The sequence below is a fragment of the Hippoglossus hippoglossus genome, chromosome 13 (assembly GCF_009819705.1).
Source record: "Hippoglossus hippoglossus isolate fHipHip1 chromosome 13, fHipHip1.pri, whole genome shotgun sequence".
Lineage (NCBI taxonomy): Eukaryota > Metazoa > Chordata > Actinopteri > Pleuronectiformes > Pleuronectidae > Hippoglossus > Hippoglossus hippoglossus.
Window position 1 is genome coordinate 28,472,501 of NC_047163.1, and position 144,179 is coordinate 28,616,679.

General features: G+C 41.5%; 2 protein-coding genes, 2 long non-coding RNA genes and 1 pseudogene across 11 annotated transcripts; 2 read left to right on the plus strand and 3 right to left on the minus strand.

Moving 5' to 3' along the window:
- The first annotated feature begins 14,305 nt into the window (after window positions 1-14,305).
- Window positions 14,306-72,907, plus strand: nlrx1 (NLR family member X1). Of its 5 annotated transcripts, none has more exons than XM_034603751.1 (12): window positions 14,306-14,428; window positions 23,067-23,116; window positions 24,787-24,899; window positions 29,974-30,364; window positions 38,616-38,847; window positions 45,121-46,288; window positions 46,777-46,960; window positions 48,810-48,905; window positions 53,365-53,451; window positions 62,256-62,537; window positions 63,962-64,186; window positions 71,517-72,907. In XM_034603751.1, the coding sequence occupies exons 2-10, from the start codon at window positions 23,100-23,102 to the stop codon at window positions 62,386-62,388; spliced, it is 2,421 nt and encodes an 806-aa protein (XP_034459642.1). In that variant the 5' UTR covers window positions 14,306-14,428; window positions 23,067-23,099; the 3' UTR covers window positions 62,389-62,537; window positions 63,962-64,186; window positions 71,517-72,907. The 5 variants fall into 5 exon arrangements, with proteins under 5 accessions (XP_034459642.1, XP_034459641.1, XP_034459643.1 ...); XM_034603750.1 differs by having other exon boundaries at window positions 63,979-64,186; XM_034603752.1 differs by having other exon boundaries at window positions 62,256-62,509.
- On the minus strand, window positions 26,634-49,580 carry LOC117772574. The gene is made up of 3 exons (XR_004615801.1): window positions 49,483-49,580; window positions 33,258-33,262; window positions 26,634-26,644 (listed from the first exon to the last, which is right to left on the minus strand). It is a non-coding gene; the product is annotated as an uncharacterized LOC117772574 (long non-coding RNA).
- Window positions 68,989-84,574, minus strand: LOC117772567. Its single transcript, XR_004615794.1, has 3 exons — window positions 84,562-84,574; window positions 81,009-81,013; window positions 68,989-69,111 (listed from the first exon to the last, which is right to left on the minus strand). It is a non-coding gene; the product is annotated as an uncharacterized LOC117772567 (long non-coding RNA).
- A 25,923-nt stretch (window positions 84,575-110,497) lies between these two features.
- On the plus strand, window positions 110,498-133,167 carry LOC117772543 (Na(+)/H(+) exchange regulatory cofactor NHE-RF3-like). 4 transcript variants are annotated; one of them, XM_034603773.1, is made up of 12 exons: window positions 110,519-110,536; window positions 114,378-114,453; window positions 114,613-114,642; window positions 122,524-122,585; window positions 122,663-122,874; window positions 126,215-126,286; window positions 126,799-126,931; window positions 128,184-128,320; window positions 128,412-128,619; window positions 130,678-130,880; window positions 130,953-131,153; window positions 132,879-133,167. In XM_034603773.1, the coding sequence occupies exons 3-12, from the start codon at window positions 114,629-114,631 to the stop codon at window positions 132,900-132,902; spliced, it is 1,266 nt and encodes a 421-aa protein (XP_034459664.1). In that variant the 5' UTR covers window positions 110,519-110,536; window positions 114,378-114,453; window positions 114,613-114,628; the 3' UTR covers window positions 132,903-133,167. The 4 variants fall into 4 exon arrangements, with proteins under 4 accessions (XP_034459663.1, XP_034459664.1, XP_034459661.1 ...); XM_034603772.1 differs by lacking the exon at window positions 114,378-114,453 and having other exon boundaries at window positions 110,498-110,536; XM_034603770.1 differs by lacking the exons at window positions 110,519-110,536; window positions 114,378-114,453 and having other exon boundaries at window positions 114,478-114,642.
- An 8,216-nt stretch (window positions 133,168-141,383) lies between these two features.
- LOC117772562 lies at window positions 141,384-142,624 on the minus strand (annotated as a pseudogene).
- Between the last annotated feature and the right edge of the window lie 1,555 nt (window positions 142,625-144,179).

A 144,179-nucleotide genomic window follows, 5' to 3' on the forward strand; every position in this document is an offset into this window, starting at 1 on the left:
AACTTAATGATGGTGTTGGAGCTGTGGGTGGCCACGCAGTCATGCGTGAACAGGGAGTACAGGAGAGGACTCAGCACACAGCCCTGGGGGGCACCGGTGTTAAGAGTCAGGGTGAAGGATGTGGTGCTGCCTATCCGCACCGCCTGTGGTCTGCCCGTCAGGAAGTTCAGAATCCAGTCACGGAGGGCGATGTTGAGCCCAAGGTCTCTGAGCTTGGTGACGAGCTTCAGGGGCACGATGGTATTGAATGCTGAACTGTAGTCAATGAACAGCATTCTCACATATGTGTCCCTCTGGTCCAGGTGGGAGAGGGCAGTGTGAAGGGTGAGGGAGATGGCATCTGCAGTCGACCTATTTGGCCTGTAGGCAAACTGAAGAGGGTCCAGAGAGTCAATCAATCAATCAAATTTTATTTGTATAGCCCATATTCACAAATCACAATTTGTCTCATAGGGCTTTAACATGGTGTGACATCCTCTGCCCTTAACCCTCAACAAGAGTAAGGAAAAACTACTAAAAAACCCTTTTAACAGAGTAAAAAGAACGTAGAAACCTCAGAGAGAGCCACATGTGAGGGATCCCTCTCCCAGGACGGACAGAAGTGCAATAGATGTCAAGTGTAAAGGAAAACATCAAGATAAAGGTTTTAGCAGCATTGATAAGGGTAAACATTTTGAAGTATAACTGAAGGTCAGTGAATTGGTGGATTAATGTCATTAATGGTCAAGTGTCTGAGGAGAAATACTATGTATCGAGCAGTCCTGCTGCAATCATAGTCTGTGGTCAGCAGCCAGCAAGATCATGATCCACCATCAAGATCGGATGCCACTATAGTCCACAGTCATTGTCCACTGCCGCCATTGGGATCCATCATCAGCTGCCACCTCGGTCGTGGTCCACCACCACTATCTGATGCCAACACGATAAAGAATCTGCCTTTATTATCACGATCAGCCAGCACGATGCAGAATCCGCCATACTGGATCCACCATTACGACCTCTGATACGTGATCCACAGATCCTAATCCATGGATCTGCGGACAATAAGGCAAAGGGACTCCGGGGAAGAAGTCAAGTCAGTAACATGTATTGATGGGATATGAATTACTTTGATGTGATAACGATTGAGAAGAGGAAGGAGAAGTTGGAAAGAGAAGCTCCGTGTGTCATGTGTCCCCCGACCTTCTAGACCTATAGCAGCCTAACTAAGAGCGGGTCTAAGACAAGCCTGGACCGGCTCTAACTATAAGCTTTATCGTAAAGGAAGGTTTTAAGCCTACTCTTAAACGTACAGATGGTGTCTGCCTCCCGAACTGAAAGTGGGAGATGATTCCACAGGAGAGGAGCTTGATAGCTGAAAGCTCTGGCTCCTACTCTACTTTTAGAGATTTTAGGGACGACAAGTAAGCCTGAATTCTGGGAGCGCAGTGCTCTAGTGGGTTGATAAGGTACTAACAGCTCTTTAAGATATAATGGTGCCATATTGTTAAGGGCCTTGAAGGTGAGGAGGAGAATTTTAAATTCTATTCTAGATTTAACCAGAAGCCAGTGTAGTGAAGCTAATACTGGAGAAATGTGGTCTCTTTTCTTGGTTCTTGTCAGGACACGTGCTGCAGCATTTTGGACAAGCTGGAGAGTCTTTAACGACTTACTGCTGGAGCCTGATAATAAGAAATTACAATAATCCAGTCTGGATGTAACAAAGGCGTGGATTAGTTTTTCTGCATCCTTTTGAGAAAGGACATGTCTGATTTTGGAGATATTACGCAAGTGAAAAAAGGCGGTCCTAGAAATTTGTTTTAAGTGAGAATTAAAGGACAAATCAGGATCGAAGATCACTCCTAAGTTCCTGACTGTTTTATTGGAAGCAAGGGCAATTTCGTCTAGCGCAGCTATATCATTAGATAATGTATCTCTAAGGTGTTTAGGGCCAAGTATTAGAACCTCTGTCTTATCTGAGTTTAATAAGAGAAAATTGCGGGTCATCCAGGTTTTTATGTCCTTAAGACATGCTTGGAGTTTAGTTATTTGATTACTTTGTTCAGGTTTTATTGACAAGTATAACTGGGTGTCATCCGCATAGCAGTGGAAATTTACCGAGTGTGTCCTGATAATGTTTCCGAGTGGAAGCATATATAATGAGAATAAAATTGGGCCGAGCACAGAGCCTTGTGGAACACCATGGTTAACTTTGGTGCGCACAGATGACTCATCATTAATTTGCACGAATTGGGAGCGATCAGAAAAATAGGATTTAAACCAGTTTAGGGCGGTTCCTTTAATGCTAATTAACTGTTCTAGTCTCTGAAATAAAATATTATGGTCAATTGTGTCAAATGCTGCACTAAGATCTAACAGAACGAGGACAGACACAAACCCCTGATCTGAAGCTATTAGAAGGTCATTAGTGACTTTTGCCAAGGCTGTCTCTGTGCTGTGATTGGCTCTAAACCCAGACTGAAAGTCTTCATATATATTATTTTCCTGGAGAAACTCACACAGCTGATTGGCTACAACTTTTTCTAGGATTTTAGACAGGAAGGGGAGATTAGATATCGGTCGGTAATTGGCTAAAACCTCCGGGTCCTGGGTGGGTTTTTTGAGGAGGGGTTTGATTACAGCTAGTTTAAAGGACTGTGGTACATATCCTGATGATAATGACAGATGTATTGTGTTCAGTAATGAACTGTCAATTAGGGGCAGAATTTCTTTAAGTAATTTTGTAGGAATGGGGTCTGAGATACAAGTTGTTGGTTTAGAAGATGAGATTAGTTTGGTCAGCTGATCGAGGCTGATCAGAGAGAAGCTGTCTAAATAATTGGTAGGAATCTTAGCCGTTTCTGAGTTTTCTGTTCTTGATGGGGTATTAGTGCCAATTGAGGGCAGGAGATGTTTGATTTGATTTCTAATAGTTAGAATTTTATCATTAAAGAAATTCATAAAGATATTGCTATTTAGGGATCGAGGAATACTGGGTTCGGTGGAGGTGTGACTCTCTGTCAGCCTGGCTACAGTGCTGAAGAGAAACCTGGGGTTGTTTTTATTCTCTTCTATTAGTTTCGAATAGTAGGCGGCTCTTGCTTTGTGGAGGGCCTTCTTATATGCTTTAACACTATTCTTCCAGTCTAGGAGATTTTCAACACGGTTGCTGGAGCGCCACTTCCTTTCTAGTTTTCTTGATACTTGTTTTAACTCATGTGTCTTGGAATTATACCACGGAGCTAATTTACTATGTTTTATATGTTTCTTTTTTAGAGGCGCTATTGAGTCTAATGTTAATCGTAATGAGTCTACAGAGTTATCGACGAGATGGTCAATCTTAGTGGAGCTAGGGTTTTTAAAGAATTTGTTGTTTATATCGACGGATAGTACGGGTTTAAATGTAATCGGAATTATTTCCTTAAATTTAGCTACAGCACTATCAGGTAAACATCTTGAAAATGAGTTTATTATTAGTGGCATATATTCTGATAGTGAAAAATTGAAGGTTATTAAATTATGGTCTGATAGATAGATGTTAGATGTTCAATTTTGACACCGTATGATAATATAAGGTCAAGTGTGTGGTTACAACAATGAGTAGGTTGGTGTACACACTGACTGAAACCAATTGAGTCTAATATCGAAATAAATGCTACGCTAAGGCTATCTTTATTATTGTCAACATGAATATTAAAGTCACCAACAATAATAATTTTATCGGTCTTTAGGACTAGGTTTGATAAAAACTCAGGGAATTCTGTTAAAAATTCAGAATAAGCCCCAGGGGCCACGGTTAAACTACAGCAAATATGATTGGCTGTTGGTGTTTCTTGGATTGGCGTGGAAGACTAAGAACAAGACATTCAAATGAGTTGTAGCTTAGTTTAGGTTTAGGATTAATTAATAGACTGGAGTTAAAAATAGCAGCAACTCCACCTCCTCGACCAAATTCTCTGGGAACGTGTGAATTTACATGACTGGGGGGAGTAGATTCATTTAGACTGACATATTCATCAGGATGCAGCCACGTCTCAGTGAGGGACAATAAATCTATTTTATGATCTGAGACTATTTCATTAACTAAAATAGCCTTTGATGACAATGATCTTATGTTTAACAGACCACATTTAAAAGTCTTTGTTTCCTGAGTTGTTGCAGAGGCTGTGTTAATTTGTATTAGATTTTTGTGTGGAATTCTCCCTCTGTTATTGTTTGATTTAAATAATGTAATGGGACGGTGGACAGACACAATCTCTATGGGTTTGTGGTTGTGTGACTGATCCAGAGGGAGCGCAGAGAAGTGTGTAGCACTGCAGCTCTGCGTCCTGGTCCCAACTCTGGGTTGTCATTTAATAGACTGGGTAATATTCCTAGATAAGAGAGATGCCCCATCCCAAGTGGGATGAACGCCGTCTCTCCTAACAAGACCAGGTTTCCTCCAAAACATTTGCCAATTATCTACAAGGAGGGAGGAGGTGAGTCAGGGAGGGAGGAGGTGATGAAGGGTTTGACTAGCCGCTCAAAACACTTCATGATGGTGGAGGTGAGTGCTACTGGGCGGTAGTCGTTCAGGCAGAGGATTTTTGTTTTTTTGGGAACAGGGACAATGATGGTCTCCTTGAAACATGCGGGGACTACAGACTGGAGCAGTGACAGGTTGAAAATGTCTGTGAACACATCTGCCAGCTGATCTGCAGACACCTTGAGAGCTCAGCCAGGAATGCCATCAGGTCCAGGTGCCTTGCGTGTGTTGATCCGGTTAAGTGATCTCCACACATCTGCCCTGGATATTACTGGGGGCAGCGGTCCTCCTGGGCCTCTTGGATCTCCCAGCCGGGGAGTTTGCTCTCAAAGCGTGAATAAAAGGTGTTCAGATCCTCTGGGAGAGATGCAGACACTACATCCGCACTGCTGGTCTTTGCTTTGTAGTCAGAGATGGTTTTGAGTCCAGCCCACATGTTCCTTGTGTTGGAGCCCTTGTAGTGAGACTCCACCTTGTCCCTGTAAAGTCTCTTGGCACTGCTAATAGCACTCCGGAGCGCGTACCTGGACTTCCTGTACTCCTCCAGATCACCTGAGATGTAGCATCAGTCCGTGCTTTGAGTTTTGCATGGACGTCACCATTAATCCAGGGCTTCTGGTTTGGGAATGTTCGTACAGTAATCCTGGGTACGACGTCATCGATGCATTTGGCTGATGTAGCAGATGACCGCGTCCGTGTACGTGTTGATGTTGTCATCCTGGAAACACGCACCACTCACGTAATGGCTGAAGCAGTCCCGTAGAGCCGAGTCTGATTGGTCGGATCCACCGCTGAATGGTCCGAGTCACCGGTCTGTCACGTTTGAGTTTCTGCCTATAGGAAGGCAGCAGCAGAAACTGAGACGTGATCCGATTTGCCGAATGGGGGGCGAGGGAGGGCCTTATACGCATCCCGGAAGGGAGTGTAAACATGGTCGAAGCGTGTTCGCTCCACGCGTAGGACAGCTGATGTGTTGATGGTATCTCGGCAGGACTTTCCTCATCTTGGCGTTGTTAAAATCACCGGCCACAATGATGGCCGTGATGTCTCTGTCCTGTCGATAACCGCATGCAGCTCGTCCAGTGCCTGATTAGTGTCGGCATGTGGCGGAATGTACACCGCTGTTATGACGACCGATGTAAACTCCCTCGGGATGTAATAAGGTCGGCATCTGATCATGAGGTGCTCCAGGTCCGGAGAACAGTCCGAAGAAATAATCTCCACATCTGAGCACCACAGATTGTTCACCATGCAGCAGGCACCTCCTCCTTTGCTCTTCCCCGAGTTTGTTGTCCGGTCCTGGCGGTGAATGGAGACCCCTCGGGAACAATGGCGGAGTCCGGGATCGAGGGGTCGAGCCAAGTCTCCGTGAAAACCATCACGTTACAAAACTTAATGTCCCGTTGAAAAGCCATCCTGCTCCGAAGTTCGTCCAGCTTGTTATCTCAAAGCAAGCATAAAAGTCATTCAGTTCATCTGGGAGAGATGCACACACCATCTCAGCACTGCTGGTCTTTCTTTTGCAGTCTGTGATGGTTTTTAGTCCCAGCCACATGTTCTCGTGTTGGAACCCTGGTAGTGAGACTCCATTTTGCCCCTGTACTGTCTACTTGAGCGAGTACCTGGACTTCCTGTACTCCTCCAGATCACCTGAGTTGTAGGCGTCGGTCCGTGCTTTGAGTTTGGCACGGACGTCACCATTAATCCAGGGCTTCTGGTTCGGGAATGTTCGTACAGTAATCCTCAGTACGTCATCGATGCATTTACTGATGTAGCAGATGACCGCGTCTGTGTATGTGTTGATGTTGTTGTCCTGAAACACACACCACTCCATGGTGCTGAAGCAGTTCTCTAGAGCTGAGTCTGATTGGTCGGACCACCGCTGAATGGTCCGAGTCACCGGTCTGTCATGTTTGAGTTTCTGAGTTTCTGCCAGGAAGGCAGCAGCAGAACTGAGACGTGATCTGATTTGTCGAATGGGGGGGCGAGGGAGGGCCTTATATGCATCCCAGAAAGGAGTGTAAACATGGTTAAGTGTGTTCTGAGTTTATTGTCCGGTCCTGGCAGTGAATGGAGACCCCCTCGGTAACAATGGCGGCCTGATGTGCAGAAGTTGTTCTCTATCATATTGTACGATAGGGCTCACTTGGTCAGTGTGCACAACGCAGAATAAAGCAGAGTAAATTACAAAAAAACTGAAAAAAGAGCAGGGGTCTCATTTATCAAACATTGCGTAGGATTCATACTAAAAGTGTACGTACACCCAAAAGCCGGAAATGGCGTACGCCAAAGGAAATTCCAATTTATAAAACCGTGCACACGCACACCTGAACGCAATGTTCGCTTTATAAATCACAGTCCACCTGGAAACGTTCAACCCACAACCACAACCCCATAGAGATTGTGTCTGTCCACCGTCCCATTAAATTATTTAAATCAAACAATAACAGAGGGAGAATTCCACACAAAAATCTAATACAAATTAACACAACCTCTGCAACAACTCAGGAAACAAAGACTTTTAAATGTGGTCTTTTAAACATAAGATCATTATCATCAAAGGCTATTTTAGTTAAAGGGGACATAGCATGCCCATTTTACCACAAGTTGATATGGTTCCTTGGGGTCTTAATGAAATGTCTGTAACATACTTTGGTCAAAATACCACAAGGATCATATAAAACAGCACCCTTTTTACCCTGTATAAAACAGCCCTCCACAGAGTGACCTGTTTTGAGTGCCTGTTCCTTTAAATGCTAATGAGCCAGCTCCCCCCTCCCTCCTCTCCCCCCATGATTTTAAACGATATAAATTACATATTTTATATGATATAAATTATCAAATATGCATCCCATACTTTGTATTCCCCTTCTGTTGTCCTGGAGTTTTAATTTTCCCAATCACATAATTAAATGTCCCCCTCTGCCCATCCACTACAAGCACACAAGCAGACAGACAGAGAGAGAAAGAGAGGGGTGGGGGGGGGGGGGCTATGAAGACCATCATTTACCCCCGAACCCCGACATTCAACGGGTACAACAACAAGCGGAGAAAGCAGAATCGCGGGCTGACCTTATATATACAGTCTATGGGGCTGACCAGCGGAGAAATGCTCGTCCCGTGTGAACAGCCAGGCGGCTGCGTGCTGGAGAACGGCGCTGCGCTGCCTCGCGTCCGGTGTACCCCGGCGTAACTACTGTAACCCGGCGTACAGTAGAGCTGAACACTGCGGAAGTCTTCCACACAGCTGGCAGTGTGGAAGACCGCCGCGAGGCAGCGCAGCGCCGAGGAGGTGGAGTTGCTGCTATTTTTAACTCCGGTCTATCAATTAATCCTAAACTAAGCTACAACTCATTTGAATGTCTTGTTCTTAGTCTTCCACATCAATCCAAGAAATACCAACAACCAATCATATTTGCTGTAGTCTACCGTGCTCCTGGGGCTTATTCAGATTTTTTTACAGAGTTCCCGGAGTTTTTATCAAACCTAGTCCTAAAGACCGATAAAATTATTATTGTTGGTGACTTTAATATTCATGTTGACAGTAATAAAGATAGCCTTAGCGTAGCATTTATTTCAATACTAGACTCAATTGGTTTCAGTCAGTGTGTACACCAACCTACTCATTGTTGTAACCACACACTTGACCTTGTATTATCATACGGTGTCAAAATTGAACATCTAATAGTACTTCCACAGAATCCGATTCTATCAGACCATAATTTTATAACCTTTGATTTTTCATTATCAGAATATATGCCATTAATAAAAAACTCATTTTCTAGATGTCTACCTGATAGTGCTGTAGCTGAATTTAAGGAAATAATTCCGATTACATTTAAACCCGTATTATCCGTCAATATAACCAACAAATTCTTTAAAAACCCTAGCTCCACTGAGATTGACCATCTCGTCGATAGCTCTGTAAAGTCATTACGATTAACATTAGACTCAATAGCGCCTCCAAAAAAGAAACGTGTGAAACATAGTAAATTAGCTCCGTGGTATAACTCCAAGACACATGAGTTAAAACAACCGTCAAGAAAACTAGAAAGGAAGTGGCGCTCCAGCAACCGTGTTGAATATCTCCTAGACTGGAAGAGTAGTGTTAAAGCATATAACAGAGAGTCACACCTCCACCGAACCCAGTATTCCTCGATCCCTAAATAGCAATATCTTTATGAACTTCTTTTATGATAAAATTCTAAATATTAGAAATAAAATCAACCATCTCCTGCCCTCAGTTGACACTAATACCCCACCAAGAACAGAAATCTCAGAAACGGCTGAGAATCCTACCAATTATTTAGACAGCTTCTCTCTGATCACCCTTGATCAGCTGACCAAAATAATCTCATGTTCTAAACCAACAACTTGTATCTTAGATCCCATTCCTACAAAATTACTTAAAGAAATTCTGCCCCTAATTGATAGTACGTTATTGAACACAATCAATCTGTCATTATCATCAGGATATGTACCACAGTCCTTTAAACTAGCTGTAATCAAACCCCTTCTCAAATTTCCAATTCGTGCAAATTAATGATGAGTCATCTGTGCGCACCAAAGTTAACCATGGTGTTCCACAGGGCTCTGTGCTCGGCCCAATTTTATTCTCATTATATATGCTTCCACTAGGAAACATTATCAGGACACACTTGGTAAATTTCCACTGCTATGCGGATGACACCCAGTTATACTTGTCAATAAAACCTGAACAATGTAATCAATTAACTAAACTCCAAGCATGTCTCAAGGACATAAAAACCTGGATGACCCGCAATTTTATCTTATTAAACTCAGATAAAACGGAGGTTCTAATACTTGGCCCTAAACACCTTAGAGATACATTATCTAATGATATAGCTGCGCTAGACGACATTGCCCTTGCTTCCAATGAAATAGTCAGGAACTTGGGAGTGATCTTCGATCCTGATTTGTCCTTTAATTCTCACTTAAAACAAATTTCTAGGACCGCCTTCTTTCACTTGCGTAATATCTCAAAAATCAGTCATGTCCTTTCTCAAAAAGATGCAGAAAAACTAGTCCACGCCTTTGTTACATCCAGACTTGATTATTGTAATTCCTTATTATCAGGCACCAGCAGAAAGTCGTTAAAGACTCTGCAGCTTGTCCAAAATGCTGCAGCACGTGTCCTGACAAGAACCAAGAAAAGAGACCACATTTCTCCTGTATTAGCTTCGCTACACTGGCTTCCGGTTAAATCTAGAATAGAATTTAAAATTCTCCTCCTCACCTTCAAGGCCCTTAATAATATGGCACCATTATACCTTAAAGAGCTGTTAGTACCTTATCAACCCACTAGAGCACTGCGCTCCCAGAATTCAGGCTTACTTGTCATCCCTAAAGTCTCTAAAAGTAGAGTAGGAGCCAGAGCTTTCAGCTATCAAGCTCCTCTCCTGTGGAATCATCTCCCACTTTCAGTTCGGGAGGCAGACACCATCTGTACGTTTAAGAGTAGGCTTAAAACCTTCCTTTACGATAAAGCTCATAGTTAGAGCTGGTCCAGGCTTGTCTTAGACCTGCTCTTATTTATGCTGCTATAGGTCTAGAATGTCGGGGGACACATGACACTCGTGGCTTCTCTTTCCAGCTTCTCCTTCCTCTTCTCCATCCTGATCACATCAAAGAAATTAATATCTCATCAATACATGTTACTGAGTTGACTTCTTCCCCGGAGTCCCTTTGCCTTATCGTCCGCAGATCCAGGGCCGCGGCTGTGGCCACATCGTGGATTATGATCTGTGATCGCGTATCAGAGATCGTAATGGTGGATCCAGTATGGCGGATTCTGTATCGTGCTGGCTGATCGTGATAATAATGGCGGATCCTTTATCGTGTTGGCATCTGGTAGTGGTGGTGGACCACGACCGAGGTGGCAGCTGATGATGGATCCTGATGGCGGCAGTGGACAATGACTGTGGACTATAGTGGCATCCGATCTTGATGGTGGATCATGATCTTGCTGGCTGCTGACCATGGACTATGATTGCAGCAGGACTGCTTGATATATAGTATTTCTCCTCAGATACTCGACCATTACTGACAATAATCCATCAATTCATTTACCTTCCATTATGCTTCAAAATGTTTACCCTAATCAATGCTGCTAAAACCCTTATCTTTCTGATGTTCTCCTTTACACTTGACATCTATTGCACTTCTGTCCGTCCTGGGAGAGGGATCCCTCACATGTGGCTCTCTCTGAGGTTTCTACCTTCTTTTTACCCTGTTAAAAGGGTTTTTTAGTAGTTTTTCCTTGTTGAGGGTTAAGGGCAGAGGATGTTACACCTTGTTAAAGCCCTATGAGACAAATTGTGATTTGTGAATATGGGCTATACAAATAAAATTTGATTGATTGATTGATTGACAATATTTATCCAAGCCGCGAGAATTTTTTGGAAATAATCTGAGAGAGTATCTTAGCCAAAGGAAATCAATCGAATCCACATGTGTCACTGGGAGTGAAATGCCAAGGCAGTGGAGGCGTCATACGGCGTAGCTAAGATGATAGCGAAAACTGGAAAGCCACACACCATTGGGGAAGATTTAATCCTGCCTGCCGACAAAGAGATGGTTGGAGTGGTGATTGGTGAGAAAGCAGCTAAACAACTGAACGTGATTTCCCTGTCAGTGAAGCGCCGCATTGATGAAGTGGCTGAAGATGTGTTGAAGCAGCTTGTGAGCAGAATACGAGCAAGCAACTTTTATGCTCTCCAGCTCGACGAGTCGACCTACATTGCAAGCTTGTCAAACTTGCTTGCTTTTGTTAGATATGAATATGATGGAGAAATACACGGAGATTTTCTGTTTTGCAAACCTTTGCCTTCACACACTACAGCAGGGACCATTTTTGAGACTCTGAATACATTCATGGTTTCCAATGATATAGACTGGACAAATTGTGTGGGGCTCAGCACCGACGGAGCACGGGCCATGGTGGGAAAACTAATGGGAGTTGTGAAAAGGGTCAAAGACCGCTGGTAACTGCGGTCCACTGCTGTATCCACAGAGAGATACTGGCCACAAAAACGATGTCTGCGGATTTAAAGACCGTCTTGGATGAAGCAGTGAGAACAGTTAATTTCATCAAAAGTCGCCCTCTGCAGTCACGCCTGTTTGCCATATTATGCACGGAGATGGGAAGCGACCACAGGCAGCTTCTCCTGCACACCGAAGTGCGGTGGCTGTCGCGCGTTAAGGTGCTCACTCGACTTTTTGAACTGCGTGACGAGGTCCGGACATTTCTTGTGGACTCCCGGTTTGAACTGTCAGATCAATTCTGTGACTTCGATTGGCTGTGTAAGTTGACGTACTTGGCCGACATTTTCAGCTACTTAAATGGCCTCAATCTATCCCTCCAAGGAAAAGCCTTTACCATGTTTCATGTCCACGGAGAGATAGAGGCCACGATAAGGAAGCTCGAGCTATGGGACAGAAGAGTGGTCCAGAAAAACTATGAGTACTTTGACAACCTGTGTGAGTTTCTCAACAAAGAGGAGAGGCAGATCCCGACCTCCGTGGCAGGTGACATCAAGGAGCACCTGCGGACCCTGAAGACGCAGCTACGGAGATATTTCCCTGCAATCAGCGAGCAGAATAGCTGGATCCAGAACCCATATGCCTCCCATAACGAGGATGTTATCGCAGGCTTCAGTTCCAGGGAGCAGGACAGACTTGTGTTTATCTTGTGATACTGCTTTGAAGCTGATCTTTTCACAGACGCACCTGACACATTTCTGGATGCATGTGTACTCGGAATATACTAATCTGTCTACGAAGGCGTTGATGTTTCTCATGCCTTTTGCCACAACTTATCTGTGTGAGACTGGATTTTCAGCACTTGTGGCTTTAAAGACAAAGTACAGGAACAGACTGGATGTTGGGCCTGATCTCCGCCTGAAGTTGACTTCCATTCAGCCGGACATCAAAACTTTGACAGCTTAAGTGAGTTACAGGTGAACAAACGTTTGAGCAATGTGTGATTCAATATACTGTATATCAGACTGGAGGAAATCCATGTTAATGTCAGTTTATGGACATGTGAGAGTGAGCGTTTATTTTCCGGGGGGCCATAAACGCTTCAAGTATATTTGGATGGAATATTACGGACAGTTTTTTTTACTTTTGAGACAGCGCTTTGTTTGTCCCGTTATTGGCTTTGCACTGCATATGACCATGTTCATATGCAATTATTCTTTATTATGAAATAAATAATATGTATGGAAATAGTTGATTCTAGTCTTGTGTGTGGATCATATTGTGATTAAAGGTGCGGCTGGGCCGCACAGATTTTTCAGTTTTCAAATTGGGCCGCTGCCTTCTTCAGTTTGGGAATGGCTGGTCTATAGTATAAAAAGAAGGATTTAGTAGACGAAAAGCTGAATATGTTGAAAGAGCGTTGCCAAAGTTATTAATATATAACTATACGATGAACGGTCATAGAACATAGAGAACATAGAGGTGGAAATAGCGTTTCCTTTTCAGTTTCAGGTAAGGCAAAATTAACCGGTGAAGAGTCCATTTAAATTTCAGTTATTGTAACTGCATCATTAACTTGGGAACTTGGCCATGGGTTGGGCCTTTTAGGTAGAACTGCACAGAAACAAAACGGATTTGTTATAAATGTCAGTTCTCTAAAGAATGAATGAAAAACATCCAAAAAACATTCAAATTGAATTCATTTCTTTTTACCGGAACTGGGCACCACTGATGGTCCATCTGCAGGTCCTTGAACAGCTGCTAGCTAGCAATCAAATGGCTATGTAAACTTCTTTGCCGCCTTGTGTATGTGGTAACACGAGTCTCCATTGATGTCAAGTAGGGTTGGACAGTGCTTTTTGATTCTCATCTCGAGGCCGGTCTCGCTAGCCCTCATGGTTTTTTATTTTGGTCCAAAAACTCGCAGAGCACTCTCTCCAAGGTGGCGACGGTCACTTTCATGATCTCCAGGGACCCCAGATGCTCAACCACCACCTTTCTCAAGTCATCATGGTATTAGCTGACAAGAGGACCTACAAATCAAACCAAATGTAAATATCACATGCAATAGCCACATGCACAAAAACATTTTGACTAGAGAACAAAATTACTGTTTCTCTTCAATGTAGGGCTGAACAATTAATCTAAATATTAGCAAAATTGCAACATGGCCAGGTGCAATATCAAAATTTTCCAGTGAAAAAGAAAATTGGGAATCAAAGATTACCCGTCCCACTAATAGTGAATCATATTGCAATTGCAATATCTGTCAAGTTAATAAAAAAATTGTTTTCATATTGTGCAGTCCTAATGCAATGTAATGGAAACCTCCTTACAGCATCTCCCTCACATCTTTCACTGATCTTTTGACGTTTTCCGTCGGTGTCAAGGTATAGTGGTTAGGAAAGGATAATATTTTTGACTTTTTGACTGCAGCCATTGAGACTAACCAAAGAAAGGGGTTGTGCCAATGCGCTGTTCTCAGCAAATTAGAAAGTGAAAATTATCTTTCACCACGAACATTATGTAAAACACTTCCTGTCGCCTACCCATTTCAAATTAAAAGCAAGAATCAGATGTGAGCGCACAGCAGGAGTGGGGGGGGGGGGGATGACGCTTCTAACACAGGACAGACACAAAAATGAAACAACAACAACAAGATAACAAATATCTCCAGGTGAAAGGCGATGTCACACACATAGAAGACACTGTCAGGACCATAGACTGTATATATAGAGGTCAGGACGGCTTTATTCTGAAAGCGTCGCCCGTGCGTTTCCTTCCTCTGAAACAGCGAATAAAAACAGAAGAGAAAGCTGTGTATTGCACAATACGCTCACAGTGGGTTCACAAACAACTTTAGGACCTGTAGTGCTGGCAGCACACAGTGAGTTTACCTGACTGAGCCGGGGACAGAGCACGGTAAGACCTTTTCACTCAGTTTACACTTACACTGTTACACGCTGCATGAACAAACGAGTCGTGGTTTGTTAGAACCGGGGCAGAACTGCGGTCAAACCAGCCGTCGTTTGTTTCTCCGCCGTCAAGCCAGCAGCCTCTGAATTTGGAGTGCCCCCGTATTCAGACCTCTATGGTATAAGCGGCTTAGAGCAGTTGACAAGAGCGACTTTAAAGGTATTTTTTCTCACCCTCTAAAGACAAGTGTACCAGTATCCGATATCTACCTGATATGACTATATGAAATCTTTACGATCCCCAATCCCCGCAATTTCAATGAACTATGAATCGGATTTAGAGAGAGAATAAGCAAAGGACTACTTCCGGTTGATGCAAATGCTTTTCATGAAAAAAGATTGGATTGTTTTCGCAGTGAAAAAGTCATAAAATGTCATACATAAAACTCTCACTAAACCTTTTGAGAAGTCTGATATTATCTACTCTGATGGTAACCTTTCTTCCATAAGTAGTTTATAAACCTTGTAGTTTTGCAATTCATATATCTTAAACTATACTTGTATACAAATAGCATGAAAATCGCAATCATCAAAGAAAATTCAGCTTTTTTGTCTACTCTTTAAATAAATGCATCTTAAACTACTTATACAAATACTATGAAGTACTTAAACTGTGTAGTTATGGAATAATCCACTGCCAATGTCTCTTCTATTGAACAAAATCAATCCTATTCTTCTAACTTTGATGGGGAATAAAAAAAAAAAAATATATATATATATATTTTTTTAATTCATTTATAATAACATTTTTCCACAAGTACTATTTCTTCCATTAAAAACTAATATACTCCTTGGTCGCACCGGCCTAACATTTAGGTGGTGTGTCTGTGTTAAGGAGTGAGGTAGAGTTTAAACTCACACACAGTCAACGGGCCGCCCCCACTCACTCATACAGACAAACAGACAGTGACGCAGAGATGAGAGAGGAACGTTTGCTATTGTGAACGAGGCGGGAAATGACAGACCATCAATAATAAATGTTTAGCAGCACTGATTCAAGATCAGAGCAGAAGTAGCGGTTGTAACGTGTCTGAGTCTCAAATCTGGGTGTCCTCCCTCACACTCCTGCTGACCTCCCTCACTTTACACTTAAACAATAAACACTAGGGCTGCACCATATATCGAAAATGTATCGCCATCAACATGCGCGATATATGTATCGCAAAAGACAGCTTGAACTATAATAAATGGTGTTCCATGTGCCATGCATTCGTGCTCAGCATGTCAATATATTTGGCCAATCAGATGGAGCCCTGCTGCCCTAGATAATCCTTAGAGAATCCTTATAACATGGGATAGTACACCCAAAAATGAAAATTCACCAATTATCTACTCCCCACTATGCCAATGGAGGGGTGGGTGAAGTGTTTGAGTCCACAAAACACTTTTAGAGTTTTAGGGGTAAACAGTGTTGCAGCCAAATCAAATACAATTAAAGTAAATGTTGACCGATTCTTCAAACAGAAAAAACGAATAAAATGCCTCCATACCGCTCCTGTGGTGTCCGTAAGCCCCGACATTCAAGTTCGACTCAAAACGGCGTAATTTACACCATGTTTTTAGCCTAAATGTCCTCTGTGGTCTTCCTCTGGAACAGCGTTCGTGCGTGGATCACAGATATGCAATGTAATTGGGTTTTTACTCATCTTATCAAACATCTTGGTAAACTGTCATGGTAAGTAAAAAATGTCTTCCTTTTTGGGGCTCCATGCACCTTTACCATAACACATTAAACAGACGAGCATCAAATTTAAAGCAGTGGCTGGCTTGACTGGGTTTACATTTTCATAGATGATGGCTCATAGGGCTGGGCAATAAAACAATATCAATAATTATTGCAATATAATTTTCAATAACAGCAATATGTCAAAGGTTCATTATATATCAGTATAATATGCAGCAAATCAGGTCCTCTCTTCAGCCATCGTCTCACTGCCTTCTGACCTTGTGTGTCAAAGCACGCTACTGCTGATGAAGGGGAGCGAGTCAATAACCAACGCAGAACCCCTCTGCACAATCAGAGTCTCTCCCTGGCACCGATCCCAGAACCACATCCCCACCCTCTCCCTCCCGCAGCCAACGCTGATCATACCCCTCTACCACAGTGTCCATATCACAAACAAGACTGTCTAACCCTAAATTCTCTTATTTATACACACCCCAGGCTCTCGGGCTGTGGAGGTGTTCTAGCTGCAAGTAGAAATCCATTAAATTACAGGTGTTACACTAAATTCCTGAAGATTGCATGAGAGATGACAATGCCACAGTTAAGGATGCAAGAGCAAAATATTTCTCCACTTTGACCTCTACCACAACTCTAGAACTCTGTTTAGAACTATCAACCTTATTGTTGTGACCCTTAGAACTCTGACTGGGATACTTCTCCCTGTAACAGTTTTTTAACCCACTAAGGTCAAACTCAATTCCATTAGATCATCGATTAACAGCTAACCTCTCGTGGGACCTCCTATGTCTAGGAGAATAGTTGAGCCCATACATTGATTATTTCTCAGTTTTCAGTCAAATTTCCCACGACACTCAAATTTAATTAATCAATGGCAGGAAAACCTCTGCCTGCCCCTTGGACATTTTGCAGACTCCACTTTTGAAGGAGGTTCTCCTCACCATTGATCCTCACATTCTAGATATTGTTATTGGCTCTTTGAACTCAGGGTCTTTCCAATCAATCAATCAAATTTTATTTGTATGGCCCATTTTCACAAATCACAATTAGTCTCATAGGGCTTAACAAGGTGTCACATCCTCTGCCCTAAACCCTCAGCAAGAGAAAGGAAAAACTACCCCCAAAAAACAAAAAGGTCCACGATCAGGATCCACCACCACAAACCGATGCCACCATAGTCCACAATCTATCGTCATGATCCATGAGGTTCAGTGATCAGCCAGGGGGTGTCTGCCTCCTGAACTGAAACTGGGATATGATTCCACAGGAGAGGAGCTTGATAGCTGAAAGCGCTGGCTCCTAATCTATGTTTAGAGACTTTAGGGACAACAAGTAAGCCTGAATTCTTTCACTCTAGTGGGGTGATATGGTACTATGAGTCATTTAAGGTATGATGGTGCCTAGAGGTGTGCATCTTCACTAGCCTCACAATTTGATGACTATTCAGCAGTCAACGATTCGATTCGCAACGATGCATCTCGATGCATTTCAATGTATCACATCCACATTTTTCTATATTGTTGCACATGGCTGCTTTTTCATCAATTAATAAAATCTGTCAGAAAAACATGAACTTCGTTTTTATCTAGAAAGTGCTTTAAAATTATTATAGACTGTTGCTGTTATTACAAGTGGGCTGTAATTTACAAAGTAAGGTTTTAAATTCAAAAATCAGAATACAACAGTAAGTGAATGACAGTGGTCAGTGCTCTCCACACTGATTTGACATTCGGATCGTTCCGTCACTTTAACCCTGATGTCCTGGCTGTGCGTGTCACATATACAGTCTATGGTCACGTTACGTGTCGTGTTGTTTGAAGTCTGCCTCCTCCTCACTCCCTCTGACCTACTCTCACTTTACACTTAAACAATAAACACTATCACTGATCACAAGTTATTTGGACATGTACAGGACTGACGGTTACTTTGTGTTTGTTTGATTCGCTGTCGTATTCATGAGACGCATGTTTATACACACCGTGCACCGACAGAGACTCCGACACAGACCGGAGCTTTAACTAGCGTCTGTCCTGATCCTGAAGCAGCGCTGGTTATAATTATTCGCTAAAACAATGAACTTAGCGGAAAACATGAATCGATTATGTTCTGTCTCTGCATCGATGCAGAGTCGTCTGCATCGCGATGCATTGAAGAATCAAGAAAAATGATGCCATATAATTAAGGGCCTTGTAGGTGAGGAGGAGAATTTTTAATTCTATTCTAAATTTAACCGGAAGCCAGTGTAGTGAAGCTAAATGTGTCTTTTCCTGGTTCTTGTCAGGACACGTGCTGCAGCATTTTGGACAAGCTGCAGAGTCTTTAACGACTTACTGCTGGAGCCTGATAATAAGAAATTACAATAATCAAGTCTGGATGTAACAAAGGCGTGAACTAGTTTTTCTGCATCTTTGTGAGACAGGACGTTTTTCTGATTTTTGAGAAGGCAGTCTTACAAAATGTTAAAAGTGAGAATCAAAGGACAAATCGGGATCCTGTCATCTAGCCCAGCTATATCATTATATAATGCATCTCTAAGGTGTTTTATCTGAGGTTAATAAGAGAAAATTGCGGGTCATCCAGGTTTTTATGTCCTTGAAACATGCTTGAAGTTTAGTTAATTGATTACACTGTTCTGGTTTAATTGACCGGTATAACTGGGGGTCATCCGCATAGCAGTGGAAATTTACAGTGTGTCCTGATGATGTTTCTAGTGGAAAAATGGTCCGAGCACAGAACCCCGAGGAACACTGTGGTACACTCTGGTGCGCACAGATGACTCATCCATAATTTGCACAAATTGGAATCGATCTGACAAATAGGATTCAAACCAGTTTAGGGCGGTTCCTTTAATGCCAATTAACTGTTCTAGTCTCTGTGATAAAATGTAATGATCAATAGTTTGAATGATGCACTAAGATTTAACAGGAGGAGGACAGATGCAAACCCCTGATCTGAAGCTATGAGAAGGTCATTTGTGACTTTTGCCAAGGATTTCTTTGTGCTGTGATTAGCTCTAAACCCTGACTTAAAGTCTTCATATAGATTACTTTCCTGGTGAAATTCACACAGCTGATTGGCTACAATTATCTCAAGGATTTCAGACAAAGGGGAGGTTGGATATTGGTCTGGAGTTGGCTAAAACCTCTGGGTCCAGAGTAGGTTTTTTGAGAAGGGGTTTGAATACAGCTATCTTAAAAGATTGTGGTACAAATCCTTATAATAACGATAAATTGATTGTATTTAGTAAAGTACTATTTATTAGGGGCAGAATTTATTTAAGACAGAGACTTTTAACCTCCATGTGACTTCACCGCCACGCCATGCCCCCTGACGAAAACAAAAAAAATATATAAGTTTAAATCACAAAGTCTCTTACATGACATAAACCAAATGTGATGTCGATCGCATGGAATCTGTAGGAGAAGTACAATTTTGAAGTATATGTGAAAACACCAAAAAAATCATGCCAAATATAATTTTCAATCCAAAATGGGCGACTTCCTGTTGGGTGTGGCGAAGAGTGTCAAGAGGATTTATTTGTGCATCTGGGCATATGTGTGCCAATTTTCATAACTCTAGGTGAAAGTAAATGAATAGGCAAGGCCCCCATTGAAAATTTATAAGGGGCACTATTGAGCCATTTTTGGAGACAGTTTTCTGAACACATTCAAATACATACATAAAAAGAAAAACAATAGGTTCTTGCTCTGTCGTGCTCAGGACCTAATAATTGAGAGAGAGAGAGAGAGAGAGAGAGAGAGAGAGAGAGAGAGAGAGAGAGAGAGCTCTCATTCTACTCTTACAGATTCTAGGAATATCATGTAATATCATAATGTTGTAGAATAAAGTGGGTGTACAGTTACACTTAGTGTTGAGTATAAACAGCAGCTTAAACATGTTTTAAATACCCAATAATACGAGAAGTCTTACGCAAAGATTTGAATTTATAGGGCCTAAACTAAAATGTTTTATAAGTAGCGTACAGAGACAGGGCATGTGTGTGTGTGACAAAGAAATTAGCAGCAAAGTAAATAAGTTTCTCGTCGCCAGACTTATCTCCACACAGCACTGTTATAACTGTGAATGTAGCAGTGCAGTGTGTTAGGCTATTTGTCGGTGACAAAATGCAGTAACTTCTAAAGAATCAAGCTATATCTTGTTTGCCCCCAGATGATTACATTTAATAAGAGGTTTAGCCCAACAACTTGACTCCCGTCCAGGCTCAAGGTAGTCTGACCTTTAAGGTGGACCAGCTATGATCAAGGCGAGTTTTGTGCAGAAATAATATTTACATTATTCATGAGCAAAAGACAGCGTCAAAGCCCACGATTAAGGACACACCAGTTCACGTTTTGAACATATTTTCTCCACTCAACAACACACCCATTGAGAAGCAAACTCTGGTCATTGGCGACTTAGTCTTAAGAAACTTAGCGACACCAGCGACTATAGTCAATTGCATGCCAGAGCGAACAACACAGAGTCCAAACTGAAGCTGTTGGCTGAAGCTAAACCTAAATACAGTAAGATTATAATTCGTCAGCAATGACTCCCGGCTTCGTATGTTGGAGGTCACTAAAGTTAATGTGGAATTGGTTTGTGCATTTGCAAAGACGATATCAGACTCCGTAGTTGTCTCTGGACCTCTATCCTATATGACCAGTGATGACATGTATAACCACATGTTGTCATTTTACTGCTGGCTGTCGAAGTGGTGTCCTACAAATGGTGTGGGCTTTGTAGACAATTGGAAAACTTTTTGGGGGAAACCTGGTCTTTTGAGGAGAGACGGCGTTCATCCCACTTGGGATGGAGCAGCTCTCTTATCTAGGAATATTACTCAGTTTATGAACCCAATTTTGGGACCCTGAGGCAGAGCTGCAGTCCCATACACTTCTCTGCGCTACCTTTATATCAGTCACACAGCCACAACCCCATAGAGACTGTGTCTGCCCCCCGCACATGAAATTATTTAAATGAAAAATGAACAACCTCTGCAACAACAAAACAAAGCAAGATAATTAAATGTGGACACTTAAATGTATGATCATTGTCATCAAAGGCTGTTTTAGTTAATGAATTAGTCTCGGATCACAGTATTGATTTATTTATTGTCCCTCACTGAGACCTGGCTGCATCCTGAAGAATATGTCAGCCTAAATGAATCTACTCCCCCGAGTCATATAAATACACACATTCCCTGAGACTTTGGCCGAGGAGGTGGAGTTGCTGCTATTTTTAACTCCAGTCTATCAATTAATTCTAAACCTAAACTTAACTATAACTCATTTGAAAGTCTTGTTCTTAGTTTGCCACACCCACCCAGGAAAACACAACAGCCAATCCTATTAGCTGTAGTTTACCGTGCTCCCAAGGATAATTCTGAATTTTTAAAGGAATTCCCTGAGATTTTATTACGCCTAGTCCTAAAAACAGATAAAGTTATTATAGTCGGTGGCTTTATTATTCATGTTGATAATGATAGCGATAGCCTTAGTGTTGCATTTAATTCAATAATCGACTCAATTGGTTTCAGTCAGTGTGTACACTAACTCACTCATTGACCAGAGTACATGCCACTAATGAAAACTCCCTTTCTAGATGTCTATCTGATAGTGCTGTAGCAAAATTTAAGTAAATAAAATTTAGCTACAGCTAAATAATATAGACTCCATAGCACCTCTCAAAAACAAGCGTGTAACACATAGTAAATTAGCTCCCTGGTATAATTCCAACACGTGAATTAAAACAAGCTTAAAGAAAACTAGAAAGGAAGTGGTGCTCCAACAACTGTTCAAAATCCTGTAAATATAGTCTTACGGTATATAGGAAGGCCCACCACAAAGCAAGAGCTGCCTATTACTCCACATTAATAGAAGAAAATAAAAACGATGCCAGGTTTCTCTTCAGCACTGTAGCCAGGCTACAGAGAGTCACAGCTCCATTTAATCCAGTATTCCTCCATCACTGAATAGCAATGTCTTTATACACTTCTTTAACGATAAAATTGTAACTATTTGAAATAAAATCTACCATCTCCTCCCCTCAATTGATGCTAATACATCATCAAGCTTACAAATCTCAGGAACAGCTGAGAATCCTGTTATTTCTTTTGACAGTTTCTCTCTGATCACCCTTGATCAGCTGACCTCAATAATCTCATCTAAACTTGTATTTTAGATCCCATTCCCACAAAATTAATTAAAGAAATTCTGCCCCTAATAAATACTACTTTACTAAATACAATCAATCTATCGTTATCATATGGATTTGTACCACAATATTTTAAGATAGCTGTAATCAAACCCCTTCTCATAAAACCTACTCTGGAACCAGAGGTTTTAGCCAACTACAGACCGATATCCAACCTCCCCTTTTTTGTCTGAAATCCTTGAGATAATTGTAGCCAATCAGCTTTCTGATTAATCGTGGATGGGTTTGGGTGGGTGAATAAGGCCTGTGAATTTAATTAAAACCATCTGTCTTAACTGGGCAACACTGTGTGCGTAAGTGGCAGAGGTGAGCAGCGGAACGGCTTGCTTTTCATTTCAGTTAGAGATGTTTGAGGTCTCGTGAGAGAGAGACGGAGAGAGAGAGGAAGAGAGCATGCTCAGTCAGGTGGGGAATTAAAAAAAGAGTGTAGGTGTATCCTTTAAGTCTAGTAGACCTTATCTTCCCTGGTGACGCTGGTGCACTGCTACATTTTTACAGAATGTTGGCACATATGTGCATTATCTCACCATGTGCTCTTACACATACCCTATACAACCGTGAGACAAAAACTAAACAGAGACCCAATGCTGAAACCAACTCTTAACTACTAGTGGTTAAATCACCCACAGGATACCATAAGATTCTGTTTGTACTAGTTGCCTGACTGTTTGCTAACTGCTCTTCACAGATTGCTCCCGGACTGACAGAGCAGAACAGAAGGATGAGCTCACTACGCAGGTTGGTGATAAAATGGTCACTCACAACTATGATGTATTGATGAAGCTGATGTGCAACAATATTCATTGTTGGGCCTTTGTAACAAAACTGACAAAAATAAACAGACGGTCACTGGCTGAGACACTTCCACAGGACTACCAATTCTGAGTGTCATGTCTGGCTTCTATCAGACCAAAGAATCTTGTTTGTTGGAATGTCAAGTAATTGAAGTGCTTTCATGTCATGTGCTGCAGTGATCAATGTCCTTACAGGCCTGCTGTCAGCTGAAAGAGTCACTTGTTAAGTTTCCACATGCATGTTTCCTAGAGGTGCAGAACATTTTCTCGATTCTAAGATGCATAGTGATGCAGACGTAGACGACTCTGCATTGATTCAAGTTTTCTGTGACATTCATTTTGTGGCCTGCAGCTGCTTAAATATTACCGCAACTGCTTCAGAATCAGTGCAGATAGACATCATAGGTCAGGTCGCCTTTTACCATGTCGGAGTCTCCTGTATGGGTGTGCTCCCTCCACACTCAGCAGCTGACCTGCACTCACTTATTCTTAAACAATAATTACCAACACTACCGCACCGCCAGGACATCAGGGTTAAAGTGACCGGAACAATCCAAAATCATGATCTGCCACCATTGATCAATAAATGAATAAATGTGATTGTCAGTTTGTGTGTGAAGAGTGACAGAGACGAGCAGACATACACGCACATACACAGGCTAAGCGAAGTGAAGGTCTATCCGCAGATTATCACACAACGCTGTGTACTCTCGCTGGAGTGAACGCCGCTCACGTTCGTTCGGTTCAGCGTTCACAAAGAGTATGAACAACACTGTCAATACCCGTCTCTGATGTGCATGCACGCAGGAGAGTTTTCTGGATGGGCGGGGGAGTGAACTGTCTGCTGTGAGAGAAGAGAGAAGCGAAACTCCATGAGAATTTCATGCAGCTTAAAACATTCACATGACAATTTGTACTCGATGGTCGCGATATAATCATTTAATACATCTCACTTGGAACAAGCTGCGATATACCGAGTATATTCGATATGTTGCCCACCCCTAGTTTAAAGTAACCAGTGGGACAAGTTGGATCAGTGTGAACTTCCCAGAGCAGCATTAGATAAGTCCTAGTTTGGTAACAGGGCATAATTGTCTGTGTTTGCATGTCATTGTCATTATACCTGCTGCAGCCTGCATACGGTTAAATCGCAGCTGTTTCCCAATCACCATCTGAGACAAATCATTGTGATGAAATTTGACTGGAGGGTTAAAGTAACTGTGGTAGTGGGGCGTGGTCAGCGTCGGCTGCAGGAGGGAGGGAGTGGAGATGGGGTTCTGGGATCGGTGCCAGGGAGAGAGTCTGATTGTACACAGGTGTTCCAGTTCAACTAATGACGCTCTCCCCTGTATCAGCAGTAGCGCGCTGGGGCGCGGGGATCGCCCAGGAACCAGCACACAGCAAAGAAGAGACGTGTCTGGTGGTGTATATTTGTATGTGTGATTAATATTGGAAATAAAGAGACCTAGAAGAAACCTACCTGATTCCCCCTTGTGTTCATGACGAGGAACCCACGGTGACGCAGGGACGTGTTACAGTAACCTTTCCAGCTTGTTTTCGTAAATTACTAAACAATGCTAACTAAACCAGTTTGTGTAATTTGCTGTCTTCCAGACAACTGAGTCAGCTGCTGGCAGTATGGAGCTGGAGGAGGAGGCTGGATGTTTCCCTTTACCAAGCCCCTGGGTTTCACTTCAGGACCTTCTGCTCAACCACTTCAGAACCAGGTGCACAGCTTAGTTTGAAGTTAGAGCTGTTTGACAATCACCATAAACTTTCTGCTTTCTTGAATACAATTCCAACTGTCGAGACTAATGCATCTAATACGGTATCCTATTCCCTTCTATGGGAAACTCTAAAAGCATTTTTGCGAGGGGAAATGATTTTATTTATGTCTTATTCAAACAAAATGGAGAAGCAGAGACTACAGCATTTAACTGAATCAATTTACAACCTCGATAAGCAATGTGTTTCCAATCCCTCACCAGAAAAAAAAAAGAGGGGGGAACCTGCAATTAGAGTTTAATTTATTATCTACAAAAAGCCAAACAGCTACTGTTGTATTCCTGTGGTCTGACATACAAGTACGGGGACAAAAACAGTCGGCTGTTAGCACATCAGTTAAAGCAACAACCTCCCTCAAGACTGATCCCTGAAATTATAGATAATCAGGGCAACCTGGTAACAAATCCACAGGGTCTTTGAGTCCTATTACATTAAACTGTACACTTCTGAATTTACATTGAATAAAGGGGCAATGACAACATTCTTAGACGGTCTAAATTTCCCTCGTCTTGAGTCAAATAAAATTGCTGAGCTAAACCGGACTGTAGAATTAGAGGAGATCCAGGTGGCAATTTCATCTATGCAGAGTGGCAGGACTCCAGGGCCTGACGGCTTTACGGCAGAATTAAAAAATATATTTAAGGACAAGCTTTTTCCAATTGTTTTAGGAATGTTCCAGGAGTCACTGACAAAGGGCACCCTCCCCCCACTCTTTCACAAGCAACCATTACACTTCTGCTTAAAAAGGACAAAGATCTTACTGATTGCGAATCCTACCGTCCAATTTCCCTGCTTAACGTAGATGCAAAAATCATTGCAAAGCTGCTAGCTTGCCGACTTGAGAGTATTATGCCTTTTATTATTTCAGAAGACCAAATTGGTTTTTATAAATGAACGTCAATCATTTTCCAACATGAAATATAATTCATACTTCACACTCTACGTTGGTCCCTGAGGCAGTCATTTCATTAGCTGCCGAGAAGGCCTTTTACCGCATTGAGTGGGAGTACTTATCTGCGGTCCTCCAGATTTTCGGCCTTGGTGATGAATTCAGCTCCCGCATTAGACTCCTTTTATTCATCTCCGCAAGCATGTGTTACCACCAACTCACTTTTCTCTCCATATTTTTCACTATCAAGAGGCAAACGGAAAGGATGCCCACTGTCACCCTTACTCTTTGCAATAGCAATAGAACCCCTATTCATTGCACTGAAAGCGTCTACACTTCTTCAGGGAATATGGCGGGGTGGGATGGAACATTGAGGGTCACTGTATGCAGACGATCTTTTGCTATATGTGAATGACCCACTGACATCCCTTCCTGTGATTAAGTCAACTCTGATGGAATTTGGTTCATTCTCAGGATACAAATTAAACGAGTGAACTATACCCAATTGATGATTTGGCATGTCAAATCCTACAGACTTCAGTAACCTTTCGTTTATCCAGTTCAGGTTTCAGGTACCTTGGTGTCTTACCTCTACCCACACAGCCAACTTTACTCCTGTTGTGAATATAATACCTTAAGCGTGACGCCATTAAATGGTGTGCCTTTGGGCATTCAATAAATTTGGTTATCAGAAAAAATCTTGAATATTAAAAATCTTGATATTAAATGACTTTAATTGATTAAAGTTACCTTGGTGCACCACCCTTCAAAGAAAGATAGCAAATTTATTGATTAAGTCTCATGAAAGTACTAACTACAAATTTGGAACTATGATTAATAATTAAATTAATAACTATAACCAAAATTACCATATAGGTCGTTAGCAAAGTTGAAGGATATGGAGTTCTTAACAGTGTAGAGGTTGGCAAAATTAACACTTATGCAACATTAATGAAGACAATACTTCTGTTAAAGAAAAACAGTTATTATGAAGATAATTAAAGAATAAAAACAAACTGTGTGTGTGGGTGGGTGGGTGCCAGGTTAGAGAAAGTAGTTAGTTGAATGCAAAGAAACACTGTGACGAGCGTAACATAACTAACATTAACTTTCAAATAACTTATTACCAAATATCACAACAACACAAATCAAACTTCTAAACATCACATGAATAGTATTGAACAGTCTTTGCTTAGCCTAGTGTAATTATTAAGCCCAGTTGTGTTACCCGTCCATGAAAAGGGAAAGAAAGGTTGATGTGCTGTTTGAAGTCCAGTGAAGTGGTCTTGCTGGTTTGTGGCTCCTGTTGTTGTGTTTCTGCTCTGCGAATCAGCTCATGCTGAAGTTCTTAGGCAGGCTCTCGCGTTGCTGCCTTTTGGAAAGTTTTAGCAGTCTTCTCCAGGCAGGCCTGCTTGAAAGTTGGTAGAGCTTGGGTAGGGAGGAAGTTTCCTTGGCTGGGTGAGCTGGAGAGCTACACCTCTCCTCCAGGAGAAGTGAGTAGAAAAGAGGAAGAAGAGAGAGGGAACTGGGCTTATATTGTCCTGGTGACCTCATGGGGCCCAGAGGGACCAATAGTGGTTGAAGGTTGTGTCCAGGGGCAGTTTTAGCACCTAGGTGTGAAGTTGAAGCACCCTGGAAGACTGAGTTCTGGAGGCTCTCCTTTTTTCGCCAGAACAAAGAAACGTGGTTGTAGGCCCAACTATAGTTCACAATTCCTAGGTCCCAACACCCCCCTGGTTAAGAATATGAAAAATGACCTAAGATGGAATAGCTTTCCCCTATCACTATCAGGCAGGGTACAGTCAATAAAAATGAATGTGCTCCCTAAATTCCTGTATTTGTTCAGATGCTTACCCATCGTTACCCATCTTTTTACCAAAATCTTTCTTCCACTCTATTGACCAGGCTATCTTGACCTTTATCTGGGCTGGTAAAATCCCGAAAGTCTGCAAAGTCTTTCTCCAATGCCCGCTAGGGATGGTTGGGCTAGCCCTTCCGATATTTATTTATTATTATTGGCTGATCGTGATAATAATGGCGGATCCTGTATCTAGCTGGCTGATTGTGATAATATTGGTGGATCCTGTATCGTGTTGGCATCTGATAGTGGTGGTGGACCATGATTGAGGTGGCAGCTGATGGTGGATCTTTATGGCGGCAGTGGACAATGACTGTGGACTATAGTGGCATCCGATCTTGATGGAGGCTCATGATCGTGGTGGCTGCAAACCATGGACTATGATTACAACAAGATTGCTTGATATATAATATTTCTCCTCAGATACTCGAAAATTACTGACAATAATCCATCAATTCATTGAGCTTCCATTATGCTACAAAGTGTTTATTCTAATGCTGCAAATACCCTTATCTTTCTGATGTTCTCCTTTACACGTGGCATCTATTGCACTTCTGTATGTTCTTTTTACCCTGTTAAAAAGTTTTTTTTTCTTGTTAAGGGCAGAGGATGTCACACCTTTTAAAGCCCTATGAGACAAATTGTGATTTGTGAATATGGACTATACTAATAAATGTGATTGATTGCTATGTTCTGGAGTTCACAAAAACATGGCTGGAGCCCAGCGTTCCCGACTGTGCCCTCCCTTCCTTTGGTTTCTTCATCCACAGACAACAGTTGAGAGGTGGGGTTGTGTGCTTCATGGTTAACTTTTTGTGGGCCACGGATGTCAGTGTTTTAACAACTCAGTGCTATCCGGTTCTGGAGCTGCTGACAATCAAAGTTCAACCCTTTTACCTTCCCAGAGTTCAGCTCAGTCCTCCTCACAGCTGTTAACATCCACTCCCAAGCGGATAAATCTGTAGCCCTGGATTAGCTGTATAGCTTTATAAATGAACTGGAGAACTCTTACCCTGAGGCCATTTTCATCGTTTTGGGAGATTTCAACTGAGCCAACATGAAGCTGATGCTTCCTAAATACTATCAACACATCATTTCCCCACCAAGGGGCAACAAACACGGGACCACTGCTACACCCCTATCAGAGACAAACCCCTCCCCGGCCCGCTTTTGGCAAAGCTCACTGCTCCATTCTATTGCTGCCCACATACAAACAGAAACAGGAGAAAACAGTTTCCAGGAACATCTGCAAAATAGCTGAATAGCGCCCCCTCTCAACTCCATGGAGATTAAAACTAACTCAAAGTTTTAACGTACATCACACGGTGTGACCGAAGCGTGGCGTCAAAGTTTGATGACTCACCAAAAATGAGGGATTTTGAACTCCTCTGTACATTGTCGAATCAGCCTCAAACCTCTTGCACAAGTTCACAGTCCCGCCCTGATCAGATCCATATGTCAATATTGACTCATTACAGCGCCACCTAATGGCGACAGGAAGTTACATGATTTATACTTTGATACACTGCTCCTGGCTGGTTTACAATATACAGCTCAAATGAGCTCAGACACGTCATAAGACTCATGACATTCCCTAAAACCATATAAACCTTGAAGTGCGGCGAAGGATCAACCTTCGCTGAAGGAGACGAAGTTGTCAAAACTCCTGTGCATTGTCCAATCAGTACCAAAATTCCAGCTCCATATGTCTATATCAACTCACGGTCATAGTGCCAGCTACTGATTCGCGATGAAACAGGACGTTTTTTTTTACTCCATTGTGCATTGTCCAATCGGCACCGAAATTAAAACCTATAATCAAAGTCCTGACCTGAACAGCTTGATGTGTCAAAATGAACTCAGGGTCATAGCGCCACCTACTGATCAGTGTGAAAATTAAGTTGTATCTCCACTGTAAATTGTCCAATCGGCCCCAAATTGCTCACGCTTCATCAGAGCCCCAACCTGAACAGGTCTATTAGTCTGTATGTAGTGATAGCGCCACCTACTGTCAACAGTAAGTAAGCCTCCTTTTACAACTTAAATTGATTTACATTACATTTTAACGTGTGGTCTGCATGGCGTGTGGCGTGGACCGCAATGTGTGAATAGTGGCCCTGTTTTCGTCGTTGCGTGATGGATGCAGGAAGTTAAGCATTTAATAATATCGCTATTGTGAATTGTTTTGGCCACTATAATCACTATGCGAAAATCTTTTATTGTGACAACTATAGTTTAACTATGCCTCCTTTTTTCTCTTTTACTATAGACCCTATCCAGATCCACAAGAGGAAGCTCTTCTTGTGGTTCAGCCACCTTCCTCAGGAGGAAAAACAGTTCGGAGGTTACTTCAGTCCAGAGACCATGCATGTGGATCCACTAATCCTGGAAAGAAAAGATGAGGAGAGGGCAGGACTCCTAAGCGCCCCTCCCCAAACCCTGACAATCACTAGTCACTCTGTGACAGTGGAACAGCTATTTGAGCCCACTGATGCCTGGAGTGATGGTAATGGGGTCAATGTGCTACTGTACGGGGCTGTGGGAACCGGTAAAAGTACAGTGATCCGAAAGCTGGTTCTGGATTGGTGCAGAGGGAATACCCTGACGCACTTCAAGCTGCTGGTGCCTTTCTCTTGTGAGGACCTCAGCCAACTGTCAAAGTAAGATATTATAATGTAATTTAGTGGGTTTTTAGTCTTGATGAATGTGTGTATGTATATAACTTGGGAGTAAATTCATTTATGCTGACATATTCTTCAGGATGCAGCCAGGTCTCGTTGAGGGACAATAAATCAATATTGTGATCTGAGTCTAATTCATTAACTAAAACAGCCTTTGATGACAGCGATTTATGTTTACTTGTCCACATTTAATTGTCTTGGTTTGTTGTATTGTTGCAGAGGTTGTGTTAATTAGGGCCCGAGCACGACAGTGCAAGGACCTATTGTTTTTGCTAGAATTCTTCTTCTTCTGAGGAAAGAAATGCCTTTTGAGAGCCTTAACATACTCGAAAAATCACCAGACTGGCGGCAAATTTCCATGATTTTTCAGAAAACAATAGGTGCTTATAACCAATCTGCCTCAAACTATGTATGTAGGACAAATGTCTCGTCCTGAACTGATCCATATGATAATATTTGATAATAGTGATTGCGCCCCCTACCTGTAAGATGAAATGTATGCTTTACATGTTGGTGTCCTGCGGCTGCTGCTGCTGTAACTTCCATGTTTTTCGCTCCTTTGTAATTAAAAGGTATATTAACTGTGATTCTTTCGTCAGGGGGCGTGGCCATGGCGTGGTGGTGAATTCGATAATACGCAGGAAAACAATAAGTGCAATAACAGATCCATTTGATAATATTCAATACAAGGCATAGCGGCCCCTTTACTTGTGACAGGAAATATCATGTTTTTCATTTAAGCCGCCTGCAGCTAGCCCGTTCACCCGATTCATGTGAAATTTGAGCAGTGACGGGAAGTTCCATGTTTTATACTTTGACATGTTACGCCTACATTTTTCATTTGATCCACCTCAAAATAGGTCAGGGAAACCTTGAGAAGCTGGTGACGCCATGTTCTGAGACTTAAGCCTTTACATCGAACCGCAACGGCATGCATTTCGATGGAATGCCAACAGGAAGTGGCTGTAACGTCATTACACATGCTCCACAAGGACAATATTTGTCAACTGAGGCAGAATGGTTCAACAGCACCACCTATTGGAAACTGCAAGTAGTATCTGGTTCAAACCTCAGCAAACAGCCAACTCAAGACCTCCGCTGAATCGTGAGACATGATCAGCGAGCATTCTCCATTGCCACCCATGACATGGGGGCCCGCTCTGACATCCTTCCCGTCGAGTCCGAAGCGAACACCTCTTGGTCGGTGTGACGGAGGGGAAGCAGCCACCTCAGTGCAGTCGCGTCATTTGCCCACGGTCATGAGACTCGGGACCGCATTGTACTTGCTCGCAAGTCTAGTTCTTCTTCTTCTTAGAAAATAAGTGCTTTTTGGGGAAATTCATCATCCTCAAAAAATCACCAAAATTTGCCAACCCGTCAGGTTTGGTGAAAATGTACGTATTTTAATGTGCTTAGGAACATGCATCCAAAAATGGCTTGATAGCGCCCCCTACAAATTTTCACCTACAGTTATGAAAATTGGCACACATGTATCATTCCCAGATGCACAAAAAATCCTCTTGACATTTCACACGTGCTACAAAATCTTACTCCTCCTAGAGCTTTCATCAGATCAACTTCAAAATCAGTGAATGTCATCTTATCAACAAAGAGATTAAAAGTTTGAGTTTTCATCACACGGTCTGAAGGTGGCGTGGCGTCAAAGTTTGATGATTCGCCAAAAAAGACGGACTTAGTATAACTCCTGTGCATTGTCCAATCAGCCTCAAACCTCTTTCACACGATCACAGTCCCGCCCTGATCAGGTCCATATGTTAATAATGACTCATCGTCACAGCACCACCTGCTGGCGACAGAAAGTGACATGTTTTATACTTTGATGCACTGCTCCTGGCTGCTCATACAGCTCAATTCTCTATAAGAACATGGTCAGAATTGTGACATTTTCTCAAACCGTGTAAACAATGAGGTTTGGCGAATGTTGATCCTTCGCGTAAGAAGACAAAGTTATCATAACTCCAGTGTGCATTGTCCAATCAGCCCCAAAATTCTGTCAATTGATCAGAGTCCAGGCCTGAACAGCTCAATATGTCAATATTAACTGAGGGTCACAGCGCCACCTACTGATTCACAGTGAAACAGGACGGGGTTTTTTTTCTCCACTTTGCATTGTCCAATCAGCACCAAAATCCTCTCACAAGATCATAGGCCTGGCCTGAACAGATTTATTATACTGTATGTAGTTATAGTGTTGGCGCCACCTACTGATCAGCTTCAAAATGAAGTAGTTGTAACTTGACTGTACATTGTCTAATCGGCCCCAAATTGCTCAGGCTTCATCAGAGCCCCGACCTGAACAGATCTTTTAATCTGTATGTAGGGATAGAGATAGCGCCACCTACTGTAAGCCTTGTTTTAAACCTTTGTCGGGAGTTGTGTCGCTTTCAGGGATCTAACAAGACGGACTGCCCTCAGAGCTGAGGTTTTCCCCGCTGGCAACGGCGCGTTTATTAATCTGGCTTCGTCCTCGACAGTACATTTTTTACATGTACCACTACTGTTAAAATAGGCAGAGGAGTAAAAGTATTGGAATTTAAAATATAAACTGAAATATAGCTGCGATAAAGATAAATAGTAATCATATAGTATTCACTGCTGTATTATCAGACCTTTCATACATCAAATTTATAAGGTACCTCGAATTTTTGTTGAAATTTCTAAACCTGTGTAATGTCAAGTTGACTTTAGCTCTGACTGACTGGACTGAATTTGCAATGTGTTATGTTTCAAGCCAAAATGTGTTGTTCAGAACATGTTATAGTAAGGTACACAATTCCATTTTAGGTATTGAGATGAAGAATTAATTAAATTTAAGAAAGCATAACACCCACCTGCACTCTTGTGTCATCACATCAACTCTCGCTCTACTTATTCATAAATACATACATGCATGTGCGGACTACTGCAAAACTTTATCTTTATAGTGAGACATTAACAGCATATTTCACTTTATAGTCAAAATAGATGAAATTAGATGTCACTGTAATACTCAAAGCCTTGGTACACAGAGGAAGGGAAAAAAGTCCTGATGGTCACCACACAAGTTGGGATAGGGTCTATAACTACCAACACAAGTCAATGGACGTGCAGTTCAAACGAGATTTCACTGGCATTATAGTGTTTTATTAGCTGCGGTACGAGATCCAACCATCTTGTCTGCTTAACTTTACTACCAATAGATTCCACACTGACGACGTTGTTGGCTTGTTAACATGAGGGCTTACTAGCATTAGCTTAATGTTAACCAAAGGGTATAATCTCCTTTATCAGTGTTATACTTAGTGATATAGACTCCAAAACGTTTGGTTCAAAGTAAATATGAGAAGCCTCGCTAGCCTGCTAATTAACTAGTCTACTAGCTTCCAGACTGCGACTGCAGATACTGAAGTTAATTTAAAATGGTGACTTGGAGAAGTACGTTGTTTCGACGTTTCAAACACTCTTCCCATTTTACATGCTAGCTAAGCTAGCGATGTTTTGAGCTAGTTTGATTTCCTGCTGTTGATGGGCTTCCCCAGGGTCTCTGCACGGACTTATCGTAGGGCGAAAATAGACCCCTCCGAAACGTCCCTGTCACAACAGAGCATCAGGAATGTCCTAGCCTGGGTAATGCAGGAAAGATCCCCAAGCAAGTGATGCAAATCTGCCTCCTTGTAACAGACTGACTCGCTTGCGGTCGGCATTTTCGTGTAGTGACCACACTTGCACCATGTTGTGTTGCCCACCCTCTCTGCACCTGGGGAAACTGATTGCTGCTCTTCCGAGTAAAATAAAGTTGGTATCTGCACTCTCTCACTCCTCCTCGTTGGCTCCAAATGCATACACCATTGGGTTTCTACTAATCTCCTCAAAATCCCTCTTGGTCTCGTCTTCTGCAATATTCTTCACTAATAACTGATCGTAACACACTCTCTCTGCTGTTGTAATAATGCCGCCTCTCCAACAAACCGTTTGATGTGGCTTGTGACGTAATATCAATATGGCGGTGAGCTAAACCAAAAGCACAAGTCAGTAGCAACAATAAATCTAATATAATTTAACGTGTACTCATTTCATAATGATTAAAAAAAAACGAGCTATGTGGTGTAAGGCTCTGATGAACCCCAGATTGTTTTCCAGTGGTTGAGTCAAAGAGTAAGTATTGATCTGTGTGTGTGTGTGTGTGGGTTTCCTATACACTTTGATGTTGAGGCTTCTGTCTTCTTCAGTGTACACTGTACAATCCAAATGGGTTTCCTTTGACATCCTCGGGTGTTAAAATGTATGTTTTATCCACTGCATTTGTGTCTTCTGAGAAAGCTTCAACTTTCTAAGGTCTTATTTTAAGGGGAGTTCCTGTAAAAGGGGTCAAGGCTTTGCTTTCCACTTCTTCCATGTAGAGGTTAATCACTGCAGGATCACAGTGGTGAGCACTAGAGCTGTGGACATTTTTTGATTCTTAGATGCATCACGACGTGGACGACTCTGCATCAATGTAGTGACAGAACATAATCAATTCATGTTGCTTTTAGCTTTGTCCCGCCGCTGAATAATTATAACACCGCTGCTTCAGGATCAGACAGACGCACATTAAAGGTCCGGTCGTCCTGTATTAGAGTCTCTAATGGAGTCTGCTTCCTCCTCACTCCCCCTCTGACCTAAGCTCACTTTACACTTTAACAATAAACACCATCGCTGATCACAAGTTGTTAGGACACGTACAGGACTGATGTTTACTTTGTGTTTGCTTGATTCGCTCGAGAGTATGTGAGACACATGGTTTGTGTAGCAGGTTTGAACCTGCTACACAAAATGAGACGTGGCGCGCACACTCAGGACATAAGGGTTAATACGCAGCGCAGTGTTTAAACATCATTGTTGCAGAAGAAGCAACGCCCCGTTTATACAGGAACATACATATGAATTCAGCAGGTTTTTATAAAGATCAGTTCTCAGTGTGAGTGATTAGAAAACATCAGAGGAGCAGAATCACTTGTTGACCTGCACACTCTGTGCAGTGGCGCTGCCAAGGGGGGGCCAGGCGGTCTCTCTCTTGCGCTCGCTCTCTCGCTACATTAAGAGACTAAAAAAAAAATGTATTACTAGTGCACGAAATCTTGGAGTCTTTACATGGGGCCCAGTACTTTAGCTCTCTAGACCTCTAGAGTGCCTACAACATCTTTGTCGCCTTGAGGCAGTTTTTCAAAAACTAAACCAGTCAAGAAATGTCACCTGCTACAGACAAAGCTCTCTTTCCTTCGGCATGTAGTTTCAGGCAAGGGAGTTGAAGTAGAACCCAAAAATATTGAAGCCATTGCAGCCTACCCACCACCCACAGATTTGAAAAGTCTTCAGAGGTTTCTGGGGTGGGTGTGCTGGTATCATAACTTTCTTCCTCGGCTGGCAGACATTTATGCCCCACTCGATAACCTCAAGAAGAAGGGAGTGCCATGGGAGTTGTCCAAGCATTGTCAGGTGGCCTTTGAACAACTTAAGAACTTCTTGCTGTCAGCACCAGTGCTGACTCAACAAAGCCCATACCTTGGTTTTTTTCAGGTTCATTGTGACTCCAGTGATGTGGGTCTGGGAGCTGTCCTGATGCAGACCATTGAAGGAGAAGAGGTGGTTCACTGCTTTTGCATTAAGGGCTCTGAATGGTGCAGAGCTGAGGTATTCTACCTCAGAAAAGGAATGTCTGGCAGTTGTTTAGCAGTGGAAAGTGGTGACGTTATCTGGAAGGAGAAATGTTTGACATGTTCATAGACCACAGCGCTCTAGCCTGGGCGAAAACCTCATCCCGTCTTAGCAGATGGACACAGGGCTACAGGCGTTCTCCTTCAAGTCCATTACAAGAAAGGCTGCTGTAATGTTGTCCCAGATGCGCTGTCCCTTGCACCTCCTCTATAACAAGGGATTGTGTTTATAGCTTGCTGCAAAATCCTACTGGTCCAAACTACTTAATTCTCCTCAGGACATCAAAAAAGCAATGCAGTCTGACATGGTATGCCAATAGCCTGGTCAAACCATCTGCAAACTCAGCCCTGGCCGTATTCATTATCAACAGCAGCAAGGAGTTATACCGGTATGGTGGATTCAACTACCAGATGGTGCTCGTACCAAAGTTCCTGGCTTATTTCCACAACAGCCCGTTTGGAGGTCATTTAGGGAGGATGAAGACTCTTTTGAAAATCTTGGAGGTGGCTTGGTGGTGATCAGTCCACAGGGATGTTTGGAGTTATGTCTGAGCTTGCCATACCTGTCAGCAGTACAAAGGCTCTAATGACAAGCTGGTCATCTCCAAACTACCGAAATCAATCATTCACAAGTCCCCTGCACCCAGCACTGCTACATATCACACACTACACACACATACACAAATACTTGAGGTGGAAAGTCGTGTGGGTGTGGCAAAAGCCAGACAAGCCAGATACTATAATGCACGACGCAGAGATGTACGCTTTGCAGTTGGGGATCTGGTCTGGATTAGGTCATACCCATTGTCTAAAGCCTTAGCTAAATTCTCTGCCAAGTTTGCACCCTGCCAGTCAGAGTAGAGAAAAGGCTAGGTCCTGTAAACTACTGGGTTCTTTGGTTAACTGATAAAATGAAGGTCAACATGAAACCCTTTTATCGTCTCGATGAACCCTTGTATATATCCCTTCTATAAGAATACTGTCTTTGCTCGGGGGATATTGTGGGTTTTAAGTGTGAAGCGACAACCAGGGAATCCTGCTTCATTTATGGATTATATCAAATGTTGGATTATGTTCATTGGATGACCAAATAGAGGATCCCGGATTCTGAATGAACTGTGGTGAGGCTTTGCGGTTTCTGATTGCGTTCCTATCGCGGCGTCTCCCCATGCTTCCTCCTGTTTATATAGTTTTTGCCTTAGTTAGGACAATCTTTCGGCGGACTATTTCATTTGTAAATATTGTTCTCGTACTTTATGTTAACCCTGGGACTATTGTGTTATTTTTGTGACCTGTTTATTTGTATTGTTATGAATATATTGCCGCCCGGCTTTTGTGTTTAAAGTGCCGACTGGGTCAGATGTGATATCATTTGTTTGAGCATACTTGGATAATTTACAAACATTCTGTGTTTCTAGTCTACAGTTATTTACGCAACAGGTGTTAGATCAGCCCGTGACCTTTAATTCTAGCGTGTGGACTTTCCCTTAGAGTAGTTCAAATAATGTAAATTGTTAAACAGTTTTGGAGCTCTCATTTTGTGTTTGTGATTGACATACTGACAACACATCAATAACACAGTAGAAATGCTAACACTGATCCTTTAAATTATAATTTAAATTATGTATGCTCCATACAAAATACTTAAAAAATGTTTATATAGCTATCTTCCCTGAAATATCCATACTCTAATAATAGAATTGATACCCCTTAGTTAAAATATGACTACAGTATAAGTTCTTTGTAAGACCCTGAATTGTTACCTTTGTTCTAAACTTCACATCTTGTTCCCCAGTATTTGCCTATACCTATTGGTATGTACTTCACTGGTACAGCATTAGTACAAATGATCTCATCCTAACTGCAGAGTAATGTGCTGTATGTTGCAAGCTTTAATCTAAAGCATTACCGGCGATAACATTTCCACATTGTAAAAACCTGCGGGTTTTTACATGTTTTGTTCCGGTGGTTGATGTGGTTGTTGTCAAATCACTGAGTTTACAATAGGGGTGACATGATATATGGGTATAAACAATAATCATTATTTTAAAAATGAAATATTTATGTTAATAATACACATATGATTCTCTCTCTCTCTGTCTCTGTCTCTCGTTGACTGGCCATTTACTTTGAATTAGGACCTACATTTTTATTACAAATAAAGTAAAGCAAACAGACTAAGAAACTGATATGCTCAATCTGTCTCTTATCCCAATGCTCCATTTCTGTATCAACAGGGCACCTATACAGTACAGTTATAGTGTTTTTTTGTGTTTGTGTAGTTATCACAAATGTTGTATTTGGGAGATAATGAAGTGAAACTAGAGAATGGCAAATTTAAAAGATTATTAGTGGCAAATAATGCTACTAAAATGAATAATAAATATATTCAATGGGAAAATTGGTGTTTGCTCTGATCATGTCTGATCCCCAAGATCACAATTTTTCTGAACAAAACGAGTAGGTATTAGTATTTTGTTATATTTATAGTATGATTAATTTGACTGATAATTAAACACAACCTTCCTCCCATGCAGGGTTGCTTCCTTAAGGGATCTGGTGAGCAGGAAGTACTTCCACCTGAGAAAACACCCGTTGCTTTCGGGGGAGGGAAATCAGGCCAAAGATGTGCTCTTCCTCTTCAATGGGATGGAGAAGATGGACTTAGACTTCCGGATTGGATCCACAGAGCTCTGCAGTGATCCTAATGAGGTGCTGTCTCCAGATGTAGTGGTGGTGAACCTGCTGCGGAAGTACCTCCTGCCAGAGGTCAGGGAAATTAATTTTTACACTGTCAATGCACACTGTCATTTGTTGTTCGGTAATTGTAATGCAGAAACTGTTAATAAGGGGGGTTACTTAAATGGTAATTTAGATTTGTAATCCAATAAAACAGAAAAAATGCTGAAAATGAATAATGGAATTGTAGCAAGAAGCCTGAGTTACTCGTGGTATTCAGTGTTCAAGGACACACCGATTACATAACTTGCCAACCAGCACTGCTATCTGTTTCATATAATTTTTTTTTGTCAGTGGTAGGTCCCATGTTCATCAAATAAAAACCTTTTGGTGCAAAATAGAAGTTATGATACTTAGTCTGATGTGGAGTTTCTCTGCCTGGCCTCCTATTATAGATTAGTTTGTGGGTACATGTTATTAGGACGAAATTACCTCATTCACCAATTTGTGTTTTAAATTATCTGTCGGGTATAAAAACAAGGTCAAGACCTGTCTCAGGAGTCATGTGAAATTTGTTTGCTGTTCAGATTAAGTTTTCCATTCATGGATTTCATATTTCATCAGTGGTAGCTAGGTCTGGGCAATAAAACGATAACTTTTCCTGGATAGATATTCAAGACATGGCGATAGAACTCATCATGTCCATTGTTTGTCAGACAACACAGACAGCCGGCTGGAATATAGTTACATTACCGTCATATTAGGTTGACGCACACAGCACAGAGTGTAGGAGGAGCAGCAGAACACATACTAATGTTTGGGCTCCTGCACAGAGGTTGACGACTGCATCGATGCAGTGACTGAACATTATCATGTTTTCAGCTACCTTCATTGTTTTAGCGGGTTTCCACCGCTGAATAAATATAACACTGCTGCTTCAGGATCAGACAGACGCTCATTAAAAGGTCCGTTCCTCCTGTGTCAGTCTATGTCGGAGTCTGCTTCCTCCTCACTCCTCTGATTTGCGCTCATTTTACACTTTACCAATAAACACCATCACCGATCACAAGTTATTAGGACACGTACAGGACTGACGTTTACGTTGTGTTTGTTTGATTCTCTACAGTTTATGAAACCTGCTACACAACCAAGACGTAACGTGACTCACACATTCAGGGCATCAGAGTTAAAGTGACCGGAACGGTCACTAATAACTAAATACATGTGATTATCAGTTTGTGTGTGAGGAGGGACAGAGACGAGCAGACACACACACACGCCTGCAGACAAAGGTTATTCCCGCAGATTACGACATGGCGGGCTGTTTTAATTTCCAAGTTTTAATTTAAAGATGGCCGTGTTCAATTCTTTGATACAAACTGGCTGTACTAGAATTTTATTTTTCGAGCTGGTAAGAGGAGGTAATATTAAAGAATTCAAGAAAGTGTCAATCTCAATGGAATCTGGGGATTGAGAATACAACTCTCGGTAAAATATTTCAAAGCTCTCTTGAATTCTTTCTATTTTATTTTGAACTATTTTTGTTTTGGGGTTTTTATTTTGTAAATTGTATTTTCCACTTGTTTGCATAGCTTGTAAGTGGGTAATTTAGAAGATTTGCTTCCAGCTTCATAATTGTTCTGTTTCATGAAAATAATCTTTTTCCTGGGTTTGCAGTGTATATTTGTTGTCAATTTCATTCTGTAGTTTTTTATTTCGATTTTTGAATTGCGATTTATCTTATTTCTATCCGCAATTTTGTAGCTGTTTCAATTTTCCCTGAATATCTACCGATCTTTTGTCTTTTAATTTTTTTCATATGTATACATGTACACCGAGTGCGGGACCGAGTAGTCTCTACATGGGTACAGTTCTCTTCACACATCTATGATGCCTTTCTCTCCCATCAATGTTGTCAATTTCCTGGTTACAGATTTATTCTGAATAGCTGCTCCCGAATAATCTAATGTGGGGTTTAGTCTGACGTTTAAATCCCCCCTGCAGATTACAACACCCTTTGAGTTAACCATTATATCCAATGTGTCTGTAAAATAACCATTCACTTCCTGGAGGAGGACAAACAGTCAAAAGTGTTATTTTAGTACCTTCTATCTTCCCTGTGGTCTTCAAAAATCTTCCACCATCATCCTTAATCTCTGAGATGTGTTCGTAATTGAGAGTATTTGATTTGAAAGTAGCCAATTCTCTCCTGTGCCCTGATTTATATGAGGAAGAAAATACATGTCTAAACCACACTCTTTTTAATTTAGCATGTTTCGATTGGCTCATGTGTGTTTCTTGGAGGAAAGCTATCTGTGCCTTTTCTTTATTCAATTTTGACAGGATCTTACTCCTCTTTATTGGATTCAGAACCCCATTAACATTAAAAGAGATTATATTCACAACACCACCTTGCATCGAGTAATCACTCTTCCCCATTATCTGACAATAAACGCTCCCTTCACATCAAAAATACAAGAAACAGAACCACAACAAAGAGCATTTTTTTTCCCCTCCTCGAGCGGCCCTCTTGATCTGTTAGCTTTGACTGGAGCTGCAGCTGAAGTTGTAGCATTTGTGCTATTACCTCATCCGTGTTTTGCAGCCTCCCCTCATTACCTCCAATCCTCGCTTCGACTTCGTCCAACCTCGAGTTTGTTTTTGCGATTTCTCCTTTAATGTCCTCAAGCTGTTTTTGTTATCTTGCCTGACGTCACGTATCTCTCTGAGGATCAGGGTCAGGTTCGCAGACTCATCTTCGCCATCCATACTGTTGCTGGCGTGGCTCGCCTTGCGGGGGCTAGCATCCTCGTCTTGCTGCTCCTCGTTGTTCTTAGCTCTTCTGCTTAGACGTCATTCTCACCTCTTTCTTAATGCAACAAATGTAATTCAGAACTTATATTACTCCGTCAAGGGGGCATGTTTATCCTCTTTTGTTGAGAGAGGGCTCTCCTTATTCTGCCAACCCCTTTTGAACCGGAAGTCCGAAAAAAAGTCTAACCTTAAATGTCTAGATGGTGTCTGCCTCCCAAACCCAGGGTGGGAGCTGGTTCCACAGAATAGCCTAGTAGCTGAAGGCTCTACCTCCCATTCTACTCTTACAGATTCTAGGAACCACAAGAGAACCTGTATTTTGAAAGCAAAGTGATCTATTGGCACAATACGGCATTATGAGCTCTTTAATATAAGAATGTTTGATTGATTGTTAAGGGCTTTGTATGTGAGGAGCAGGGTCTTGAATTCTGAGTTTTACAGTGAGCCAATGCAGAGAAGCTAAGAAAGGAGTAATATGATCTCTCCTTCTGGTTCCTGTCAGCACACTTGCTGCATGATTTTGGACCAACTGGAAGCTTTTCACAGACTTACTGGGACATCCTGATGATAAAGAATTACAGTAATCCAGTCTAGAGGTAACAAATGCATGGACGAGTTTCTCAGCATCCTTCTGAGACAGTATGTTCCTAATTTTCATAATATTTCATCGGTGGAAGAAAGCTGTGCTAGAGACTTGTTTTATATATGTGGGTCAAATAACATGTTCTGGTCAAAACTTAACTCGAAGGTTCCTCACAGTGGAGCTAGGGGCAAAACTAATACCATCCAAGGTGACTATCTGGTCAGACAGTATTTTTCTGAGATGTTTCGGCCCAATTACAATGAGTAAGTTTTGTCTGAATTTAGAAGTAAGGTCATCCAGGTCTTGATGTTCTTGAGACATTCCTGAAGTTGAACTAAGTGATTAGATTCATCAGGCAGTACAGCTGAGTGTCATCTGCGTAACAATGGAAGTGTACGTGGTGCTTTCTGATGATGTTGCCTAAAGGGAGCATTTATAAGGTGATCAGTATGGGTCCAAGGACAGAGCCTTGTGGTACTCCATGACTAACTTGTGTGTACATGGAGGAGTCATTGTTAACATTGAAATCTACATCAACAAATTGAAATCTATCTGATAAATGACTTAAATCAGCCTAATGTCGTTTCTTTAATCCCTACATGTTGTTCCAGTCTCAGTAACAGAATCTTATGATCTAAGGCAGGGGTCTTCAACGTTTTTCAGGCCAAGGACCCCCAAACTGATGGAGAGATGGAGCAGGGACCCCCTACTATATATATTGTATAAAATTGTGTTTTATATTAAACTGGGCCTAGTGAAATGTTTAAACAAAGCTACCCTGTTATTGTGCATTCAATACTAAGCTATTCAAATATTACACAGGTTCATATATTCATGTTTTTAATTTAAACGTGCAAGGTACAGGGTGGCCGTGCCACTGCCATTTATAAACATACATCTTGCATACAACACTGAGCTATTAAAATAATTCACAGATTCATGTTTTTATTTTAAACATACATGTAGAAGGGACAGTGAATCCTCAAGTCATCTGTGGATGGCACACATACTCCCACATTAGTGAGATGTCTGACCCTGATGAGTAGCACACAATTTATCTAATCTAATATCTAAAAAATTGGTTGTAAATAAAATTTAAAAAATATAAAAAATTGTCTCATCAACCAAAAATTGTGCGACCCCCCACCCCCCCTGCAGTACCTCCACGGACCCCCTGTTGAAGACCTCTGATCTAAGGTGTCAAATGCGGCAGGACAAGTATAGAGACAAGTCCATCAAATCTGATGCCATGAAAAGGTCATTAGTAACTTAACAGTGCTGTTTCTGTGCTGTGATGGATTCTAAATCCTGACGGAAAGTCTTCCAAAAAAAACATTACTATCTAAGTAATTACATAGCCGTTTAACAACAGCTTTATCAAGGATTTTGTCTTTATCATCTTTATCATGATTAAATATGGAACTGTTAATTCGAGAAAAAACTTCCTTAAAAGTCCAGTTGGGAAAGGGTCTAGTAGACAAAACTGGTGAAGTCAGCTCAGAAAGATCAATCGAAGATATAAATATTCAAATATAAATCTGGTGCTACAGGTGGTTCTATGGTGTCTGTGCTGTTCATGGGGAGGGGGTGGTGGATTTTTTTTTCCTGATGGTTATAATTTTATTTGTGGAGAAGTTCATTAAAATCATTGCTCCTCAGAGTTAGAGGAATAGATGGATAAATAGAGCTATGACTCTCTGTCAGCCTGGGGTTGTTCATATTTTCTTCTATTAATAATGAATAATAGGAGGTTCTGGCATTTCGGAGTGCTTTCTTATAATTTATCACACTATCTTTTCAGGATAGGTGAAAATCATCCTGGCTGGTGGAACGCCACTTCCTCTCCAGCTTCTGTGATGACTGTTTTAAAACACATATTGGAGAATTATACCATGGAGCTAATCTCCACTGCTTTACTTTTTCAGCTGGGTGACAGCGTCAAGGGTTGTTGTACTATTAACAAAGTTATCAACTAGTGTGGGAGTGAAGTTTTGATAACTTTCCTGTATTGTACTGACACATGGCTGTATATTAAAATTTAAATTGGTTTATAGTATTATTAGATAAACACAGACTATAATAGAATTTCTGTCCAGAATCAGTGTAGTCAGTAATTGTAAATTCAACTGTAATAAAAAAATGGTCAGACAGAAGAGGGTTTGGGGGAAATATTATTACATTTTCAATGTCTATGCCATATGTCAGAACAATTTACACCTCACAATTATATTGACATTATTGTGTTAAACTTTGCAATTTGAATTATAATCAAGTCAAATTTATTCCGTTAAATGCTATGACCAGGGGAGTGCACAGCTCTTTTGTGCTGAAAAATGTGCACGAAGGCATAAGAAATTATTTTAGCTTGTTGCATAATGCAATGAATGGAGGTGTCCCATTGCCTGATCAAGCACCAGCAGAAAATATGCCAATATAAATATTCATAACAAACAATTTTTTTTCTTTATTTCAGTGGGACTCACGGCTGACACACTTTTAACAGCACTGCTATAGCCGGCCCCTTGATTTTATTTCTGATGCTGTTAAAAAACAATAGACTTTTCTCGCTGGATCTCTATTAGCAGGACTTCAATCAAGTCCTTTTCAGTCTTTGAAATCATTTTCATGGATGAACACTTCTGACATATGGGGCAGGAAGTGCAGCCCTATGTTATTATTGAGGATTTAATTATGCTAATTTGCTATCCATGTGCATATTGGCTCAAATACTCACAGGTAGCATTCATCATGTTTATGCAGTTCATTTACACACTTTTCTGAAGTTGGAAGCGTTTGTTAAATCTGATATGTCCTGTTCAGATGAACTCACCATACTAACAAATGTTGAAGAAATTTAGGATAAGAATATCGAAATGTTCTTGCACAAGGCCCAATGTTTGTTTCTAAATTGTGTTACATTTGATATTTGTCATTGATGGTGAGGAACTTGTCTGTTTGTTTCCTAGGCCAGTATATTGGCTACCACCAGACTGTCTGCCCTGGACCGTATCCCTCAGAAGTATGTGAGTCGGTATGCACAGATTTGTGGCTTCAGTGACCCAGACCGTCAGCGGGCATACTTCACCAGCCGCCTACTGCAGCAGAGTGGGGAGACTGCACGTGATCATGAGGCCCACGCTCTTATAGAGCTGCTTTACCTCAACCTCCAGAGAGAGAGCCAGTTGGCTGCAGCCTGCTTCTTGCCCTCTTATTGCTGGCTTACATGTGCTACCATGCACTTCCTCCATTTTACAGATGCCAAGGCACCAATCCGCACACTGACTGGCATATACACCAGTTTCCTCAGACTCAACTTTGGGGGTGAGGTGCTGGGCACAGGAACAAAGACAAATGCGACTATTCAGGAACACCACAACTCTTTGATGTTGTATGTAGTCCGTACAGTTGGTAAACTGGCATTTGATGGTGTGACGTACAAACGAACATCATTCTCAGAGAATGAACTAGAGCAGTGGATAGGAGGGAAGACCAAGACGGATGAGGAGCTACATCAGTTGGCCATGTTCCGGACTGATGTGCTTGACTTCTTCTTGGCTCCTTGTGTAAAAAGATGTAAGCATTTACCTGAAGCTCTAAGTGAAGATGATCAAAGTTGGTATGTATTCGCTGTCCCAGCCATGCAGGAGTACCTGGCCGCTCTCTATGTTGTTTTAGGAGAAAACAAATCAGCTCTGGAGAGGCTGACCAGGCAGATGTCTCTGACAATTGGAGAGGCAAGCGAGGACGTCAGCGCCATCTTCAACATCGTTTCTAAATTCATTCCTATTCGAATATTTGCTGTGTTCAACCTCCTCAAGCTTTTTCCAAAGTTTTATGAGAAAATCAGCAGCCACAACAAAGGCAGCATAGCCAGAACCATGGCTGCTGAAATGTTCCGCACCGAGGATAGCTACAATGAGGATGTCCTGGATCAGATGGAGCAAAGTCTTTTAGGAGTCCATGGCCCTCAGCCACAGCAGCACAGTGAAGGCCAGCCTTTTGAACTCTACCCCATTTTCATGGGTGGACTTTTGCATTATGGTAACCGTGTCCTTCTCCAGCAACTTGGCTGCAGTATCCAGAGCACCACTGTGGTCCAGATCACAAATGCCCTTAGGAAGCACCTTGTGAGGGGTAACATACATGTTCTTTTCACTCTCTTTTATGCTATGCTTAGTTTTCATTTTTAAGAATAGAATAGTACTTTGATTGTAAGTATTGTACTCTTAATTCAAGTGCATTTCAAACATAAAATGTCTTGAAATACCCTTTAGATTAGCTGGAGCTTCATAGACTCCCAATCCATTCAGACCCAACATGTTAAATTCATGTATTTACCATTGACCGGACTGATACCGAACAAACTCAGATACAGTTTCATGTGTTCCCACTGGTACATAGCTTAAATGGTAGCTCAGTCTGACCTATTCTTCTCTTACTGCAAAAATGACAGCCTTTGTAGATTAAGGTCACCAATAAATATTCAATAAAAGGGCTAGTTGCGACCCCAAGACTGTACAAGAAAGGTGTTCTTGCTTGAGATCAAATCTAAAATAGTGAATTTCTGTTTTTCGGGTGCACTTATTAACATGTTGCTGTATACTTTCTTTATTTAATGCCAGAGCTCAGCAAACCACAGCCACCAGAGGAGTTGATGGATCTGCTCGTTCTTCTGTATGAGTTTCAAAACCCCAGACTCACAGCAGAGATTCTGGCCTCAATCAGAACCATCCGCCTCGCCAACATTCGTATGACATCACTCAAATGCTTCATACTGAGCTCTGTTATGTCATGCGCCCCTGCAAGGTAATGTATGTGAAAAATGTAGCTGTGAAGTACATCAGCTAAATTGGGATCAGGCTGCAGCCACCAAAGCAGAGTGTGATGTCAACATTGACTGTTCTGGAATTAGAAATATGTAATTCTAATTTGTAGTTGTAAATCAACCTTTGTAAAACTGTCAAATAGAGACATCTCATATGGCAGATGGTTCCATTACCTTCATCCTTGGCTCAGGTTTTGAAAGATATAGTAGATGGATGAGTGGTATTAACTGGTATTGCATGGTTAAACTAGAATGGCACTCAGAAGAGTCCGTACCTCCACCAAGGCCAAATAGTCCCCTTATGAATTTACATTCACTACATCTTTTATCTATTTATTATGCCTGGGAAATGCACACACAAATATATATCAGTCCCCTAAACATGCCTGATTTTTTTCATCAAGATCCATTAATTTATCCCAGAAATTGAGGGCGTCGGATGTGGAAGCGCAAAAGACACACTTTTCTGTAGTGTGTCCTCCGGAGTGACTATGTTTACATTTTTTTTTACTTGGGCTGCAATAACTGAGGCGGTGAATGCTGTGTCCTGCACAGAGCCGAGCACTAGAGCTGTGGACATTTCTCTTAAATGCATCACGACGTGGACTCCGCTGAATAATTTTAACACCGCTGCTTTTTAATATACTATGCATTTAGTTAAAAGGCTGTGTGTTTTCATTTTCTAGGACAGCCGGGCCTTCATCATTCGAGCGTATGCATGGTCTGAGGAAGTTCTAAATTTGTTCGCAGAGTACGAACAAATTACGCACGGTTTAAGCACAGATTTGTGCGTACTCACTGTTAGTAAATGAGGCCCATTGTCTGCAGTAGCATCCAGGTCAACAATGCATGCACTTGACCTAGTGACAGCTCCAGATGAGCTGGAATTCTTTATAGGCTCTGCCATTTCTGTCTTCTTTGATTCAAAACATTTTAAGACAGTAAATAAAAGATTAGTGGGTTAAAGAGTGACGAAACCTCAGTTTCAGCTGCAGTTTAGCATTTGACCACAAGTTACATGCAATGCGTCCTCTCTCTCTCTCATGCAAGAACATCTCTTTCACTCTTTAGTCTGTGTACCTGTTACTCTAGACATGAGAGCGACCTTCGTGTTCGTGCACATGCAACCCCACTACTGTCATAGATTTAATTAATTATGCGGGAAACACTAAGTAAAAAATTAAAAAGAAATCCTGGATCTCTAAATTTTTTCAGATCCTCTCCCTAATTCAATGGATAATGTTTTGGGCTATGCCACATGTCCCACCACAAAATTTGATGGAAATTGGTTCAATAGTTTTTGCTTAATCATACAAACTAAAAAACAAACACTGATGACTCTTGGTGGAGGTTATCTATGGTTTTTGTTTCATGAAAAAAAATGTCCCCCTTTCAATTTTTAACTTTCCCTTCATGCATCATCACTTCATCCTTGCACTAGACCTGATGATGTTGCAGGCTCTTCTGCAATCCTGGATGGAATGAACCACCTGTGCTCAGATTGGTTTTAAAGTTTTAAAATTAATGTAGGGCAATATGAGGTATATGTATTGATATTTTATGGCAGGTACTAAATACCACCCCACCTGTAACTTGAGTGGAAATTTTAAATACCGCTTTTTACTTTGTATCTGTACATCAATCACAAAAGCACTTCTTTGTATTAAGCATCTCTGTGTAACTTTGCCACTGATATCATTTATATACAGATTGTACAGTTTATACAGATATATAACTTGTTTATTGAAAGATTTGAGTTGGCTAGTGTCTGTGTATGTAAAAAGCAAGGAATGAGTATTGCAGCAGATCTGTTATGCTGTCGTCTTGTAGTTATCACCTTGAAGAGCTGGACCTGTCCTCCTGTCTACTGACTCAAGACATGCTTCAGATGCTGTGGCCTGCCTTCAGACACACACATAATCTCAAGTGAGACAAAAACTTTACTTTACTCATAGAATGATGGAGCATCTCATATGCTGAACATTGCACAATTGTCTCTGCTCCAATTGTTAGAAGTTTAATGTTTCAATATCCCATCACATTCCCGTTGTTACACCCTAACCAAGTAAATACTCTAAGATCAGAATCTAAAATTGCAAACTGTTGATATTCACACTTGAATGAGACCTGCTGCTGAGTGAATAGTTGTGAGCAGATGCAGTATATCAGATTTTAACTGGTCTTGACATGACCCATCTTGTCCATTTCCAATCTGAGTCATAAGTCATAGACTGTAAACACTACTGTCAAGTTTAAAATGGTGTGTTCCATGCTCTGCCTTATTTTTGAAAGCCATGGAGTAGATCATGGGTGTAAGAATGATTTTTTTTGTAACAATGGTTTACATAGTGGCTTACATTAAGGTACACTATGTTGTGTACCTTAATGTAAGCCACTATGTAAACCATTGTTACAAAAAAAATCAGCTTCCCGAAATGAAACAGATGATTCCACAGGAGAGGAGTTTCATAGTTGAAGGCTTTAGGGACGACAAGTCAGCCACTCAATCAAATTTTATATGTAAAGCAAATATTCACAAATTACAATTTGTCTCATAGGGCTTTACAAGGTGTGACATTCTCTGTCCTTAACCCTCAACAGGAGTAAGTAAGCTGGAATTTTGGGAGCGCAGTGCTCTAGTGGGGTGACATGGTACTATGAGCTCTTAACATTATTACATTTCATTTCATTAAGCTGACGCTTTTATCCAAAGCGACTTACAATAAGTGCATTCAACCCTAACCCAGAACAACAAGAATCCAGAAAGTAAAATTTTCTTCAAGAAAGCCAAACTACAAAGTGCTAAATGTAAGTGCCCTATAAGTGTTACTAAAGCGCCACTTATTTTTTTGTTATCCAAGGTATAGTCTGAAAGGATGTGTTTTTAGTCTGCGGTGGAAGATGTGTAGACTTTCTGCTTTCCTGATGTCAATGGGGAGCTCGTTCCACCATTTAGGAGCCAGGACAGCAAAGAGTCGTGATTTTGTTGAGGGGTTAGCTTGCAGTGAGTGAGCAACAAGCCGATTGGCAGATGCAGAGCGGAGTGAACGGGCTGGGGTGTAAGGTCTGACCATGATCCGTTCGCAGGTACTAGTGTTTTGAAACGGATGCGGGCAGCTACTGGTAATCAGTGAAGGGAGTGGAGGAGCGGAGTATTGTGAGTCAATTTAGGTAGGTTAAAGACCAGTCAAGCTTCTGCATTCTGGGTGAGCTGCAGAGGTCGGATGGCACTAGCAGGTAGACCTGCCAGGAGGGAGTTGCAATAGTCTAGGCGTCTAGATGACCAGGGCCTGGACCAGAACCTGCACTGCCTTCTGAGTGAGAAGGGGATGTATTCTCCTGATATTGTGCAGCATGTATCTACAGGAACGGGTTGTTGCAGTAATGTTGGCAGTAAGGGAGAGTTGACTGTCGAGTGTCACACCCAGGTTCCTAGCAGTCTGGGTGGGGGCTAACATGGATGGGAGAGCCTTTCCCTGGAAGGAAAAGTAGTTCAGTCTTGTCAAGGTTGATTTTCAGGTGGTGAGCAGACATCCACTGAGAGATGTCAGTCAGACAGGCAGAGATTCGTGCTGCTACCTGTGTTTCAGATTGGGGAAAAGAGAGGATAAGTTGGGTGTCATCAGCATAGCTGTTGTAGGAAAAGCCATGTGAGTGAATGACCGAGCCGAGAGAGTTGGTGTACAGAGAGAAGAGGAGGGGAGCCCGGACGGAACCTTGAGGGACCCCAGTAGTGAGAGGACAAGGTTCGGACACAGATCCTCTCCAAGTTACCCGGTAAGTGCAGTCGTTGAGGTAGGATGAGAGCAGAGCCTGAGACACCCAGATCCTGAAGGGAGGAAATAAGGATCTGGTAGTTCACTGTGTCTAATGCAGCAGAAAGGTCTAGTAGGATAAGGACAGAGGAGAGAGAGGCTGCTCTAGCAGTGTGAAGTTGCTCAGAGACAGCAAAGAGGGCAGTCTCAGTTGAGTGGCCTGCCTTGAAACCAGACTGGTGAGGATCAAGAAGGTTGTTATGGTGAAGATAGGAGGGGGGTTGATTAAAGATAGCTCGCTTGAGAGGATTGGAAAGAAAGGGAAGAAGAGAGATGGGTCTGTAGTTGTTTACTTCAGACAGGTTGAGGGTGGGTTTCTTCCGGAGAGGGTTTACTCTTGCCTCCTTCAGTGGGTTACGGAAGCAGCCAGTTGACAGTATGCAAGCTTTCTGAAGCTTGCATAGTGGCTCTGTCGGCGCGCACCGAGTCGGACAACCACGGAGCTGGGGAGAACTTGCGGACCTGTTGTGACGTAAGAGGACAGAGAGAGTCAAGAGAGGAGGACAAAGTAGAAAGGAGAATGTCTGTGGCAGAGTTAGGATGCATGAGTGAGAAAGAGTCAGATGAAGGGAGGGCTGATAAAACGCAGGAGGCCAGGAGGAGGGAGAGAGGGAACAAATGTTGCGACGGACAGGTACTGTTGATGTGGTAGAGAGTGGGAGAGAGTAAGAGATAAAGAAGTGGTCAGAGACATGAAGTGGGGTTACAGTGAGGTTAGATGTAGAGCAGTTTCTGGTGAAAAAAGGTGGTTATCAGCTTTGTGAGTAGGAGGGGAAGGACTGAGTGAGAGAGCAAAGGAAGACAGTAAAAGTAATAGGTCAGATGACTTCTCTGTCTGGATGTTGAAGTCACCCAGGTGGAAAAGTGGAGGGCCATTTTCTGGGATGTTCGATAGGAGGACGTCTAATTCTTCCAAGAAATCTCCCAAAGGACCTGATGGATGGTAGAGAACAACAATGGTTAATTGTACCGGATAAGTAACTGTAACAGCATGAAATTCAAAAGACAGTGGGGTAAAAAGTGGCAGCGGGTAGAGAGAAAAACACCATTTGGGGGTGGTGAGTAAACCTGTACCACCACCCCTACCAGTGGGTCTTGATGTGTGGGTGAAAGAGAAGGCAGATGAGAGAGCAGCTGGGGTGGATGTGTTGGCCGGTGTGATCCAAGTCTCAGTGAGAGCAAGGAAGTCAAGCGATTGCTGGGTAGCAAAGACAGAGATGAAGTCCGTCTTGCGGGTAGCTAACTGGCAGTTCCAGAGGCCCCCTGTGACAAGGTGTTGGGTATGTGTGGAACGGGCGTAATAGATAAGAGAGGAAAGTTTACGGTAATGGTGGGAACGAGTGCAAGGCCTATAGTATCTACGAGAAGATATGTGAACAGGGACGGAAAGTATGCACATATTCAAATAAAAGGAAAGAGACCAGCGTTATACTTAGCCTCCCCCGAAGACTCCAACAAAACTGTCTTTGTCTTTATCCTCCAAGTCTTCGCTGACGCTTAAAACAAATCCTGTTTTTTAACACCAGAGTCAACGATGATTGGCTACAGCTGTGCTGACCACACCCCCTGCTAATGAGTCAATCAGGCTCCAGGTGGTAATGGCCCAGCAATAGAAACTCAGCAGAGTTCAACAACAAGAGACACTTGTCACCTTAATCAGTGAGAGGAGTGAGTTTAACAAAATCTCCTAATTTACCAAAAACTGATTGAGGACAAAGTCTACTTACCTCACAGGTAGAAAGTAAAATAGAACTTAGTCCGTGACAGAATTGGAATAAATGTCAAGCACTTTAACTCTAACTGGTTCTCTTTCACTCTCAAACACTTGAGTGAAACAAAATCCTAGCTCATACAATTCAAGGTCAGACAAAACAGTACAAACTAGCAGATACAATAGTATTCTAGCAGAGAAGCTTATTTAAATAATATACTTAGCCTAAACCCAAGTAGTCCAGTAGTATGAAACCCCAGAAATCTAATGCACGCTAAAGTTTTTCGTTTTGGAACTGGGATATATACCTAACTCAGCTGTGCTGACCAAATGTTTGCGTCCACAAATCACTTTAGGAGTCTCAGGTGTAAACAGTGTTCCACCCAAGGCGACCTCTTCTTCAGACGTAATAAAACAACAGAAAAAATACACAACATGTCTCCATACTAGTGTCATCCAAGTGTCTGCAAGCCCCGACATTCATATTTGACTCGAAATGAGGTCATTTACACCATGTTTTTAGTCTAAACGTCCTCTGATTGCCTCCTCTGGGGCACGTTCACATATGAAGTGTGCACTGTAACTGCATTCACAACAAATCTGGCTACATGACACCTTCCTGCAAAGTTGTGTGGATGTGTTTGTGTGTCAGTTTCTCTAAATCATTGCTTTGTTCCAGCTAAAGCCGCTCACCCTCTTCATTCACTCTGTAACTAGCCCGACCACTGTCACTCTCTTTCTCTCTCACTCACACATTCTCTCTGTTGCATAGGTTTTGAAATGCATTTTGATTGGTGAGATGACTCATGGTCATCTAGCACGTGAATGCTGTGTTGTGACTGCCTGTCTCTGTCCTCAGTCTGCAGTTTAACACCCTGGGTCCTGAATCCTGCATCGTCCTGAGAGATCTGCTACGAGATCCGAAGAGCTCTATTAGATCTCTACAGTAAGAGTACACATTCATTAATGTCTTTATCTTTTTTAGAATATAGGTGTGCAAAGGAATCCTCTGTTTTTTTAGAATGTGTCCAAAGAAATCTCTTTACTGTGCTTTTTTATTTTTTTTTGTGGAAAATTACTATTTCATTTAATTATGCAAAGTAACAGCTCTGTTCTTTGAGAACGACATTGACCGTTTTAAGCAGTGAGAAATGATTCATACTTTTGTGGATCCCATGCAATATGGCCTGAGTATCCCACCAGGGGGCCTCATGCTGGAATAGAGTGTCACACCAGATTTGTTCTGTTGTCAGTTACTTTGTGGTTATGGGATTTAAGAAGATTAGTGCAGTCCTTTTTTGGTGCAATAAAAGGTGTACAGGCTCCATGTTCAGAAAACGCTTTAGTTTCTTTTTTCTGTCAACTGCTGCACCAGCTGCTGCCGATTTGACTCTTCCGCCAGATTCAGCTCCTGCCCCTCCTTGCTAGAAAGCTCAGTCTGCTCTGATTGGCCACCAAGTTCAGTCTCTTGTGATTGGTCAACTTATTCTAGCGCATATCAGAAGTGTTGCGCCCATTAAGCATAAGCGGAAATCAGTTACCGGCTGGTGCAGGCTTAGCTGCCGAGCAGCTAAAGCTAACAAAACACATTGATAAACAACAATGGCGAATTGTTGGCAAACAGCGACAAAGAGGAGATGATAAAACTACATTCTTTGGTGCAAAGTGTAAAATCAGGCTGTTGAATGCCTCCATCGAGGATGTTTGATGGTGGCTCAGCTTTTCAACACCCTTGAGGACTATCTTCATGTTCAGGGTGTTCTCCATATTAAAAAAGGAGCCCATTACAGCAGTGCGTTCATCAATTATTGGGCAACATAACAAAAGATACGTAAAGTGAGATAAGGGACCTTTATTCATCTTTGATACTCTGAAAGAAAAAGGGTTTTGAACTTTGAAAAAACCTTATATTACAGTTAAAAGCTTAAAACTAAACACTAAAACTTATTTAAGCTGATGTCAAGGAGACATGGCTAGCTTCTAACTGCCTTCATCCAAGCATCTCCTCTCATAATCTGTGCACTTGGAAGTTGCTAAGAATTGGTTTAGTGACTTTGTTAGGCCCCAAGGATCTGTGTAAAAATGTTTGGCTAGAGCAGGGGTTTCCCCATATAGTATTAGCCTCTGGCGGGGACCCCCTGTTGCAAACCTTTTTTAAATTACGTGTACAATATGATGGCATATATCAAAAATCAAACCTACAGCTTCTTAATATATTTCCCTTCCCTATCAATAACTAATATTCTGTCTTTTTCCTTTTATAAAGATTCCTTATAATTTCTGTCTCAATATTCAACAGTAATATTAACTGTAAACATATATATATATATAAATTCTAGTCTTTCTATTTTGTCATTTATTCATTACATTCAGTGTCTTTCTTCTGTTAGTAACAGTCCTAGTCATTTCAGTATGTGTGTCTCTGTGTGTATACCTGGTCCCTCACTAGTGGGAGGGGTGGGCTTGGTGGCTCCTACACAGTTTATTAATCCTAGGTTTTAGGTTTGTCAGTGCCAGACGAACGTCATTCTCCACTTGCTGACATGCTCTGTGCTTTGTTTTCCATACCTTTTAATATAGAAAAGCCAGACTCTCAGAGGTATGTGGTGGCAAATGGAAGAAGGGATTTCAGAGCCCTCTCAGCCAGTGCATGATAGTCTTTTTTGACATGAAGCCAGTACTGTGGGAGTGAGAGTGCCTGAAATTTCACCCTCAACTCCCATTCATTTGCCATGTCTATGAGTCTCTCCTGGGTCATAAGATCCAGCTCTCACCTATTCCTGGATTAAATAGGTCTCTTATCCAGTTTTGATTTGAGTTCTTCTCCAGGTCAGGGAAATAGTCTTTGAAATATCCCTGCAGGTGCTGCAGGTGGGACTGGATCACTGGTGAAATTTTGCCTGAATCAACACCGGATGACAGAAGCTCTTGGTGATGCTGTGGGAACATCTCTGTCACTCCCTCCTTGAGTTTGGATGACCACAGGGCGATTTTCTTTGTACAAGCCCGTACTTTGTCCTGCACATGTTATATGTATGTCTCGCGCCCCTGCATGCTCTGATTCAGTACATCTAGATGCTGGAAAATGTCCGACATGTATGCAAGTTACCGAAGCCATGATGCATGGTATGGCGTTTGGGTGATGGGCGAGAGACATGACTAAGGTGGAAACAGGCAGTGTCTCTGCAGGTTCATCATCAACGGATGGACAAAGTGCTTTCACAAATGGCTTTGACTGTGCTCTCAGCCATCAGGTTGGAGTGTTCGGGCTCAGACATATGTTTCTGTGCAAACTGCTTTATCCTTTCCATCTCCTTTTGTGATTTGAAGTCATCAGTCAATCCAGGGTGTGGAGGTCTGGAAAGGCTGTCTGCATCTTGGTTTAGCTTTCCTGCTCTGTACTGGAGCTGAAAGTTGAATGTTGACAAAGCAGCTAGCCATCTCTAGCTTGTAGCATCGAGCTTTGCAGAGGTGAGTATGTAGGTCAATGGGTTACTGTCAGTAATGGCAAGGAATGAACTTCCATACAAATAGTCCTGGCATTTATCTGTCACTACCCATTTAAGGGCAAGGAATTCCAATTTGTGTGCTGGGTATCTGGCTTCATACTGTGAGAGGCCACGGCTTGCATAAGCAATGACACGTTTCTGTCCTTGCTGCTCCTGGTACAGAGCAGCACCTAACCCGATTGTGCTCGCATCTGTATACAAGATGTAGGACAACTTGGGGTCTGCAAACTCAAGGATGGGGGCAGTTGTCGAGCAGGGGCGGGTATCCAGCAGTGAGGGCGTTGAGAGGTTTCACACTCTTGGAGTAGTCTTTGACTTACCGGTGGTAATAACTGCAGAATCCCAAGAAGGTTCTGAGCTCCTTCAGGTTGTTTGGTTTTGGCCAAGTTTTAAGGGCAGCTATCTTGTCAGGGTCTGTTTCGATGCGTTTTTCTGACACAACGTGCCCTTGATACTTGACAGAGGTCTGAAAGAATCTGCATTTGTTAGCAGACAACTTCAGGTTGTACTCCCACAATCTGTTGAGGACATTCAGTAGCCTGTCCTCATGTTCCTCCAAAGTTGGAGAGAAAACTATGAGATCGGCCAAACGCTCCTTAGGTCTTTGGACTTCGCAGAGCCAGATGTGACCATTCACGGATGATTTCTGCGTCGAGGAGTTCTTGGAGATGTCTACGCACCGCCTCGATGTCTTGTGGATGTATGGGTCTCGCTCTGTGTTTGAATGGTGTTTTTTCACTGAGCTTTATGTGATGTTAGTGCGCCCAAAGTCGAGATCGCTCTGTGCGAACACGTCTGGCATCTTGTTCAGCTTTTGTGTTATCCGTTCTTTCCACTCATTAGGTATTGGAGTCTCCAAAGTTTAAGTTATTCTTTGGCATTTGGTCAGGTTTAGTGGGAGAGTCTGCGATTAGCTGAACTCTTTCAATAGCGTTCACTTCAGCTATCACAGTCTTTGGGGAGATGGTGATGTCATGATCTGATCACCCAGCCAGCCACATACCACTGATCGAGGATCACTGATCGAGGATCACTGGTATGTGGCTGGGTGATTTGGATGGGAGACTTGCTAGGCCATTTGTAACCATTATGCCACCTGGTAGAGAAGAGGCTTTTGAAGTCTCTGCTGTGACCCACTTTCCAGCATCTGGCGCTCTGCAACTGATCAATCCTTCTATAACTCTGGTTTCACCAGGACTGACAGTCTCAGGATCATGGCTAAACAGTCTCACAACTCCTAGGCTGGAGTCAACTTTCTGTCTGTCTCATTTCAAGGTTGTTTAGGCCAACCTTGTACCCATATGGCAACGATTGGTGATCCTGAGGTGCAGCCTCTGAGTACTGTTCATACAGGATGTCTAGAGTCAAGGCCAAAGTGGGGAGTTCAACATCTATGCCAAGGGAACTCTTGGGGAATGTGATATCTACTTTAACATACCCTTAGTGGGGGACATCTTGGCCGTTATCAGCCTCCACTTTAAGCAGCTCGTTCAGGGACTCAATAGGTAAACGTGACGGGATTTGTTTGTAGATTGAATTTGGTATTGCTGTCACTTGTCCAATGAGCCCCTTTGGTTGAGTTGCTGTCTGTTGTCTTGAGTGTGAGCGTGCTGATGTTGCATGCCATTTCCTTTGGGACACTTTTCTTGTGTTTCTGCCCCTATTTGTCCCTCAATAGTGACTGATGTTAATTTAACTGACTGGATGTGGAGGAACCATTTTTCCATTCCCACTCTAGTTGTCTTTCTTTCAGCAACTGTCTCTTTGCAGCTACTAGTGTAGGGTTGGGTTCAGCTTCACACTGAGGCTTCATCTTCATCGCACCTGAAACAGTACCAGGGTCTTGGTTTGTTCGTGTAGTTATTGTTCACATCAGTCGCTGGACTGTGCTTTTTGTGGCAGTCTGGCTGGCAGTGGCAAGAGGAGAGACCGCAGGAGCTGGGGGAAGCCGTCCTCTTATCCTGCAGCTTGGAGGCTGGAACCAATCAGCTCCCTGGAAACAAACCTACACACTCACAGTCAATCATCCACTCAGTCAGTCATTGAGCCAGACACACCTGCAACACATCACACACAAGCATCACAGCAGAGAGGGAGAGACAGGCACAGTCGATAAAAGCACATACACCGATGTATAGAACATTTCACACGACCTCAGGGTCGTAACAGTGGTCTTGTGTTATTAGTTAATATGCTTTGGCCACTCCTGGCTGGCTCGCCAAATTTATGTAGCACTTGTCTCAAATGTTTAGCACAATTCACGCTACTGGACCAGTTCAAGGCTCTAATGGAGTGGGGTGAAAACAATGAGTGGAGCTCACTCTTTTCCTTTTTTTCAGTTTGTATCTTTACCTAGGTTAGTTTAGTTCTAGTTTTTAGCGTATATTAGACCTTTGTTTATATTAGAACAGTCTTCTGGTGTCTAATTTTAGGTCAATAGACTATCTATTTTTTCCATATTTATATTTATTTCACATTTATTTACTTTATTACTCTTTTTAATGTGGGCTACATCAATGCGGGTTACATAGGCATCATGCAGGCTCTGCATGGGTTGGTTCCACATTACATTACATTTCATTTGGCTGACGCTTTTATCCAAAGCGACTTACAATTAGTGCATTTTTCTGAACATCTATGAGGGGCCATTTTAGGGGTTCAGTACCTTGCCCAAGGACACTTCGGCATGCAGATGGGGAAGACTGGAATCGAACCGCTGATCTTCTGGTTGGAGGACGACCACTCTGAAGTGTTTACTGTCTTTTTTACTGGATTTTTAACTGTGAAGCCGATGTAATGAATGGTTGTTAAGGTTTGCATTCGACACACAGACAGACTGACAGATTTATTAAACTACTAGATTGATGTAGATTGTAAACGGTGCATTATTAAAAATAATTAAGGTAGGGGCCTGTCACGACAACTAATTTTGTTGGATGATATATCGTCCCAGAAATTATTGTGAGAAACTATATTATCATTGTTATTTAGTCATTGTTTTGAAACCATTTAAATACAACTGATGATAATTTTATAGTATAATTATGCAAGTCAACCCTTTCAAAGAGCAATGAACTTTTAATTCTTAATATTCAGTCTGACATTTGATTTAGAATTTAAAATTATTATAATATGCTAAATAGATAAAACATAAATAAAACTAGGGCTGCGACCAGCAATGTGCGGGCCCGAGCACTTGCCAACTCAGGGACCAGGCGAAACGGCTCCATGTTGCGTGCGTTTTGTGCACTACGGGAACAACTTCATTTTCACGCTGAGTGATTCGGTGACCCTGATTTAATATTGAAATATGGAGCTGTTCATGCTGGGACTCTGATCATAGGTGAGATGTTTGGTGCTGATTGGACAATGCACAGTGGAGTTATAACTTTGTCTCCTTTGGTGAAGGATCAACTTTCGCAGCACCTCAATGTGTACACGGTTTGAGGAAAAGTCACAATTCGGACCATGAAGGTCGTATGACTGGTCTGGGCTAATTTGAGCTTGATATTGTAAAGCAGCCAGAAGCAGTGCATCAAAGTATAAAACATGTCATTTCCTGTCGCCAGCAAGTGGCGCTGTGATCATGAGTCAATATTGACATACAGTGCCTTGCATAAGTATTCACCCCCCTTGGACTTTTTCCCATTATGTACTGTTACTAACTGGAATTCAAATAGACTTAAATAAACTTTTTCCCGTTTGATCAACAAAACATGCATAGTACTTTGGAGGTGCAAAATAAATTTTATTGTGACACAAACAATAATGAGAACAAAAAAGTTGACATCTGTTGGGTGCATAAGTATTCACCCCCCTGTGTCAATACTTGGTAGAACCCCCTTTCGCTGCAATTACAGCTGCAAGTCTTTTGGGGTATGTCTCTACCAGCTTTGCACATCTAGAGATGGAAAGGTTTGTCCATTCTTCTTGGCAAAAAAGATGAAGCTCAGTCAGATTGGATGGAGACCGTCTGTGAACCGCAATCTTCAAGTCTTGCCATAGATTCTCTATTGGATTGAGGTCTGGGCTTTGACTGGGCCATTTTAAGACATTAACATTCTTTAATCCAAACCATTCCTTTGTAGCTCTGGCTGTATGTTTAGGGTCATTGTCCTGCTGGAAGATGAACCTCCGCCCCAGTCTCAAGTCTTTTGCAGACTGCATCAGATTTTCTTCAAGGATTTCCCTGTATTTGGCTCCATCCATCTTTCCCTCTATTCCTGACCAGTTTCCCTGTACCTGCTGAAGAGAAGCATCCCCACAGCATGATGCTACCACCACCCATATTTCACTGTTGGGATGGTGTGCTCAGGGTGATGGGCAGTGTTGGGTTTTCGCCCAACATAGCGTTTTTGCATGAGGCCAAAAAGTTCAATTTTGGTCTCATCTGACCCAGAGCACCTTCTTCCACATGTTTGCTGTGTCTCCCACATGGCTTCTGGCAAACTCCAAACGGGATTTTTTATGGATCCCTTTTCAACAATGGCTTTCTTCTTGCCACTCTTCCATAAAGGCCAGATTTGTGGAGTAGACGACTAATAGTTGTCCTGTGGACAGATTCTCCCACCTCAGCTGTGGATCTCTGCAACTCCTCCAGAGTAACCATGGGCCTCCTGGTTGCTTCTCTGATTAATTTTCTCCTTGTCCGACTCTTCAGTTTGGGTGGACGGCCTCCTCTTGGTAGGTTTGCGGTTGTGCCATATTCTTTCCATTTTCTTATGATGGATTTTATGGTGCTCAGAGAGATGTTCAAAGCTCTGGATATTTTTTTATAACCTAACCCTGCTTCATATTGCTCCACAACTTTATCCCTGGACCTGTTTGGTGAGCTCCTTGGTCTTCATGATGCTGTTTGTTCAGTGAATGATCTACCAACAACTCTGAGTCCGTCACAGAACAGGTGTATTATACTGAGATTAAATTGCAGACAGGTGTGGACCCTATTTCCTAATTATGTGACTTGCAAATGTGACTTGTGAATAGCAATTGGTCTGCACCAGATCTTTGTTAGGGGTTTCACAGTAAAGGGGGTGTGAATACATATGCACTCAACACTTTTCAGATTTTTATTTGTAATAATTGTGAAATCCATGTAAATATTTCCCCCCACTTCCAAATGATGCACTATTTTGTGTTGGTCCATTACATAAACTCACGATGAAATAAATTTTAATCTGTGGTTATACCATGACAAAATGTAGAAAAGTCCAAAGGGGGTGAATAGCTTATGCAAGGCACTGTATGTATCTAATCAGGTCATGACTGTGATCCTGTGCAAGAGTTTTGGGCTGATTGGAACAATGCACAGAGGAGTTATAATATTCCTTCTTTTTTGGCGAGTCATCAAAATCCGACTCCACGCCACGGTTAGACTGTGTGACGTACACTTTGTCAAAATAAGTGTAAATCATAAAATAATTGCCTATTAATTTAAAATCGGTGCTGACTTCCGAGTTTAATGTTACTATTGCTACCTATGTCGGTCAATCATGGTGCTGGGGCTGCATTTTAGGGGGCGCTGTTGAGCTTTTTTTACCACACCTATTCTAAAAATGCAAATGAATGTCTTCGGGGTGGGGGACTGTTACACATGTAGTTTGAGGGAAGATTGAAAAAAGTATACGAAGTTACAGCAATTTTGTTTATCATGCCGACTCGTTGACATTTGACGCCATAACACTAACATGGTGTTAGTAGAAACTCACAGTTTCGATAAGACTTCATCATCAATGTCTTAAGGCCCTTCTCACAAAGTTTGACATGGTTGCGGTCAATGGATGAGGAGGAGTACATCAAAGTGTCAGAAGTGCAAAAGCAGTTCCTGTTTGCCACCAGGGGGCGCATGTGTCATGATTCTGTTTAGATGTCATCAAGCCGGGAATCTTTCCAGTTGGAGTCAATTGGACCATGTATGTCCGAGATACAACCACCTCATGTTTGATGGCGAGTCCTCAAAATTTGACGTCACCCCACGGCCTTTAAAAACTCAACTTTTAATACATTTTAATCTCCATCTTGTTAAGATGACACTCACTTCCCTGAATAATCAAACAAAAAGCAATAGGGCCCTTCACAACTGTTAGTGGTTAGGCCCTAATAAAATTCAGAGCAAAAACAATTGGGTCCTTGCACTGTTCTGCTCGGGACCTAATAATAAAAGGTGTGACATCACTTGCATGTACAGTGTTGTACTGAGTAGAAGACCAGAAATTACTCATTATTCAATGTTTTTATTCAGACTGTGTGACAACCCTCTGCTGGAGTCTGGAGCCTGCATCCCTGCTGGAGGCCCTGCCAGAGAACCATTCCCTGACACACCTGTCCCTGATGCATACTGGGCTGGTGGACCAGGGGGCCCTGGAGCTGGCTGAGAGGCTTCCGGGAGCATAGGTGCTCCAGGAGCTAAATGTGGCCTATAACAACATTGGAGACAATGCTGCACTGGCTCTGGCGGATGCCTGCAGGGAACACCCCAGCATTCACACTTTTACAGTGAGCAGCCTTCACTCTATCCACAGCTGTATAGTATTCATGTAATTTCGTTCAGACAAACTCATGGTCTCTTGCTCTTAATGTCAATGTCACCACATTTTGAAAGTTGTTGAACAAGAGGAAGTAAGTTCACATTATGAATCCTAATAAGTATAATGAAATGCCCTTTTCATACACATAATACATAACACTGTTCTCTTCATCTATCTGATAACGCAATGCTTTGTTCCCGCAGAGGACAATTTTGGGACATGACAAGCATTGAAAGAAAAATAAATACTATTTTCATTGCATTAACAATATATAAATGAATTGTCCCAACTTAACTAAAGGCAGTTGTAGCTGAGTCTCAATGTCTAGAGGTGGAGTCCTTGATATGTAGTGCAAAAAACTAAATACGTAGTCCAAAAACTATGTACTGCTGGTGCATATTTGGTCACTTCACTAAATACATATACATTAAGGCAATAGAGAAGTGTCAAAAGATGAGTGGAGCTCACTCTTTTCCAGTTTGTATCTTTACCTAGGTTAGTTTAGTTCTAGTTTTTAGCTTATATTAGACCTTTGTTTATATTAGAACAGTCTGGTGTCTAATTTTAGGTCAATAGACTATATCTATTTTTCCCATATTTTTTACGTCTGTCTATATACAAGTGTGTACGAATTCGCGAAGATTGGTTAAACCAGACACAATTGATGCATTTTAGGGGGCGATGTTGAGCCATTGCCAAAACCATTTCCATTTACTCCAGAATACGTGCATTTTCATATTTTGGTCACTTCACAGCCTGGTAGCGGTAGAATGATCTGTCAACACACATCGCTGAATATGTATACATCCTTTAATTCTGCCAGGTCTTTCTGGACAGAGTGTGCATGTTCTCCCTGTCTTCATGTTTTTTTTCTGGGTACTACAGCTTCCTCCCGTATGGATGGATGGATGGATAATTGTCATGACGTAGCGATTAAATGTAGATCTGAGTATATAACTGCCTTTCCTGCAAAATGTCTGCATAAGTAAATCAGATAAGCAGAAGGGAAATTAACATAAATGCCTCATATTTTCTCTTTTGTACTTTGTAATCTTAAATTTGGATATATTTTCGATAAACATTGTATTAATACATGTATTTTGTAAATTTGTATATAGTTTGTGTGTATATGCAGCTTACATACAACTTTACTTTAATATATATATATATTTGACAAATATTAAACATTTTCTGAACATAGTTAGGAGCAGGGCCTCCATTAGCCTGGAACGTCACCAATAGCATTTTAAAATCAGTTAGTAATGGCAATCCAACACATAATCACATTTGATTATAAATAATAATACTGTTTAAAAGATCCAGCTTATGTAAAACACACACAGACAGACTACAAAGTTCACGTTTGCATATTAGCCGTCACACAAGTAATACTTGTCTTAAGTAAGTTTCTGTGATGCAGTCTTTGTCTTTGTGTAGTGTGTATCTGAACTCCCTCAGTGATGCGGGGAAGCAGTCCTTGTATGTCAGAGGTGTTCCAAGTCACAGCGGCAGTGGCCGGAAAGTCAAGGTCCTAGCTTCAGTCACTGAAGGCTCAGATATTTCCGAGGACTGGCACCCCATCCTCAGTGTGATACGAAAGAACGCCTCATCCTGGGACCGCCAACGTGTCAAGCAGCAGCTCCAGGTACTCATTCACAGTCACAAACAGAACCCATCAAACCCCTTAAAGTTGCTGTGTGTAGAATTTAGTGACATAAAGTGCTGAGGTTGCATGTTGCAGCTGAATACCCCTCACCTCATCCTCCCCTTCCAAACATGAAAGAGAACCTGTGGTAACCTTCAGTTTTCATAAAAACTCAAAGGGTGTTTAGTTTGTCCAGTCTGGGCTACTACAAGAAACATGGCGGCCTCCATAGAGAGGACCCCCCCTGATGTAAATATAAATTATTTTAATATAAAAATCCCATTTTAGGGTAAATAAAACAATAATTTGTATAGTTTGTATAGTTTAGATCAGGGGTTCTCAAACTTTTGCAAGCTATCATTAGGATACTGTTATATGTTATTATTATGGGCCTCTTGTGATCTTTCAAAAAAAATCTTGCAGGTCTGTCAATGTGAGACATGAGCCTGCTTTGCCTTGCAAAGGTCCTCAAGTCTTGGGGCAATGTTTGACAAACATATCCTCAGGTCATCTTCGATCTGTGCGCGGTTGCGATATTTAGTTTTGAGCGCAGTCAGTCTTGAAAAGCCTGCCTCGCACAAATAAGTCGACGCGAAGAGGAGGATCATTTTTAAGGCTATGTCGCAAAGCTGAGGGTATTTCGGCATCATTGCTACCCAGAATGACGAAAGAGGGGAGGTGGTAAACAGATGCTTTAGTCTACTGTCACTCTTCAGCTCAATAAGCTGCTCTTGCATGTCTATTGACAGCTCGTCTGCTGAGCAGAGAAATGGATCCCGAACCCAGGCGAATGAACGGAAGTCCTCTTTGAAATAGGACCCAAACTGATTCTTCAGCGCTGAAAGGTGATCAGCAGCTGATTGGAGGAGAGAGGAGAAATCAGTGCCACGTGCATCGGCAATGAAGTCTGCAAGGCTGGGAAACATGTCGCAGTTTCCAGAACTGATGCGACCATGCCAGAGAGCAATTTTTTGCGTGAAGGCATTCACTCTATCAGCGAGGAGCAGAACGTTAGATTCGCCGCCTTGCAAAGACAGGTTAAGGCCATTCAGCCGGTCAAAAATAGGAGAGAGAGGCAAGCCACATGGCATCATCCAGGTGCTTCGCCAGATCTGTTTGACTTTCAGTCAAAAACAACTTTACCTCCTCTCGCAGCTCATACAGCCGTTGTAACACCCGCCCCCTGGAGAGCCAGCGAACTTCAGTGTGCAGCAACAGCTGTTCGTGCCCTGACCCCATCTCCTGGCAGAGGACCCCAAACAAACGGGAGTTAAGTGGACGAGCTTTAATATGGTTAATTATTTTCATGGCCTGGTGAAGCACTGACTCGAAGAGCGGTGGCATTTTCTTGGCAGCAAGTGCCTCGCGATGGACCATGCAGTGTGTCCATTGCACAAGTGGAGCAACTTGCTGGACGCGAGCTACGAGGCCACGCTCACGCCCTGTCATCGACCGCGCTCCATCTGTGCAGAGGCCAATACACTTTCCCCAGCCAAAACCACTGTCTTGGATGAACGAGTCAAGGACATTAAAGATTGCCTCCCCTGTTGTACGGGTCTGAAGAGGCCGGCAAAACAGGATGTCCTCCTCAATTTCCTTTTTCCGCACATACCTGACGTAAGTGAGAAGCTGGGCCTGTCCAGCGATGTCAGTGGATTCGTCCAGCTGCAGTGCATATTAAGGACTGATTTGAATGTAGTGTATTAGTTGCTCTTTGATATCACTAGACATTTCTGATATTCGGCGTGACACATGATGTCTTGCGCGGCCGGCAAAATCAGTGTTTCGGCAATTGTATGGGGTTTGCCAAGCTTAGCAATTCTATGAGCAACTACATACGATGCCTCCAGACACTGCTTGGAGACAGTGCTATGCTTGGAGATGGTGGTTTGTTGTTGCTGGAGGCCATTCACGTTTTAAAGAAGTCCACAGGCTTCTCTTTCAAGTCAGGGTGTTTGGTGTCGAGGTGCCTTTTAATTTGCATGGCTTTCATGCTGTCATTTGCCAGCACCTCGGCACACAAAACACACTGAGGACGTTGCTCAGTCGTGCCAGTGATGGTGAAACCAAACTGCAAATAGCTCTCGTCATATTTGCGAAGCTTTGGCTTCTTCGCAACTGGCGCATCGGTTGCCTGACTTTTACGAATCAGAAACTTGTCCATAGTTGTTTGTTTGCTGATACAGTGTGTGAAGTTAATAAAGTTCTAATTGCAACGTCGTGGTCTTGTGAGTGTGTTTGTATGTGGCTGTGAGCGACTTGCACACGAATAATGAATAAGGCTGTGCTAGGCAATGGTTCCTAACAAAACGAACAGTACACATGTAGACAGGGACAGCACAGAATAGTATTCAAGTGATGGTGTTTTATTTGTTGCAAACACGGTGGATGATTGAAGATGTAAAGGTAGGTGTTAAGGAGAAAAGGGCTAGCTGCAGTTGGAAGAAGTTAGCTAGCTAGAAGGCTAGCTCTTGGGGCTAGGAGCTTTCTAAAAAGACTGTGGAGCAAATTACTCCTTAGATTAGGCTACGAATAGGCCTACTGCAAGTGCAGGAAGGTATTACTAAGGAAGGAGTGAGTCTTTAAAAAGACTGTTTATAAAGCAATGAATATCTGAATGATAGAGGAAACAAGAGCAATCGCACAACTCTGCAGGGTTGTCGTCTCAGTGAGGGTGAGCGCTGACCATGCCTGCGGTTACTTTTATACTCGGAAGCGTACGTGCAACTCGCGTTTCAAATGATAACACTCCTCTTTTGATTGGTGGATCAGGAAACGAAACAGTATTTGATTTGTTTGTGTCAGTCCAGCCCTTTGCATTTCGCCACTGAGGGAGCTTTCACTAACCAGTGACAGGTCGGCGGTCGTTTTTTTCTTCTTTTTTTTTCTCCGTCTGTGACATCAAGCCCCCCCTGGAGAGTGTCCCCCCACTTTGAGAACCACTGGTTTAGATGAAACACACTCGTGCAAACATCACTGGGATTATTTTATATAAAATTTCTGTCCATAGATTCCTTTCACCTAAATCTTACACACTGGACCTTTTAATAGGGCTGTAACACTTGTCAAACCGAAATCACGGTCTAAACGTCCACAGTTCTGTCTTCTGGAATCGTAACACTTCTCCCTGCCCAACCCCATATGCTGCCACAGCAACAAGCGCAGCCTGTTGAGCTCTCATTACGTTACTAATGTAAGATAATGTATCGTTCTTTTCACAAATAACACTAACACATGAAATTGATAGCACAAAAGTATTCTTGTATTTAAAGATCGCAAATATTGCACATTACACCTGTAGCAACCAGTGTTGGATCACGTCACCGCCCAAATATCAAATATTTCATTCATGTTTCCAGAGACACAACTGCAATCATTCAATCACAACCCCAGACCACTGCCCTGCGTAATCTGAACCAACACATGGAGTGACTAATAGCTTAAAAGCAAAGAGTGTAGGTTTCAGAGAGGTGAGACTGAGAGGATTGTCTGTTTTACATTTGTAAAGGTAGTCTTGATGACTACTCAAAGCGCTTTATTGACATTCACCCATACTTCACAAATTCATACAGTGCATCTATGTGCAGCACTTTTTCTATGAAAATGGGCAATTTGGTGTTCAGTATCTTGGGATCTGGGATCAAAACGCAGACCTTATGGTAGGGCTGCTCGATTATGGAAAAAATCCTAATCACGATTATTTTGGACAATATTGAAATCACGATTATTCAAACGATTACTTTTGAGTTGAAAACATGATGCATTTATTCAGTATTTCTCTCCAAAAAACACTTTGTAACTGAGAACTTTGAAATTTCCCCGATTTTCCTCTCATTATTAAATGTCCCCATCTGCCCCCCCACTACAAGCACACAAGCAGACAGACAGAGAGAGAAAGAGAGGGGTGGGGGATGGCTATGAGGACCATCATCATTTACCCCCGAACCCCTACATTGAACGGGTTACATACAACAACAAGCGGAGAATCGCAGGCTGACCGGCGCGGAGAAATGCGGGTCCGGTGTGAACAGCCAGGCGGCTGCGCGCTTGAGCATGGCGCTGCGCGGCGCGGCACTTCAGCGCCCGGTGTAAACCCGGCATTATCTGGTTCACTGAGCTGAGTATCATCACTAATCTAACCCTCATGGCATTTTTCACATAAGAATAATTGCTACTCACCTATGGCCAGGTGGAGTCTGTGCCCGAAACATTGGAGCCTCAACCATCCATTGACCTCAGCCGCCAGCTTTATGTTAGCGGCATTGTCCGTGGTGATGCAGACTAGCTTTCCCTCGTTTAATCCCCATTCCGCCAGAGCTTCCCTCAGTCCATGGGCGATGTTTTACCGTTTGTCCAAAGTATGGATTAGCTTCTTGAAACCCTCGCCCTCGACTGTACTGATAGGGTGCATATCTTTAGCTAAAAAGTATCCAATGGCAGCTGTTATTTTCTTGTGCCTATCCGAATTTGACGGATAAGGAGTCGCATTATACAGTGTGGCTGAGATCGATGTCTGTCTCTGCGTTGATGTCGTGGGGGTTGTGGCGTTGTCTTTTTGTTTCTTTATTAATTCGTCGTGAGTGACTTTGTGCTTTAGTTTCAGATGGTTGAATAGATTTGTTGTGTTGCCAAGTGGCGCAGATATCACCTTGTAGCAAATCTTGCACATTGTGTGGTGCTGCTCCTCGTCGGATTCTTTGAATCCGAAGTGTTCCCATACAAGATAACTTTTTCTACCCATTTTATCGATCAAACGGGGCTGCCCTCCCTCTGCCATTTTCCACTCGCGCTGTTTTTTAAATACCGCCGGTCACCACACACACACAACTGGCCTCCTTCACTTTACAGCTGCTTGAGAGTGAGTGCCAGTCAGCAGGGCCGCGTTGAATGCTTTGGGGGAAGGACTGAATTGCGCATGCGCGTCTCTTTCAGAAAATCTCTAGGCCTACTGTACAACGAAAAATGCCAAATAAATCGTTTCAACTCGATTATATTAGTTTGGAGATCGTTTGACCCAAAAATCGAAATCACAATCAAAATTCAATTAATTGCACAGCCCTACCTTATGGTTAGAGAACGACAGCTCTAGCCCCAAGTACCTGCAAATCTGGAACATTAACCTAATGTTATAGATTATCTAATATATAGCTCACTTTTGACATCAGATATTCAATTGTGTGTTTTTGTGAGCAGGGGTTTGAATCCTGTATCATTACTTCATTTTTTTCAATTTTCATAGATATTGTATGAAATTTTTTTTTTGTTCTCTCCCTAGACTGTACAGCCACTTCTCCCTCACTTGTAATCACTCAAACTGCACCTGGCACTGTTTGCACTCTTGTATTGTTGAAAAACAAAGTATTTGTTAGTGACAATTGCTGCTGAAATTGAACAGTCTTTTAGACACAAGCGGCTACACCAACAACATACATTGTATATACGACGGCTGTTGTTATTGACTGCAACACGGGGCGCTTCTCTTTCTGTTTATTTTCCTGAGTTGTTGCCCAAATGTTGCTCATCTTTTTACTGTTTCAAATGTTGTTGATTTAATACACCCTCAAAAAACAAAAACAAAAATTTTAGAATTGTTTGAGGATCTTTACACACCTACCCCCTTCACCTAACCCCAGCAATTAATTATTGAGGTGTATTTGAAGTGTCAAATTTCTTCTTCTGTTTTTGACACACAGCTTTTGTAGCCTTCAGGAAACTCAGAACAATTGCAAGTGTTGCTAATCATCTCACATGATAAACAATCAAAAATGTGAAGTGAGAAGACAGGACAGACATGTTCATTCTTTCAATGGGCACATCAACAACACTATGTCTCATGTGTTATAAGACTGTGGCGATTGTTTAAAGCAGCAATATTTGAAACACCACCATTCCAGTTATGTAAAATCCTGATAGGACAAGCTAGAGCTCACTTCTCTCAATAAACGAAGAGTAGGATAGAAGGATCTGATTCGAGACCAAACCATTTTGTCATGTGTGTCACAGTACAGGTCAACTCGGTTGGCACATTTTTGGCAGCTGTATTCAGATGTACTAATTCATTAAAAATCTATATTGACATTTGCACAATGTTTAAGAGCAAGTGATATTTATCCATTATGCAAGTTGTGCAGTTAAGAGAGTTTGGTGATTCTGACATGGAACACTTGTAAAAACCCACCTGACAAATAAAAAACTGAGGAAGTATGAAACAGTATGAAACCTGTTCCTACACAAGATCCACTGTTTGATGGTTTTATTCTGTTTTAACTAACAGGTCACAGGGTCAAATACTGTAGCACTGGTGTACCACAAGGTTGTGTGAGCTCTCCTTTCCTCTACACACTGTACACTATTGACTGTGAGAGCAGTCAGACCAATAATAACATCAAATTGACACCTTTAAAGAGTGGTATGACAGTTATCATCTCATTTTTAACGTCAAAAAGTCTAATGAGGTGATATTCGTCCCCAGAGAGGTGACAGACCATAACCAGGTCATAATCACTGACAATGTTATCGAGCAGGTGAGCCATTTTAAATATCTGGGCATAAAGCTGGACTGCAATTTGAAATGGATTGGCCATGTAGACTTCCTGTGTGGAGTTAGCTCAAAGGCTGAACTTATTACAAACACTTAGAATGATGTCATGTCGATGTTTTACACTGCTGTGCTAGAAAGCAGTTTGATATAGAATGGCAGCATGGTTCGGCACTCTCACTGTCCAGCTAAAATCGAGAACATGGTAAAAATTACTATGAAGGTGATGGGCATAAAGAACAATCCTTTCCTTCTACAATGGTTCTGTGGTCAGACTAGCACTGAAGATCCATATTGACCCGTCACACATTATGTTCTCTAAATTTGACCGGTTACCTTCAGGCAGAAGTTACAACGCCCACAAGTGTAAGACCAACTGCCTCAAGCTCTCATTCATCCTAGCGTCCATCACACTACTCGATAACGAAACATGTTGCCTCAGCCATGTATCTCAATATCCTTTGCACTTTGTCACATTTTACACTCTAGTTTTTAGGTTTCAATGCCAGTTTTGATTTTCATCTTTTATGCATACTATCCTTTTATTTTTTTATATTTGTAAGTTTTTTTAGGGCAGGTGCAATATTCAACTCACTTTTATTCTGCATTATTATTATGGGTCTTACACGATATGTCCTTGTGTACTGTTTTTGTTGTTTGTTGTACAACGTACTGTTCTTCAGCTGCAGTAGCACTTTGGCCCTAGAAAAATGTCCCCATGGGGTCAATATAATATATTTGAATTGATTCAATGATTGATATGAGGTAGTCACCCGGTCTCTCTCTGTGCAGGTCTTCCTCAGGGATCTTGAGTGGGGGCGTCAGCAGCAGCAGAGCCTCTGGAAGAGGTTACACTTCCGTAGGGTGGAGAAGGGGGTCCGACAGACCCTGCAAATGCTAGAAAAGGACACCCTACATAAATCCACTGGATACAACAAATAATCAATAAAAAAACAAATAGAGGTGAAAGGGCAATACAAATCCTCAGCAGCATTTTACATTTAAACCTATTTACAAACTGACCGCAAGCCCTGGCATTCATATTTTACTGGAACAGTGTCATTTACACCATGTTTAAATCCTAGTAGTCTGCAACTGGGAGTGGCGATGCTAGCGGATGTAGCGATACGAACGTGCCATTTGGTGAGAGCTTGTGTGCATGTTTCCAGTATGTGCGTGCAAATGTGAACAAGGTTCCAGAGGACATTTAGGCTAAAAACACGGTGTAAATTACACAGTTTTGAGTCAAATTTGAATGTCAGGGCTTGGATGACACCACACGAGCAGTATGGAGGCATGTTTTATTTTTTCAGTTTTTTTTAAGTTTGAATAATTCATCACCAGTTACTTCAATTGTATTGTATTTGGCTGCAACACTGTTTACTTCTGAGACCCCTTAAGTGTTATTTGGACTCAAACACCCAACACTCCATCGACATAGTGGTGAGTAGATAATGAGTGAATTTTAAGGTGAACTCTCTCTTTAAATTCTATTTTATTTGTATAGCGCCAAATCATAACATAACATTATCTCAAGGCACTTCACATTTAATGAGTTTGGTTAATCAGAAAACAGCGCTAAATATTAAGGTGATATTTTTTCCCAGGAAGACAAACAGACATGATCCGCCCTACTCTGCCTATGATTGGCTTACTCTGATATACTTATCCTAACTAACCAATCACCACTCATACAAATCATACCTAAACCAACAAACCCAACCAGCAAAAGCAACAAATACTGTGACGCTTTTGTTGTCCTAGTAAAAAAAAAAAAAAAAAAAAGGCTTGCAGGACACTATTGAATTCAATTTTATTTTTATAGTGCCAAATCATAATATACATTATCTCAAGGCACTTTAGAACACACTACTGATTAATGTGCGCCAGAGGCGATTTAGAAATGGGTAAAGGCTATGCTGATTGAAAAATAAGTGGCTATGTGCCATATACCTACATATACCCTGCACTCCACCACTGGTTATTGGTCATCCAGGCTTTAAAGTCCTTAAGACATTCCTGAAGTTGAACTAGGTGATTGGCTTCATAGATAAGTACATCTGGGTGTCATCTGCGTAACAATTTAAGTGTATGTGTTGCTTTCTAATAATGTTGCCTAAAGGAAGTATATACACAAATTGAAAAGTATCAGTCCAAGGACAGAGCCTTGTGGAACTCCATGACTAACATTTTTTGTGCATTGGAGTCATTGTTAACATTAGAAAAATTGTAGTATGATGGTCTCAAATGTGGCACTAAGATCCAACAGAACTACCATAGAGACAGTCCATTATCTGAGGCCATGAAAATGTCATTGGTAAATTTTAATAGTGCTGTGATGAAATCTAAATCCTAATTTAAAGTCTTCAAACAAACCACAATTGTGCAAGAACTTGCATAACTGTTAGAAACAGATTTTTCAAGGATTCTGAAAATGAAGGGAAGATTTGATATGGGTCTATAATTAACTAAACATCTGGGTCAAGAGTGGGCTTTTTAAGCAGAGGTTTAATTACCGTTGCCTCAAAAGCTTGTGGTACGTAGTCAGTTAAATATATTAAAGGTTTTTTTTCAAAGTTAATCTTGTTAACATAATGAATCTCAAGATTGGCTATGACCCACAGAGATGAAATCCCTGGAACCCCACCAGTCAGGTAGAAACGCCTTGGCTTAGAGGTGAACATAGAGAAGCAACAGCAAATCTTTACCATTTATACATATATGAGTGGGAATCTTCACAGATGCAGGAGAAGTCATAATTCTTACAAGGCAACAAGAACCACACATAATGTAATGTTGAATTTATGATTGTGCTGCAGTAGTCTGTAGGAATATTCAGCTGACTGTATAAATATGAAATGTGCATTAACAAATAAATCTTTTCAATCAATTAATCAAATTTTATGTGTATGTCCACATTCAACAAAAACTCACAATTTGTCTCATTGGGCTTAACAAGGTGCAAGATCCTCTGCCCTTACATGTGAGGGATCCCTCTTCCAGGATGGACAGAAGAGCCAGCTCCAACTATGATTTGTTACTACCACCTCTAAAACAGCAGAAATTAAGTAAAATGTAAGAAACTGAACATGAGAATATAGAGAATCAAACACAAATTTCTGGTGGTATGTCATCTCAGAGGAAACTGAAGGTGGTTTATTGACATCAACACATCTCATTAAAGAATTAAGGATGTTGTTATGCAGTCTCTCTCCCCCACATCCTGAATAATGCCACCAAAGATTCTGCCCCATACATGAGGTCTTCCTTCTATAGACTTGAGTCATTGTGATTGCTGGATGAGGTCCAGTTGTTCCACATCACTAAAGCTTCAGTCCTTAAGCCTCTGGTAGATTGATGGATAATAACAAATAAAATAAAAACATACAAAAGCATGTGAGCAGAAGTATAGAGAATCAAACACAAAGAAAGAAAAATAGAAGAATGGATGAATTAGTTGGTAACAATCAGACATTCACACAAATTCTGATTCAAGTAGAAATAAAGACCGTCGAAAGAGGAGCCCAGGAGAAATCATAAAACTGAATCTAATGTATTTAATTTACTGTCTGGTTTTCCTACACAGTTAGCATAATCTGACAGCTTTACTACACATCTACATAGAATTACACACAGCTTTTTACCTGTTTAAGTTTAGACATACAGCAGTTATGACATTACACTGAAAGTTAACGCTACAGTTTAACCACATGTAAGAAGTTACCTAAACATTATGTTAAACTGAACCATCACGTCATGCACATGGACTTTTAGTTACTCACATTAATGCAGCTCACATCATTTATGTGGCAAAAACAAAACAAACATCGTCATCTTAATATTGGTTAAATTTACCTTTTTAACCAGCTTAACTTTCAGTCAATCAATCAAATTTTATTTGTATAGCCCATATTCACAAATCACATAACTTTAACAGCTGGTTTACACAGGTTAGCAGCCCTGAGGGAACTGGTAGGCCCAGCATTGCATAGCTATCGGCTAACTAGCTAGCTTGGTTAGCATCATAATTCACATTCACTGGGACAGTAGCTTAGTAAATACATGTGAAGATAAACTGTAAAATGTTAAGAAAACAAGATTTTACTCACCAAAACAAACCGGATATCAGCTCCTATGTGTATGCTGTTACTAAAGTACAAGCCTTAATCCCAGTACATTAAAACGGTAAACGTGTAAAAACCTTCTCCAGTGACTCATAACAGAATCAGAATCAGAGTATTAAGGGGTATAAGGTGAGGGACAGAGAGCAGGGACCGGAGCCAGAACAGGAGGAGCTGGAAGGGAAATGGAGAACAGCACGAGGATCAGGCAACAAGGGCGGCTGTGGCTGAGGGGTAGAGCGGTCGTCCTCCAACCTGAAGGTCGGCAGTTCGATCCCCAGTCTTCCCCATCTGCATGCCGAAGTGTCCTTGGGCAAGATGCTGAACCCTGAATTGCCCCTCATAGAACAACAAAGTGCTGCTAATAGATGCACTGTATGAATGTGTGTGTGATTGGGTGAATGTAAAACTGTACTGTAAAGAGCTTTGAGTGGTCATCAAGACTAGAAAAGCGCTATATAAATACAAAACCATTTAACAAGGGCTAAATAGCAAACACGAGTAACGATAAATGGTTTGAAGCGTAGCAACAGTAATTACAACAGAGACTACGATCTGGCAGCGTGGGGGTGGTCAAGCTGAGTATATGTAGAGGCTTGATGATAGATGAGGTGCAGCTGGTGAGGCGCTGCTCTGACTCCGGTGCACCTGCAGGCAATCACACTAACATACACACACACACACACAGGGAGAACCACTCAGGGAGTGGTAGCAGGTTAGCACTACCCATACCTATAGGTAGAGGGCATGGTAGAAGAAGTCCGAGCAGAAGATGTAACAAATAATAATAACTTTATTTGTATAGCACTTTTCAATACAAGTAAGTGCACTGAGTAAACACACAGAGTAAAGAAATAACATTTTTTATATATATATAATTTTATATAAATAAAAAGCTAGACATCATATGATAAAAGCTTCTTTATAAAGATGTGTCTTAAAATTGAGAGATAAAACAGGTAAATGATTCTGCTCGTCTAATCTCTAATATCTGGCAGATAGCCTTGATAGCCTTGATTTTGGAATGGCCAGAAGATCTCAGGCTATGTCCTGGCTTGTTTGGAGATAAAAGGTTGAAATATAGGGATGGGCCAGCCAATGTCTGGCTTTAAAAGTAATTAAAAGGATATTAGGATCAATCCTAAAACAAACGACAGCCAGTGCAAGGATGCAAAACAGGGGTTGTATTGTGTCAAAAGCCAAGTGGCAGCATTCTGAACTAACTAAGGTGGATTGATTTCTGAGTAAGACCACTATAAAGGAAGTTACAGTACTCAATGCGAGAGGAAATAAGGGCGTGAATGATTTTTTCCAGGTCTGTTTGAGAGATAAAAGACCATTAAATCGGATTTGGAGAGGTTTAGTTGGAGAAAATTGCACTTGTGGAGAGTTGCAGTGTTTGATTGGTCATTAGGACTGATTGGAATGTAGAGCTGTGTTTCATAAGCGTAGTAGTGAAAGTGGACATTATGTTTGATGTTGCTAAGGGGGAGCATGTAGATGGAAAATAGAATGGGACCTAGGATTGAACCCTGCTGGCAGGGCTGAGGCGACGCGTTCACGGAATCGGTGTCATCGATTACGTAAATACGACGACTTGAGAAATGTGCGTCGACACATCGTAAGGAAGGTGGCTGCACACAGTCAAAGCATGGACTCACCTGAAGAGCAAGCTGAAGCGAAAAAAATCGCCCACGATCACCTACCCTAGGTCCCCAATAGGTTGACCGCGGTCCGGACCTGCCCAGATGCTGTTCTATACGGACTCAGACCTGTTTTTAGATTCTGACAAACCGTTTCTATTTAACCTAAGTAACCTGTAAATAACCTCTCGCATTTACAGTCGTCTTATTTTAACCTGCGCTCCTACTTCTTTCACTGAACAAGAGAAAGTGGGAACACAGAGAAAAGGTGTTAAAGCTGTTTAGTGGTTAATATTTGTTGAGCATGTTCAAATGTGTAATGTAGCTATATATTAAGAAAAAGGAAGAAAAGGGGAAACTCAAACTACATCTTATTTATTTTTTGTAAAATCAAGCACCTTTTTCAAAAGCTCTTTATTTTGTCTGTAAATCCAGACCTTATTTTACTTGAAATGAGAAGACACATTTCTTTTATTATTTTATTATCAGAGTACCCTCCAGTTCAATGTGAAAATTGTTGTTGAAATACTTTTGAATCGTACATTATTGTTGTGCCATAATGCATCAAACGTGATACCATAAAATGGTGTGCCTTTCGGCATTCAATAAATTTGGTTATCAAAATAAAATATTAAATATTAATATTTTATTATTAATATTAAATAATAACTTTAATTGATTAAAGTTACCTCGGGCACCACCCTTCAAAGGAAGGGAAAAGATAGCCAATTTATTGATTAAGTCTCATTGATTAAGGTTCTAACTACAAATTTGGAACTCTGATTAACAATTAAATTAATAACTATAACCAAAATTACCATATAGATAGTTAGCTAAGTTGAAAGATATGGGGTTCTTGACAGTGTAGAGGTTGGCGAAATTCACTTATGCAACATTAATAAGAAAACATTTGTGAAAGAAAAACATTTATTATGAATATAATAAAGTATAAAAACACAAATTACTAACGGTATAATTGCTAAACAAAGATAGGTATGTGTGTATACATGTGTGTGTGTCTGTGTGAGTCAGCGTGCTTTCAAGATGGTGGCTGGCCAAAGAGATAACACCCTTCCCCCACCTATTGGAATGTTTACGACCTGTAGAGATAATGAGGTGAAGAGTTATGCGTGTGTCTGTGTCTGTGCCAAATTAGAGGAAGTTACTAGATTGGATGCAACGAAAGACTGTGAAGAGCATAACAGACTAACATTACTTTCTCAATAACTTGTACCCAAAATATCACAACACCACAAATCAAACTTATAAACCTCACACAGAATCGAATAAACAGTCTTGCTTAGCCTAGTATAATTATTAAGCCCAGTTGTGTTACCAGTCCGTGGAAAGGGGAAAAAGGAAGTTGCTGTGCAGTTCGCAGTTTTGTGTCGTCTTGCTGGTTTCGGTTGAGCGGTGTAGCTCAGTTGTTGGCTGAAGTTTGCAAGCAGGACATCGAGTCGCTGCTAGGACGTTGGTAGAGCTTGGAGGGCGAGGAGGTTTCCTTGGTGAGATGAGCTGGAAGCTGCACCTTTGTGCTCCTCTCGAAGAGTTGGATGGGAAGAGAAGATGTGAGCTGGAGAAGAGACTCGACAGCCTTCCCTCCTGTGGAAGGATCGTAGGAAGAGGCAGGAAGAGGCTTGACAGCCTTCTCTCCGTTGAGGGAGTGTCGAAAGAAGACTCGACAGCCTTCTCTCCGTTGAGGGAGTTTAGAAAGAGAGAGCTCGAGAACGAGAAGCTGGAGAACTTAGCTTATATTGGCCCGGTGACCTCACAGGTCATGGGGTCCAGAGTGACCAATGGGAGTTGAAACCTGTGTCCCTGGGGGTGGTTTCCACCCCTCTGTGTGAAGTTGATGCCCTCTGGGACATTGAGTTCCTTGCTCTGGTTTTTAATGGCCCCTGGGAGACGGAGTCCTGGAGGGACATGCTGCTTCCGGCTTTGATGGCACATGTAGGCCGAAGTGTGGTTTCACACAAAACCATGGCCCAACATCCCCCCTTCGTTCTCAGGATCGCACCTGACGTGGGTTCCTGAGGGCGAACTTGAACATGTTTAGTCCAAAGCTGGAAAAGTCAATTGTCAGTTCATTTGGATTGTCACATCTGGGCATTTGTGTATACTATCTAGTTTGGCTAAGCAAGATTCAAATTAGACAAATAATTCAGATTACAATGACAGTACAATATGAATAACCTGTGCTCTTCACTAGGTTAGGGAGAAAAAGGAAAAAAAATAAGACATTGTGAATTGTAAGATAAGATGCAGAGAGAGTGGCACGTACAATGATAAGGTCATTTTTGGAATGTCCAAGAGTTTTGTTCACTCCTTGGATCCTACACAATGTAGTACTCAGTCTGATCTGTTAGACTTAACAATTTTAATCTTCAGCAGGTTTTCCTGCGGAAGGTTGTCATAATTTTTCAAAATCTCAAAATCCAAATGACTGTATCATTGTTTCTGTAAGAATATGCTAATGTCCTAACATGTGTGGTATGGACTACATTATTATGGAATGGAACGTAGTCGATCCAAACATATTTACAAAGTTGGCAGTGGTATATAAGTTTAATCAGAATTTAGGTTTTGAAGTTTGCTGCTGTTGCTAACAAAACAGTTTTCCTATTAACTGCAAGAAACTTAATACTGACTGTCAGTACAGGGGTTAACTGTGTTGGTTATGGCCATGAGAAGCGAGCTCTGGATCGCCTGTGTCGTGGCTCAGGGCCGTAACGCTCTGGGGAGCCAGAGTCCAGGAGGACTTCAGAGGCGCTGTCACTGTGTGCTCGGTCATAACCATATCTTAAACTGTACTCAGAGACGCTGTCGTCATCTTCTGAGCAGTGGTAAGTTGTCTGGGCCAGAATTTCAGAGTATGGTTTCCTACAGCTTCTACTGTGGGAATGCCTATCTCTGGGAAGTTGGTGGACATGGCGGGTACGCTCTGTGTCCCTACGCTGCCTTCTGTCACCCCCCTTCGTTTTGCTGTGAGGGTGAAGTTTTGAGGCAGCGGATGAATTTGACACCGTGCTGTTTGTTTTGACGGGCTCGGTTGCACCTACTGTAGCCTTGAAAGTGATAACAGTTTCCCAAGCCACCTGTGTCATCTTCCTGATCTGCTGCATTGAAGGTTTTCCTTGCTGTGTCATCAGTACAACATGTGTGCGTATACATGGATGTAAGTTTCGTAAGAACATGGACTTGAAGGTGAGATTTTCTTCTAGGCCTGGTGCGTTCTTTCCCTGAAAATAAACATGCCTCAAACGTCGAAAATAATCCTTGGGATTTTCGCGACGTGAATGTTTAATTTGGGATGCTGTAACAATGGATGTGATCTCGTCAGCAGTAGAAGAGAATTCCTCGACTAGTGCTTGACGGAGCTCTGTGTAGTTACTTGTGACACTGGAAGGAAGTGACTGAATAAACTTGTGAACAGCTGTAGAGCTGGTTTTTAACACGAGTCTAACCTTCTCTCTTTCTGTTGCATTTGGCACATCACTTAAGCTGAGATCTAGTTCTCTAAAGTAATTATCAATATTGTTATCACAGTTGTCTGGATCAAATTGTTCAATATCTTTAGCTAGAAACTCAAGCAAATCAAAGCGAGGACACTGTGAGGTCCGGGCACGTGCATCACCTGCTCCAGGTTTCTCTGGTTGAGGGGGAGGTGCTAAAACATCCTGAAATGTTGAAGTCCCCCCTTTGGAGAGTTGTGCACGGAAAAATGTGTCATGCATCCGTGGATGAGAAGCATATGAGGCACAATGTGTTCTTGAAGATAAACTACATGTGTCGTCAATGTCAGTGTCAGAGTCAGGGAGATGGGAAGTTAGGAAGCTGTTACCTCTTCCTGTCAGTGGAGGATCAGGAGGTGACTTACTTCCCGAAGACTTGGGGTCGGATGGGATTCTGTCCCATCTTGGGAGTGAAGAGGGAGTTAACCGTACACTATCGGAGGAGTGTGAATCGGAATAACCAGAATCGCATTGGTTCAAAAACTGATGTGAGGCCGGGCCTTCTAATCTAAGTTTTAACAGTTCCTCCTTGTGTGAAATGAGATCTGACTCTGCTGAGTGCAGGTCCTCTAAGTAGTGCAGGGCTTTCTTACTAGCAGTTTGAACCTCCTGGAAAAGAAAAGCATTTTGCGCTCTTAGGGCATTTACCTCCTGTTCCATGGCTGCTTTGCTCTGACAGGCAAGGTTGATTTGCCTGTGGAAATTTAGAATCATGCATCTCAACAATGGACCCTTTGATGCTGTTTGTGCATCACACTTGTCATTAAGTAGTGAATCTATTTCTTTATTACACTCACTGAAGTTCAACTTGCTGATGAATTCAGGATAGCCAGGGGTCAGGCTCTGTGCTATGGAAGAAACAAATTGTTCTACACAGGGGTTCTCCATTGTTGGTTCTGAAATTGAAAATTAGATTTACAAGTTTATAAATCAAAAGCAGTGTGGTTGGCTTTGGTGTTGCCCTGGCAGACACCTTGTAGTGTGGATTTGATCGTACACTAGCCTAACCAAAACTATGGTGGGTTAAACAGTTCACCAAACTTTTAATCACTAACTGATATGCAGGGCAGTAACAGTTAGGTTCTATAAATTCACAGGGCTGGAAGCACGCTGTGGCTCTTTCTCAGGTTCTCTTATCCAACTTGGGCTGAAATGCTTGGCAGTAACAGCCAGGTACAAGCTCTGTTACATAGGGCCGGTGGCACGCTATGTCTTAATTCAAAAGCACTTAACAGTTACAGGAAATTTCACAGCTTGACCAGTTAACATTGAATATGTGGTATTCAAATGTTAAAAGAAATTCTTAAAATTTCAATAACGAATATTCAACTGGAGTTATTAGCAACGATAGCAATCTTTTAGCGTAACACTATGAGGACTTAAAGTGGTAGTTATGAATAATTAATTATTAATAAACATTTAATTCATGAATAAATAAAATTTCACCACAATGCACTTGTTTGTAAATACGGTTGAATGTCTACTCCGGTGGCAGACTAGTGGAATTGAATTCAAACCTTTGGCTTGACTGAAAATTCAAAATTCCACTTGTTTCTGGCGTTTGCCGAAAATGAAAACAAATTAATATTGCATAATTATAAATTTTCACGCGGGGGCACCATTTATGTTAACCAAAAATGGAAGAGGAAAAAATGAATGTTACATAATTATGAATTTTTGCCAACTGTACTCGGTCCACCCAGGGACGCCATTAATGTTGGAAAAAATTATTAAAAATAAAAATTACTAATTAATGTTACATAATTATGAATTTTTGCCAACTGTACTCTGCCTCACCCAGGGACGCCATTAATGTTGGAAAAAATTATTAAAAATAAAAATTACTAATTACTAATTAAATAACAACAATTAATGCTCGGTCATAACCATGTAGATAGTTAGCTAAGTTGAAAGATATGGGGTTCTTGACAGTGTAGAGGTTGGCGAAATTCACTTATGCAACATTAATAAAAAAACATTTGTGAAAGAAAAACATTTATTATGAATATAATAAAGTATAAAAACACAAATTACTTATGGTATAATTGCTAAACAAAGATAGGTATGTGTGTATACATGTGTGTGTGTCTGTGTGAGTCAGCGTGCTTTCAAGATGGTGGCTGGCCAAAGAGATAACACCCTTCCCCCACCTATTGGAATGTTTACGACCTGTAGAGATAATGAGGTGAAGAGTTATGCGTGTGTCTCTGTCTGTGCCAAATTAGAGGAAGTTACTAGATTGGATGCAACGAAAGACTGTGAAGAGCATAACAGACTAACATTACTTTCTCAATAACTTGTACCCAAAATATCACAACACCACAAATCAAACTTATAAACCTCACACAGAATCGAATAAACAGTCTTGCTTAGCCTAGTATAATTATTAAGCCCAGTTGTGTTACCAGTCCGTGGAAAGGGGAAAAAGGAAGTTGCTGTGCAGTTCGCAGTTTTGTGTCGTCTTGCTGGTTTCGGTTGAGCGGTGTAGCTCAGTTGCTGGCTGAAGTTTGCAAGCAGGACATCGAGTCGCTGCTAGGACGTTGGTAGAGCTTGGAGGGCGAGGAGGTTTCCTTGGTGAGATGAGCTGGAAGCTGCATCTTTGTGCTCCTCTCGAAGAGTTGGATGGGAAGAGAAGATGTGAGCTGGAGAAGAGGCTCCACAGCCTTCCCTCCTGTGGAAGGATCGTAGAAAGAAGACTCGACAGCCTTCTCTCCGTTGAGGGAGTTTAGAAAGAGAGAGCTCGAGAACGAGAAGCTGGAGAACTTAGCTTATATTGGCCCGGTGACCTCACAGGTCATGGGGTCCAGAGTGACCAATGGGAGTTGAAACCTGTGTCCCTGGGGGGGGGTTTCCACCCCTCTGTGTGAAGTTGATGCCCTCTGGGACATTGAGTTCCTTGCTCTGGTTTTTAATGGCCCCTGGGAGACGGAGTCCTGGAGGGACATGCTGCTTCCGGCTTTGATGGCACATGTAGGCCGAAGTGTGGTTTCACACAAAACCATGGCCCAACATTATTTTATTTGTCAGTCTTTGACATCATACAGACATTGATACAACAATTAAGCTACTATAAACTTGAATTTACACTGTGTATTGATATTTCTCCAGAAAGTTTCTTGAATTTTACTTTGGTTTTCATTAATTTTGTTGTTGGACAGCTTAATGTAGATTGATATATTGCTTTTACTTGAATGGAACAACCTCTTGCACAATTTTTTTTTTCGAGAGATTTTTGTATGGGACTGTAAAAGGCTGATTAGCGGTTCAGACTGGGCTATTTTTAATAATGCTTGAATTGCATACTTAGTTTTTGTCAGATTTTTTTGTATTTAAGAGAAAATGATTAAATAAATATAAATGACACAAGTGTTTTAAAATTGTGTTATCGACAAATTCATTATTATTTTAATAGAGTAATACAAAAATAAAAGTTAAATTAAGCGTGAAATTTATCGTTAGATTAATAAAAAAAAAGAATAGTTAGATTAATCGATAGGTGCAGCCCTACCTACCAGACACCATACCACACGTTTGAGGGGAATGAGCCTGAGCCGGTCATAGTAACTTACATGCATGCAAATTAGTCCTTTTTAGGCGACTCCCGCTTTTTTAACATCGATTTGGTGACTTGTGTAATTCGTGGAGATCGGGGGGGGGGGGGGGGGGGGGTATATATGAGTGACGGACGAATGTCCATATTTCTCTCACAAATAATCATGAGTGAACTGCATTGAGCAAAGAAAATTGCTTCTTCTGCTACTTTCTAAACCTTTCAGTGTAGGGGTTAGGGGGAAATGATGTTGGTCTTCACAAGTGACTAACCTATGCACCCCCCTCTCTCTCTCTCTCTGCTTGCGTGTCTGTCTGTTTAGACACAACTGACAAATGTGTAAGTACATAATTAAAAAAACAATTACAGTGGACGGGCAGATGGGGAAATTTCATTATGTGGGGGGAAAAATCGTATTATATTATATATATTATATTTGTTCATTTATATCATATACTGTATATGTTTTCTGGCCCATATAATAGAACAGACATTATTCACCCACTCGTTCCTGACAGAGAACCACGTAGTTAACTACTCCCGAACACTCTAATTCTGAAAAAAACACAATACCAGAATTTACTACTTAACATCTCTTATTGATCTGTGTACATAAAATATAATTTCCTGTTAATTTAAGCATAATAGCACAGGCCTTCATCTGATGGTATATTACACAGTTTTTTTCGACTTCGGATAGCTCTCTCTTTTTTCACCATACATGTGTTTACATCCCTGAACTTAGAAAGTTTGGTTGGAAAGGTATGACCTGAACCAGTTTAAGGGCATGTGAGTGATTTCTGCCCAGTTCTCCAGTCTGTCGATGAGTATGTGGTTTACAGTATCAAAAGCAGCACTAAGATCCAAAAGAGCCAAGAAGGTGGATTTACTAGCATCTTCAGTTAACAGAAGGTAATGGCAGACTTTCAGAAGAGAGGTTTCTGTACTGTGGAGGGAACGGAAACTGGATTGGAATGTTTCAAATAGGTTATTTTCTGTCAGGTGTGCTACTAATTGTTTGAACACAGCTTTTTTCCAGGATGTTGGATAAGAAAATGTCTCTAATTATAGAATGGAGGGGTCTAGGTTGGGTTTTTTAAGGAGTTCTTCAACTAGAGCTTGAAATATAGTTTTGGTATTAGCAGGGACAATGCCAGAAGTCAAGGAGTTATTTATAATTGCTATAATGAAAGGAACAAGAGTAGGCAGAGTCCCCTTCAGACGGCTTCATGTGCTTAACCATATCATTGAGTTCAGGTAGAGTCACTGGTGAAAAAGGGCTGAGGGCTGGCGTGCAAACTGGTCTACGGTCAATGACAAGCTATGGGTTTGGCTGGTGTCAGTCATGGATCGGATATTTTCAATTTTTTCTGTGAATGTTGGGTGGAGGCTCCCATGACCGGCCAAGTGTTTTAAAGAGCACTTGTTGGGTTTTCTGATAGATCAGGGTGGAAAAGTTGTTTGCCCCTGTCTCTATCACTGCAGTGTTATATTTAAGTCCTTCACATGCTCATTGTAAATATAAAGTTTGCTGGCTTTCTATTTGCTCTCTACTTTACGGACCTCCCTCATCAGAGACGGGGTGGTGTCATTAAACCATGGAGGCACATTTGGGGCTTATCTGATTCTGGTTCTGATTGTGGCACCTGAATCCAATGCTGCCGGGCACAGATAATCAAAGGAGTTCACCAAATGTGGTGTCAGGTATGTTGAATTGATAATGTGAGAGCGAAGGGGGGCTGGTTTAATTTTGGGGGCAAGGGAGAATAAATTGACCTGGTTATAATTAGGCAGAAGTAGAGAGAGTAGATCTGAGAATTCTGAGAGAAAATTGCCATTGGGTTTGAAAGGCCGGTAGACTAGGAGGAATAAAATAGGAAGATGCTTCTTAACCCAAAATGTTACGCGTTCAAATGAGGCAAATTCCCCATACAGGCTTATAGGCAAAACAGTCCTTGAATATAACTGCGACTCCCCCACCTCTGACAGATGGCGGGGGTTTCTGAGCATAAGAATAGGCTGCAGGGTCATTCAGGAAATGTCAATATTATTGGACGTAATGAAATCATTGCATATAAATGATTTATTGTTCAATGACCTTACATCTAAAAGGCAGATTTTTATGGGAAAATCTGGGAGATTACCAATATTAATTTTTCTGCTAGTGTCTGCCAGAGTAGATTTTTGGGGTTTATATGCATGTTTGTTTAGTGTGCATATATTTCTTATTTAAGTGGAGTTATAATGAAATGTAAGGGGCGCAAGACGAGATCAGCTAGACAGCTATCGTGAGTGTTCGCTTATTGCTGGTTAGTGGCCCATTTAATCTAACCAGAAGCAAGTTCAGCATTTCTTGGGGTTCGCCAACTTTTATCGAAAGTTTATTAGGAACTTCAGCTCCATTGCGGCCCCTCTGCATGCGCCCCACCTTAATCCAGTTTCAAGTAGTCCGGGTTGGCAGACCTAGCTTTCAAAAGATCAATCCAAAAGGTTAGAAACCACTTGTTTAGTTATATTATCTGCTGCGTAAAATCTTAATTTTAAAAGTGATTAAAGCTGTCAAATAAATGTAATATGTAAATATACTTTACAATAACGTTCAGTCATTTATAAGCCTTAAGTTAATGATTAACTAATCATTTTCAAAACATTAATGTACATTTGTAGATTATTAATATGTGCTATGTTCATGTATTTGCATGGAATCATATTCATTTACAAACCTTTAGTTAATCATGAAATGATCATGAACAAATTGTTAATAAAAGATTAATAAGTAATGGTTTGATGTATTGTGAATCACTTTCATTCATCATTCAAAGATTTGGACGTATGCAAATATCAGTTTTTCTGTACACATGGGTGAATCATGAACACATGATTAGTATGTGATCAGTATATAATTTGTTGATGTGATATTAATCACTTCGAAGTGTGGTACACCACAAAAATGTGCAATCACTTTTGTCTTTATTTAATTGTATGAGCTGAACATTATTTTGGGGGAATTGTTCGGTCTTTATATAATGTCTAATAACATTGGGGACTGTCATGTTATTTTATTTTTCATGTGTTATGGAACGCAGCACAGTAATTGTGAGCAGCATTAAGGTGGAACTTTTGTCACATGAACAGTTGCGCAGGGGTGGTCTCTAGGGGAAACATCCACCCACAACTCAAACCTCAGATAAACCTGAATGACGAACAGTTCACCTTGTGTCCTCATTGCTGCTGCACTTTTTCTGTATTTTATAGGTGAGTAAAAATGATCAATGTCAACCTCTGAAAGCCTAAAGTTATTGGTACGAGTGTTGTTGAGACATTGTGAGTGTGTTTTAGGCATTTCTGTCAAGGTTTAAATACTTAAGAGCCCATCACTATCTCAGCGGCAGGTTCAGACATAACCTGCGTTTAGTCACAAAGTTTAATTTGGGCTCCTGTGTTACAATGTTACACAATTACTATACAGTTAAAATGTGAAAAGCTTCTCTTAGACTATTATTGTTTAGTATCTTTACACTGAAATTGTTCGTATTTCTCTGAGTTAAAGTTTTGTTTGAATTGAGTGTGAAGGTACAGAGTCACCGCAGACTGAAAGTTGTTTGCTTTAAAAATACAGTTGATTTGCAACATATTGCTATAGTAGCCTTGATTCAAATTCAAGTTCAAAGCACTTATTGTCATAAATACAGGCCTGTACAATCACTTATTTATGTGTGAAAGAATGTACTAGAATGTTGTGCGAAGTACACTAGAAATAAAATGGTTGGATAAATAGACTTCGTATGCACTTAAGTCAAAAGCATTGACTGAAACTGATTCATGGAACTGTTATGTTTACTTATGTTGTTGTGAATTAAACGACCAGATGCAACCTGGATAACAAATGGCACACCTCGTGTCCCCATTGCTGCTGCACTTTATCTGTATTTTACAGATTTTCTATTTTGTTACTTCAGTACCATCCCTGGGACCCGTATACACAATTCATCATGTACAAATAGATTTTCACGACTAGTTACGTGTTGCAAACAAATGTTTTAAATATTTTGTTTATTTGTTGTAAAGCAAAAGCTTTCATAAACTAAATATGACCAAAAGAACATAACTTTTTTAGTTTATTTTATTTTATAAATTCTATAAAATATAATACCAGGTACATTTTGAAAAACAAAAAAATTGTATCATTCAGAATTGTGGAAAATAATGACAGACAGTGATAAAGTAAAATTATATAGTGTGAATTTAATTTTGAACTTTTTACTACACATAACGTAAATGCTCAATAATAATTTGACAGAACTTGCTCCCATCCAGCTGCTGAAGCAAACCGCTTCCCTGAGAGGATGTGGTCCCTCTGTCATCAGTCCCTGAACAAATTACAATAATTGACATTCAATGTTTGTCTTGTGTATGCTAAATGCCAATGTATTTTGCTAAATATAATTAAAACATGTTGGCCCTCAAGCTTTAGCTTATCTGGCTAATCACTGTACCCACCATACAGGTGACATGAGCTGCCAGCTGTGATTTGTGCCGTAACTTCATAATGCTTACTTTGAATTGAAAAGTTGTTAAACAACTAAATTTAAACATTTAATGAAAAGTTAAATGCAAATGTAGTTACATTTGTACGACAGGCTGGACTGCTCCTGCTGTCCTCTCTCCACCATATTCTTTGTGTAAAATCAATGAGCGTGGTGGGTCAAAGGTCATGACGTCATTATCACAGTTAAGAGCGAATCCCCAACAAAATCTTAATAAATTGTTCATCAGAGTTGCTGTAATTTACTGCTGCTAAGCTTCCAGCAGCAGACGTATGTCACAGCTTTTTTGGATTGATATTCCATACCTGACCTTGGTTATTTTGCCTTGTTTTTGGTGTGGTGAAAGAAAACTTACTCCAACACATTATTTTAGGGAGCAAGGAGCAGACAGCTCATTTCATAAAACTGAGGGGGCAAAATGATGACCTGTTCACTGGGGCCAAAAATGTGTTTACCATCACAGGGAAAAAAGCAGTGACTTCTTACTTCGTTGTTTTTTAACCGGAAATAGGGCATCCAAGTTAATTATATCTATTCCTCATCTATTTATTCATCTATCTATTAGTTATAGGGTATTGTGTCTGTACTGCTGTATCACCTTGTACAATCCATTATGTTTGGACCCTATGTTACCCTCATATATATTGTATTTGTTATGTCCCCCCAAAAAAGTTCAGGGGACAAGAGGGGAGTAATACAATGATGAAGGGATATTTTAAATAAGGTAAACCATGTGTATTTTAAAATAAAATCTAAAGGCAAGCTTCCTCCAAAAACAAACTACAATTACACAAACGATTATCTGAAATATCACTTCTTATGACCACCACACAGCTTCCTTTCTCGCTGGCAGCAGACATAGCTTGGATCCCGCTTTAAACTTAAAGTGATACGGATCAGCTGCTGCCTCATCAGCTGTTGCAACCAGGGGAGAAAAAAAACATAAGGAGGAACCCCAAATAAAACCAATGCAGGTAACATTATTGTTTTCCTTTTCTCTTGCTTTCTCTCTGTCATTAGGGCAATTCTAGAGGATATGGGTCTGCAGGGGAAAGTGACCCCCTTGCGGCTAAAGAAAATTGGATAATAAAAAACAAAAAAAACAAAGTATGTGCATGTGAAAATCGAAAATGATGTTTGTTTTAACCAAACAACTTGATGAAACACTTAACCTGAAAATTGTTTTTCTGCTGCTATTTGACTACCATAATGGATTTCTTCTGTTACTCCGGTGTTGGGATTTCAAGTATCCTGGGTCAGGAGGGGGAGTAAATGGGAAACCCACTGCTGCTGCTTGGCCATGGTTTTTCCTCATGGATGGGGTGTTGGGACAGAGGCATTCTACCGACCCTCCTGTCATAGGCCCTTAATCCCCAAGGACCAACCAGGGCCAAGTTCAGCATTGGGTGATTCAGGAGGAGGAGCAGAAGCAGGTATAGGATAAATGTATAGGATGACAGCCGTCCAGCATCAGGGAAGAAGAGGAGGGAGAGAGATAATAAGCTTTTAGAGCTCATCAAGATAGATATGAGGCTGCAGAGAGAGGCGGAAGAGAGGAGAGAGCAGGAGAGAATGGACAGACTTTTTCTTTAGTAGAAAAACTGGTAGAAAAGTAAATCTTCATGAAATTCCACAATGTTCCTGTAAATATTTGTTCACATAATGTTCATCAAATGTAAATATACACTCACCGGCCACTTTATTAGGTACACCTTGCTAGTACCAGGTTGGACCCCCTTTTGCCTTCAGAACTGCCTTAATTCTTCGAAGCATAGATTCAACAAGGCGTGGCGTTTAAACGATGCTCAATTGGTACTAAGGGCCCCAAAGTGTGCCAAGAAAATATCCCCCACACCATTACACCACCACCACCAGCCTGACGTGTTGATACAAGGCAGGATGGATACAAGGCAGGATGGATCCCTGCTTTCATGTTGTTTACGCCAAATTCTGACCCTACCATCTGAATGTCGCAGCTGAAATCGAGACTCATCAGACCAGGCAACGTTTTTCCAATCTTCTATTGTCCAATTTTAGTGAGCCTGTGCGAATTGTAGCCTCAGTTTCCTGTTCTTAGCTGACAGGAGTGGCACCCGGTGTGGTCTTCTGCTGCTGTAGCCCATCTGCTTCAAGGTTCGACGTGTTGTGCGTTCAGGGATGGTATTCTGCAAACCTTGGTTGTAACGAGTGGTTATTTGAGTTACTGTTGCCTTTCTATCATCTCGAACCACTCTGCCCATTCTCCTCTGCCCTCTGACATCAACAAGGCATTTTCGTCCACACAACTGCCGCTCACTGGATATTTTCTCTTTTTCGGACCATTCTCTGTAAACCCTAGAGATGGTTGTGCGTGAAAATCCCAGTAGATCAGCAGTTTTTGAAATACTCAGACCAGCCCGTCTGGCACCAACAACCATGCCACGTTCAAAGTAATTTAAATCCCCTTTCTTCCCCATTCTGATGCTCGGTTTGAACTTCAGCAAGTCATCTTCACCACGTCTAGATGCCTAAATGCATTGAGTTGCTGCCATGTGATTGGCTGATTAGTTATTTGTGTTAAACAATTGAACAGGTGTGCCTAATAAAGTGGCAGGTGAGTGTATTGTTCATAATTTTAAATGCATTAAAGAAAATATTTTAATGGATTTATTTCTAATGTCTATTGAACTATTTACAACAAGAAACATAACACAAGAACCTGAGTACAATTGAACTTATTAAAATTATATATATAATTTAAAGTCTTTTCAGCTGAGCAGAGGGTCCCTGGAGGTGATGCTGAACCTGGATGGGGTGCCACAATTGATGCCCGGGTTACCACCTGGCTCAAGGCTGATAACAAAAAGGGAGGCCACACACAAATAAATCAATCAGAAGTAATTCATTTAGCTCAACTAATACAGCATATTAATTAACTGGTGGGGTGTGTAAGCATGAGAGACATCAGTTGTGTCAGAAGTGTGTGGATGAGTGACAATATAATGTGATGTGTGTTTGGTGCAGCAAACCAAACAAAGGAAGAAGGATAAGGCTGGTGCAGTAGGCCCTGCTGAGAGACAGACTCCCAGAAGAACAGTCTTTTATGCCTTCTTTGATGCCCCACCCAGATCAGGGAGCAGGTGATTGTCCCAGCTCCACCCACCAGCTAACTCCCAGTATCTGAAACCAGCACAGAGCAAGGCACGCAGGCAGAGTGGGAAGGTCGTCACATCTGTCAGTGGGACATCAGTTGGTGTGGTCTCCAGGGTTAGTTTTGGGGGGCATCTCTCCACTGTCCACCGCATCGTCCATTGAGTGTGTTTGCACGACTGACACAATCGACAGCTACCATGTCACTAAGATATTTCCAGAAAGCGACAAGAATAATTTATAATAAAAATGTTCAATAGCACTTTCAACTTTAGAATTATTTTACCTACCTATTAAAGGTTTAGTGTGTAAGATTTAGTGACATTTAGTGGTGACGTTGAATGTTGCAGCTGAATACCCCTCACTGTTGAGAAATTTTGGAACATCCTCACACATTACTGTATATGCCACTATATATTATGTATATTGTATATTACACATATCTGTACAGGAGAATAGAGCCTGTCTAATTCCAGAGATACTCCCTTCTCTCTCTTAGCAGTACTCAAGGTCAGGTTATAGATAAAGGGCCAACCAGCAGTGCATTGTAGTGTCTACGCTGAGGGACTGTCATATCTAACTCAGATGCTTCAGCGAGAGAGGCACCAACTTCAACTCTCACCAACTTTAACTCTTTGGTGTATTTCACCAGTTGCAAGACGTAAGGACACAATGTGATTTAGGAATAAATACTTTAGGCTTAGCTATCCCATAGGATGCGAACACCTCCATGTAACATAGAGAGTCACAGCAATTCTAGCCAATTATGGATGTGCTGTTAGAATGGGTGATGCAAGTAGAGGAAGATATATGGGGATGCTGTGGGAGACATCTTCAGACTTGTGGGGAACAATTGCTCATGTTACTCTGTTAGCGTTTTGTAACACGTATCTGCGTCACCGTGGGTTCCTCGTCATGAACACAAGGGGGAATCAGGTAGGTTTCTTCTAAGTCTCTTTATTTTCCAATATTATCACACATACAAATATACAACACCAGACACGTCTCTTCGTTTGCTGTGTGCTGGTTCCTGGGCGATCCCCGCGCCCCAGCGCGCTACTGCTGATAAAGGGGAGAGAGTCATTAGTTGAACTGGAACACCTGTGTACAATCAGACTCTCTCCCTGGCACCGATCCCAGAACCCCATCTCCACTCCCTCCCTCCTGCAGCCGACGCTGACCACGCCCCACTACCACACGTTTGTATATTGTTTCACCTTCTGGTCTCCTTGATGCATCAAGTCTATATTAAAATCTTCTGCATAAAGAGCTTGACAAGAGCAGCCCCCGCTAGCCGCCGCGGAGCCACCTAGCTTAGCCTCCGCTAGCAGTCCCTCGACTTGTCCCGTGCAGCCGGGAGCCCAGGGCGGCTGGGTGACTGTCCGGAGGGGGCATAGTGCTATCTTAAAAAGCCCACGATTAAAGACCCGCCAGCTCACGTTCAAACAGATTCTCGCCACTCAACGACACACCCGTTGAGAAGCAAACTCTGGTCATTGGCGACTCGGTTCTGAGAAACGTGAGGTTAGCGACACCAGCGACCATAGTCAATTGCATGCCAGGGGCCAGAGCCGGCGACATCTAATCCAAACTGAAGCTGCTGGTTAAAACTAAACGTAAATACAGTAAGATCGTAATTCACGTCGGCAGCAACGACTCCCGGCTTCGTATGTCGGAGGTCACTAAAGTTAATGTGGAGTCGGTGTGTGCTTTTGCAAAAACGATGTTGGACACAGTCATTTTCTCTGGACCTCTCCCTAACATGACAGGGGATGACATGTTTAGCCGCATGTTGTCTTTTAACCGCTGGCTGTCGAGGTGGTGTCCTGTAAACGGTGTGGGCTTTGTAGATAATTGGCAAACTTTTTGGAGGAAACCTGGTCTTGTTAGGAGAGACGGCGTTCATCCCACTTGGGATGGGGCATCTCTCTTATCTAGGAATATTACCCAGTCTATTAAATGACAACCCAGAGTTGGGACCAGGAAGCAGAGCTGCAGTGCTAAACACGTCTCTGCGCTCCCTCTGGATCAGTCACACAACCACAACCCCATAGAGATTGTGTCTGTCCACCGTCCCACTAAATTATGTAAATCAAACAATAAAGAGGGAGAATTCTACCCAAAAAACTAATACAAATTAACACAACCTCTGCAACAACTCAAGTAACAAAGACTTTTAAATGTGGACTTTTAAACATAAGATCATTGTCATCAAAGGCTATTTTAGTTAATGAAGTAGTCTCAGATCAAAAAATAGATTTATTGTCCCTCACTGAGACCTGGCTGCATCTCGATGAATATGTCAGCCTAAATGAATCTACTCCCCCCAGTCATGTAAATACACACGTTCCCAGAGAATTCGGCCGAGGAGGTGGAGTTGCTGCTATTTTTAACTCCAGTCTATCAATTAATCCTAAATCTAAACTAAGCTACAACTCATTTGAAAGTCTTGTTCTTAGTCTTCCACGCCAATCCAAGAAACACCAACAGCCAATCACATTTGCTGTAGTTTACCGTGCTCCTGGGGCTTATTCAGATTTTTTTACGGAGTTCCCGGAGTTTTTATCAAACCTAGTCCTAAAGACCGATAAAATTATTATTGTTGGTGACTTTAATATTCATGTTGACAGTAATAATGATAGCCTTAGCGTAGCATTTATTTCAGTACTAGACTCAATTGGTTTCAGTCAGTGTGTACACCAACCTACTCATTGTTGTAACCACACACTTGACCTTGTATTATCATACGGTGTCAAACTTGAAAATCTAACAGTACTTCCGCGCAATCCAATCCTATCAGACCATAATTTAATAACCTTCAATTTTTCATTATCAGAATATATGCCACTAATAAAAAACTCATTTTCTATATGTCTACCTGATAGTGCTGTAGCTAAATTTAAGGAAATAATTCCAATTACATTTAAACCCGTATTATCCGTCGATATAACCAACAAATTCTTTAAAAACCCTAGCTCCACTAAGATTGACCATCTCGTCGATAGCTCTGTAAAGTCATTACGATTAACATTAGACTCAATAGCACCTCTAAAAAATAAACGTGTAAAACATAGTAAATTAGCTCCGTGGTGTAATTCCAAGACACATGAGTTAAAGGGGACATGGTATGCCCATTTTACCACAAGTTGATATGGTTCCTTGGGGTCTAAAACAGCCCTCCACAGAGTGACCTGTTTTGAGTGCCTGTTCCTTTAAATGCTAATGAGCCAGCTCCCCCCTCCCCCCTCTCCCCCCATGATTTTAAACGATATAAATTACATATTTTATATGATATAAATTATCAAATATGCATCCCATACTTTGTATTCCTATTCTGTTGTCCTGGAGTTTTAATTTTCCCAATTTTCACAATCACATAATTAAATGTCCCCCTCTGCCCATCCACTACAAGCACACAAGCAGACAGACAGAGAGAGAAAGAGAGGGGTGGGGGGGGGGGCTATGAAGACCATCATTTACCCCCGAACCCCGACATTCAACGGGTACAACAACAAGCGGAGAAAGCAGAATCGCGGGCTGACCTTATATATACAGTCTATGGGGCTGACCAGCGCGGAGAAATGCGAGTCCCGTGTGAACAGCCAGGCGGCTGCGCGCTTGAGAATGGTGCTGCGCTGCGCGGCGCTTCCGCGTCCGGTGTAAACCCGGCGTAACGAGTGTGGGGGGGTGGGGGGGATGAGGTGGGGGGTGGGCCAAGGCCATGTAGGGAGACTCCCACTGTATTGTGACGACACAATACATAGGAAGCTCATTCGAGTCACTCAAGCATGACGTTTCTGAAGTAGAGGAACCATAACAAAACGCACGAGTGTTTTTTTTCCAGAGTTTTTGGGTTGGTAGACATGCCAGATACCCAAATTAACGTGTAGAAGCACTAAAATAGTGGAATTTTCATAATATGTCCCCTTTAACCTTCAGTAGACATGGTCTATATAATTTTTATCTGAAAAGTTGTTTCAGCTGCACAGTAAGTACATTTGTATCTGAGATATATGGAGAAGTATAGAGTTGATTGAAACTTGAATATGTAGTTAAGTAAAGAACATGAGTGAATGTATTGAAATACATTCCACCACTGCTTATTTTAAACATGAAGTTGAAAATAATTTCAACCACACATTAAATAACCGTATTTTACTTACTAATGTTAGCATTATTGGTAGCTATATGCACAGGGTTTGCAGATTAAACAGTTTATGTTACCTTCCCATGGTTCTCTCTCAGCCTGAGGTATAAAACACAACAATGCTGGCAGTGTATTCTCTCTAGCTACACCAGGGGTCACCAACTGGCGGACTCCGGTCCAAATCCGGACCACGAGAGGTTTCCATCCGGACCGTGACTCTCCATTAAAAAAAAAAAAGTATAAATACATCGGCGGCCTTGTTTGACTTTTAAGAGACTTTTAATCAGGCATAATGACGCCAGCCCAGTGGAGCCGCATGTGTTGTTATCATATACTGTGTAGCCGGGTTGCTGGGTAGAGAGAAGCATGCAGACGGAGATGAAGGCGAAATATGACGTTATCAAAAGTTGACGTTTAAAACTGAGTCTTCCGAGCAGAGTGGACAGAAAAGTATGTGTTTGTTCTTCCTGCAGTGAGCTCAACAAGACTGGTGCGTGTCATTTGCTCTGAGTCTGTTGCGGTTGTCAAAAGCGGCAATTTAAAACGCCATTATTAAAACAAACACAGACACTTTGAAGACTCCTACCCGCAGCAGTCCGAGGTAAGGACGCGGAAAATAAATGAGCTCAAAGCCCAGTATGAGCGATCTACGCGGGTCCTCTCTCATTCCCTCGCCGCACTATAGCGGACATACGAGTGTAGCCAAGCATTTTGTTGTCTTATATGTCAGGCCTCAGCCGAAAAAGAACACGAGAGATAGTCATGAACTCGGGACATCACACCCGTTTATTCTCCTTCACATTTCACCACTTCTCTCTTCACAGAACACCCTTCCGTTAAAACCCCCTTTGAAAATGAGAGTCCCAACCAACAACCCGCTTACAACAGGAACTACACATCAACCCTCAACAATAAAGTCACTAAATAAAATAGCTTACATACCTCCCCCCTAACAAAAGAAACATCCCTCTTTCTAAACAGTGACAATATCAATACACAAAACCAATAATAACAGCAAAAGCAAAAACAAAATATATATATATATACAAATATATATATTAAAAAAAAAACATATATATCTATATATATACATATGATACCATGTTCCACATTTACCCGGACCACAACAAAATAAATTTCAGTTAACCCACACAACTGTCGAACAGATCAGTTACTCATAAACAACATATTCCTTGAAATGAACCAGCTGTCTCACAGCTCTTCCAGAACGGGACACAGTTTGGTGAGCCTCTCTTGGGCCGGTGTCACTACCCACCAGCGGCTCTTCAGCCCCGCAGCCTCCATCGGGTGACCCCTCGTCCTGTAGCGAGGGAGCATGAAGAGGAGAAGCCGGGGGACTACACACAGAACCCACCGGCAGTGGTAGAGTGTAAGCCTTGAGTCTGTCATAATGAACCACCCGCTCCTGTCCAGGATTGAAAGGACAGTCAATGCGATAGGTCAGTCCACTTTCTCCATTAGAGTCCATCACAGCCAGTACCTTGTAGGGACCCTTCCAGTGGGGAGCCAGCTTCACACGGTCCTCTGTAGGATTGTGCAGCCACACCAGATCTCCTACTGCATATGGCCGATGACGAACAGTCACATCATAATAAAGTTTCTGTGTCTCATGAGCACTGATACTAAACTGCCTGGCACTGCCGAAAGCAGTTTCCAGCCTCCCCACCAGAGAGGCTACGAAGTCAGCGTGAGACAAAGTCAAGTCCAAATGCACCGCCTGAGGGGACACTAACACATCCACCGGGACACGGGCTTCCCGCCCATGAGTCAGGTAGTAAGGCGTGTAACCCGTACTGGCATGCACTGAGGTGTTGTAGGCAAATGCAACATGTTGTAGATAGTCGTCCCTCCACAGGCCAGCAACGATCTAGCTAACTGGTCAATGAGTGTCCGATTAAAGCGTTCCACCATACCATCTGATTTTGGATTATATGGCGTGGTGAGCGTTTTCTTAATCCTCAGAAGCTGACACAGTCTCTGAACAATTTCCCCCTTTCCCCTAACCCATCTCCAGAACACCATGAACCAACACATAACCCTCAAACAAACACTTTGCGACTGAATGAGCAGTTTGATTAGGAAGATCATACAGATTCACAAACTTGGTAAAGTAGTCCTCAACAACCAACACATATCTGTTACCCTTAGACGTCACTGGTAGTTCCAGAATGTCCATCGCCACTCTCTGGAATGGTTGAGTAGCTTGGGACCCCCCATCGGCGCCCGATGTTTAGGGACAGGGGCCCTGCGGGTCTGACAGGGGATGCACTGCTCACACCACGGCCTAACATCTTTTAACATACAGGGCCAGTAACACGATTGCCTCGCTCGTTCCCACACCCGCTCTGCAGAAAAATGTGCTGATGCAGGGCCTCCATGAAGGTGCTGCAGTAAATCAGGGATAAACGAGGAGGGCACAGCCACCTGATACTGAGTGTCCCCTGTGAGAGAGGAATTCACTGACCGACAGAGCACACCATTCACCACAGAAAGACGAGGATATTCAGTCCATATCTTACGAAGTCACAGAGAGCTCCCTCTCATCTGCCACCGTGGAGGTCGAGACCTTTTCACCTCAATCCAGTCCAACACAGCACTAATGTCGGGATCATCCTTTTTGCCGCAGCTTAATCTCAGTCTCATCCTGGGAAAGTGAATGAATAAAGGAAAAGTTATCTGACTCACAGTCCATGTCCTCATGCTGCCCCCTTGTGGAGGAACTAGGGATCTGGGGTTTTGCAACGGTGACTGAGACTGTGAACTGCCTATCCTGGAATCACTCGACTCCCTGTCAGAGTCCACGACATTCACTTGGCCAGTGTTGTGCCATAATGCATCAAACGTGATACCATAAAATGGTGTGCCTTTCGGCATTCAATAAATTTGGTTATCAAAATAAAATATTAGATATTAATATTTTATTATTAATATTAAATAATAGCTTTAATTGATTAAAGTTACCTCGGGGCACCGCCCTTCAAAGGAAGGGAAAAGATAGCCAATTTATTGATTAAGTCTCATAGATTAAGGTTCTAACTACAAATTTTGGAACTCTGATTAACAATTAAATTAATAACTATAACCAAAATTACCATATAGATAGTTAGCTAAGTTGAAAGATATGGGGTTCTTGACAGTGTAGAGGTTGGCGAAATTCACTTATGCAACATTAATAAAAAACATTTGTGAAAGAAAAACATTTATTATGAATATAATAAAGTATAAAAACACAAATTACTAACGGTCTAATTGCTAAACAAAGATAGGTATGTGTGTATACATGTGTGTGTGTCTGTGTGAGTCAGCGTGCTTTCAAGATGGTGGCTGGCCAAAGAGATAACACCCGTCCCCCACCTATTGGAATGTTTACGACCTGTAGAGCTAATGAGGTGAAGAGTTATGCGTGTGTCTGTGTCTGTGCCAAATTAGAGGAAGTTACTAGATTGGATGCAACGAAAGACTGTGAAGAGCATAACAGACTAACATTACTTTCTCAATAACTTGTACCCAAAATATCACAACACCACAAATCAAACTTATACACATCACACAGAATCGAATAAACAGTCTTGCTTAGCCTAGTATAATTATTAAGCCCAGTTGTGTTACCAGTCCGTGGAAAGGGGAAAAAGGAAGTTGCTGTGCAGTTCGCAGTTTTGTGTCGTCTTGCTGGTTTCGGTTGAGCAGTATAGCTCAGTTGCTGGCTGAAGTTTTCCTGCAGGACATCGCATCGCTGCTAGGACGTTGGTAGAGCTTGGAGGGCGAGGAGGTTTCCTTGCTGAGATGAGCTGGAAGCTGCACCTTTGTGCTCCTCTCGAAGAGTTGGATGGGAAGAGAAGATGTGAGCTGGAGAAGAGGCTCCACAGCCTTCCCTCCTGTGGAAGGATCGTAGGAAGAGGCAGGAGAGGCTCGACAGCCTTCTCTCCGTTGAGGGAGTTTAGAAAGAGAGAGATCGAGAAGCTGGAGAACTTAGCTTATATTGGCCCGGTGACCTCACAGGTCATGGGGTCCAGAGTGACCAATGGGAGTTGAAACCTGTGTCCCTGGGGGGGGTTTCCACCCCTCTGTGTGAAGTTGATGCCCTCTGGGACATTGAGTTCCTTGCTCTGGTTTTTAATGGCCCCTGGGAGACGGAGTCCTGGAGGGACATGCTGCTTCCGGCTTTGATGGCACATGTAGGCCGAAGTGTGGTTTCACACAAAACCATGGCCCAACATCCCCCCTTCGTTCTCAGGATCGCACCTGACGTGGGTTCCTGAGGGCGAACTTGAACATGTTTAGTCCAAAGCTGGAAAAGTCAATTGTCAGTTCATTTGGATTGTCACATCTGGGCATTTGTGTATACTATCTAGTTTGGCTAAGCAAGATTCAAATTAGACAAATAATTCAGATTACAATGACAGTACAATATGAATAACCTGTGCTCTTCACTAGGTTAGGGAGAAAAAGGAAGAAATAAGACATTGTAAATTGTAAGATAAGATGCAGAGAGAGTGGCACGTACAATGATAAGGTCATTTTTGGAATGTCCAAGAGTTTTGTTCACTCATGGAATCCTACACAATGTAGTACTCAGTCTGATCTGTTAGACTAAACAATTTTAATCTTCAGCAGGTTTTCCTGCGGAAGGTTGTCATAATTTTTCAAAGTCTCCAAATCCAAATGACTGTATCATTGTTTCTGTAATAATATGCTAATGTCCTAACATGTGGTATGGACTTCATTATTATGAAATGGAAAGTAGTCGATCCAAACATATTTACAAAGTTGGCAGTGGTATATAAGTTTAATCAGAATTTAGGTTTTGGAGTTTGCTGCTGTTGCTAACAAAACAGTTTTCCTATTAACTGCAAGAAACTTAATACATACTGTCAGTACCGGGGTGAACTGTGTTGGTTACCGTGAGAAGCGAGCTCTGGATCGCCTGTGTCGTGGCTCAGGGCCGTAACGCTCTGGGGAGCCAGAGTCCAGGAGGACTTCAGAGGCGCTGTCACTGTTTGCTCGGTCATAACCATATCTTAAACTGTACTCAGAGACGCTGTCGTCATCTTCTGAGCAGTGGTAAGTTGTCTGGGCCAGAATTTCAGAGTATGGTTTCCTACAGCTTCTACTGTGGGAATGCCTATCTCTGGGAAGTTGGTGGACATGGCGGGTACGCTCTGTGTCCCTACGCTGCCTTCTGTCACCCCCCTTCGTTTTGTTGTGAGGGTGAAGTTTTGAGGCTGCAGATGAATTTGGCACCGTGCTGTTTGTTTTGACGGGCTCGGTTGCACCTACTGTAGCCTTGAAAGTGATAACAGTTTCCCAAGCCACCTGTGTCATCTTCCTGATCTGCTGCATTGAAGGTTTTCCTTGCTGTGTCATCAGTACAACATGTGTGCGTATACATGGATGTAAGTTTCGTAAGAACATGGACTTGAAGGTGAGATTTTCTTCTAGGCCTGGTGCGTTCTTTCCCTGAAAATAAACATGCCTCAAACGTCGAAAATAATCCTTGGGATTTTCGCGACGTGAATGTTTAATTTGGGATGCTGTAACAATGGATGTGATCTCGTCAGCAGTAGAAGAGAATTCCTCGACTAGTGCTTGACGGAGCTCTGTGTAGTTACTTGTGACACTGGAAGGAAGTGACTGAATAAACTTGTGAACAGCTGTAGAGCTGGTTTTTAACACAAGTCTAACCTTCTCTCTTTCTGTTGCATTTGGCACATCACTTAAGCTGAGATCTAGTTCTCTAAAGTAATTATCAATATTGTTATCACAGTTGTCTGGATCAAATTGTTCAATATCTTTAGCTAGAAACTCAAGCAAATCAAAGCGAGGACACTGTGAGGTCCGGGCACGTGCATCACCTGCTCCAGGTTTCTCTGGTTGAGGGGGAGGTGCTAAAACATCCTGAAATGTTGAAGTCCCCCCTTTGGAGAGTTGTGCACGGAAAAATGTGTCATGCATCCGTGGATGAGAAGCATATGAGGCACAATGTGTTCTTGAAGATAAACTACATGTGTCGTCAATGTCAGTGTCAGAGTCAGGGAGATGGGAAGTTAGGAAGCTGTTACCTCTTCCTGTCAGTGGAGGATCAGGAGGTGACTTACTTCCCGAAGACTTAGGGTCGGATGGGATTCTGTCCCATCTTGGGAGTGAAGAGGGAGTTAACCGTACACTATCGGAGGAGTGTGAATCGGAATAACCAGAATCGCATTGGTTCAAAAACTGATGTGAGGCCGGGCCTTCTAATCTAAGTTTTAACAATTCCTCCTTGTGTGAAATGAGATCTGACTCTGCTGAGTGCAGGTCCTCTAAATAGTGCAGGGCTTTCTTACTAGCAGTTTGAACCTCCTGGAAAAGAAAAGCATTTTGCGCTCTTAGGGCATTTACCTCCTGTTCCACAGCTGCTTTGCTCTGACAGGCAAGGTTGATTTGCCTGTGGAAATTTAGAATCATGCATCTCAACAATGGACCCTTTGATGCTGTTTGTGCATCACACCTGTCGTTAAGTAGAGAATCTATTTCTTTATTACACTCACTGAAGTTCAACTTGCTGATGAATTCAGGATAGCCAGGGGTCAGGCTCTGTGCTATGGAAAAAACAAATTGTTCTACACAGGGGTTCTCCATTGTTGGTTCTGAAATTGAAAATTAGATTTACAAGTTTATAAATCAAAAAGCAGTGTGGTTGGCTTTGGTGTTGCACTGGCAGACACCTGGTAGTGTGGATTTGATCGTACACTAGCCTAACCAAACTATGGTGGATTAAACAGTTCACCAAACTTTTAATCACTAACTGATATGCAGGGCAGTAACAGTTAGGGGTTCTATAAATTCACAGGGCTGGAAGCACGCTGTGGCTCTTTCTCAGGTTCTCTTATCCAACTTGGGCTGATATGCTTGGCAGTAACAGCCAGGTACAAGCTCTGTTACATAGGGCCGGTGGCGCGCTATGTCTTAATTCAAAAGCACTTAACAGTTACAGGAAATTTCACAGCTTGACCAGTTAACATTGAATATGTGATATTCAAATGTTAAAAGAAATTCTTAAAATTTCAACAACGAATATTCAACTGGAGTTATTAGCAACGATAGCAATCTTTTAGCGTAACACTATGAGGACCTAAAATGGTAGCTATGAATAATTAATTATTAATAAACATTTAATTTATGAATAAATTAAATTTCACCACAATGCACTTGTTTGTAAATACGGTTGAATGTCTACTCCGGTGGCAGACTAGTGGAATTGAATTCAAACCTTTGGCTTGACTGAAAATTCAAAATTCCACTTATTTCTGGCGTTTGCCGAAAATGAAAACAAATTAATATTGCATAATTATGAATTTTTCAACTGTACTCTCCCTCACGCGGGGGCACCATTTATGTTAGCCAAAAATGGAAGAGGAAAAAACAATTAATGTTACATAATTATGAATTTTTGCCAACTGTACTCTGCCCACCCAGGGACGCCATTAATGTAGAAAAAATTATTAAAAATAAAAATTACTAATTAATGTTACATAATTATGAATTTTTGCCAACTATACTCTGTCCACCCAGGGACGCCATTAATGTTGTGCCATAATGCATCAAACGTGATACCATAAAATGGTGTGCCTTTCGGCATTCAATAAATTTGGTTATCAAAATAAAATATTAGATATTAATATTTTATTATTAATATTAAATAATAGCTTTAATTGATTAAAGTTACCTCGGGGCACCGCCCTTCAAAGGAAGGGAAAAGATAGCCAATTTATTGATTAAGTCTCATAGATTAAGGTTCTAACTACAAATTTTGGAACTCTGATTAACAATTAAATTAATAACTATAACCAAAATTACCATATAGATAGTTAGCTAAGTTGAAAGATATGGGGTTCTTGACAGTGTAGAGGTTGGCGAAATTCACTTATGCAACATTAATAAAAAACATTTGTGAAAGAAAAACATTTATTATGAATATAATAAAGTATAAAAACACAAATTACTAACGGTCTAATTGCTAAACAAAGATAGGTATGTGTGTATACATGTGTGTGTGTCTGTGTGAGTCAGCGTGCTTTCAAGATGGTGGCTGGCCAAAGAGATAACACCCGTCCCCCACCTATTGGAATGTTTACGACCTGTAGAGCTAATGAGGTGAAGAGTTATGCGTGTGTCTGTGTGTGTGCCAAATTAGAGGAAGTTACTAGATTGGATGCAACGAAAGACTGTGAAGAGCATAACAGACTAACATTACTTTCTCAATAACTTGTACCCAAAATATCACAACACCACAAATCAAACTTATAAACCTCACACAGAATCGAATAAACAGTCTTGCTTAGCCTAGTATAATTATTAAGCCCAGTTGTGTTACCAGTCCGTGGAAAGGGGAAAAAGGAAGTTGCTGTGCAGTTCGCAGTTTTGTGTCGTCTTGCTGGTTTCGGTTGAGCAGTATAGCTCAGTTGCTGGCTGAAGTTTTCCTGCAGGACATCGCATCGCTGCTAGGACGTTGGTAGAGCTTGGAGGGCGAGGAGGTTTCCTTGCTGAGATGAGCTGGAAGCTGCACCTTTGTGCTCCTCTCGAAGAGTTGGATGGGAAGAGAAGATGTGAGCTGGAGAAGAGGCTCCACAGCCTTCCCTCCTGTAGAAGGATTGTAGGAAGAGGCAGGAACTGGCTCGACAGCCTTCTCTCCTTGGAGGGAGTGTAGAAAGAGAGAGATCGAGAAGCTGGAGAACTTAGCTTATATTGGCCCGGTGACCTCACAGGTCATGGGGTCCAGAGTGACCAATGGGAGTTGAAACCTGTGTCCCTGGGGGGGGTTTCCACCCCTCTGTGTGAAGTTGATGCCCTCTGGGACATTGAGTTCCTTGCTCTGGTTTTTAATGGCCCCTGGGAGACGGAGTCCTGCAGGGACATGCTGCTTCCGGCTTTGATGGCACATGTAGGCCGAAGTGTGGTTTCACACAAAACCATGGCCCAACACCAGATGTGTCCCTTATGGTGTTCCTCATTGTGTCAGGCTCAGGATCCGGAGGTCGACGTGATTAGTATGCCGTTTTCCATCCTTGTACTGTATGGCCCAGTTGAAAGGATCCAGCTCCAGTATCCATCCGGGCTTATGATCCGTTATGATAGTGAAGGCAGCCGATCCAATGTAGTGTCTGAACTGCCGTACGGCCCACAGCTCCTTGTCAAAAGTGGACCAGCGTCTTTCGGTGGCAGTGAGCGACTGACTGGCATACACTACCACTCTCTCCAATCCATCCCTGTCCTTTGCCAATATGGCCCCCACAGCGTCCATGGAGGCATCCGTATACACTTTAAAGGGGCAGTTGAAATCAGGCAAGGTGACCACCGGAGCAGATGAGAGCACCCCTTTAAGATACACAAAGGCTGCATCACACTCCGCTGTCCATTGGAAAGGTGTGTCTTTACATGTGAGGCGGTGCAACGGAGCCGCACGCTGGGCAAAGTCCCTGACAAAGCGTCTATAGTAAGAGCAAAGGCCCACAAATGCCCTCACTTCAGTTGGAGTCTGTGGAGTAGGCCATGTTCTGGCCTTGTCTGTGTTTTGTGGGTCTGGCTGCAGGCCACGGCAAGACACAACATGCCCCAGGAACACCACATGATCTTGAGCCAGATGACATTTCTTAGAATTCAACCTAAGACCCGCCGCCTGAATCCTGGAGAAAACTTCCCGCAGGCTGGAGAGATGTTCCTCAAAGGTGGGGCTGTATATCAGCACATCATCGAGATACACCATACACACCTGCCATGGGAGCCCTCTAAGCACGAGCTCCATCATGCGCTGAAATGTTGCAGGCGAGTTGGTGAGACCCATCGGCATCGAACGCCACTGGTAGAGGCCCCTCCCTGTTGTGAAAGCGTTTTTTCCCCTGTCATCTTCAGCGACCTCAACTTGCCGGTAGCCATTAGAAAAGTCCAACGTGCTAAACCACACGGAGCCTGCTAATGCATCCAATGTGTCATCCACCCTGGGAAGGGGGTGGCAGTCTCTCACTGTTACGCTGTTTAAGCGGAGATAGTCAATACAAAACCTCCACTCTCCATTATTATAGTACTAGCTCAGATTCATCGACCGACAAAAACTCCCCCAAATGCATGCCTTCTCTTAGCACAATAACTCTGTCTGTAGGGTTTAAGACACGGGCTGCAGTGACTCCATTTTTCACCAGTGTCACCGTGTGAGCCACAACAAACTCACTATTCGGCTGGAGATTGGGAGCTAAGTATCCCACAAAGTCTGGGAGCTGGTCAACGGGCCCAGCTGGAGATACACTGACAGGAACTATCATTTCACTGAGGGGGGGTAAGTTCAGGGCAGTGGAGACCGTGACATTACAGCACTCAGGAACCAAGTCTTTGTCACTTAAAAGGGGAGTAACTGTGTCCCACAACTGCAGTCGGCCATGGGCAAAATCCAACAGGGCGTGATTCGGAACAAGAAAGTCCAAACCCAGCAGTACTGCTTGTGTAGATCCCCTAAGTACATAGAAAACCTGCTGCCAGGACTCATTACCCAAGCGTAGAGTGGCAGTTATAGTGCCCAAAGTGTCGAGCATCTGGCCATTCATCGCACGTGCAGCAATGAGATCAGGGTTCAGGGGTCGTCTGCACAGCGCTGGGACAGCCATGCGGAAATCAGCACTGATGAATGACTCTGTTGCCCCAGAATCCACTAGTATATTGACTTCAGTCCCTTCAATGCATCCTTTCACATATGAGGTGCTCTTTTCCTTCCAATGGCCCATATGTGTTGTAGCTGGTGTCTGGGCCGCAACATCAGCCCCCTGCTCATGACATTTAGCTCTAAGGGACGGGTCAAGGCCATGTAGAAATCTGCGGAACTTTTCCTCTCTTTGAGCTACATCCCCATAGCCTGGGAATGCTTCTTGGACTAGTTTGCTTATTTCTGCTGCATATACTTCCAAACTCTCACCTAAAGCTCGAGGACGAGCGGAGAGGTATGCTCTGAAGCGGTCCAGAAAATGTCTTTGTCCAAAAGCCTCTTGTAGTTTCTCCTTTACTGCAGAATAGTCAGTTTGAACGGCCTTCGGCAGGCTATCCCACAAGAGAAACGCAGCTCTGGCCAGGCGGGTTGGTAAAATCCGGACAAGTTCATACTCAAAGTCACCTCCCGCGCCAGTCACCAGAGCCTGCATGGCCACCTCAAACTGTCAAGCCCAGCAGGGGAAACTTTCCTTTTCCTCCCCAGTGAAGGGCAGCGGGAGCTCGATCCTGACGTTGCTTGCGATGGATCTCTCTCCGTACTGCACCTTGTAGTCCAGGGGATTAGCGTCACCCCTCCACATCTTAATATATGTTGTTGTTCTTTCAATACCAACACTCTCTTATTGCTATAGTGAGGGAGAGCGCTGGATTTCCACGTGGAATACGGCACAGAATATCCATCCACAACTTTAGCGATACGTTGGTTAGCTGTGGCTAACATTAGCTAACTTGCTAAAACTTTATGAGCTGCTTCATTCGTCTTCACAGTGCACTTATCTTGCGATGGGCTTTGAGTGGGCAGAATACCACCGCTGCCACCAATGTAGCCGAGCGTTTTGTTGTCTTATATGTCAGGCCTCAGCCGAAAAAGGACACGAGAGATGGTCATGAACTCGGGACATCACACCCGTTTATTCTCCGTCACATTTCACCACTTCTCTCTTCACAGAACACCCTTCCGTTAAAACCCCCTTTCAAAATAAGAGTCCCAACCAACAACCCGCTTACAACAGGAACTACACATCAACCCTCAACAATAAAGTCACTAAATAAAATAGCTTACACGAGTGTTCGCTGAGAATACAGTGGATTTTGGGACAACATAAAAAGCCCTTTACAGATGTGAGCATCCTTAAAGAGTGCATAAATGCTGTGTCCCAAACACTTCTGGATGGAAAAGAAAGACGATTCAACAAATCCCCCTCTCAGCCACGACAGCCACAATACGCACAGAAATATTAGGAGAGGATGTTCAGTCACAGCTCACTGCTGCTATTAAGAGTGCACCTTGCATAGCTTTAGCAGTTGATGAATCAACTGATATTAGTGACAATGCTCAACTTTTGGTATATGTCAGATCTTACCACGCAGAGAGGAACGATTTCTGTGACGACATTTTAGGCATCACAGCACTTACAACACACACCAGAGGGGAAGACATATACTTAGCTATAAAAGAAATGTTAACACAGAGAGGTATCAGTATGAAAGATGTTGTTTCCATCACCACCGATGGAGCTCCCTCCATGATATAACTGCATTATCCATCAGTCTGTTCTGCTCTTTCAGAAGAGTATGAAGAGGTTATGAATACTGTGATGAAACTTGATAAACATCGCCTCCTTCAAGAATTCCTGACGGAAGTTGATGCAAATTCAAATGACCTACTGCTGCACTGCGATGTTAGATGGTTGAGCAAAGGCAGAGTTCTAGCACGTGTTTGGGCCATTCGAAATGAAATATAAATGTTCCTGGAACAACAGAAGAATCATAAGGCCATACAGTTTGCTCATTTTTTGGAAGATGAGAGAAAAAAATATTTTATGGCCTTCTTAGTTGACATAACCTCACACCTAAATGACCTCAACTTAAAACTGCAGGGCAAGAACAACTCTGTGTGTGATTTGGTAGCAGCTGTCCAGTCTTTCCAGCGGAAGTTGGAGATTTTCAAAGTGGATCTCCAAGAGAACTTTACACATTTTCCAGCAATGAAGCAAATTCAGGGTGAGAGAGATATTGGAGTGAAGCGGAGATAAGAGAGGAGAGCTCAGTAACGGTGGTCGAATTAGTTTAAGAACAGTGGCAACAAAAAGTGTGAATACAGGGTTTCAGATGACTGTCAATGATTATTACCAATTATTAACGCTGCTGCTTCAGGATCAGAGCAAAAGAAGTGGTTGGTTTGTCCTGTGTCAGAGTCTCCTGTCTGTTTCTTTAGATCGCGGCATGATGTGTTGCTTTTTGAGATCTTTTAGCCTACTTCACTTTGTCAGACAGGTTCTATTTAAGTGATTTCTTGATTCAACAGGTCTGGCAGTAATCAGGCCTGGGTGTGGCTAGTGAAATTGAACTCAGCTTTCCAAAAGATGTGGTTAATCACAGTTCATTCATGATTTATCAAGGGGGGGCAATTACTTTTCACATAGGGCCAAGTAGGTTTGGATAGCTTTTTTCCCTTAATAAATGAAATCATCATTTAAAAACTGCATTTTGTATTTACTCGGGTTATCTTTGTCTAATATTAAAATTTGTTTGATGATCTGAATCATTTAAGTGTGACAAATATGCACAAAAGAAAAAAATCATGAAGGGGGAAAATACTTTTTCACAGCACTGTAAATCATAACCATCCAATCCTGTTTACCAAGCTGGTAACATACATATACTAAATGTTTATGATTTATTCAAGAGTAGGTTTTGTTAACAGAGCCAGAGAGTTCATTTTATATGTTGTTGTGGTTGGGTGTGGTTTATTTTATTTATGTTTTATTTGTTGAAGATATTTTCATAGTTTTTTATTCTAATTCAAATGTCAGTCCGAACATTCTTAAGAATTAAGTTCATTGCACTTTAACGGTGTATTCGCATGATTATACTATAATATTATCATTATTCCAGTGGTTTTAAATGGTTTCACAATGATGACAATAATATAATATAGCACAATATTTTCTGGGCCAATATGTCATCCATCAAAAAATGTTTTGTGACGGGTGACTGTAAGGTTGGCCCAAGCGGTTATGGCACAAACACTGAAACAGTTCCAGTTCTGCAGTCCAAGTGTATATATATATATTTTTGGTTTCAGTTGCAACTTCTTTCCTCCTGCAGCAATATTTACCGTGCAGGCCTGATAATAGATAAGAAAATAAACACAGAAGAAAAAAATACAAAAATACAATTATAATATTGGTAACAAAAAATACAAAATTAAATAAAAGTTCAACTTTGGTGATTACAATTGGTACACAAAAAAATATGAACATCCTCTACTGGATAACAAATAACGCAAACACACTTGTGGTTCCATATTAGTCCTCAAAACAACTTAAAACAGCATTTATGCAATGACACACTCAATCCCCCTCCAATTCTGCCATACTTGGTGCCTTCCCCCGGGAACCCCTGTTTATAATCAGATGGTATCCTCCATCACTGGTTCGGCAGTCCTGGGTCTAACAGCATACACATGCACCGCAGTGAGGAAACAGGTGACAAACAATACAGTGTTTCACATGCTTAATGTGGACGCCATTCGCTGTGTCTTTATTTTAAAATGCATTACCTGTATAATATGCCCCTAAATATTTCATGCTGTGTATGAGCGTGTATCTTACTTTACAGGGCACAGGCTATCCCCATGACAGTGTCCTTAATATTTTTAAATAATGCACCAAGTTAGAGGTTTCCTTGCACAGTTACACATCCAAACAAAATTGGTATTGTACAATGAAATTTCCTTAACTAAATTGATATTGAATGATATTGAATCGGAAACTAATCGATTTGGGAACTCAGTGGCCATACCCAGCCCAAGTTAAGAAATTACCAATGTGTATGGGAAACGGTTTAATAGGTGTATTATTGAAGTGCTAAAAGGTGCAGTGAAAAAATTTGGGTGAACCTAAGTCATGTGCTGGTGCGCCTAACTTTTTCATTTAGGTGCACCAGTTCAACCAATGTAAAAAGTTAGTCTCGAGCCCTGGTGTTATATATGCTATGTTTACATTTTTAGTATGCCCTTTGAAGGATGTTATGAATATTAAAATTGCCCTTTATAGTAAAAAGATTACCCACCCCTGCTTTGGAAGCTACATTTTAATGGTATGGTCTTCTCTCAAAGTGTCACACTCAGCACACAGCCTCTCTCCAGCAGAGAGTAAATGTTTAACCCAGATGGCTGTGGAGAAAGGAGTCACTTTCTCACCTCCTGACAGACTTTGTGCTGTGAACCTTGTCCATCCAGTCTCTCACACACTCAGGACTCCATGAGATCATCCACAGGTATGCTTTTTCAGTTTCTGCGTCAAAAACACATGACATTCCATCATTTGACGATTCAAATGTCTAACTCCCATGCTGTTCAGTGTTGACGTAAGTCACCTGTGGTGGAGTCGTCTTAGCTGTAGTGGTAAGTCACTGTTATCTTTGTGCTCTGGTTGAAGGTAAAGTCTGTACTGCACTGTTTGTTCTATACTATACTGATGATACTTAACATGACTACTTTGAATTTTAAAAAAATGGAGTCTACTCATTTTCTTAATGGTTAAGCACAGTCTTTGTCTGGATATTTCCTGTTCCTTGTGGATACCTGTGGAGCCATGGCAGTGCTCTGTCCTCTCACACAGAACAAAAATCCTTGAGCTCAGTTTCCTCCAAAAACTATAATACAAAAACTTGAAAAGAACTGAAGCCTGATGTGCAGTATTTATGGTCATTCTGCTTGGACTTTGTTCTGTCTGTCTGTTATTGTCCTAGCTCTACTAGAGACTGGTATCCAAGATGTCATTTACACTGATATGAACTACTTATTGGGGCTGCCAGTGGTGTACATTTACTCAGTTTTGATTTAAAGGACATTTTTCGTTTTCACTGGCTCCGTTGTGATCCAAAAACATTAGCGACACACACTGTTGCACTGGGTGACATGATCTTTTACCACACATTGTAGTTTATTTTGACTCACTGCAGCACCAAATCATAAAGGTGTATATGATATAAATATATATATATATATATATATATATCCGCCTATTTTATCTATCCCTTCAGCAGTACACTCACTCGGTTGATTAAGTGGACCATTTTTGAGAGCAACAGCTATCAAGGCATGCCATAAATCTGGAATGTTCACAGTTCAAATAGTCTGACCTACAGTAACTGTTCGGGAATGAAGGGTCTACCTTGCACCAGCAACACTGACGACAAAGATTAACAAGTCCTTCATAAGCAGACTACTCATATCACATTTATCCATAGCAAGTAGTTTCTGAGAAATGAATTAATAAATATTTCAATTGTTAATAATTAAAATAATAATAAATGATGTGTTGGGCAGTCATTGATGCAAATGCAGGAGTCGCCGCGCAAAGGTGTTATCTAATTAGCATATGAATCGCAGCAAAATCGCTTGTGAGAACTTATCTCACTTCACCATTGGATGAAACCACAGACCTTTGAAACGGAAAGTCACTTGTGATTGGCTGGTAGATCTGTTGCTATTGGTCACCCTGGGACATTATAATACACATGTGGGTAAACCCCTCCCACACAATATTAATAATAATTAATATAGTTATTATTACTAATAATTTATTTATTAATATTAATTATTAGTAAGCCTTTACCAAAAGCACTGCAGTTACTGAAGACTATACATTTATTCATGTGATGCTTGATGTTATATGTTGAACATATTGTAGAGGGAAAAAAACATTTAAAAAGGTATATGTTGAGTCAAAGCTTTATTTACATACAGCACAAATATTGTAAAAACACAACTGGCCTAGCCAGTGAAAAACTAATCAGGTGAAGCTTGAAATGTCTCTTTGCCGCCTCTGGGTAATAAGTTCTTTGTGGGACTCTGTCCGAATCTGCCCCAGTGTGTAGACGTCTGTGATGTGTAGCTGTGAGATTCAGTGTAGCTTCCAGTCTTATTTGAAGTGTGGCACACAGGTCGGTGAGCTCCTGGCTGTGGAAGGATGGATCCATGTCATCTGTCCCGCTTCAATCAGCTGTAAACACAATCAGTACAATTAGCACAGTTCAATGACAATATACACCTACACATGTAACTGAAAAATTATCTAATGAATCTAATCTTACCCTCTTTCTTCTCTGTCGACTCCTGAACTTTTCAATGCTGCTGCAAGAGCTGCGAGGTCCGGTTGGATGTACCGGAAGTTCCTTACTGGCTCATAGTACGTCTTCGTACGTCATAGTACGTCTTACAGGCAGCTGGAAAACAACATGAGTAACATGAATATATTATTAATAAACGGAAATAGCCTCGCTAATTCACCGTTGGAAGATCCACAGTAAAAAAACACAATTACTAAACAGTTACTTACAGACAATGGCGTCATTTTCCACACTGCAAATCCGGACTTGCAGCGAGAGTCTCGGCCTAATGTGCAGTGACTGCCTCGTTGTGTGGGGGGGGCTCAGGCTGTGAAAACACAATGATGAAATAGATCAGATTAAGTGAATTTAGACAGTGTATTTTATACAGCACAGCCTGGCTCTTCTTTAATCTTCCCCTTGCTCCGGTTCGTGGCGCCGGCCATTTGCCTCAGAGGTGTGAAGAGACGGGCAGTTTCCTATAAAATACAACAGGACAAAAAGTCACGTTTATGAAAAAACTTAACGAGAACAAACTCTTAGGTTTAAGCAGTTCGTACATATTTAAACATGCACTAGTTCTGCTCAAGCACTCGATGCTCTCTTCTTCTTTTAGCAACTTTCTCGATAATCCCACAGTTGTTAACACGCTATTCAGATCTAAGAGTTACTTAGCAGTTAGCAATGGCTTCTCTCTGTAGCTTAGCTCTTACCGTAATTTGGGGATTGTACATGGTTAAAACAGGCAAATCTATTCCAGCTACAATTTATGATTCTATAATTATACTAAGCCTGATGTATTTATAGGAGAGATTTTCTTAAAAGGGAGTTAGTACCTTTTAGAAAAAGGTGTAACCTCTGCACCACTGAGTGAAACTGTCGTGATTTGCATTTGTAAAGATCACAGTTTTTGTCATTTACATGTGAAAGCCCCCCTATAGACCTAGGAGCAGGGAGGTCAACTGCCAAGCTTCTCAGGCTTGTAAAACTCCACAAAACTGGAACCCCACGTCAATTCCTGGCAGTTCCTGGCAGTTTTCTGTGCTGCCTGCAGATTCCTGTGAACAGTCGTTAACCTGAAATTCCACCGAAATATGCAGGGTCACTAACTGACACAAATTCTTCTTTTCATGCAGTGAGAGGTGATGATGTCTGACCTACTGAGCGGGCTACATGGCTTTCATAGTACTGCCATATAAGCCAGTAGCCAGTCAGATTTACCTTTAGCCTCAGTGTACCCTCAAGTTCGGCCTGTATTGTTTATTACAATACTTGATGACGCTAAGGTCCGTAACATCCACAGGTGGCTGTTAACACCCTCTCACATCTACTGGTAGTAGGTAAATTAATTTGTGCAGAAGACCTTCAAAAGTACAAGGGATATTCACCCTTTTGTCCTATATTATAAAAAAAAGTTAAACCAGCTTGTCGCATTTTAAAGTAATATTGTACAACAATTCTGAAATGCTTGATCATTTTCTCCCATGCACAAAAGAGGCTGAAAGTAGCAAGCAAACATTAACTGTGAGGGCTGCTAGTGTTACTCTGGTTAAATAGTTAGCTAGAACACTCCGTAAATTTGATTCAGCCAAGGATACTAAAACAAACACCAAAACCTAACAGGAAGTGTTAAGATTTTTGCAATATATACAAAAAATCGATGGAGAGCTGGCAACCAACACATTTCTCACCTTGTGCTTCTTCTTTGGGTCTCGCTTCATGCTGGATCATCAATTTTCTGAACCCAAATGTTCTGATCGCAACAAGCCTGTACAAATTACTGAGTAGACAGTACACCAATCAGAAGCTGCATGCATCAATTTTCATTTTATTACGTCATCATGTAGACATCTCACAGATGGTATTTTACAATATTTTTAAATTACAAAACACATAAGTATTTTGATACAAAATATGAATCCATTTTCATCAAACCATAAAATACTATTTTGTATTTGAAGTTTGTATTTTAAATATCATAAATACTGCCCATTTCTGGTTGTAAGTCCATTGTAGATGGGGGCATGAAGAGTTTACCCCAGACCTTGACTATTTATTTTGATATTTTTTGTGTAAAAAGAAGCAGATATTTTAAATGAATGTGACTATGGGGTGATCAAACTGGGTCCTAGGAAAAAATTAGGGTCCCAAGCAGCAGCCAATCTGCCTATAGAGAGAAGAGGTGCTGACATTTCTGTTTTGGAAAGGGTAATGCTCATTAATGCTTTGATTATTATCGTTGACTGATAAATCAACACCATATTTTGAATGAAGGTCTCCCTCAGTCATGACAGCAGAGCAAAGCTCAAGCTGTCTGCAGCTGCATGAATGTACAAGTATTTCACTGTGTTTCTGTTGTTCCCATAGGTTGCCAGGATTTGCCATGGAATCTCAACGGTAAATGCAGTTTACCTTGTTACTTTCAAATAGTAATATTTAACTATCTATCTAACTATTATCTATAAACTGACAACATTGTTTCTTACGAGAAGTGATTCTGTTAAAACCTTACTTGAACTTTATTCCCTACAGTCTTGCGTTTTTTACTATGTATTTTCTATCTTTTATAATAAAGTTGGTTTGGAAAAAAAATCTAGTCTAAGTGCAGTGTTATGTCGACTCGTAGACCGCGACTTCAGTTCACACAGTTAACTTTATTGTGTGTACATAACTTCGACAGCACTCTCAGAACAACAACAAACCCTTTCCGGCAGCCTGTCGTACAACTGCTGTGCATACTTCAGTAACTACAGCCACAACTAGTGTGGCTTATACACAACATGCAGGTCAATAACATTATGAATTCCTTTTGAATTCTCTACCACATCCGGCACAGTGGGCAGTGGGCAGCACTGTCACCTCACAGCAACAACGTTCCTGGTTCGGACCAGCTCTTTCTGTTTGGAGTTTGTTTGTTCTTCCTGTGTCTACGTGGGTTTTCTATGGCTATCTCCCACAGTCCAAACACATGCAGATTGGAGTTGGTTTAACTGGCGATACAGAAGGTGTAAGTTTGAATGGTTTTTTGTCTGTTGTCTCTGTATAGCTGCTTTCAGACATGCACTTAACTCTGCAGTTCCTCCGTATTTTTTCTCTGGTGGAGGTGCATGTATGAACGCAAATGTCCGAGTGAGATGCTCTGCAGTTTCTGCTGACTTTATCTGCCTGCCTCCTAGTATGGTCGGGCAATTTGAAAAAAAATCATATCACAATTCTTTTCAGTCGATATCGATATATATCAAAATATACATCAAATAACTACTTCTTTCATTACTGCTTCAGATGGTAAAAAAGATTAGTGGTATTACCTGTCTTTGTGGGACCCAGCTTTTGACACATTTAACAGTGCACGCTACTCTGCTTCTTGTCGGACTTTAAATATCCAAAATATCTCCACACTACCGGATTCCTCTGAACCTCAACAATATCCTAGTATATAGAGCCTTGTGCTGTGTCCGTTGGGGTGTCTTCTTCGGTAATGCTGTCGAGTTTACTTTGATCATTTACTCTTTATATCTTGAAATTACTCCTGACATACTGGTGTGCAAGGCTGCAGTAGCCAACACATTAGCATGTGTGCTGCTGCAGGCTGCTACTCCTACTGTGTGTGTCAACCTAACCTGACGTGGCTATAACTCTATTCCAGCCACATGATTGGTTTATATTATCATTGGCTGTTCGTGTTGTCTGCCAAAACATGGATGGAATGAGTTCTATCAACGTTGTATCGACCATGTCTTATATTTCTATTGAGGAATGGTTATTTTGAGATAAAAAACTAAAAACTACTACATGCCTTTGTTTTCTCCCACCTGGATGACTGCAACACCCTGTATACATGCCTCAGCCAAACCGTAGTAACTCGTTTGCAGCTTGTTCACTACCGATCTTTAAATCATTGCTCAAAACTTATTTTTACAGGAAAGCATTTCTAACATGCCACTTGTAATTATTTTCATTACAACACTCAGTCTTATAGAGTTCAAGTGTGATGTTCCTGATCTTTTTTGATTGTTTTTTCTCTCCACAGTCGCCAAAGTGCTTGCTCATTGTGGGAACTGTTGGGTTTATCCATAAACTTAAGCTCTTGACCTTATTATGTGACGATTTGGCTCTTAAAATGGACTGAACAGAATATCTTTTATTACAATCGAATTTTCATTTTGCCATGTACTTTTGTGCGAAGTACTTTGTAACCTCGTTTATATAAGTGCTATACAAATAAAGTTATTATTATTATTAACGATTAACAGTCAGGGGATCCAGGCGGGTCAGTGTTTAAATTCACTTGCTACAGAGACTTGAGCTCTGTGTGGAGTGTGCAGGATTGGGCGTTAATGTGAACCTCTGAACCAGTAATGACCTACAGGTGAAGCTCCTGCAAGTGACTAGGAGGCTCCATGTGTCAGAGAAGATAGCTGCAGAAGCAGCCAGCACATAGAAGCACTACCGAACAAACCATGAAGTGTTCCTCACCTGTTTCAAATGATGTGTAAACATATAGATAGATAATTTACAAACCTCTCTGCATCTCCTAATCTAAAGTGTAATAGCTAATTTATGTTACGGGGCCCAGGAATGGAAAATCTGTACAATACAGATAAAGTGCGGCAGCGTTGAGGACACACGGTGTAGCGTTTGTCAATCATGTGTCTGGTCGTTTGATTCCATACAACATAAGAAAATATAGAATTTCCCTGAATCAGTTTCAGTCCATGCTTGTGACTTAAGTGCATACAATTTTATGTTATCCCAAAATTGTATTTCTAGTGTACTTAACACAACATTCTAGTACTTCCTTCACACACACACATGAATCAAGGCTACTATAGCAATATAGTGCAAATTACAGCGATAGTCAACTCTATTTTTTAAAGCAAACAACTTTCAGTCTCCGGTGACTGTACTTACACACTTAATTCAAACAAAATTTTTTACTCAGAGAAATACAAACCATTTCAGAGTAAAAACATTAGACAATAACAGTGTTGCAGAAGCATTTCACATTTCAACTGTTGTGCCATAATGCATCAAACGTGATACCATAAAATGGTGTGCCTTTCGGCATTCAATAAATTTGGTTATCAAGATAAAAATATTAAATATTAATATTTTATTATTAATATTAAATAATAACTTTAATTGATTAAAGTTACCTCGGGGCACCACCCTTCAAAGGAAGGGAAAAGATAGCCAATTTATTGATTAAGTCTCATAAAGGTTCTAACTACAAATTTGGAACTCTGATTAACAATTAAATTAATAACTATAACCAAAATTACCATATCGATAGTTAGCTAAGTTGAAGGATATGGAGTTCTTGACAGTGTAGAGGTTGGCGAAATTCACTTATGCAACATTAATGAAAAAACATTTGTGAAAGAAAAACATTTATTATGAATATAATAAAGTATAAAAACACAAATTACTAACGGTCTAATTGCTAAACAAAGATAGGTATGTGTGTGTGTGTCTGTGTGAGTCAGCGTGCTTTCGAAATGGTGGCTGGCCAAAGAGATAACACCCTTCCCCCACCTATTGGAATGTTTACGACCTGTAGAGATAATGAGGTGAAGAGTTATGCGTGTGTCTGTGTCTGTGCCAAATTAGAGGAAGTTACTAGATTGGATGCAACGAAAGACTGTGAAGAGCATAACAGACTAACATTACTTTCTCAATAACTTGTACCCAAAATATCACAACACCACAAATCAAACTTATAAACCTCACACAGAATCGAATAAACAGTCTTGCTTAGCCTAGTATAATTATTAAGCCCAGTTGTGTTACCAGTCCGTGGAAAGGGGAAAAGGAAGTTGCTGTGCAGTTCGAAGTTTTGTGTCGTCTTGCTGGTTCCTGTTGAGTTGTGTAGCTCAGTTGCTGGCGGAAGTTTTCCTGCAGGACATCGCATCGCTGCTAGGACGTTGGTAGAGCTTGGAGGGCGAGGAGGTTTCCTTGGTGAGATGAGCTGGAAGCTGCACCTTTGTGCTCCTCTCGAAGAGTTGGATGGAAAGAGAAGATGTGAGCTGGAGAAGAGGCTCGACGGCCTTCTCTCCTTGGAGGGAGTGTAGAAAGAGGCAGGACGAGTTGGATAAACCTGGCTTTATATTGGCCCGGTGACCTCACAGGTCATGGGGTCCAGAGTGACCAATGGGAGTTGAAACCTGTGTCCCTGGGGGGGGTTTCACACCTCTGATGCCCCCTGGGAGACTGAGTTCCTTGCCCTGGTTTTTGATGGCCCCTGGGAGACTGAGTCTTGGAGGAACATGCGGCTTCAGGCTTTGATGGCACATGTAGGCCGAAGTGTGGTTTCACACAAAGAACCATGGCCCAACACAACTGTATAGTAATTGTGTAACTTTTACAACAGCTTTTATGTGTACAAGAGCCCAAATTAAACTGTGTGCAAATAGTAAACAAATGTTAACCTAGGGAACTGCCTGCGAGACTTAACGCAAGTAATTTAAACACAGACACGTCTTAACCTGTCACTTAGAGAGTGAGGGGCTCCTAACTTCATCTAAAATGCATTTAATGATTTTAATTTATTACTCTTTAAATTATTTAATAACCTTTTCTAAATTAAATATTATATCAATTATACAGGTGCATCTCAATAAATTAGAATATCATGGAAAAGTTTGTTTATTTCGATAATTAAATTGAAAAAGTGAAACTCATATATTATATAGATTCATTACACACAGAGTGAAATATTGCAAGCGTTTATTTCTTATAATTTTGATGATTATGGCTTACAGCTAATGAAAACCCCAAATTCTGTATCTCAGAAAATTTGAATATTGTGAAAAAGTTCAATATTGTAGACTCACGATGTCCCACTCTAATCAGCTAATTAACTCAAACCACCTGCAAAGGTTTCCTGAGTCTTTAAATGGTCTCTAAGGCTGGTTCAGTAGGCTACACAATCATGGGGAAGACTGCTGACTTGACAGCCTTTGACACCCTCCAAAAGGAGGGTAAGCCACAAAAGGTCATTGCTAAAGACGCTGGCTGTTCACAGAGTGCTATACCCAAGCATATTCATAGAAAGTTGAGTGGAAGGAAAAAGTGTGGTAGAAAAAGGTGCACAAGCGACAGGGATAACCGCAGCCTTGAGAGGATTGTGAAGCAACGGCCATTCAAGAATTTGGGGGAGATTCACAAGGAGTGGACTGAGGCTGGAGTCAGTGCATCAAGAGCCACCACAAACACAGACGTATCCAGGACATGGGCTACAACTGTCGCATTCCTCGTGTCAAGCCACTCCTGAACCAGAGACAACGTCAGAAGCGTCTTACCTGGGCTAAGGAGAAAAAGGACTGGACTGTTGCTCAGTGGTCCAAAGTCCTCTTTTCAGATGAAAGTACATTTTGCATTTCATTTGGAAATCAAGGTCCCAGAGTCTGGAGGAAGAGTGGAGAGGCACAGAATCCAAGTTGCTTGAAGTCCAGTGTGACGTTTCCACAGTCAGTGATGATTTGGGGAGCCATGTCATCTGCTGGTGTTGGTCCACTGTGTTTTATCAAGTCCAAAGTCAACGCAGCCGTCTACCAGGACATTTTAGAGCACTTCATGCTTCCTTCTGCTGACAAGGTTTATGGAGATGCTGATTTCATTTTCCAGCAGGACTTGGCACCTGCCCACACTGCCAAAAGTACCAATACCTGGTTTAATGACCATGGTATCACTGTGCTTGATTGGCCAGCAAACTCGCCTGACCTGAACCCCCATAGAGAATCTATGGGGTATTGTCAAGAGGAAGATGAGAGACACCAGACCCAACAATGCAGACGAGCTGAAGGCCGCTATCAAAGCAACCTGGGCTTCCATGGGGAACACCTCAGCAGTGCCACAGGCTGATCGCCTCCATGCCATGCCGCATTGATGCAGTAATTCATGCAAAAGGAGCCCCGACCAAGTATTGAGTGCATATATATGCACATACTTTTCAGTAGGCTGACATTTCTGTATTAAAAATCCTTTGTTTTATTGGTCTTATGTAATATTCTAATTTTCTGAGATACTGAATTTGGGGTTTTCATTAGCTGTAAGCCATAATCATCAAAATTAAAAGAAACAAAAACTTGAAATATTTCACTCTATGTGTAATGAATCTATATAATATGAGTTTCACTTTTTGAATTGAATTATCGAAATAAATGGACTTTTCCATGATATTCAAATTTATTGAGATGCACCTGTATACCAGTTATTTAGGAGTTGTAAATAGTTAATACGATCCTTTAAAAAGTGTAAGTACATGGTTAACAAACTATTTAATTCTACATTTCTTTATGCATTTACATTACATAACATTTCTTTTTGTCTGCATGGGAAGATGTGTAGACTTTCTACTGTCCTGATGTCATTGGGGAGCTCGTTCCACCATTTAGGAGCCAGGACAGCAAACAGTCTTGATTTTGTTGAGTGGTTAGCTCGCAGTGAGGGAGCAGCAAGTCAATTGGCAGATGCAGAGCGGAGTGGACGGGCTGGGGTGTAAGGTTTGACCATGTCCTGGATGTAAACTGGACCCAATCCGTTCGCAGCACGGTACGTAAGTACTAGTGTTTTGAAATGGATGGGGACAGCTACTGGTAACCAGTGAAGGGAGCTGAGGAGTGGAGTAGTGTGAGTGAATTTAGGTTAAAGACCAGTCGAGCTGCTGCATTCTGTATGAGCTGCAGAGGTTGGATGGCACTAGTAGGTAGACCAGCCAGGAGGGAGTTGCAATAGTCATAGAGATGACCAGGGCCTGGACCAGAACCTGCGCTGCCTTCTGAGTGAGAAGGGGACGTATTCTCCTGATGTTGTGCAGCATGTAACTACAGGAACGGGTTTCTGCAGTAATGTTGGCAGTAAGGGAGAGTTGACTGTCGGGTGTCACACCCAGGTTCCTAGCAGTCTGGGTGGGGGCTTCCACGGAGTTGTCAAAGGTAATAGTCAGGTCATGGGTGGGAGAACCTTTCCCTGGAAGGAAAAGTATTTCAGTCTTGTCAAGGTTGATTTTTTCCGGTTGTGTGCAAACATCCTCTGAGAGATGTCAGTCAGACAAGCCGAGATTCGTGCTGCTGCCTGTGTTTCAGATTTGGGAAAAGAGAGGATTAGTTGGGTGTCATCAGCATAGCTGTTGTAGGAAAAGCCATGTGCGTGAATGACACAGCCAAGAGATTATATATTCTGTATCACTTTGTATTGTGTCTGTTTCCTTTTTCTCTTGAGAAGATAAATGAGACCTTTTTGAGTCACAAGGTACTGCTGGCCTTTTAACCTCATTTGTAAATGCTTTGTCAGGTATAGATAGTCCTCACTTTAGATGAGGTCATACAAAATACTTTACTAACATCTAGTAACCACCTGAATTAATCTTGAACTACACTTAAAAAGATCTACTAATGAACTCATTAACCATTGGTGCATGTCTAACTCATTACATGTATAAATGCATGTACAAATGTATAGTAAATAGTTTATATTAATATAAATGACTTATGACTGAACATTATTATTATTAAAGGTCCAGTGTGCACGATTTAGGTGAAAGGGATCTATTGACAGACATTTAATATAAAATAATCCTAGTGATGTTTTCACGAGTGTGTTTCATCTAAATTATACAAATTGTTGTTTTATTTACCCTAGAATGGGATTTTTATATTAAAATACCTTATATTTACATCAGGGGGGGGTCCTCTCTATGGAGGCCGCCATGTTTCTTGTAGTAGCCCAGACTGGACAAACTAAACAGCCTTTGAGTTTTTATGAAAACTGAAGGTTACCACAGGTTCTCTTTCATGTTTGGACGGGGAGGATGAGGTGAGGGGTGTTCAGCTGCAACATGCAACTTCACCACTTTATGTCACTAAATTTTACACTTGCACTTCTGTCTCTCCAACCATACAAGCAGACAAGAGCATTTATTTATGAAACATCTGCAAACAAAATTATCATTTTGTTTTAAAATGATGTCTGTCTACAATATTCGGACATGCAACCATGACACAATAAACTGTGAGGTGTACAGTGCACTGAAGCTCACTGGTAAACTGCTGAATACTGAATGATTTGTATTACATTACTTATGACCAATTGTATCAGTGAGAGTCACTATGTCAAAATATTCACATATTACAGCATTGTGTAGTGATGTAATGTCATACAACCTTGAACCAGCGGTACGCACCTTAAAAAGTTCTAGAAAGACATTTAGTAGATTAGATGTTGACCTATGACACACCGCTACACTGACTGTCCATTTCTTATTTCTCCTTCCCTCAGTTTTACTTTCAATCCAAAGGAAGGTATTGATAATCCAGCTCTAGTGATCACTGATGATCCAGGTAACATTTGATACACGCCTTTACATGAACAATAGTGTCTCTCCCAGTGTTGATAATCTTTATTTAACCCTGTGCAGAACCCGATCAGAATGTGGTGCCCAGACTGTGCCAGCTGAAGCGTCTAGAGGGACAGAGCTTTGGTTTCTACCTGCGGATGGACCAGAGCAACTGTGGATTTGAGATCAGAGATGTGGAGCCATGGAGTCCTGCAGAGCGCAGTGGCCTCAGAAACCGAGACAGAGTGCTGGACGTCAACGATGAATATGTGGGCAACATGGACTTGTACAGGGTCAGTGTCCAGTTGATAATCTGCTGTGTACAGTAAAATAAAGTAAGACAAGATAAGAAGTCATTTATTAGTCCCGCAATGGGGAAATTTGCAATGTTACAGCAGCAGAAGACATCACATAAGTAGCATGCAGTACTTGGGTGAAGGAATATAAAGAAATAAAAATATACAACAATATATAGAAAAAATATAAATGTGATTTAACCGGTATATACAGTGGAAAGAAATATATTATGTTTCAGAATATGTACAGTAAATGGATTGCACATATCGGTTTATCCACAGAATCTTTTTACAAATTAGTATAGTACAGTGAATATTGCACAGTTGAGAAGTGTTAAAGTGACAGTCCATAGTGGTGGTGCATGTAGTTTTACTTGGAGCAGAGCTGGTTGTAAAGTCTAACTGCTGCAGGAAGGAACGACCTGTGATACCTCTCCTTCAGACACTTAGGGTGGATCAGTCTGTTGCTGAAGGAGCTACCCAGTGCTGTGATGGTGTCCTGCAGGGGGTGGGACTGGTTGTCAATCGGAGAAGACAGATTCGCCATCATCCTCCTCTCTCCCACCACCTCCACTGGGTCAAGCGGGTATCCCAGAACTGAGCTGGCCCTCCTAATAAGTCGGTCCAGTCTCTTCCTGTCAGCAGTTGAAATGCTGCTGCCCCAGAAAACTCTTCCAAAGAAGATGGCAGATGCCACCACAGAGTCATAAAAAGTCTTCAGGAGCACCCCCTGCACTCCAAAAGACCTCAATCTCCTGAGCAGATACAGTCTGCCTTGGCCCTTCTTAAAGAGTGCACTGGCATGATTGGTCCAGTCCAGTTTATTGTTCAGGTGAACACCCAGGTACTTAAATGAGGTCACTGATGTCCCTTCCCTGGATGTTCACCGGTATCGAGGGGGAGTGTCTGCGCCTGCAGAAATCCACCACCAGTTCATTGGTTTTCCCCGCATTGATCTGGAGGCAGTTACTCTGGCACCAGTCCACAAAGTCCTGTGTCAGTCCTCTGTATTCCCTGTCGTCCTCGTCAGTGATGAGGCCGACAATCGCAGAGTCATTAGAGAACGTCTGCAGGTGATAGGAGCGTGAGTGGTAGGTGAAGTCTGCACTGTAGAGGGTGAAGAGAAAAAGAGCCAGGACCGTTCCCTCAGGTGCCCCCGTACTGCAGACAGCTGTGTCCGACACACAGTCCCGGATCCTCATATACTGGGGTCTCATGGTCAGGTAGTCCAATATCCAGGATGTGAGGTGGAGGTCCACTCCAGCAGGCTCCAGGTTGTCCCTCAGAAGTGCCGGTTGAATGGTGTTGAAAGCACTGGAGAAATCAAAGAACATGAATCTCACAGTGCTCCCAGGCTTCTCCAGATGAGAAAGAGCTCTGTGTTGTAGATAGATGACGGCGTCATCCACCCCGATGCCAGGCTGATAGGCGAACTGCAGCGGGTCCATCGATGGTCTCACCAGGGGGAGGAGGTGTTTTAGGATGAGCTGCTCCAGGGTCTTCATCAGGTGGGATGTTAGTGCCACTGGCCTGTAGCTGCTGAGGTCTTTTGGGTGTGGAGTCTTTGACACCGGTACCACGCAGGAGGTCTTCAATAGCTGTGGTACTCCCCCCAGCTTCAGGCTCATGTTGAAGACCCTCTCCATAATCCTACAAAGCTGGTCAGCGCAGGATTGAGGAGCCTGGAGCTGATGTCGTCAGGGTCCACAGCCTTTCTCGCCTTGATCTTCCTGAGCTCTTTTCTCACCTGGTTTGTTGTGAGAGACAATTTGGAGCAGTGGGTGGGTGTGCTGGATGGAGTGGGAGGGGGTGCTGGGCTTGTGGTGATGGGTGGCTGAGAGCTGAGTGCTGTGTAGGAGGGGGTGGGGTAGTGTACTGGGGAGCAGATGGGGGGGGGTGCCTGATCAAACCTAGTAAAATATGTTGTGCATTTTCATGGTGCCCACAAGATAAGTTAAATAGACATCAAATAAACTAACCTTTCATCGGGCTTAACCATGGCAATTTCCCCTCTAGGCCACAATAAACATTATTTCTCACAGCGCTCAAGTCCTGGAGGGAACTGTTACTGTTACTAATCCCAGGAGTCATCGGGCAGTCCGTCTCAGCAACACACTCATGCAATTTAGGCAAAACCCACAAAGACGTGGGGAGAAAAGTTTTATTCTGCACAGAGAGGCACTTACTGGCGGTCAGGTTCATGATGGGAAATAAATAATTATATTGATTGATTTGTTACTGAATACATTTTAAGAAATTTAACACATAGGGGTGGATAAATACAGAGGCCACCTCAAACAGTTTTGGGCATTTAGCTGTTTTCTATCTAATTTAAAATCTCTTTTACTAAATTTTGTAGATTAGAATACGGTTTGGTTGACTCTGTTCTGTTTAGATGAGCCAAGAAGCAAACATGCTTTTACGTCTGTGTTTGGATCTGATCAGGTCAGGATCTGATCCAATAGGATGTAAATATTTCTTCAGTCTGCTATACAGACTGTTGGAAATGACTGAGTATCTTGGTTGCAGCTTTTTGTCCCCTCCTCCTGTGGCAGGGAAGAAAACTCTGTCATGAGTCTATGAGATGTGAGACTACAAAGATCATGTTGAGATAAAGAAAAAACAACACAGAGACTTCAAAGTGACAGAGGTCACAGAAGGGAAACTGAGCAACTAATGTCTACATGAAGTATAGCAGTGTCCACGCTCAGAGCAAAAATGCAACTACAGAAAAATGTCAGTATTATTTTGACCTCTTCTTGTAGTGACCTCAGGTCTCAGGGATCAACACTGGACATTTCTGAAATAAAACAATTTTATTTTGTATGGGCGTCGTCCACTAACCAGAAGGTCGGCGGTTCGATCTTAGTCTCCCCCATTCAGTGTTTAGATGAACCCCAAATTACTCCTGACAGCTGTGGCGGTAGTGTCTGCAAGATTTGTGATAGAAAAAGTCCTGCACATAGATGTGCTGTGTGAATGGCAGTAAGTGGTAATCAAGATTAGAAATGCTCTATATTAATACAGACCATTACCATTTTACTGAAGGTCAAAAGATTAAAGCACTGTGTGTTCAGAAACAGGCTTCATCCACTACTATTCACTGGTTTCTTTTACAGTTTCATGGCATGTGAGCAGATTAGACTCATCTAAAGGTTTTGGCAGGCATGTATCGTGTTCCCCTTATCTTAACCTGAGCTTAACCCTATGAATGAAAAAATAAATCTTGTATTCATTTGGCATTGACCTGCAATTAAAGGAACAGGGCTTTAGAGGCATTGGTGATGAAAGAGTTTGTATTATCTGAACCATTCGTCTCTCTATGTTTACCTGCCAGTTGGTGAGGAAGATCCAGTCATGTGGCTTACACCTGTTTCTCCTAGTGTTGAGGAGAACAGAGTATGAACAGGTATGTATGAGGATGAAAAAGAGACTACAGTCAAACTAGGGCTGGGCGATATGATTTCATATCAATATCACAATTATTTCAAAGTTTTATCTCGATTACGATTAATGAATGATTATTTGATAACCCCCCCATGGTGCGCATCACTCGGCACATTACCTCTGCTCTTTTCTAATCACTCACACGTAGATTTGATGTTTATATAAATCTGCATATTTATGTTGCTGAATAAACGGGGCATCACTTCTTCTGCAACAATGAAGTTTGAACACATAATCTGTGGGAATAACTTCTCACGTGTGTGTGTGTGTGCGTGCGGTGTGTGTGGTTTGTTTTTTCACTTACACTGATGATAGCAATTATTTGGTTATTAATAGATGATGTCGTATCATAAATCCGGATCGTTTCGGTCACTAACCCTGACAAGGGCTCATGTCGGTACCCTTTGATGTAGGGGGAGATGTCTAGATGTAGTAATGTGTGTTATTATTACTGATGATGCATCTCTTTTCCAGGCAGTATCTATGAGTGTGGACCTGAAGATGCTAGCCAAGTTGTCAAAAGGGGACCACTGGTCCAGACCCAGACTGTGTCACATTAGGAGACATCCCGAGTGTGGCTTGGGAATGACCATCATCCCTGTCGAGGGTACAGACACACTGCGATCATTGTTAGATACAGTATTGACTACTCACTTACACCTAATCTGTGAGCTTGTGTAATTTTACAATTAAATACCATCAGATGTGATGACCCACTGATCAATAATGATTCACATCCCTGCACAAATTTTTCTGCTTCAAGGGATAGTTCACCAAACAATTAAAATTCACTCATTATCCACTCACCACTATTCCGATGGAGGGGTGTTTGAGTCCACAAAACACTTTTGAAGTCTCAGGGGTTAACAGTGTTGCAGCCAAATCCAATAAAATTGAAGTAAACAGGACCTCTTCTTCAGATATAAAAAAACAACAGAAATTTAAATAAAATGCCTCCATACTGCTCGTCTGGTTTCAGCCAAGTGTCCAGAAGCACCGACATTGAAATTTGACTTGAAAATGCGCCACCGGGTTTTAAGCCTAAATGTCTTCTGATATCCTCCTCGGAGGCGCTTTCACATTCTCATGGACACACCAGAAAACTGCACACACTCTCTCCCAAGGGCACACGTGGGGGGTGCGCGTTCGCATCGCTAGGTCCACTAATGTCGGGTCTTCCGGACACTTGGATGACACCTCACAAGTAGTATGGAGGCATGTTATGTTTTTTTTCTGTTGTTTTATTACGTCTGAAGAAGGGGTCACTTTGGCTGCAACACTGTTTACTCCAAAACAATTTAAATTTTTTCGGTGAAATATCCCTTTAATGGAAACACTCAGCATAACAAATATATGGATTAAAAAATTGATACTGTGTTCTGCCTGAAGCTGAAATTATTATGTCCACACTGTATCAAACAACAGTTTATCTGACTTGCACTTCTGTCTTTACAGCTATATCACAGGTTGCCTAGATTCCATCTCCAAACAATAGTTCCAACTGTTGACATTTATCTGTCTTTATGGATTAAACAAAACAGATACTGAATGTTAATGAGTGAGCTTTACAAATGTTGATAAGTGAGTTTTTTTAAGTCAGTACCAAGCTTTATGCTAAGCCACGGTAACTAGGTATTGAACAGCTCATACCCAACACACTGCCTGAAGATTGATATCCATCTTCTCATCTCGCTCTCAGAAAGAAAGCAGTAGTCATTCCCATTTACCAAAATGTTGAACTACAGCTAAGGATTCTCGGTTATCTCTGGTTAATCTTGCTTTGAAGAGCAAGAATTGAATGCCACCCCATACAGCTGATGATGATGATAATAATGATGACAGTATGAGCATGTCACCAGGTACGAAAGGCCGGTACACTGTGAGCACAGTGACTGATGGTCCAGCAGAGAAAGCTGGTGTCTGCACTGGAGACAGACTGATCTGGATCAACGGAGTCCTTGTGTCAACGCTTACATACTCCTCTCTCAGCAAAACTGTATGGGTCTAGTCTCTACAACCACATCTACCATGTCTACTACTTCTAGCCTGAACAGGAATATGACTCCAGCAGTGTTTTGGGTTATCAGGTGAGGAAGAGTGGAGACTCAGTGACAGTGCTGGTCACTGACAGTGAGAGTGAAGCTTGCTATGTGAGGAGGAGGATGCCCATCCTGCCTGTGGTAGCAAAATGCAATTGCCTCCCCTACTCTGCCAAGACCATGCACCTAACTAAAGGACACAATGGATATGGCTTCCTGCTGAGACAAGAAAAGCTGGTAGGCACGCATTGGACAGGTAAGACTGATGGACACTGAGGAAAACATGACATACAAAGGCACACAATCACAATAGCTAGGGCTGGGTGATATGGGAAAAAATCTTATCAGGATTTTTTTTAGTCGATATTGATATATATCACGATATAAATCAAATCACTATTTCTTTCATTTCTGCTTCAGATGGTTAAAAAGATTTGTGGTACAACCTATCTTTGTGGGTACATGCTTTTGATACAATTTGCAGTGCACGCTACTCTGCTCCTTGTCAGACTTTAAATAGCCAAAATATCTCCATACTAGCAAATTCCTCTGACCGTAATCTTCAACAATGTCCTCATCTATTGAGCCTTGGGCTGTGTCCATTGTGGTGTCTTCTTCAGTAAAGCGGTTGCTCAAGTTTTTCTTAACATTTTCTCTTTTCATTTTCTCTTTTATCTCGCACACATACTGGTATGCACGGCGGCAGTAGCCCAAACATTAGCACGTGTGCTGCTGCTGGCTGCTAATCCTACACGGTGCTGTGTCTGTCAACCTAACCTAACGTGGTTCTAACTCTATTCCAACCACATGATGGGACCGGCGGCGCATTATTCTCATTATGGTTGGCTGTTAGTGTTGGTGTCCATGGATGGAATGAGTTCTACCGACATTCTGTCGACCATTTCTGATATTTCTATCGAGGAAAAGTTATTTAGTGATAATTGTCTTTATTGTTTTTATCGCCCAGCGATTTTTTATCATATCATTTGAAAGGTTGATGCATATCCTGCCAACTACATCACCTGGATAATTATTGTGCTCTAGAAATTTCATATATTTAGGAAATAGATCTTACCAAAGAAGAAATAATCACATTTCAAAAGTAACAGACTCATTCACTGAGAGGACAATAAGTGATTCTTATTAAAAGCATTACATTATAGGACACAAATATTGACAAAATACTGCTGACAGCAAAACCAACAAATCACTTAAATGAACAGTGGATGTTATAAAGCAAAACATTTTGAATCTTCATTAAATTTCAAGAAAAGCTACGAGTGTGTTTTTTTGGAGGAATTCACAGTGTGAGAATAATAACTATTGTGAGGACAATAATGACAATATATGCTGTAATTATAAAATAGTACAAGTATAAAAAAAAAAATGATCTCAATATATTTGTCAGAAAGTGCTGCTAATAAAGTAGATGCACTCTGACTGTATATGGGAATGGCATAATTGAACTGTAAAGAGCTTAGAAATAAACATATATTTATATAGAGCTTTTTTTTGTCTTGATGACCACTCAAAGCAATTTACAATACAGTTTTGCCATCCACCAATTTACACACACATTCATTCAGTGGATCTATGTGCAGCAATTTATCTGTCATACATCACTCATGCACTCCCTGCACAACTGTCAGGGGCAATTTGGGGTACAGTATCTTGGCCAAGGACACTTCGGCATGTGGAATGGGGGAGACAGGGAACAAATTGCTGACCTTCTGGTCCTGAGACACAGTTACATTGTTATTGCACAGTATTTAGGTCCTCACATGGCCAACTGTTGACAGAAATCTTTCAATGTTTTACCTTGGGAATCTTTTCCATCTCTACACAATATGGGACATAATAAAAGTATTAGATAAACAGATGGGTTTTGATTACCGTCAGCACCAGTATAATAAATGGAGGTCTTTGAGACAACATAATAACATAATAATCTACTGAAACTAGGCTCATAATCAGAGGCGACCAAGCCTTTGCAGTAGCCGCCCCAAACTTGGAACAGTTTACCACTCCATATTAGATCTGCCCCCTCTCTAGCACACTTCAAATCATTGTTAAAAAAACATCTCTTCTCTTAGGCCTTCTTTTTGAGTTGAGAAATTTTTTATCCCAGCAGATTTTATTTTATTTTATTCTATTTTGTTTTCTCTTATTTAATCTTTACTATTGGTCTTTTGATGTATTGCGTTTTGCTGTTTTTTTGTTGCAACTCTTACTTTGTGAAGCACTTGTTGGACTTTTCTCTCAGTAATAATCAGGTTAGTGTAACTTGTGGTCCTTCCTACTTAAATCTGCTTTGACCCAGTTCATGTGTTGAGGGAGGTGGACGTGGGAAGTCCCGCTGAGGTGGAAGGGATGGAGGATGGAAATCTGCTGCTCGCTGTAAATGGGGAACCTGTTGAATCTATGGAGCATGATGACATTGTCCAAAAGATTAGAAAGAGTGGTGATGAAGTCATCCTCACCTCTATATCCAAACAAGGAAGAGACTTTTACAGAGAGGTAAGTACATATGACAGACTCATACACATGCTGTCTTAGGACTTTTCTTTAACTGCCTTCTGTCTCTTGCAGGTGGGCATTTCTCCACTTCTGTTCCATGAAGTATGTAGGCCTACACTCCAGGATGACAGGCAGCAGACTGTCTCCCTCTGCGCTAAGAACCAGAGGGAAACTCTTCTGACAAATGGACAACTGACAAATTCCACAGTGCTAGCTCAGGCCAGAGAGGACAGAGGCTGTGTGCCGGATCACTCAGGACCTGTAACTACAAAGGTATATTCCTGCTGTTCATTACAACCTCATCACATATTCATATATAAACAGGTACATATAACTTTCGCGACTAAAACTCAGTGAACACGCTCTCTCTTACATACATATACCTTCAGTACATGGGGTAATGTTGGTGTCAGCTGTTGTCGGTCTCCGTGTGTCTACTACATAAAATTACGCTTCTTTTAACCTTTCACCTGTCAATTTTCTGTCAGATAATGGGTTTAGAGAATAATTCAGACATTGTTCAATTCGCGACAGGAACACCCTGTTATCAGTTTAACTGTTTCCAGACAATAGTGGAGCTCTTTGATTCAGAAGAATGAATGAGAGATACCAGATTGTGGCTACACAGACAATACCTGTTTGTAGAAGATATTCATTATTGGTTTAGTCTTTCCATGGGATGTGTTCACAGCAAATACAATTTAGAGTATCAACAGCTTCATCCCTTAACTATAACCTAAATGTCCATATATAACAAATATGCCTGTTATGCTCTTTGTTTGCAAACAGGTTTCAATCACAAAATGTTACTAAATTACTAAATTGTAAAAACAGACTTTCACTTTGCCAAGCTTCAAGTCCTGCTGCCCGAAATCTGCAGGCTAAAATATAACACTGGAAACTGAAGCAAAATATTAATGATACTAGATGTCAACCACACCATCAGAGCAAAACAATGTGGTGAAAAAGGTCCTCGACTGAAATGTTTGAGTACCATCCACATTTAAGGCTTCTTGTGTCCATATTAGTAATATCATATAAATAATTTATTATATATTAATACATATTTTTTATTGAATCAATACTGGGATGTCACACCTAGTATGTAAGATGCAAATGTATTTTTGTGTAAATCTATCTGCTAATTCTAGAAATCTATGTCTGAATGTGCCTTTCCAGAACCATTAATCTTATGTCCTTCACACTGTGCTTGTGTATTGTTAATGGCCTGAGGAAGTGCAGTATTGAATTTGGTGCGATAGGTTCAATATTAGTCAACTTTAAATAACCAGACAAACAGCTGCTTGCGGTCAGTGGGGCAGCGTGACTTAACAGGCAGTCTGCGAACTGAGTTGAACATCTGCAGCAGTTGGCAACTGGTACTATGCACTTGCATGCTATTTATGAAAAAAAAAACATAATTCCAGTAAATCTTTCAAACTAATATATGAACCACATACAACACTAATAAAGCAAATTCAGTTTAATTTTATGAAAAACATTGACTATAAAATCTATCCAATCTGGTTAGTCATGGATACACAATAGCTTAATTGCAGATAAACCAGGTAGGATGTATGCAAAGATTTCTCATTAAATCAAGCGTCACCAAACTTCGAACAGGTCAACAGCTTTTTGTGCAACAGCAACTTAAGGGTTCTGTGGACTGAGTCCTTTACATGCTGCGGCTAAATTATCGCAGGCCTTTTTAGAAGTTTCATAAGGAAAGCTGCAACCAGCTAAGGTCAAGCATACAGGCCTATTTAGAAGTAGTATGAAAAACAACAAGTATGCAAATATGCACATTTGTGTAGGTAAAAATTGTGTTTTAACATGTGCATGTAGGTTAATTAATAAATTTAAATCAATGACATAGGTACACCATAGTAGGTAAGGTGTATCCTGATTTCCAAAATGTAATGTCCTGACGCACCACAACAACTGACAACAAAATGACGGTTTTATGGTTATTGTGACTATTTGTTTTGTGTTTTTCAGCTAACAAGTGATGCTTTCTTGTAAGGGGAATAAGCAGAACACAAATAACACAAGCCATCAGTTGACAGAGGAAGATAAGGAGAGCTCAAGTTTAAGGATTTTTTTTTTTTTTTTACATCAGACTGAGACGAGACACTCGGAGGAGAAGTTGCTGTTTGCCACAAATCACCATACCGTAATCAGGCGTGTTTAGGCACTTCAAGGTTAGGCATTAGTGAGATTTTTTCAGTCAATTATAAACAAACATTGCTTTTTTGTGTGAAAATCCTTGTAATAAACTGTATGCTAAAAGCTGTGCAATAGCTTTTGAAATATTCAGCTCCATATATAGAAGTCTAACAAATAGAAACAAATGTTTGTAATGGCCTCTGTTATCTGATCAGCTGTAACATGCACCTGTGTCCGGTTATGTAAATTCATTAAATCATTTAATGATTATTAGGTGATTAGATATGTTTTATTGAGGTTTTCATGAATTGTAGAAATACTGTGTGAAGTTATCTTTAGTTTTTCCATTATGACAACAGAGTTTGGCATTCTTTAAATGTCATGTATGTAATGTTTTCATCAAGAGCCTTTTGGGCCTCACACTTTCTAAAATGAAAACTGTCCACTGGATACCTAGTCATTAGCTTTGATTTACAGTGCCTTAACGCAGAGCTCAATAGATACATTATTGTACTTTATATGCTGAAACATTTAAATTCCAATGCACATGATTAAAAGATCAAATATACAAACATGGTATAAGGAAAGTATATGAATACAAATAGTTGTTGAGTTGTTGTTAGTCTCTTACACAAACTTTGTCAGTTTTTACTCTACAACATTCCAAAATGAGCAACATTTCATTCAAGTACTTAATTCCAACACAAAATGAAACATAGGAATGTACACAAAGAGTTGATGGAGGTGATGTGGAAGGAGAATGACAATGTTTACCATTGATAGATTTATTCATTCCTGGGAAAAATCCAATTAAGTTTCTGATAGACACATTTCTGTTATCTCCTTTTATCAGTAGAATGCTTGTTAGGAGATTGTCCACATATAGCTTAGTGTCGCTGAGAGTGATTATCTCACTTAAGACTAATACATGACAGAAATCAAACCAATAGCCTCATTAGAGGAAGCTTTCATATGTTTGGCTGAGACAGCGCAGTGAACTGAAACTTAAAGGGATAGTTCACCAAAAAATGAAAATTAACTCATTATCTACTCACCACTATGCCAATGGAGGGATGGATGAAGTGTATGAGTCCACAAATAATAATTGTGTTTCTACATTTCTTTTTCTGAATGCTGATATGTTTTGCAAAATTACTATCTTGTTTTCTAGACCTTCCTGAGCCCACTGTACATTAAGGTCTTCAGAGGACCTTGTCGTCCTAGGAAGAAACTATTCCAACATGCAGACTTTCCAACTATAAGGTTTCTTGAGAAGTGGGACAAAACATGATTCAATATTGAAAAAAATATAACCTTAAGCTCAGACAAATTAAACTATGTGTATTTATCTATCATGTACTAAGCTACTGAGCTATACTTTGATGCAACCTCACAACTTTTCTCTTTTTTAATAAAATCTGTCTCTTTTTATCACTTATTTTGTGTCAACACCATCAAAAACAGATACATTTTCAATCGCCTACAAAAAAAATTTCACCTAAGGTGACAGAGCCCTCAAGTAAATAACTTTCAGTATCTATGTATTTTTATTTTTTATTTTGGTCTGTGTAGTATAGAATTTTAAATACCTTAAACAGCAATCCAAATGTTTTTAAGATTTAAAAACACATTCTCATGCCAGGAGACGGATTACATTTTCACATTTAACCAACAATTCCTCAAAAAATATGAAATATACTGAAATATCATCAAATTATTCATGTTACGGATTTGACATAGCCCTAACGGAGTTTACCCATATCTGAAGGTGGTGACAAAAACTTGAATTTGTAGTCATTTTAGCTCTCAAATATTGAATCAGTTAAGTACAGCATTAAAACAAACAAACAATGAATTAGTTGTTTTCATGTTGGTTCTTCTTTCAAGTAATTGTGTCTTACTTGTCAGTGGTCATATGTGCAGAATTACAAAAGATATTTTGGACTTTTTGTTAAATTTTTTGAAGGTAGATGGGACTTTAGGTAAATTCCCTAATTTTATTCAGCAACTAGTATTTTTTAAAGAATCTTCCCTGAAAATAGAAGGTTCTTTGATTTTGCACAAGATCCATGAAGTGGTTCTGCAGTTTGTTTTCATTCACCGAATTCTTTCATTAGAACATTGTGGAACACAAGTGTTTTCTTAACTGATTGAGAGCTGGTATTTCTACTACGCTGCATTCTCTCTGTGGTGGTTCTTGGTGATTCACATGCTCTTCTGGGTTTTCTGTTTTGTATGCCATTTCTGGTTTCTTAATTTGGGCATTTCTGAGTTTGCTTTTTATATTTTTCATTTCTCTTGAAGGTATCTGCCTTGTTTTGACCCCCTCTCTTTTCCTGCTTTCTTTATTCTCTTTGGCTATGCTTCCAATTGTTTATCCTTTTCCTCCGGTCTCTTTTAGTCAAATCCTTTATTAGGGCCCGAGCACCGAACAGAGTGGGAGATTACTATTGAAATTGTAAGGATTATTATTATTTTTCAGGCAAATGAATTGGCTTTTTGAGGGCTTTAACATGCTCCAATCGTTACCAAAGTTTGCAGAAAATTAGAAAGTGGTGAAAATGTACGTATTCTGGAGTAATTTTAAATGGGTGTGGCAAAATGGCTCAACAGCGCCCCCTGGAACGCAGCCCCTGAGTTCACATTGACCGATCTTCACAAAAATCGATACACAGGTGTATCATGACCAGACAAACAAAAAAGTCTGGAGGTGCAATTTGAAAAACGCAACAGGAAGCCCGCCATTTTGCATTTTTCACATTTTTACTTTGATGTACTTTGATGTACTTACTTAAAAAGTAACTCAAAGATCGATTTTTTGTCACACGGTGTGACCGTGGCGTGGCGTCAAAGTTTGATTACACGCCATCAAAACACGAGGTTCTGTATCTCGGACATACATGGACCATGAATCCTTTGATGCTGATAATGCAGGAGTGGAGTTGTTGACGGCTGAGCATCAAAGGCTACAACCAAAAACAAAGGAAGCTGGACTTCAAACCCGTCTCAGAGCTGTGGCAGCTGCTGAGAAGGCTGTGATATATGATGTTGTGATATATTACATTACATTTCATTTAGCTGACGCTTTTATCCAAAGCGACTTACAATAAGTGCATTCAACCATGAGGGTACAAACCCAGAACAACAAGAATAGAGAAAGTACAATTTCTTCAAAAAAGCAAAATTACAAAGTGCTATCAGTAAGTGCCATTTAAGTGCTACTAAATTGTTAGTTTAAAATGCTATTCAAGGTATAGTCGGAAGAGGTGTGTTTTTAGTTTGCGGCGGAAGATGTGTAAACTTTCTGATGTCCGGATGTCAATGGGGAGCTCATTCCACCATTTCGGAGCCAGGACAGCAAACAGTCGTGATTTTGATGAGTGTTTAGCTCGCAGTGAGGGAGCAACAAGCCGATTGGCCGAAGCAGAGCGGAGTGAACGGGCTGGGGTGTAACGTTTGACCATGTCCTGGATGTAGATTGGACCCAATCCGTTCGCAGCACGGTACGCAAGTACTAATGTTTTGAAATGGATGCGGGCAGCCACCGGTAACCAGTGAAGGGAGCGGAGGAGTGGAGTAGTGTGAGTGAATTTAGGTAGGTTAAAAACCAGTCGAGCTGCTGCATTCTGAATGAGCTGCAGAGGTCGGATGGCACTAGCAGGTAGACCTGCCAGGAGGGAGTTACAATAGTCTAGGTGTGAGATGACCAGGGCCTGGACCAGAACCTGCACCGCCTTCTGAGTGAGAAGGTGGCGTATTCTCCTGATGTTGTACAGCATGAATCGACAGGAACGTGTTGTTACAGTAATGTTGGCAGTAAGGGAGAGTTGGCTGTCGAGTGTCACACCCAGGTTCCTAGCAGTCTGAGTGGGGGTTAACACGGAGTTGTCAAAGTTAATAGTCAGGTCATGGGTGGAAGAACCTTTCCCTGGAAGGAAAAGTAGTTCAGTCTTGTCAAGGTTAATTTTCAGGTGGTGTGCAGACATCCACTGAGAGATGTCAGTCAGACAGGCAGAGATTCGTGCTGCTACCTGTGTTTCAGATTGGGGAAAAGAGGGTTAGGGTTAGATGTTGAACAGTTTCTGGTGAAAATATAGTCAAGGTGGTTACCGGCTTTGTGAGTAGGAGGGGAAGGACTGAGTGAGAGAGCAAAAGAAGACAGTAAAAGTAACAGGTCAGATGACTTCTCTGTCTGGATGTTAAAGTTACCCAGAAGGATAAGCGGAGGCCCATTTTCTGGGATGTTCGATAGGAGGACGTCTAATTCCTCCAAGAAATCTCCCAAAGAACCTGGTGGACGGTAGAGAACAACAATAGTTAATTGTACCGGATAAGTAACTGTCACAGCATGAAATTCAAAAGACGTTGGGGTAAAATGTGGCAGCGGGTAGAGAGAAAAACTCCATTTGGGGGTGGTGAGTAAACCTGTACCACCACCCCTACCAGTGGGTCTTGATGTGTGGGTGAAAGAGAAGGCAGATGAGAGAGCAGCTGGGGTGGATGTGTTGTCCGGTGCGATCCAAGTCTCAGTGAGAGCAAGGAAGTCAAGCGATTGCTGTGTAGCAAAGACAGAGATGAAGTCCGTCTTGCGGGTAGCTGACTGGCAGTTCCAGAGGCCCCCTGTGACAAGGTGTTGGGTATGTGTGGAACGGGTGGGATAGGTAAGAGAGGAAAGGTTACGGTATTGGTGTGAACGAGTGCAAGGCCTATAGTATCTACGAGTAGTAATGTGCACGGAAAGTATACACATATTAAAATAAAAAGAAACAGCAGCTTTATACTCCCCCTCAGCCTCCCCAAAGACTCCAACGAAATACTCCTTTGTCTTTATCCTCCGATAAACTTGTCACTTTAATCAGTGATCAGGTGAGTTTCACAAAATCTCCTAATTTGCCAAAAACTGATTATGGACAAAGTCTATTTACCTCAAAAGGTAGAAAGTAAAATAGAACTTAGTCCTTAACAGAATTGGAATAAAATTCAAGCACTTTAACAAAATCCTAGCTCATACAATTCAAGGTAAGACCAAACAGTACAAACTATCAATCTAGTTAACCTAAGACAGCAGATACAATAGTAATCTAGCAGAGAAGCTTATTAAAGAATATACTTTGCCTTAATCCAAGTAGTCCAGTAGTATGAAACCCCAGAAGTCCAATGCACACTGGATATATGATGATGATGTCTTTACTGGTGCCATATGCTTGGCCCTATTGTATTTCGAAAGATTTGTATTTCCCTTTTGGGGCTTTTTCAGGGCCTAGACATGCTCAAATTCTCACCAAAGTTTGCAGGAAATTCAAAACCCTAAAAAGTATTTGAATTCTGGAGTAATTTGAAATGGGCGTGGCAAAATGGCTCAACAGCGCCATCTAAGGAAAAGCCCCTCAGTTATCTTTCACCGATCTTCACAAAGATCGGGACACACGTGTGTCATGACCAGACGCACAAAAAAGTCTAGATGTGCATTGTGAAAAACACAACAGGAAGCCCGCCATTTTGGATTTAGTGGCCATTTTCCACATTTTCCACATTTTTACTTTGACGAACTTGTCCCAGGGCTTTCATCAGATCAACTTCATATTGAGTAGGGCCATGTGTCTTTTCATAACAAACAGAAAAGTCTCTTGGATAGATATGCTAGACAAAACAGGAAGCCCGCCATTTTTGCTTTAGTGGCCATTTTGACCAATTTAGACATTTTTACTTTGACATACTCCTTTTATCAGATCAACTTCAAATTCGATTAGTGTCATCTCAACAAGATGGAGATATAAACTTTCAATAATCACATTCATTTTGTATGATTTTTTTCTACGATACCTGAAATAATAGCTCGACAACTTCACACATTAGTATTAAAATGACAGCATCACTCATCAAGTCAATCAATCAAAGTTTATTTGCATTGCTCAAATTCACAAATGTGATTTCTCTCTGTGGGGTTTACAAATCTTTCTTAAATGACAAAAATATTCACATAATACACCACTCACAACACAAATTTGGCTGTAAAACTTTCTGACACTTGTCTACTACAAAATCAGTAGTATCTGAGTAGACATAGTGATAGTGATGTGTAGGTTGAAACTCTCTCCATTCAGCGTCCGCACCAGATGAATCCTTCACTGTCCCCAGCTCCACCGCTTGTTATTATTATATTTATAATAATAATAATAATTTTATTTTTTATTTTTTTCAGGCAAATGAATTGGCTTTTTGAGGGCTTTAATTTAGTTTTGGTTTTAATTATTGAATAACAATTTTTTTTTATCTGCTATTAATCTATTTTAAAATGGAAGTGTTAAATAAACTTGGATTTGCATTAAGTGACACATTGTTTGCAATTGTATTGTAAATATCACAACCAGATAGAACAGAGTCATATTTAATAATACTTGAGTTTCCTTTAATGTTTCCATTTTCATCTGATGAATGACTTAAATGATTAATTTATGCTCAAGAACGACTTGAGCATCAGGATATTTCTTCCAGGAAAAAAACTGAAATGTAACCAAATATTCTGCATTTTGTTTATATTTCTCATATGTTGTGTCACTAATCTTTAAGTGTCTTGATTTAAAATCCTGCATCGTTTGCTTACTGAAGTTCACCAGAGTAGAAACTATATATTACAAACAATGGTTGAAACAAAAAGAAAATACTGGATGGAGTACCAGAAAAAAAGGAAACACATGAGCCATGTTCAACCCTTTAAATGTAGATTTTTTTTAATAAATTTGGTAATTAATGTAATATCAAAACCCTCATTAATTTATATCATATGGTTTATTTACATCTCAATTAACACATTGAGCAGAATCTCTTTACTGTATTTAGTGGGGTTGAGCCACCAGGGGGCGCAGCAGGAGCAAGGAGGCTCGGATGTTCCTCAGGTTTCCTCTCGGCTTGTTCTGCAGCTGCTCTGCAACACTGAACGATCCTCAGCTGCAGATCTGTGATGGTCACATGACGGTGTTGTGGGTATATTACTCTCACAGACTCTGGTGCAGCTTCAGTCTCAGTGTCTCTGGTTGTAAATGACTCTGTGACAGCTGCACGACTGGAGGAGCAGGAGGAAGCTGGAAGTGCAGCGAACAGACCAAACTTCTTCTGGTGGCAATTATGAGAAACGTGGAGCTGTGATTTTTTTACTTTTTAATTCCTCATCCATTTGACTTCAGACAAGGTGAGAGAGGAGAACTCTGTCATTTCATGTATTTGTTTGGTGCTTACAAAGTGTTTAAACGTGCACTGTGCGTGTGAATGAATGTGCTGTTTAGCGGTGAAGACAAGTGTCTCTAACATCCTTCTTGTATGATGTGAAGGCAGCATAATCCTCACACATCCTGCAGTCTGTGCTCACTTTAAGGGTCAGGATGAAAAGCCTGGACATCTGAGAGAAGTCTGGAGTTGAATTGACCCGTGCAGTTAAGTTGGTTTGGGCCTTTGAAGACTCCCTCTGGAGGTATTCCAGGCACATTTAGCTGAAACCCTGCAGAGCAAACCCTGCAGAACACAGCAGAGGGGTTTTATATCCCATCTGACCCTGGACAACCTGGAGATACGCTGCGATAACAGCAGATAAGATAAGATGGCTGTGGAGAGGAATGTCTGTTGTTGATCCAGACTGGATTTATTCTTTATTTCAACTTCAGCTTCTTCACACATTAGATTTTTATTGCCTTATACATATATAAGAGATTTAAATGTATATACACATGTATAAGAAACACATGTGATGAGAGCTGCAGGACAAACCCTCAGCAGGACTCGATCAGGACACTCCAATGGAACTGCTAGTTCAGATCAGGAAAATCAGAAAGAACAGAAACCTACGCAGCAGCAGATAAATATGCCCGTTCACTAAATATGTAAACACAATGAGGACGAGTGGATTCACACTTTACAGAGATGAGCCGTAATAAAAACAAACCAGGTTCCACATTTACAATGTGACCAAACATCCCATAACACTGATGCTCTGTAAATCCAACCAGAGTGTAGTTGATCTGTTGGACATGTTGACGCTCTGAGTTCATTGATCATTTCATCAGTAAAGTCTGTTCAGTGACTCTTGTTCAGTGATTTCATGGACACACAATCAGTTTGTTTCACCTCCATCTCACATGTGGAAAAGAAAAGAACAAATAATCAGCTCATTGATGAGGATCAGGATCAACACAGGTTCTAAAACATCACAGAACCTGATTTCTACATTGATTTAGAAAACAACAGCAACATGAGTTCTTTCAAACACATTCATGTCAGTGTATTTATAGATTTCTGTCTTTACAAAGTGATAACTAAATATGTGTGATAAAGGAAGGTCAGTGTTTGATTGACAGCTGATCTCTGTGCGGAGCAGAAACGTCACCACGACGAACTTTGATCAACAAACATGGAGACAAAAGAAGTTAAAGATTTAAACACAGAATCTAAATCACTGCTTTTAATGACTCAAGTCTATTTGAGTTTACACAACTCAGCTGTGGATCCATCATAATAAACCGTAACTCCAGCATAGAGGCTGAGTGAATGTGGTCTGGACTCTGTGGAGGAGAGTCATGGTGTCAGAGACGCTGTAGAAGGACAGAACACCTGCACTGTGATCCAGGTACACTCCTACTCTGGAGGACAGAGGACCTGACACTGCAGTCCTGATGCTGTTGTAAGAAAAGTTATAACTGTTTGCATAACAATATAATGCCCAAGATTTATCATTTAATCCAAATCCACATTCATCTGAGTTTCCTGCTCTTCTGATATTCTTGTATGTGACTGCTACATCAACTCTTCCTCCTCTCCTCATCTTCACCTCCCAGCAACAAGGTCCAGTCAGACTCTCTCTACTCAGGACCTGAGGCCAATCAGTGAATCTGTCTGGGTGATCAGAATAAGACTGTTCTTCACTCATGTTCTTTACTGTTCTTTACTTTTCTGTTTCCCTCAGATAATAACAGATCTTTGTGTGCTGTGTTTGGATCCAATGTGATTTCCTGTGAATATTTTAAGAAGTCAGCTCTGGTCTCTGGCTCTGGTTGTCACAGTAAAACATCCACTTGAGACACAATCTGTAAAATCTCTGTCTCTGTCTCACTCAGAATGTCCTGTAGTCGACCTCTGACCTGTGACACAGCTGCTGTCACGTCCTCAAAGTTCCTCAGAGGACGGATCCTGATGCTGGATGAGTGTGTAGGTTCACTGAGTGGTGACAGTGAGGGGTAGTTGTGTAGCAACTGGTTGTGATCCTCTGTGTCTGAGAGCTGCTTCAGTTCATGATCTTTCCTCTTCAGCTCAGTGATCTCCTGCTCCAGTCTCTCCTGAAGCTCTCTGACTCGACTCACTTCAGCTTCCTGCTGGGATCTGATCTGCTGATAAACATCAGAGCTTCTTTCCTCCAGCAGAGGGATCAGCTCAGTGAAGATCTTCTCACTGTCCTCCACTGCTTTATCAGCAGAGCCATTGACGGCCTCCTCCTCCTGTGGAAGCAGCTTCACATCTTTCTCTCTGTCCTGGAGTCTCTGCTGGATTGTTTGTCTCCTCAGCCCGAGCTCTCTCTGACTCTCAGTCCTTTCTGCTGCAGCTGACACTGCGTCGTGGTCTTTATGTTCATCCACAGAGCAGAGGTAACAGATACACTGCTGATCAGTGCGGCAGAACATCTTCATCACCTCATCGTGACGAGAGCAGATGTTCTCCTGGAGCTTCTCCGAGGGCTCCACCAGCTTGTGCTTCTTCAATGGAGCTGACTGAAGATGAGGCTGGAGGTGTTTTTCACAATAAGAGGCCAAACAAACCAAACAGGACTTGAGAGCTTTCAGTTTTCTCCCAGTGCAGACATCACAGGCCACATCTTCAGGTCCAGCATAGCAGTGATCAGCAGGAGCAGCTTGGAGTCCAGTCTTCTTCAGCTCCTCCACTAAATCAGCTAACATGGTGTTTTTCCCCAGGACAGGCGTGAAGGTCTGTCCACACTGAGGGCAGCTGTAGCTTCCTCTCTCCTCCTCTTTGTCCCAGTGGGTGTTAATACAGCTCATACAGTAGCTGTGTCCACAGCCAGTAGTCACCGGATCCTTCAGTGGATCCAGACAGACCAAACAGCAGAATCTTTCTCTGTCCAGTTGATTTTCATGCTGCTCCATTTCAGCTGGTGCCAGTGACTGTAGAATAGTTTCACTTCCTCTGAACAGAAACAGATCTCTGCTCCTCCCTCTCTCCTTCACTTCCTCTTTTTACAACGTTTTAACACACTATTGAAAAGAGCAACAGTATGGTCTTACCTCTCCTCACCAGTGTTGCCACACTGTTTAAAGGCGGCTGCCTTTGTTGCCACACTGTTTAAAGGCGGCTGCCTTTGTTGCCACACTGTTTGCGTTCTCTTATTATATTATATTATTAAAGAGTAAAGTTGTGTTTTTATATTATGTGTGCCTTAGTGGTATATATCACTAGTTAGGGCCCGAGCACCGAACAGAGTGGGAGACAGTGAGGCCCTATTGAAATTGTAAGGATTCTTCTTCTTCTTATTCTCTGCCAAATGAATTGGCTTTTTGAGGGCTTTAACATGCTCAACTTCTTACCAAACTTTGCAGGAAATTCAATAGTCGGAGAAATTTACGTATTCTGGAGTAATTTGAAATGGGCGTGGCAAAATGGCTCAACAGCGCCACCTATACACAGCCCCTGAGTTCACTTTGACCGATCTTCCAGAAAAAATGATACACAGGTATATCATGTTCAGACGCACAAAAAGTCTCATGGAGCATTATGAAAAACGCAACAGGAAGCCCGCCATTTTGCATTTAGTGGCCATTTTGGCCATATACCACATTTTTACTTTGACGAACTTGTCCCAGGGCTTTCATCTGATCAACTTCAAATTGAGATGACTGTCATCACAACAAGATGGAGATTAACTAACTCAAAGATCGATTTTTCGTCACACTGTGTGACCGTGGCGTGGCGTCAAAGTTGGCTTGGCGTAGAATTTTGATTACATGCCATCAAAACACGAGGTTCTGTATCTCTGACTTATTTGGTCCAATCGAGTCCAAACTAGACATGTAAGACAAGAGTCCCGGCCTGATGACATCTACACAGAAATCATGACTTAAAATCACAGCGCCCCCT

Coding starts and splice junctions, on each gene's coding strand:
- nlrx1 (XM_034603751.1), top strand. Junction 48,906..53,364: donor AGACACACACATAATCTCAA/GTGAGACAAAAA, acceptor CTCTGTCCTCAG/TCTGCAGTTTAACACCCTGG. Junction 53,452..62,255: donor AGCTCTATTAGATCTCTACA/GTAAGAGTACAC, acceptor GTTTTTATTCAG/ACTGTGTGACAACCCTCTGC.
- LOC117772543 (XM_034603770.1), top strand. CDS start 114,533: ATGACAGCAGAGCAAAGCTCAAGCTGTCTGCAGCTGCATGAATGTACA. Junction 126,932..128,183: donor GACCATCATCCCTGTCGAGG/GTACAGACACAC, acceptor GCATGTCACCAG/GTACGAAAGGCCGGTACACT. Junction 128,321..128,411: donor ACTCCTCTCTCAGCAAAACT/GTATGGGTCTAG, acceptor TTGGGTTATCAG/GTGAGGAAGAGTGGAGACTC.